Source organism: Prosopis cineraria, unplaced genomic scaffold (assembly GCF_029017545.1).
Source record: "Prosopis cineraria cultivar Desert tree isolate PC_DT_omini unplaced genomic scaffold, ASM2901754v1 PC1, whole genome shotgun sequence".
Lineage (NCBI taxonomy): Eukaryota > Viridiplantae > Streptophyta > Magnoliopsida > Fabales > Fabaceae > Prosopis > Prosopis cineraria.
Genome location: NW_026555332.1, coordinates 54,900,543 through 55,029,038, shown reverse-complemented (window position 1 = coordinate 55,029,038; position 128,496 = coordinate 54,900,543). Strand labels below are relative to the sequence as shown.

General features: G+C 33.3%; 10 protein-coding genes, 2 long non-coding RNA genes and 3 other non-coding genes across 19 annotated transcripts; 4 read left to right on the top strand and 11 right to left on the bottom strand.

Moving 5' to 3' along the window:
- The first annotated feature begins 13,288 nt into the window (after nt 1–13,288).
- LOC129303786 (serine/threonine-protein kinase BLUS1) lies at nt 13,289–23,425 on the top strand. The gene is given in 22 exon segments (XM_054943307.1): nt 13,289–13,767; nt 14,324–14,748; nt 15,422–15,676; nt 16,195–16,319; nt 16,430–16,474; nt 16,561–16,642; nt 16,754–16,822; nt 16,918–17,088; nt 17,180–17,245; nt 17,813–17,881; nt 17,985–18,000; nt 18,003–18,127; nt 18,275–18,348; nt 18,926–19,129; nt 19,593–19,687; nt 19,839–19,915; nt 20,791–20,919; nt 21,003–21,045; nt 21,132–21,178; nt 21,845–21,906; nt 22,213–22,264; nt 23,117–23,425. Coding segments are annotated over 21 exon segments (2,019 nt in total). The 5' UTR covers nt 13,289–13,767; nt 14,324–14,580; the 3' UTR covers nt 23,162–23,425.
- A 328-nt stretch (nt 23,426–23,753) lies between these two features.
- On the bottom strand, nt 23,754–27,031 carry LOC129303795 (uncharacterized). The gene is made up of 7 exons (XM_054943319.1): nt 26,777–27,031; nt 25,905–25,952; nt 25,787–25,833; nt 24,746–24,812; nt 24,624–24,667; nt 24,220–24,277; nt 23,754–24,146 (listed from the first exon to the last, which is right to left on the bottom strand). The coding sequence occupies exons 1-7, from the start codon at nt 26,843–26,845 to the stop codon at nt 24,096–24,098; spliced, it is 384 nt and encodes a 127-aa protein (XP_054799294.1). The 5' UTR covers nt 26,846–27,031; the 3' UTR covers nt 23,754–24,095.
- A 13,972-nt stretch (nt 27,032–41,003) lies between these two features.
- On the top strand, nt 41,004–44,510 carry LOC129313510 (cinnamoyl-CoA reductase-like SNL6). Its single transcript, XM_054956699.1, has 5 exons — nt 41,004–41,411; nt 42,930–43,096; nt 43,540–43,734; nt 43,819–43,972; nt 44,064–44,510. Exons 1-5 carry the CDS (start codon nt 41,156–41,158, stop codon nt 44,357–44,359), a joined length of 1,068 nt encoding a protein of 355 aa, XP_054812674.1. The 5' UTR covers nt 41,004–41,155; the 3' UTR covers nt 44,360–44,510.
- LOC129313517 (uncharacterized) lies at nt 44,363–46,937 on the bottom strand. The gene is made up of 2 exons (XR_008593989.1): nt 45,003–46,937; nt 44,363–44,761 (listed from the first exon to the last, which is right to left on the bottom strand). It is a non-coding gene; the product is annotated as an uncharacterized LOC129313517 (long non-coding RNA).
- On the bottom strand, nt 45,803–45,885 carry LOC129296656 (small nucleolar RNA SNORD24). Its single transcript, XR_008589857.1, has one exon. It is a non-coding gene; the product is annotated as a small nucleolar RNA SNORD24 (small nucleolar RNA).
- LOC129296962 (small nucleolar RNA R12) lies at nt 46,002–46,082 on the bottom strand. The gene has a single exon (XR_008590066.1). It is a non-coding gene; the product is annotated as a small nucleolar RNA R12 (small nucleolar RNA).
- On the bottom strand, nt 46,595–46,696 carry LOC129297025 (small nucleolar RNA snoR1). The gene has a single exon (XR_008590092.1). It is a non-coding gene; the product is annotated as a small nucleolar RNA snoR1 (small nucleolar RNA).
- Nucleotides 46,938–52,411: 5,474 nt separating the features above from the next.
- On the top strand, nt 52,412–57,988 carry LOC129312166 (uncharacterized). 3 transcript variants are annotated; one of them, XM_054954795.1, is made up of 2 exons: nt 52,412–52,883; nt 57,359–57,988. In XM_054954795.1, exon 2 carries the CDS (start codon nt 57,396–57,398, stop codon nt 57,858–57,860), a length of 465 nt encoding a protein of 154 aa, XP_054810770.1. In that variant the 5' UTR covers nt 52,412–52,883; nt 57,359–57,395; the 3' UTR covers nt 57,861–57,988. The 3 variants fall into 3 exon arrangements, with proteins under 3 accessions (XP_054810770.1, XP_054810762.1, XP_054810777.1); XM_054954787.1 differs by lacking the exon at nt 52,412–52,883 and adding an exon at nt 56,359–57,109; XM_054954802.1 differs by lacking the exon at nt 52,412–52,883 and adding an exon at nt 56,360–57,087.
- A 2,030-nt stretch (nt 57,989–60,018) lies between these two features.
- On the top strand, nt 60,019–62,790 carry LOC129320319 (universal stress protein A-like protein). The gene is made up of 4 exons (XM_054965717.1): nt 60,019–60,314; nt 61,931–62,052; nt 62,173–62,291; nt 62,420–62,790. Exons 1-4 carry the CDS (start codon nt 60,134–60,136, stop codon nt 62,526–62,528), a joined length of 531 nt encoding a protein of 176 aa, XP_054821692.1. The 5' UTR covers nt 60,019–60,133; the 3' UTR covers nt 62,529–62,790.
- Nucleotides 62,791–64,832: 2,042 nt separating this feature from the next.
- Nucleotides 64,833–68,947, bottom strand: LOC129319478 (PWWP domain-containing protein 3-like). 2 transcript variants are annotated; one of them, XM_054964573.1, is made up of 3 exons: nt 68,670–68,947; nt 65,553–68,451; nt 64,833–65,129 (listed from the first exon to the last, which is right to left on the bottom strand). In XM_054964573.1, exons 2-3 carry the CDS (start codon nt 68,419–68,421, stop codon nt 65,098–65,100), a joined length of 2,901 nt encoding a protein of 966 aa, XP_054820548.1. In that variant the 5' UTR covers nt 68,422–68,451; nt 68,670–68,947; the 3' UTR covers nt 64,833–65,097. The 2 variants fall into 2 exon arrangements, with proteins under 2 accessions (XP_054820548.1, XP_054820541.1); XM_054964566.1 differs by lacking the exon at nt 64,833–65,129 and having other exon boundaries at nt 65,151–68,451; nt 68,670–68,944.
- Nucleotides 68,948–74,608: 5,661 nt separating this feature from the next.
- Nucleotides 74,609–75,416, bottom strand: LOC129321788 (50S ribosomal protein L12, chloroplastic). Its single transcript, XM_054967681.1, has one exon. It carries the CDS (start codon nt 75,323–75,325, stop codon nt 74,759–74,761), a length of 567 nt encoding a protein of 188 aa, XP_054823656.1. The 5' UTR covers nt 75,326–75,416; the 3' UTR covers nt 74,609–74,758.
- A 754-nt stretch (nt 75,417–76,170) lies between these two features.
- Nucleotides 76,171–81,373, bottom strand: LOC129302660 (monodehydroascorbate reductase 4, peroxisomal-like). Its single transcript, XM_054941569.1, is given in 12 exon segments — nt 76,171–76,414; nt 76,417–76,758; nt 76,761–77,085; nt 77,489–77,607; nt 77,801–78,020; nt 78,368–78,441; nt 78,444–78,485; nt 79,564–79,644; nt 80,503–80,518; nt 80,520–80,555; nt 81,000–81,163; nt 81,316–81,373. Coding segments are annotated over 12 exon segments (1,536 nt in total). The 3' UTR covers nt 76,171–76,355.
- A 4,610-nt stretch (nt 81,374–85,983) lies between these two features.
- On the bottom strand, nt 85,984–86,987 carry LOC129309131 (uncharacterized). Its single transcript, XR_008592843.1, has 3 exons — nt 86,864–86,987; nt 86,576–86,734; nt 85,984–86,475 (listed from the first exon to the last, which is right to left on the bottom strand). It is a non-coding gene; the product is annotated as an uncharacterized LOC129309131 (long non-coding RNA).
- An 8,633-nt stretch (nt 86,988–95,620) lies between these two features.
- Nucleotides 95,621–99,298, bottom strand: LOC129311212 (MYB-like transcription factor EOBII). Of its 2 annotated transcripts, XM_054953351.1 has the most exons (4): nt 99,076–99,298; nt 98,804–98,933; nt 95,980–96,302; nt 95,621–95,723 (listed from the first exon to the last, which is right to left on the bottom strand). In XM_054953351.1, exons 1-4 carry the CDS (start codon nt 99,212–99,214, stop codon nt 95,701–95,703), a joined length of 615 nt encoding a protein of 204 aa, XP_054809326.1. In that variant the 5' UTR covers nt 99,215–99,298; the 3' UTR covers nt 95,621–95,700. The 2 variants fall into 2 exon arrangements, with proteins under 2 accessions (XP_054809326.1, XP_054809317.1); XM_054953342.1 differs by having other exon boundaries at nt 95,621–96,302.
- A 20,153-nt stretch (nt 99,299–119,451) lies between these two features.
- On the bottom strand, nt 119,452–122,419 carry LOC129284389 (ADP-ribosylation factor). The gene is made up of 4 exons (XM_054919856.1): nt 122,245–122,419; nt 121,921–121,991; nt 120,994–121,113; nt 119,452–119,572 (listed from the first exon to the last, which is right to left on the bottom strand). Exons 1-4 carry the CDS (start codon nt 122,390–122,392, stop codon nt 119,462–119,464), a joined length of 450 nt encoding a protein of 149 aa, XP_054775831.1. The 5' UTR covers nt 122,393–122,419; the 3' UTR covers nt 119,452–119,461.
- Between the last annotated feature and the right edge of the window lie 6,077 nt (nt 122,420–128,496).

The following is a 128,496-nucleotide window of genomic DNA, read 5'->3' as shown; positions in this document are numbered from 1 at the left end:
TATCAATTCAAAATTTATGAGAATGGATTGTCAATCTTAATTTTTTATTATCGATATACAAATAAATTATTTAAAAAATAAGTAAATACAATTATAATTATTTGTGATGTTAGTTAAGAACTTACAAAAGTCGGTTATTAATAAAAAAAATCAATTTTTTTGTGCTATCAATATGTAGATAAATCATTTAAAAATTTACTAAACATTTTTAAAATTATTTATAATGTCAATTAAAAATTTATGAAAATTAATTATAAATTATAAGTTAATTCTTTGTAATTCTTTGTTTTTGCTTAAGAAATCAACATGGATAATTAAGAATTTTTGTAGCATTAGTTAAAATTGTACCAAAATTTATTGTGAATTTCAAACTAATTAATATAAAATATAATTTATTATAATTAAAAATCATGAGATTTTAATAGTTTAATATTTATATCTATAATTGTCATTCATAAGAGTAAACTCCTTATTGTCTTTTCTCCCTACACAAAGCGGGAATGAGTGGAATGTGGAAAGTAGCAGTAGTTTCTAAGAGTTGATGGATTGTGGGGTCTTTGTGGGAAAATAATAATAATTATTATTATTAATTTTTTTGTGAGGTAAAATTATGACGAAACACGGAGCCTTAATTATTCGAGGCTATGCGAAAATTTAAAAAGGAAAATGAGAATGGTGAGGTAATTAGAGGAGGACAGGTGGAAAGTGTGAAATAAATGATCTGGGCCTGAAGGCGGAGGTCCCAATCGATAGCCGTGGTAGTTGCGCCGATGAGAGGCTCTGATGGCCTGATATACACTGGTTACTCTCTCCACTTAATGCAAGTCACTTTTGAATGTTCCCTGAAAACAATGTTATATAATTAAATTATTAATATCGGGTAAAGGATGCTTAAAAAAAATTAATTTGCCCTGATTAAATGTAACAGACTTGAAAACAATTTCTCGCTTATGCTCCGTTCGTTCGTTTAAAAATATAAAATATTTTTAATTAAATTTTATTTTAAAAAAGTAATTATTTATTTTTTTAATTAATTTTATCTTTTTTTATTTATTCTTATTAAACACCCTACAATAAATATAAAGTCATTATTAATAGAGGTATTTTTGAAAAAAAGTTAATGATTACACCTCAAAAGATTAAAAATACCTTATATTTTTTAACATCCAACTCCTCAAAAAACATCTTATATTTTTAAATGGAGGGAGTACATAACTTTTATTCTACTCATAAAAAATTATGAAATGATAGTGCTTAAAAATAATTAATGATACATTCTAGACAAAACAACTTACAAAATGGAATAATATTTTTTTCTAAACGTAATTTTATACTCCTTTCAATTAAAAAATCTCAATCAATTTCACCATTTGATTAAGAGCATTTTTAGAACTCAAGTATTTAAAAAATAGCTCATAACACTAAATAGAAGAAATGTATGAAGTGGGGAAGTATATTCGGATGTGGTCAGGGATTAGATGCGGTACCTGAAATGGGTTAATGAAAGCAAGGTACAAAAGAGCATAGAGGGTGGGGGGAGGGGAGATTCGCGAGCAATCAATGCCGGGAATGAAGCAGACTGAGAATATTCCCAGAGATAAGGGCGAGCTCCTAAAATAAATAAATGAAATTAACAATTAGTAATTGCCGTCATTTTATTCACTGGCGATTATGAAAGGTTTCCTCTGAAACCCAGCAAGCCAAGGGGACCCTGTCGAAAAACAATCAAAGGAACAACAAAGGAGAAGCAAGTAGTACATTTGTTTTTATAACAAGTACATTGTTTAAAAAAAAAAAATGGACACGTTATATGAAAATGAATGCAGCAAGTTCGTGCTCTAACTGTAAACCCCCACCCCCTCCCCCCAAAAAAACAAAAAAAAAAAAAAAACCAAAGGGAGATTTCAACAGCAGCAAATGATACCAGACGGACACGCCCCCCGGGGGGGAGGGGATGCTCCTTCAGACAAGATTAAAATTTTTACTTGTAAAAAATATTAAATTATATTATTTTAGCTCCTTCATTTCATGTTTATCAGGTGATTTTTTTTTTCCTTTTCTTTTCTTTGGGACTAGCATATACTGATAAAACATCAGGCAAGCTGAGGAATAAGTGGAAGAAATAATGGTGATGGAGGCCTGGATGGGAATGGAAGGATAACAGTGTTCTGTTTTTTGGCCAAGGAGATAATAATGAGTAATGACCCGAGGAGGCAATTCCCTCTTAATGCGTGTTTAGTCTTTAGTGGCTCGGTAAGAATTAGTTATGATCCACAGCGGGAAATTTGGATACATTTGTAAAAAAACAATTGTTTGATAAATTAAAAATTGTCTAAATATACTCTTTTCAATTTTTTTGATAAATCATTCATGTCAACATCACTAATACCAATGTAATAAAGAAATGAAATAGAAGTAAGTATATAAAATTTTAGATATACATTTATATAAAAAATTTTCTAAAATTTTAAAAATGATGTCATGTTAATTTCTTTTATAAGAAGTAATTTTAAAAATAATTTTTAAATATTACTTAAAAAGCTACATTATAATTTATAAATAGAGTTAGATATGGATATTTTAAAATGTGCCTCGTAAATAGGAGAGGAGGAATCCAAAAGCTATCCAAAAAAGAGCTAATTCCAAGCAGATGACGAGCGGATTCTCTTGATCATTAAAAAAAAAAAAAAAAGAACACCCAGGCAGATAAACTTTTGAAGGTGAAGATAGAGCTTTCCAGAAGGGCTTCTGTCACTCCATAGACGCAGTCCTGATGGTGGAACGAATCGCAGTTAATTAGTTGGATGAAGTGTGAAAGCCATCCAAGAGACCCAGAAGGAGAAAATTTCTTCTAGAAGCCATACGGTGCTTAACCCCCAGACCGGAGGCCTTCCAGAAGCACACATGTGGCATGACATAACCCCACCCACGCTGATGCGTCATACATAAATCACTTTAATAATTAACTTCCTTTAATCATGAAAATCACACTGTAGAAACTCTAATAAATCATGCTATTAATAAATCAAAGAAATACATTTGTTTTTAATTTTTTTGGATTTCATGATATAGTTTTTAGAAATTACTAGTAAATTTTAAATATTCAAAGAGAAGCTGAGAATAAGTCGGTGAGAAGATTTATTAATAAGTCATAAACCCTTCTTTCACCAGGGTGAAAGGATTATAATTTGCACACCTAATGGCTGACGTAATCCTTTAAAACAGTACCCTCCCATACATGGTTTGTATTTTATAAATAATAACTTCCTTTTCCCAGGTTACGAAACGGCAGTGAATCACGTCACTAGAACCATCATCGTGCTTGAGGTAGATGACGGATACACTAGAAGAAACCTGGCCTTATGCTGGGTATATTGACCTGGCTTGAAAAGAGTAGTGGGAAAAAACCTGCAATGATAATGCAGACGGAATTAAATTGGCGTTCGAGGTGTTTCCCTGGGAGGCATTTGAAATTCGGAGAGGCCGAGGAGCGCGTTGAATGATGCTGATGTATCTAAAGTGGAGTTGCCCAATTAATCACTCATGCCCCAATTTCCACTAGCGGTATCATGTCTCATGACTGCTTCCACATGGAATATTCTCCCGTCCAGCACACCACAAAAGGCGTGTCCTTACTGAATATTTCAGAATTTGTCAGAGAAACAATGTGATCGAGCGCCGAAATTGCTTAAGGCGGTCTATAACTTCAAGGGTGCAACTGCAGCGGCGACCTTCAACCACATTCCGAGGGTCTTCAACAAACGAGAGTGCACTTGAAGTTGTGGAGTTCTTTTCGTTGGGATTTTTTTTTTTTGGGGTATTATATAAACACACGTATCGATCAAATATAAAAATTGTTGTATTTATGAACCAAACGCCCTCTTCAAGGCTTAAAGCCCGCTTTCATTTTTCTTCTTCTTCAGCTTCTCATTTATTTCGCCATTCAACTTGTTTGAAAATTACTCCCAAAAATGCCAAACAAGAGCACATGTACATATCAAGTGTACAATAACCGCAAGGAGGCAACTACCAGACTTGAATGACTTCATGCTTTGCCATTAAAAGCATGTGCATCACATTATCCATCAACGTAACACTTGAGACCTTTCCCATTGATTTATTCAATTGGTACCTTTTTAAAGTTGAATTAAATTATAATTAAATTAAAATTCCCCGAACTCAAACCCCCCAACACACACACAACACAACACCTTTTTTTTTTTAATTAAGAAAGTCAGATCCATGCACCAAGGCATCTGAACATCCCAACTATATTTTCAAGAACGTTCCTCCGCTAATTTAATATTAAACATTGCTCACTTGCCTTTCATTATAATCATCTCTTTTATTTTTTTCCCACGGACGACGACTCTTCATATATACGTAGCAGTAGTTAGGATTCAGGACAGCGACTTTGAGTCGAGGCGTTATATCAAATATTAATTATCATTCAATTGTCGCCCAGGCAGAGTCATGATCCATTAAACAATTAATGTAGAAGAAATATTTAACAAAAAAGCCAGAAGTTCAAGATCTTCGCGTATCAATTAAAATTCGTGAACAGCATTTTCAATGCGAACAACTACATATAATAATCTTTTCCTTCTTGTTCTGATTAGACTTTAATCGAATGTATACAATATTAGAAGGTACACGTATATTTTCATTAATTCACTGCACGACTTTCTTCTAGAGCACTAACAGAATAGCAAGCAAGAATTGAGCCTAGGGACGAACCCAAAAATCATCATATGACATAGATATGTGAAGAACTTGAGGCCACGCTTCGGGCATAGATTAAAGTCACCAAAATTAAATTGATCACAATTTCAGAGGACTTCATGTCGAACACGGCCTTGCCTTGTCTCTGCATGTTACTCAAAGAACAGTGAAAGTGACTTTCCAAATGCACTGGCTCTGAATAAGTCTCCTTCTTTCTTTTTCCCTCTTGATTAAGGCAATTGAAATTCATTCGAGGAATAAGATGGCAGCAGAGAAGGAAAAACAATCTTCCTATAAGATACGAAATCTCTCTATTATATTATGCGCGCATTTATCTCAACATCAACATATACATTAAGCGAATAGAGCAATATTCAAAATCAAATGTTTTAATAATGAAACCGTGGGATTTTTTTTTTTAGTGACTGGTCATTTTAATTTATTAGATATGAATCCACGATATACATGACCTGTTGAACTTTAGTTATCCAGTTAATTCACTTTGATAACATTTGCTAGTATAAATTGCCTGCCTCATAAAAATCTCGGAATATTCTTTTTTTTAATTAAAAAAATCGGTATCGTGATCTCATCACAGGTATATAGTAAATACATATACTAGTAGAAGGACGCGGAAGAAGAATGAATATAAAATAATACAAAGTTAATCTACCGGAAATAAAAAATATATATATATAAAGCTAGTGGATTTTTTTTAAAAAAATGAAAGGGTTCATGATTTTTCTTTATGTGAAATGTATAAGATAAAAAATAATATGATAAAATTGTTAACAATGGGTACTTGGTAATGCAGTTGGAAAGTGTCTATTATTTGCTCTCCATCCTCCAAGTAGATTAATTCCCGCTATTATTCGATTTTACTCCTTAGCTTGTGCCAAAAAAATAATTCTATAAAAAAAAATTTTACATGAAAAAATAATTTTAAATTTAAATGGAATAAAAAGAAGAAAAAAGGTGAGAATGATAGAATAGAAATATGCAGGAGCTAAAGCTAATCTAATTGACTTTGTTTATGATTTACTATAAAATATAGGAACATAGAATTGACCTGATGTTGATCTCGTTTTGTACGAAAGACACGAAAGAACAAGACTGTCCTGAGGTGATCGCAGGCTGCTTCCACAGGAGACGAGAAGTGAAGTCTTCTAGTGAAGGTGGGAGTGGGACCGAGACATATTTTACTCAGATTTATTCAGCCGCCCCTCTAACCACGTTTGTGATGCTGGCTTATCCTTTAATTTGATACAGTGGGTAAGCTTGTTATCACCTTAATTACGTTTTAGCCGCCTCACGGCTCACCCTTCATGGTACTTTTTAGTTTTCTCCTTTCACTAGTTCGCTTCCATTTCTTGCAAATGTCATTTACTTATAAAACTACTATACTGAAGGTAATTTAATTTACGTTGATTTTAAAATAAGTTAGACTCTTTATAATTTATGAATAATATGGCTTCTTGTAAACATTTTGTTAAAAATATAACATGATTAGACTCAAGATTGACGAACCGTGCCTGTTGGCTGTTGCCTTATGGAGAAGCCAAAGGAAATATTATTATTGTTGGAAGCACTTTTAACAATTTTTATTTTAAATTTTTTACATCTGTTATTATAGAAAAGTTTAAAAAAAAGTGAAAAATCAAAATTTCACGTTAGTTATTAAATCGGCAAGGAAAATATTTTTCACGTCAATTATTCCTCATCAATTATATAAATAATTGATGTAAAAAGTTTTTAAAAAACAAACAATTTTTTTTAAAAATTAAAATTTTAACAACAATTATAAAAAAATGTTGTAAAAAGTATAAAAAGTCATTTTTCACAACAATTTTTTTTTACAAAAGTTGTTAAAAGTTTATTTTAAAAAAATTGTTTTTTTATACATATAGAACTTAAAACCCTGTATGTATAGATTATATAACGAATATAAGCAGCCAATCAACAGAATCACAATAATTACATAACAGGTTATAATTATGCTAAATATATATTTATAAAATGAATTAGTATAATATTTTTTTCAAATAACTAATATGTTAATCCATATCTATTTGTTCAGATATTGGAAAAAATATAAAAATATATAATTAATACAAGATCAATAATAATGTTAACTAAATCAATCCAACACCCTAAATACTCAAACATAAAAATATTTAGTTAAATCAACTATTATGAAGTATAGATTTAAGAATTAAAATAAATATTTAAAAGCACAAATTCATCTATTAAAAAACCCAAACCAATCACAATACTAATAAGTAATAAAAATTAAGAAAAATAAATAAAAATAAAAAGTTATAGTAGAAGCGCTAGCAAAATCTCTCTAATGGAAGACGAGGGACACCCATACTTGTTAGTTGAAAAAACAAAGAAGAAACTACCCTATGCACTAATAGCCACTAATGTGCCATTTACGGTAGCTCACACATCATCCATGACCAAAAGAACAGAAAATAAATGGAAAAGTACTTTGAATAGAAGGAAAATATAAAGATGAAGGAGAAAAGTTTACTCTTCCAATTCTGTTAAAAATGAAGGAGAAATAAAATATGCGTACTTATAAAACCCAAATGATGATGATGACAGCAAAGGACGGCAAGGCAGCAATGAGACGGTGACCAATGAGACTTTAGGTGGCAGAGGGAGGAGAAAAATGAAAACTTTGAGAAAAGATTTTTCATGTTGGTTATAAAAAAAAATCAACATGAAAGACTTTTTTTTTTTTTTTGCAGAACCGACATAAAAACTCTTTTAGAAAATCACGAAATTGCCATAGCCTTTTTTTTTTTTTTACTTTGGTTTTTTATAAAACTGATGTAAATTGACAGTGTTAAAAATTATTTTTTGTAGTAGTGTACATATCATAATAATGATTTGGATCACCTCAAAAGCAAGTGGGTTTACGACCTATTAAATTATAGCCTTCAACAGATATCAAGAAATATGAGAGAGCGTAGAAGACGATACATGTGGACTATGGTTATACATTCACTTATATTTATGATTGATTAATTATTTTAACTATCTCAAATCCTCTTGATCTGGTCAATTGAAAGATAAGAAAAATGACTGGTGGCTAAAAGATCATAGATTGAACTCTTGCCCATTTAGCTTAATTGTATGGTTCACATATCATAATTCGCACAAGATCACAAAATGATCAATCTATCATGAGCTTAATAATTAATTAATATAAATCTACAGTATATTAAAAATATTCCAACATATTACATTATATAAAAAATATATCAATGATTTTATGTTTAAAACATAACACCTACAAGAAAGAAAGGCATGTAAGTATTTCAACGAGAGCGCAAAGCTTTTTCTTTCTTTGTTTTTTTTTTTTTGAGCCAAGAGCGTAAAGCTTTTTCAATTGCAAAACTTGTTATGTTGAGATTTTGAGTCCGTTTAGATATCTTGGGCTGTACTTGTAACGAGTCCATCGAATTTTTCTACAGGTGTTGGTTTTAGTTGGACTGTACATAGTTCGTGTTAGTCCTTTTGTTTCTCGCTCAGCCTATGTGCGGCTGTTGCCCACGCTTTGTTTCGTTCAGCCCAAGTGGCTCGATTAATGAAATTGCATCTATTGCTACCCAGAAAAAAAGGTGCATTTATTCGGTAAATTTTCAGGTTCCAACATCTTATAAATTTATTATATTGGTAATTTGATTTGGATATATTTACAAATTATTTTTTAAACTTTGAAGTTCAGTAGTACAATAAACTCTATACTTATTTATTATCTAAATTATTCCTTTGGCTCTTGAAAATGGTGCAATTTGGCTTTTGATATTATCAAAAGTAAACTTTAATCATTAGTTGATTAGGCAATGATAAAAACTAATTTTAAAAAATTACAAAAATAGACCACACAAAATTTTTGGTCCTTTTTATGCAATTCTGGGATCATTGTGTGTAATTTTTGGATTCTTTGTTGTAATTTTTTAGGTTATTTTTTAATTAACTAACAATCAAAGTTAACATTTGTTAATGGTAGGAGTTAAATTGCATCATTTTTAAAATTTAAGAGAATAATTTATATAATAAATGAGTTCATAATCTATAATATTGCTGAACCTAAAGTTTGAAAATAATTTACTTGTTTGCCCATTTGATTTTGATGGTTCATCACTTCATTGTACATGTCAGGTCATACGATAAACTTTATATGCAACTACTATCAAAATCCCTGGAACAATATTTGCCTTGGGAAAAAAAATGATCCCAATGAAATATAGATGCAGCGTTCTACAAGTAATCATAATAATCATGATGATGATTAATGGTCAAACAATGTACTCAATAATTGAAAATAAAAAAAAAATAAGTAATAAAGTTATTTAAGAAGACATTCTTATTGCACAAAAAAAAAAAAAACACAGTAGAATCATAATATTAAATGGTACGAGAGAAAGAGAGATGATGAGGGTGAAGGAGATAGGCAGGAAGTAAGGTCATGCGCTATATTTGAATGTTCAATCAACCCAACTCTACTCAAAGCATCGGGGCACATGGAATCAGGTTTAAGCAGGGGTCAAACCTTGCCTTATCCAAACATGTATAAGTTATTTTTTGTGAATAATATTTATCTCATGACATTATTTATTATTGAAAGTTATTATAAATTATATTATTTTTATGATCTTTTAGACATTTTTTATTATTATAAATTTTTAAATCTCTTTCAAAAGTTAACATTTATTTTTAACTTATTATTATGTAAAATTAATTGCTAGTTGTTATTCATTTGAACTTTTAAAAAATTATTTTTAATTCTAATATTAGTTTTATGAAGAATATAATTTAAGTAACAACAATAATAATAATAATTCTTTTAATGAAAGTAAAAATATTTTTAGATCAATTAGGCTAGCATGATGTTCCATTGCACATCAGGCTAGGCACCAAGCAAGAGTGATATCTGGTCTGACCCTACCCATATATAACCCTAGCAGAAGATGAGGGAGGTGGCTGAATAATAAAAATAACAAATGAATTTTTTTATTAGAATAGGAGGTTAAGAATAATTTTGTAAATAAAATAATTATATTGTACCACTTCATTATTGACCATTCAATTTGGGGGATAAAAAATATTGAATTATGAATGACAGGAGAGGGCTTTAAAGACCCTTCATTGTCACTTCATCGTTCTTTAAAAAAAACTCATAAATAAAGGCTCAAGCTTTTTAACCATCCAGCTCTATTTTATTTTTTCTAAAAAAATCTCTCAAATACAGTATTAGTCCACAAGGCACTTGTTATAGGCCGAACGGGAAAACCAAAGTTGGTCCGATAGATCTCTAGCAAAGTTGGCAATCTAAGCTTCAAGGCTTAACTCAGGTTCAAAGAGGTCAAGAACATGCAATGATTGTATTAAAGCGAGTAGTTTGAGCCAAATTTGTGCAAACTCATCTAAAAAAATTTAAAGTTGAGCTCAAAAACATAATTTTTTTTGATATCTCATTATTGTATAATGTTTCATATGTATGTTGCAACCCAATCTTGTTTTTTTTTAAAAAAATTTCTAATCTCTTATAGCTTATCCCCTCTTTTTTTAATCCAAAAATGTAAATAATAAGAAATTCATTCTTGACATACCCGAATAAAAAAATAACATTTTTAAAAACATATAAAATATAATAAATAATTATTAATTTTTTAAATTTTATGTTATTTTATACTAAAATGCCACATATTTAAATGTATTTCTATATTTATCTTTTAAAAAATAAAAAATATTATATTTTTAATAAATAAAATATCTAGAAAATTTTAAAATATATTTTAATGTTAATTTTTATATTGTAAGACCCACTTATTTTTTTGAAAAAGGTTTGAGTCTTATACATTATTCGAGATTTGAGAATAAAAAATATATTTTCTATTTTTTATAAAATAAAATAATTAATTTTAAAGTAAAAAATTTTAACAAATAAATTTAAAAATAAAATTGGGGCATATATAAATTTTTGTCTCTGCTACTAGATAAACATAATTAAAAAAATAATTTTTTTAATATTATTTAGTCATCATCCACATCAAATTTGATTAAAAATTAATAATGAACTGTAATAAATACATAGTAGGTAAGGGTTAAAGAATATAAAAAGTTAAAGAAAAACAATTATAGAAAGAAAACAACATTTTGCCAATAATTAAATGATTTTTTTTACATAATATAGTGATGACTATTTTCTCATATTCTTAAAAATGAAAAGTCTAGTTTACCTAAAAGTTATTAAAAAATTTGAACTACTTAAGGCAATGATTTTAAGTTAAAGATCTAACAGTGATTGAATGGAGGTTAATTTGGTCACAACTAAAATAATATAATTTAATTAAAATATATAAAATATTTATATATAATCATGAGAAGAGCTATATTTAAACAAGTACAACATTAATTTATAAATAAAAAAAATATTCATGAATAGATTACATATAATATAATAAAACAACAATAGAATTATTTAAATATAAAGTTGATAAGTTATTATTTTTTTCTTTATTCTTGTAAAGTCAAAATAATACTTTATAGTTTAACAGGGTTATTTAAAAATTAAAATTAATTTAAAAAATAGAGAAAAATATTTGGGCAGGCTCGTAGAAGCCTGAAACCCGAATGTTAGGGCCGATGTTGGTTATAGAGTTTTTATATAAGGTAAAATGCTTTAAACTTGATTTGAATTGAGTTCGGCTTGTTTAAATTATCAATTTTAGATAATACAATTATATTAAAATAAAATAACATGGAACGTGAAACATAAAATAAAAACAAGGTGGGTCCCCTGAATTTGCCCCCACCTAGAATACTAGATACGTGACATCGTTTACTGTTTTGTTTGAGGCATTGATGAATGTTCGTTTCATGAGGAGAAGGCTTGGAAGGTGAGAAGAGGACCAGAGATAATTAAGCTGGAAAAAAAGAAGAAGAAGAAAAAGGGAGAAGAAAGTGTTAGAAACAGGCAGTAATTGGATGGCCAGCAGAGCAGATACAGTATATCATTGTGCAAGCCATTGAACAAAGAACATGGCAACGTCCAATCCATTTGGGACGAGGAGGCAATTTGAAGCCAGAGTTTATTATTATTATTATCATTATTATTTATTTAAATGATTGGCATCGGGACGAGCAACTTGTATTCATTAAATCGATTCATCGTCGTCTTGTGTGCATGGCATTTGCTTCACTCACAAAACGAGGGCTAGCGGAAGGCGTTTATGGCATTTGAATCAAATATTCACCTGTAAGAAAACAATTGAGGAAATTTGGAAATAATCGCGAGGCTTATTTTTACATGGAAACTTGTATTTGACATTTTTTGACGAGGAGGACGAGAATAAACTAGGAAGGCGGAGCGGCAAATTTGTTCTAGGTGGTTTTGTCCCCAAAATCAATGATGCCATTCCTCTCCCTGCACCCTCCTTGCCTTCTAGCTTGGTTCAATATACTTCGTTCCTTTTCTTTTTTTTACCTTCTAAATTTTTAAATGTGTTCTTGCCCAGAAAAGCTCAACATATTGCATATATATACTTTTTATCAGTAGTTCAACATATATTTTATCACTCCGTTCTGTTCTTTCATTTGTATTGATTTAAAATTATTCCAATCAATCTCTGCATCCTCATTGCTCCCTTTTACTTAATTTTTATAAAACTTGTTCCATCCGTTTGAAATTATAAGACACTTTTAAAAAAGTTTTTTTTATCAAAATATAAGATATTTTAAATAAATTAAAATTTTATTAAATATGTTAGTTTTAATATTATTTTTCCTCTCTATATAATTAATTCTCGTCATTTTTCTTTTCAATATATTAAATAATAAGTATTTTTAAAAGTTTATATTTTTATTTTAAAAAGATAAAGTTGTTACTTATATTTAATAAAGTTTATTAATATATAAAATTTTATTTAAAAATATTTTATAATGTTTGATGAAGGGAATATTATATAAAGTAATTTTCTTCCCCTCAGGCCTCAACTTCGTTGGAATTCGTTTGACGGGTTAACCAATGGCCTTCAATCTAAGCTCATAAGTCTTAACCTCCCAATTTTCCATCCATTATTGCGCGCGCATTTTTTAAATCCAACATGAACGGAATCGAGGAAAGATTTCCTTCACAAACCCTTTAATTCGACATTGATAATATGCAAAGGGGTAAATTATCCATTTTATGGACGCAGTATAAAAGTAAACTACGCAAGTTTTTCATTTAGAAGTCCGGAAACCAGTTGTTAGCTAAACCTTTTTTTCTTTGGTAAAAAGTTGCCAAAATCCTTAAATGGAGGTTTGGTTCAGGCCATAAAAAGTGGAAAAAAAAAAAAGTCTTCAGACTGAGGAGGAAAAAAGATTATAAAAAACGATTGAGGACATCGAAACGGCACAGAAGTGAGCGTTTTGAAGATGACTCGGCGTGTTCCTCAAACAGCGGAGCGAAGGAAAAGGGGAGAAATCGGGGATTAACCCGCGAGACTTCCCCGCTTCGATATATTCACCTACTCGCGAAGAAATCTCTTGGCGGGACCCACCTCCCCATCTGCATCACACTTTGCTTCCTCTCTCTCGCCCTCCCCTCCCTCTCCGTTATAATTTTCCTTCCCCAATAATTTGTCCGTTCCCAACGACGATAGCTCTTTCTCACGCTGAAAAGGAATTCTCCTTTATATCCCCCCCTCGATTTTAGTTCTCCTTTTTTCTGCAAAATCCTTTATTCAGAGGAAAGTGAAAACTGCTGCTGATTCGATCTCAGTGCCTAAAACTCTGGACTATTCGGTGCAGAAAGACGATCACAGAGAGGGAGGGAGTTAAAAGCATCTGAAGCTCTACAGCCGTCATCTTCGGGTCGTCGTGGCGGTCGTGGTCTTCTTTAGTCTTCCTAGTTCAAGTGAAGTGAGTAGTTTACGAGAATTTGGAATATTTGAACCCCAGCTGAATCGGTATCATTTTTTCGGGGGGATTTTTCCCTAACCGATTCAGATTCAGTTCTGGTTCAAGCGAAGGGTGGCGAAACCCTAGGTCAGTATTCTTTAGCATCAATCTGTAGTTTCAATTTTACCGTTTTCACTTTCAACCTTGAAGTGGTGGTGTTGCCCAATTCGGTTTAAGAAGGCTGGATGGGGAAGAGACATGTTCTCTGGCTGTTTTTCTCTGACGGATGAATTCCCACTCCATTGATTCTCTGGGTCTACTGATGGAATTGATATCCCGCTTTATCGATACATTTCGTTAGAAATTCTAAATTTCAATGTAGAAAACTTGGTTGATTGTTGCAGCATTTCCATACTAATCATCAATGTATTCCGTGTGATCATCTTTCCTAATTCCTTACTCTAATATTTTTAGCATGTATCGTCAAATAATCACATTTCTTGACAAGTGGGTCTGTCGTTCTTGTGTCTGTGGAAATGCTGGTGATTGATTTGATGTCCTCTGCACCTGCCTGTTCAATGGCCATGCTGATTTGATGCGTTGGTTTGCTGTGCCTGCTCAATTTCCTACCATCAAGTTGTCTTATTAGTAGATGCAGATATGCACGATTGAGTTAACTTATATTAATCAGTATTTCATGCAGGTAAATGAGGTTTCGTTAATATTGGAGTTTATAGGAAATTCTGTCTGGGAAAAAATACAAAAGAAAAAAAAAAAAAAAAATCTTCATCAAGTTGTTTGATGCACTTTCTTGCTTGTTATAAAGAACGAAGAAATGCTGCGTAACTTGGAGATACAACACATTGATTCGATGCTTACCTCTTCAGTATGCAAGCTATGCATGTTAAGTGGAACATCTAAAAGTAGAGAGAGTTTGGATGTTATGGTATAAGAAGAAAAATGGAGCATGTATCAGAAAAAAGATTTCCTCTCAATGCAAAAGATTATAAGTTATATGAAGAAGTTGGTGAAGGTGTTAGTGCCACTGTGTATAGGGCACTCTGTGTGCCACTCAACAAAACAGTTGCTATCAAAGTTCTTGATCTCGAAAAGTGCAACAATGATCTGGTAGGCAGGCTAATCTCTCATGCGACATACTTTTTTTTTTCCCTTAGTTTCCTCTCTGTGGTTATTTTTTTCTGTTTTTATTTTTTTTTAAATAAATGAGTACTTCTGATTATTTCTGATCTCTTAACGTCGAAACTGTTCACTTGTTATTTGTAATGAAGTTGTCTTTGATTACTTGTTCCTGCAGTGATCTGGTAGAGCTTCTTTATCCGAGGGCTCCTTTCAGTTTCACCAGTTTTTTTGATTATTTTCAAAATTTTATGATTTTTTTTAAATATTGATCCATGCAACAGGATCACTATATTATTTTTACATTTTGTTTTTGCTATCTATTCACTTATATTGTGTTGCTACATGCTAGGATATTAGGATTTGATGGCTTGTTAAAATGTTAAATGATGACTCTATCAATGTGCTTATTGATCCAAGTTACGCATTTGCGCCTGTGTGCTTTGCTTGTGCATGCACTTAGTTGATTCGTTTAGAGGGTTCCATGACATGACTTCTTCTCATTGCTTTAATGAAAAATATAAAAGGATGACTTCAACCATTAGTTGCTTTTTTTTATGCTGAATTGCATGTGTTTGCAGTTATGTGCATGCATATGCTTAGACTCCTCTGCCCTGACACTGGTGATGTTCTTTGCAATGCAATATTCTTGTGAATTATGCAGGATGGCATCAGGAGAGAGGTACAAACGATGAGCTTGATTGATCATCCGAATGTTTTACGGGCATATTGTTCATTCACTGCTGGGCACAACCTTTGGGTTGTGATGCCATACATGGCTGGGGGATCCTGCCTTCATATAATGAAATCTGACTATTCTGAGGGATTTGAAGAGCCTGTTATTGCTACTTTATTGCGGGAGGTTCTCAAAGCTCTTGCCTATCTTCATGCTCATGGCCACATACATAGAGATGTAAAGGTAGTACTCTGCATCCTGCCTGCTATTTCTCCTCCACCTCCTCCTCCTTTTCTTTTCCAAAGATATACAGCCACTGGACATTAAAAATGGAGTATCATAAAGAGCTGAGCTTCTCAATCAAACAGCACTTTTATTACCTTAGTTTTTTTTTTCTTTTAAATTTGCGGGATTATTTTATTTTCTTATTAATTATCAGGACTGGTTATAAACCTCGGCAAATACATGGGTTGACAACAATTGTAGCTTTAGACAATATATTCAACTTAAGAGTTTGCTTTATGGTACTGTAGCATCGTAGATAATTAATGAGTGATGTGTGATCAATTATGAAGGAGCACTAGGTACTCGCTTTTCTGCTTTAGTGAATTTAGTTTATGCTGAGGAAGTTGATTTGCTGAACCAAGGCTGCAAAATTTTGTACCTTTTTATGAGCAAAAATATATCTTATATCTTTCCTGCAAAATTTTGGATTTCGGGTTTTTTCTTTTTCCCTCTCACAAACTTTTAAGAATATGCAGGCTGGGAATATTTTGATTGATGTTGACGGTATGGTCAAATTAGCTGACTTTGGGGTGTCAGCTTGTATGTTTGATGCTGGAGATAGGCAACGATCAAGAAACACTTTTGTTGGAACTCCTTGCTGGTACTACTTCTCTTTGGGCCACCTAAATTATTGTATATCGTATGTGACCTGGCAGCTATGAACTATGATCATATTTCTATTGAAGATTTTAACTCGTGTATTTTTCACAGGATGGCTCCTGAAGTTATGCAACAATTACATGGATATGACTTCAAGTGAGTGTCTTTCATCCTCCCTGTTTATTTATCGCCGGCATCTTCATCTTTTTTATTTTTTTAGAAAATATTTTCTTTGTGAACAGGGCAGACATTTGGTCATTTGGTATAACAGCACTTGAACTCGCTCATGGTCATGCCCCATTTTCCAAGTATCCACCAATGAAAGTAATATACTCATCTTCTGAATTTATTTGCATATGTGAACTGCTAGAACTTATAAGCTATTGCCTGAGTGATCTTAGATTTGATCTCTTGCCCCTTTTTTTGGTGATGCAGGTTTTGCTTATGACGTTACAGAATGCTCCTCCAGGCCTTGATTATGAAAGAGACAAGAGATTTTCTAAGGTTTGCAATTTTCCTGTGAAACTCTTTACTTCGTAGCTTCTTTTACTTGCAAAGTACTTCTTTTACATTTTGAGTTGCTCTTCCTTTATATGCAGTCGTTCAAAGAGATGGTCGGAACCTGCTTAGTGAAGGACCCAAAGAAACGGCCAACTTCAGAAAAACTTTTAAAACACCCTTTCTTCAAACATGCACGCTCCACGGAATATCTAACTCGAACTATTCTAGATGGTCTTGCTCCTCTAGGAGAACGTTTTAGGAAGTTGAAGGTTTCCTGTTTATTTCCAAGTCCTCCTCCTGTTCTGTTTAAGGAGTGCGTTCCTTTTACCATAATTCCTCTGACCTACTTGTCTTTTCCAGGCAAAAGAGGCTGATTTATTGGTGCAGAATAAGGCTCTTTATGAGGATAAAGAACAACTATCACAGGTAAGTTTGTTGAAATTATTTGTAGCATATGGATTCTTTGTAGTTTTAGATTTGAGATTGTCATTTTTTGAGCTCACCCTTGTCTTTTTAAAAGTGAATGCATTATGCTTTTACAGATTGTGTCTTTTTTTGTTGAGAAACAGACATGCACATCCAGCACACCCTGGGCTTTTTTCCCCCTTGCAATTAAGCTGTTTGTTCGTCCATAATGGACGGGGTTATGCTTGTGCCTCTCTTTTAGTGTTCTACTCGTGGTTTCTTTGAGAAGTATCCTTGTCATATATGCAGAGGGATGGGGCAGCTTAGAAGAGATGAATAATCGTTTAGCAGAATTCATATAAAATGGTTGTTTGATAAGTAATTGATGAGACCAAAAACTGTCAGGGTAGGTTGTTTAGACCTAGTTGCCTTCTCTTGTAGGAGTTTCCTCCCTGAAGTGAGTTTTTATAAATATTTTGTGCAGAATAGCTACTTGTTGAATGCATATCTTGTGTGTCAAATGAGAGTAGTAAACTTCCAACTTAAGGATTTTAAAAACCCATTACCTTGTCATTCAAACTTCTGCAGAAGGAATATATTCGAGGAATCAGTGCATGGAATTTTAACCTTGAGGATTTAAAAAGCCAAGCTGCTCTTGTAAGTTTCAACTTCCTAATGTCTGTTTTTATTTTTTAAAACCGGGAGGAAAATTTAGGTGTTATAATTAATCGTAATATAACCAGCCATGCACTGCCTACAGATTCAAGATGATGACTGCTGAATGCAGAAGAGCCAGATATGGATAAGAAGCAAAAAAACAAATCTGATGATAATGGGGTTCCTGCAGAAGGGTCATTGGCAGTAACAGCTAACGATTCAGATGCTAAACCCACATTGGATAAGGTGACATTATTGTCCTAAAACAGTATTATTTTATTTATCATTTTGAGACCTTTATCTTTGAACTGTAAAGTCTTAATCTTATCTTCAAAGTATACTATTTGCGTGGGTTCATTCATAAATCGGAATTTGCTTTACATCTTATTTCAGGATGGGTTCAGTGATTTTCAGGATTTGGAGAGTTCACTCGCTTCATTTCCAATTAAACCTCTTAAAGCGCTCAAGTATGGCTATTTTCCTTTTCCTTTTATTATGCGTGTGTGCAGTAAGGTGGAAGCTTTGGGTTCAATCTGACACATTCAAGTATTATTGAGCTTAATGTATAGTGCGCAATGCAATTTGCCAACCTGTAGTTTAGCCAATTTGACTTTTAATACACAACGATTCAAATCCTTAACTTTTAACACACTTTTATTTGAGAACATTGAAATATAAAACCTTTAATCTCAAACCATGCGAATGGAAAAAAAAAAAAGCTGTTTCTGAGAAAGAAAACTCCCGTGTTTGTGTTATACCTTTTGATCTGGTTATTGTGAATCATGGCTTGCAATGTCCTTTTAATTGCCTATTTGTTTTTTTTATTTTCTTCTAACAAGAGCCATGGGTTAATGATATATGATGCATGTTAATATGATAGATTTCTTAGTAGAAATGCACATAAAATCATTAAAAGTAAAATTTTGAATCTGAGTACAATCATTATTTCTCATTCCTTAAGCTAGAATGAACATCATGTGTTGAACCTTATGAGTTTAGCAAGGCAGTTTTATTCAGAATTTTTTATGTGTGACAATCATGCAGAGGCTGTTTTGACATTTTTGAGGATGATGCAAATAACACTAGTCTGAGAGATTTGGACCAGGATTATGGAAGAAACGAGAATGGAAGTTCTGGGCTTAGCTTAGTGCCACAAAATGCTTTAACTGAGCATAAAAAGCATTTGAGTGGTTCTTTGGTGCCTGATAATTTTCTCTCCCCTAAAAAGGTTGTTACTGATGGGGACAGGTAGGTTTTACGGCTTTGTATATTCTCTTTTACGGTAGTATTTTGCCTTCCATTGTCTGGACGCATTTATTAAAACCTGTGCGGCCTGTAGAGATATTTGCCTGGCAATCTTTTCCCCCCTTTCTCTTTTTTGGTTTTAAAAGGCTTCAGAGGCTAAAATAATGTCTCGTACTTGTATCCATTGATGAATAGAGAACTATGGAAAGAAATAAACTGTGACACCTCATGATTCACTTATTTTTTGGACTGATAATTGTCTTTTATAAAACAAAAATAATTGTTTCTTTGCTCTACTAACCTCCTATTGTGGACATTTAGTCTTTCTATTGAAATTTTAACATGTTTTGATCGGTGAGAATTGAGATAATTTTATCACCTCATAGTTGTGCTTGCCACTTTACTGCTGTTGCATATTCGTGCAATATTGTTGTGCTAATTTGTCATGATTTCTGCATCTTAAAAGGGATTATTTGCAAGCAAAATATAATTCTGATCGGAATCATAGTGGACCCTTGTTATATCGTCAGAAGAGAGACACCAACAACCACCTTGCATCCCGTATGTCTTATCTCCTTTGTGATTGTGGCTATAATCGTAGTTTTTTTTCATAATTTTTTTTCTTGCCCCTTGCTAGAATTGTACTTGTCAATTCAGAAAATAAACACATCATACCTGGCACATGAAGTTTTTTTTCTTTGTCTTTATGCAGTTGATGATGCATCGGAAGGAGCAGTTATCCAGCGCAAGGGTCGGTTTCAGGTTACCTCGGCGGATCTCAGTCCAAAGGTATGTACTGCTTGGTCAATTATCCCTAATTCCCTACTTTCTATAGCATGAAGCAATTAACACTAAATCATATATGCAGACCACTGAGCCTATGTGTAAAATTTTGATGAAATGTATTGAACAATGATGAATTGAGGTACTTGTGCTCATAGGGTATACAGACATCTGCAATGTTCTATTCAATATTCTCAAATCCGAATGCATTCATGTTCATGCCATGCATGGGTTGTGGTTCCTATAGTCACTAAACCAATCTGCAATTAATATTGGAAAAATTTATTTACATGAAAGCTTTTCTAAGCTTTACTATTTTTATAAAGCAATGCCATTGGCTGGAGCATCAAGATGATTATCACCAATCTTCTAAGAAATTTGAGCAAATCAAATACTCAGAACCACATATACCTTACGATGACTTTATACAATATTAGAGCAGGTTGGATTGATTTAACTTAGTTTGCTCCCCTAAGCCATACAACTTGGGCCCTATCTTGGTAACCTTTGAAAGTACATCTAAATTACATTTGAAATGTATTTTTGCCAAACGTAAACTGAAATCCCTCAAATGTAAACAAATAGTTGGATCCTCAAATATATTTTTGCCAGACATAAATTGAAATCCAAATGGGCACTTAGTCTGCTATTAGACATAATGAGTATGAACTTGGTGGTGAATGTTTTAGGGAAGGGCTTTGTAGCAATTGCTGTTTTTTGTAACTCATCCAGGGTCCTTCCCTTCAAACTGCACTTTTGGCTCAGTGTCTCATTTAGGTCTTTTATGACGCTTGACTTCATTAATACTAAGGATGGAACTTAGGTGATTTATGTTTTAGGCAATGGCTTTATAACCATTGCCATTTCTTCAACTCATACAGGGTCCTTCAAACTGCACTTTTGGCGGCCTGGTTTCTGGAGGTTCTATTGGCCCCCCAAATCAGAACTCTACAGTTGCTTCTATTCTTCCTTCATTGCAGTTCATTTTGCAACAGAACAGCATGCAAAGGGTATTTTTCTGCTGGATGTCTTCATTTTTCTGGATGACATAGCTAGGCTAAGTCTTATTATATTTCCCATAATTTTTTGACAGGAAGAAATTATTAAATTAATAAAGTATGTGGAGCAATCTTGTGGTAATGTCTTTCATCTTTTAACCTTTGTATTTTACTGTGGATGTTCTGGTTTTTCGATTTATTGTTGTTGTTTTCACTTGCTACAGGCAAGTATACTGAATCAACAGAGGCAGGGATAGTTGATCTTTCGCAGGTAAATAACTACCCTTTGGAACTTAAAAAAACTCCTTTTATATGTTGTCTTAGACACTAAATCTGTGCCTAATTGTACTGTGACTTGAGCAATAATAGTTGAATGTTGTAGATATTTTAGAGCATTAATTGGATGGCTTATTGTTATTTTTGCTCTATCATGTGATGTCAAGCATTTGAAGACATCCTGTGCTTGTTGAAAATAAAGGTCTTGTCCCCATTATTTGCTCGGGCACTCAAGCATTCTAATAAGAACATAATCTCAATTAGTTGGGAAAGTGAAGGATGTCATCAAATGCTTCAGTTACATAATTTCAATTCTAATGAGAACATTATCTATGTCTAGCATTTGATGACATCCTTTACTTGCTGAAAGTAAAGTTTTTGTCCGTTTATTCACCTGAGCACCCAACCATTCTAATGAGAACATAATCAATGCACTGGAGATACTTTGATTGGAGTTCCAGGTCAGACATTTGCATCCATTGATGATTATTCTGTCGTTGAACTCATTGTGGTGGACTTGGCCTCTTAAAAGGAATATATAAGGATATGACTGAAATATTTTAGTATTTTGGTCGGGTAGGGAGAGGGGGGTAGGTGGGGAAGGCGTGGAGAGAGTTTTAGGACACATTCTGATTTCAGTTGTTTGCATGCTGAACCTCAGGTACCACCTTCAACAAATAGGGAGAGAGAACTGCATGCTCAGGTGATTCAATTACAACAGAGGTATATTGACGTAATCTAAGGTGGAATTTGGTTGGTGTATATCCTAATTTCTCAATTACGTAGAAACCTATGTATAGAAGACACGTATATGCATTACTTTGAGATTTATATATCTCTATGATGGTCAGTGTAAAAAAAAACATGGCACTTTGAATTTGCCATATATCTCATACTCAGGTGTCTTAATGCCTGCAAGTACTTTTACGATTAAGATTCTCACTTATCAAGTGCTCTCTCAAAGAATTTTCTAATTCTCAATCATTTTATCTAAATGCCGCGTAATCTAATTTTTTACTCTCATCTCAGCATTGGGAGTCTTGTTGAGGAAGTGCAAAGACAAAAAATGAAAAATGCCCAGGTAAGTAAGTCGATTTTAGTTTTCTCATGCTTTATTCTCGCCTCTCTGTATGGATGCTCTTCCTCTTATCATGCCAATCTTAATTATACAAGTGCAGACATGAACTATCTATTCTCTCTGGTTCTCCCCCTCTTTCTCTAAATTGAGCAGGTTCTTTTAGAATTCATTGTAACTTTGCCTATTTCTATTTGAGACAGCCTTGAGATTCAGCAATGCATCACTAAATGAGCATGTCTCTTTCTGACTTTTTAATTATATTATAATCATCTCCTAGTTTTATAGTTTGTTGTTGTTGAATACCAAGATTTTGCTTGGTGAGGTCGCAGGGAAGAGGATATATTTCTTCTTTCATAAGTTTTATAATATAATCTTGCTGAGGAGTAAAAAGCATTGCATAGGCCTTCTCGTGAATATTGCAGAGGTTTTGTTGCAAGGCATTCTCCATGCAAACTTTATTTTTTTTCAAAAAAAAAGCACCGAAATAAATTAAAGAAATAAAAAGCTAGTTGCAGTTTCATCCAAGAGTTCTATTTTTTTTTCGACTTCCCCAAAAAAATAAAATTTGTTAACAAAGAGCATTTTTGGGCTCCTGTAGGGTTGGAGGGGAATCCAAACTGGCACTCATTTGAGTCCATAATTTGAGAAAAAATTTCTCATGACAGCTAAAACTGCCAAGCGTTTGTGAGAGAGAGAGAGAGAGAGAGAGAGATGATTGTGGGATGGCAATTCTTCTGGATCTTTTTTAGAGTTAACCTTCTGTATGGTTTGCACTAACATACAAATATTTCTTGCTCCTTTTGGCAGTTTGGGAATATGGTTGGGCATCTTTTTAACCTTCTGTTATATTTGCAGTTAGAGAAGCAGTTGAACTCGATGTCCAACAGAGTGGAAGAGTGAAGAGAAAGTTGATGAGCCTTATTTATAGGTTTGACAGATCATCACCGACGACCCTTTGTCACTTACAACGTAGCTAGACGGTCTGTAACTTTCTCCAAGGATGGATGGGGATGGGGAGCACTTCTGTGTTGTATTTTAGTGTACCATGTATAAACTTTGTGTTAATGCAGACACCAATTTTGTTATTTTCAGATAATATTTCGAGTCACTTGTGTAAAATGTAATTTATTGACCAGATAATGTAATTAAAACACGCTTCTCTCCCTCGCTTCTTGTTTCAAAGTATTTTTAAAATACTGCTGTCAATCCTCGCCCAAATTTTCTCTGCAAGCAATAAAATGCATGCATGCATGTCACCCTCACTGATTAAAGGTGGGGATGCTAGAATCACTTTCACATGAAGCCTTCTGGTAAACGGAGCTAAGCTAGGGCCTATCCGTCAGTGAGTTGTTGGTACTGTCATTTTCTATCTACAATCGAACGGTGCATGTATATGCACATGCGCGCGCACGGCATTCTGACCTTAATGATAATTGCCTTGACTTTTTCCAGCTTGCACGGTAATCTTATTGGATCCTTCCAGTCCGGATACTTTTGCAATGTATATGAACATCAAGAATTGAATGTCATTTTCTAGAACGACAATTTCGAGTGTTCTCTATGTCAACTCCAAGCGAGATTAGCAAAATTTACAAAACAAGACAAAATGTTGTAATGTCGTAACATTGGTGTTAAAAAAAGGCGTTTTAATAGAAAGTGATTCCTGAATCCTGACCTGAAAAATGGCCAGGCAACTAGTGAATTAATAAACGACTTTCGTATACTTATATCGAAAAAGTCTGGAAGATGTACTAAATTATCAAATGACAGGCGGCCTGGGCTGAAAGGAAGCTCGAGACCAGACCGTGAAATTTGACAGTCGAGCAGCAACTTGTTACCAGAGGCGATTGTCAATCACAGCAGAAACAATGGCCTTCAGCGTCTCCTGCATAAAATTGAAAAATAAGTATAGCTGATATTTTTGTCCAAAAAATAACGCATAGAGCAGTGGAAAGTACCGTAGAATGGTCTCTAAGACCAAGAGAGAGCACTAACGGCTTAGCGGAGCCAGAGGAGCTGCAAAGACAAGAATTTCATTGCAAATACTGTTATTCATAACAAGAAAACTCATACAAAGGCTCAAGTGTAAACGTTGTTTTGCTTGTTAGCATCAATCAGTCAACGCAGAGAGATGTCAAATACCACGACTGTAAAGACTAAAGAGAAAAGACGCAGGAATTCAATCTAATAAAATGAAACTAGTTTGTCTTAAAACTGGGGTTGGCATCGTATCAAGAAAAGGGCATAGATTCTTTAAATGTATTCACGTGAGTTACAATTTTGATGTTGAGCACCCAAAAGTCTGGATGATGTGTATTATTAACTTGTAAAATAGTTTCTCTTATCAAAGAAGTATACCAACCTCATGTGTTCGATTAGCTGACGCGCACATGCCTCTAACATTGGCTGCATCATAGCAATCAGAGAAGATCAAGCACAACCTTCATATAAAGAAGAGAAAAAAAATTTCATAGGTTGGCTTACCTCATCCCGTTTGCCAAAAATAACAGACACGTTGAATGTTGGATTAATTGACATCCCTTCTTCCTTTCTGGTAGAGGAAAAAAATGAGTGAACATTCATTTCATCCAGAAGAATACATTCTGGAAGGTAGAAGCCTACGATGGCTCTAGGAATCCGAAATGGGAAAGGGGGAAAATGGATTACTAAAGCACTAATTTCCCCCTCCTAAAAGTACCACGGCATCAAACATTCTTCACATTTTTCAAGATGCATAAAACTTCAATTCTACTATAAGCCTATAATACAATAAAAACTTGCTTTTATGCCAAGATTTTGCTTCAAAGACCACGGACTTTACAGGTCCTCAAAACCACTATACTTGCACGCATTTCGTGTTTCTAGAAGCTATCTTATCACCCAAAACCAGATGCATGGTCCTGGTGTGCAATTCATTTTCCCAGTCTTTTCCATTTGGCAGAATCCAAGTATGTGTGGGTGGAGTTGTAAAATTCGATAACTATATACCGTCCATAAAGTTGATTGTTTAATTTCAGGATAAAGATTTACTTTGACAGTTTTTGGGACTAGCATCTCATCTGCCTCTAACAAATACGGAAAGATACTGGCATATTAGTTTTAAAGAGAAAACATATGATGCAATGCATAAAATTCCAAGTGGTATGCCCTATAGCAAGTAACAAAGGGAAGTAGCCACTACCAAGACTATAAAAAAGGAATAAATCAGGAAACAATAATAAAACGAATTATTCTACAAGCACATATATAAAGGAAGGTTGGAGGGTGGGTTTCAAACTCAGTATACTGTTTCTAAGGAAGAGTTGTGGTTAGTGGTTGCCATGCACTAGCACAGTATCCTCAAAGACGTGCAGACTTCTTAGCTATTGTTGGAAGGGGCAAATTATATGGTAGATTTGGCAATGTTCAATCACTTACAAATTAACTAAGAATTAGTCGATTTTCAAGGAAATGTTTTTTGGGGCGATTGAAAAGCATGTCCAAGAAATAATTAAGGCAATGATATTGCACAAAACTCTAACTAACCTAGCATGCAGTATTGTCCCCATGGTTCCTATTTGAGTAGCAACAACCTGATACATAATCAAAAGTTAGAATTATACTCATAGAAACATGCAAAGTGCCTGTTCCCATCAGCACTCACCAGAAAACGATCTTCATGACTTGAAATTATTATCTCTGTTTTGTTTCCCTGGCAAGCAAACACAATTTTAATATTAGTGCATAACTATAAATTATATAAATAGCAAATGAAAGATATTAAGTCATCAGTGAAAGGTAGCCCTGGAATCCTAAGTTCAATTACAGTTTTGCATCCACAAGCAAACAAATGGGATTAATACTTTTTAGAATGAAGCCCTCTTATACTGTAATATGAATATGAACCTCTGGTGTCTAGATATATTCTCGGATGACCAGACAGATCAATCATGATCTCGAATTTTAAGTTCCATTACACACTAATGAAAATTCAAATGCACCACATACATTATCCTTTGAGGATTGGGATTAAAAAATAAAAAAAGATGGTCAAGCAAAAAGAAATGGTAATATCTCGCTTTAAATCATTCCCTACGAAACATAAGATACCATGGGACTCAACTAGATTACCAAGGCAGTTTTGGAGGATTGGTTCCTCTAGATTGCAAGGTTCACTAAAGAAAACAAAATGCACATGGACCGTAAAACATGAAAAACTCAATTGCTTTCTCAACCATTATTTTATTAGATAAAGATTGATAGGCCGTTCAGGGGGACTAGTAATAACACATATGCAAATTCAAGTACTGCTTATGGAGCTAGCTGCAGTCATGGGACAAGATAAAAATTCCGGTAGTGGAATTGACAAAAACACAAACAGCTTGAGGGCAAGAAGGATCCTTCAGTAAAGCCAAGCACAAAGACGTCTTCATTGCCTACTAATCCAAAATTCTGTACATTCTTTTTCTGCTACAAACATGGGAAGCATCCCATGATTTGCCAAAGGTGAAAGGATTGAAGAAGAAAAAAGGGTACCTTGATTGGGAGGGAGAAATTCTTGTGGGGAACAGGAAAAGGCGGGAGGAAAGTGGTGCCAGAACTCATCGTCGGAGACGGAGAGTCAATAACGGAAAGCAAAATTCGAACGTTGAGGAGTCACAGTTGGCACCAAAGTGATGGCTTTTAAATCGAAGTGCGGAGCTTTATACCGCATGCAAGACGCAGCCTCAGCTCCTCATTTTGCGCAGAGAAACGCCCCCAGCCAAGTACTAAACTACTGATACAGTGACACTTTATATTAGGGGCTGCCCCGAAAGTCCAGATTCATTAGCCCTTTTTTTTTTTTTTTTTAAGTTGAAGTTATCATCATTAATCTGTATATCCTCACAAGTTACAAATAAAATCCCCTATTTTACACAATAAAAAATGAAATTTTAGCTAGCTAAACCATTCAAATCTTAACCTAATAGTTTTAAAAAATTAAATAAAAAAAAGGATATGAAAGACAGAGAAAGAATCCTCTCCTCACGCTTACATGGACCAGAGCAGGCAGCATATCATAGAAGCTGAGCGGTCAGCAGGGTTGAATCTAGTGGGCTGCCCTTTTAAGTCCTTCTTTGGAAGACCAGGCTGAAAAAAATTACGAATTTTTGTATAAAAGAACTTCATGCCTTGCTTCAATAAGCCCAACAAATATGAACTTTATCAACTTCTTAAGCCCTTATATTTTTTTATAATTTTATTTATATAATTTATTTAAAGTTTTGAATCAATATATTAGAATAATACAAATTTTTAAATATTTATTCTAAGAGTCAAAGATGAAATTGGTGAACTTATTGAAATAGCACCACCTCTTTAAATAAACCTCCCTTTGAAGTTTGAAGGGTTTAATATTTTTTTTTTGAATGAAAATTGATGAAAATAAAGACCAAAACAATTTACATTTTACATGTTAGAAAATTTAAACTTGTATGATTTATGTAATATTTTAGGATATATATAATTGTAATTATGCTTTGAATGTTATTATCATTTTTAGATATTCAATTACGATTAATTATAATTTATAAATGTATTAGTATAAATAGAAATTTTAATTTAAAAATATTTTTAAAAAAAAGTTGCATTCACTTTCAAGCTAAGCCCTAGGTCCTATTAATAAGAGCTGGGCATAAAAGAAAGTACTAATTTTAAAGTAAAAGAGCATGTCAACTTTAACCCTTAAAGATTTAGTTTATGAAAATCATGACAGCCCTTATTGACAATTTTAGATGCTGATGAGTGATGACTGTGGTCTATGGGCAAGGTGCCTGCCACCAAAGGTGCGATATATCAAAATTAGTAATAAGTTTAAATAAAACATAAGCATATCTAAACATGTATTAATTTCAAGTTTAATTGTTAATCAATTTTACAAGAAGGTCCACACAGTGATCCCACGCGATAATCCCAGGTCTAAAAATTTGGTTAGAAACTAAAAATTATTACAAATGTTACTTATCAAACAACAATATCAATTTTTATTTTATCGATAGAGTTAGATTTAATGGAATGAATTAGTTCTTCACAATATAATAAGTTAAGGTTATAATCTTTATTGGAAGATGTGTCTAAATTCACCGCCTGATTGTACCTTGAATATGATTACCTCCAACAAAAGGATGCACGTGACCTGCGAACAACGAAAAGAATGTCAATATTCACCCCAACATACAAAAATAAATGCAGGACAGATTATGCTATTTACAAGTTATGAATAGCAGGGTTCATTTATCAGACTATATACACGTAAGATGCATCCTACAGTTGGCCAAGAAAAAAAGTTGCATCCTATAGACATTTGATTTTTATTTTTAAAAGGCGTGATTTGATAAAAATTATATCAAATCAACACAAATCAGCAATAAATAGAATAGAAGATTAAAATAAACTGTGTTATGTAAAAGTAATTGAAAAATGTCTCCCTTCTCATCGTGTAGTCACAAAAAGCATATCCAATTACATATAAAAGCAAGAACTAATATTACAGTCAAGAGCTTATATATTAACAACATGGTTGACAATAATTTTAGTTTAGTTCATACGTTAACAATTTCAGTCTACGCTTTCCGTTATTTTGCTGAATGTCAGCAAGCAAGTCCCCCAATGACTTTAGAACAATTACCCTATTTTGTGATTCTCTTTTGTCATTTGCTTATTCGGGTTAGACTGATTACACACTCTCTAATTTATTTCTTAAGATCACTATATACAGTTTACCGAACATTAAAAAACAAACTGCTTCTAAGAGAACAAATTGCTTCCATCACCGTTACACAAATAATGGTTGAAATGTTACATCATTTTACGGTAGAACCCAAAGTAAATGTACACGTTGTCTTAAATAAAGCAGAGAATATTCAGTGAGACTGTGAGTGTTGAGTAACAAAAGACGAAAACAAACATTAAATCAAATGGTTCATAAGACATTGCTGGTAATTAAAAAAATTACAATTCACAAACGAGATTAATTCTAATTTTTCAAATAAAAAAAATCTAACGTTCGTAATAAGTTGTTTTGGTACGTCTGTTTTTGTTTTTTGGGGAGGGGGGAGGGTGGACGGAGAATCTATATGTTGTGGGTCATGGGTGCTAAGGCATCTCAACATATTTAGAAAAGAAGACGACAATAGAGATTCAAAATATAAAATTTTTGATAATTAATTCTTAGATATTTTTTTAAATATATGATAAGCATTGATTTAAACAACTATAAACAATAATTCAATTTGCCCTTAGAGTTATTGTTTGGGCTAAAATCTAAACAACACCCATTCAAAATAACACAATGGCTAGAACAGGAATTGAATCTAGTGAGTGAAGCGTCAGGCTCATAGGGAGATCTAACAATGACTGGTCCACATCATAGTAAACTGAGCTAACCAAATCGACACAAGTTCTAAAATCCCTTGAGATTCAAAATTACTAGCTAGACTATTGCTGTATAAGAAATCATGATCCCCATGAGCCCTAAATCCCATAGAGATTGTGATCATCACCTACAAATATTTCAAGAACATGAGTTGTCAATTATAAACAGCTAACAACGGTTTGTGTGCACTATAAATATGAGAAACAATAGCAACAAAAGCAGGTATCACAAACTCATGTAAAAACATCTACAAACTCATGCAAGCTCCGTGCTTTGTCAATCATTAGCCTTGATTTACTTTTTAATTTATCTTATCAATTTAATTTATCCATTATAATTCATGCATGTGCGTATCAATTCAATCAAACTTGTTTCACTTTATCTCAACTTACATCTCAATTTTATCTAAGATATAACATTTTTGACACACCTAGTATTTTAATTTGCTTGATTGATTTGTTTTTTGAATGCAAACAATTATATTTAGAATTCAAACATTTTATTCATAACTAAAACTCTTAAATTTATATTTCTGAATTAAAATTTATAATTTAATCTTTTAAAAAATTATCAGAAATTAAATTATCATAAATCTTTTTATTTTAAAACTTTAATATTATTTTTTATTTACAAGGCTTGCTTCGTGGGCGAGGAATGGTAGGTTTGTCTCGCGATCACCTGCCAAGGCAACGGGGCTGTTCAGCACGTGTCAGCCAGGCTAGGAGCCTTATATATATATATATATATATATATATATATATATTGCGGGTCAAACAGGAGCCTTTTATATTCGACACGCATGTAGATTCATATCTTTGCTCTGTAGTGCGTGTAATATTGTTTTTTGATATCAATAAAATGGCCTCATTTTGTTAAAAAAAAAATTCTTTGCTTTGTAGAAACCAAATGTATATAGTCCATCAGTCTCAAACTATATGATATTTTTAAAATAATTAAAAACTTTAAAATATAAAACATCTTAATAAAAATAGGATTTTTATTAATGATGTATTTTTTATATATTATATCTCTTTAATATTCTTTCATAAATAAAATATTTAATAAAGAGTATTTTTAAAAGTTTATATTTATATTTTAAAAAATTAATTTATAAAATATGTTTAATAAATTTTATTGGTACACATGCTTTTATGTAGACGTGTATAATTTGCGACCAAATGAATATTGATTATAAGCATGCAGACAAATATCAATATGACAAAAATAAATGCAACTGAACAGTACAGTTATATATATAAATGGGGGAGGAAACTAGACAGAACTATAAATAACAAATGATGTCTCTATCCCGTAGTAAAGCCAGGATGAGAGGGCCAAGCCTAGCTAAGAGATTTTAATTTTTCCCCCTTAGTATATAATATTCTCTTTATAATAAATAAAATTCATTAAATGTACTGCACAATGTTATTTTTTTAAAAGCTGAAGTATAATTTTTTTAAAAATATTCTTAATTTAATACAATATTGTTTATAAAACATAAAATGGAGAGAGAAAATATAATAAGGAGAAAAATATTATTAAAATAAACATAATTATTAAATTTTATTTTTGTCGATGTATTTTATATTTTGAGATATTAAATCATCTCTAAAAGTATCTTTAAATGTGAGATGAATAAAATAATGTTATATATAAAGCTAATAACTCGAGATGGTATAACTTGAAAAACTGTTTAACACTTGAGTTTATTAGAACTGAGTTCAATTTGAAACATAACTATTAAAATATGTTTAAAACATTTAAAAAAGCTCATATAATTGAACTTGACTGTAACAAATTTAGCTTTTTTATTTACTGTGGATCTGCTCAAATAATAGAATTGCTATAGTTTTTATTTTTATTTTTAAACCAATTTTGTTTTCACTTTAAAATTGGTTAATGTTGTCATTACAGGAAAAAAAAAGATATTTCTGTTGAAACTTAAAAATATAGAAAATTCAATTTTTTTAGGTGTTTGAACTATTTTTAATCAACCACCAAAAGTGTATCAAGGTAGTGAATAATGGAAGGAAGTCCTCTGTTGATCCTATCATGATGTAACCCATTTTGGTTTTTGAATACACTCTTTTAGTAAAATAACAACAACAACAACAACAAAATCAATAACAAAAATCAATTGGAGAATTTAAATTTAAAAAATCAAAGGCTTAAAAATTATATTATCCCTAATTGGAAATGTAAATATGAGATTGGAACAGGAGGAGGATATCATGACATGTAGTTTTTCTGGTAATTACAATGAAGGGGTAAATGCGTAATTTAATCACAGTGCTCTTCATTTTCAATTCTCAGCCGTCATGTAGTTGTACCAAACACATGATAGTATGTTTATTTGTCGATGTCTACTTAAACATAATTTAAGAGTGTATTGAAAAGAAATTTTCTCTCATGAGAGAGATTTTCACGAGAGCGCTTCGCTTTCCCAGCCTCGCAGTAAAACCGAGAGAGGGAGAGAGAGAGAGGGGGGGGGGCTTCAATGAATTCTTGAATAAGCTTTTATTGTTAATTGGGTCATATAGCAGAGATACGTACGATTTTAATTAAAATTAAGCGTGACCAACGCGGGGTCATGGGTGGTTTTGCCACGAAATCACTTCATTGATAATCTCTCCACAGAATGAAAAGGACCTGTTTCCTGGAACATGTAACGGCTTCTTCCTTGGTCACGCCTCCCTCTCGCTTCCACCATCCTCAGTTTTATTTATTTATTTCTAATTCTAATATGGAACTTGACTTTCTTGTCATCTCTTTATTTTCAACTTTTTTTTCATGAAAATAGGTGTCAATGCCCACAAAATTAAGAAAGCACGGTAAGCATATTTCGACAGCATAAGTAATTTTAAATCACTTTGCCACGTATTAAAAAAATATAAACTAAAAGTTGTTTGTAAGTTGTAACTTTAAATTTGAAAGAGGGGGGAAAAAAAAGACCCGTTCCTAGTTTCCGACATTACTATCACTTCACAATTAATTACTCTTGACAAACCCCAAAAAGATGTTTTTTTTTTAACCTACAAAAACCAAAAAGAATACTTGGCGTGAAAGAAAATGGAAGTCGCGCCGGTCATCATGACCTTTAGCTTCAAAGGAGAATGACAATTGAGTCTCGCACGATCAATTAATTTCAATTAAATTCTAATTAATTTTATTGTATCAATAAAAATTTTTAGTCCTGCAATAATAATAAGCTTAATAATTTTAAATATTTATAAGTTGGACTCACAATTTTACAATTTCATAATAATGCATTTATAATTTATTTTAAAATTTTAACAAGAAATATAAAAAAAATATCTTTAATGTTTGAAAATATACACAATCTTAAAGAAATAAGGTCTTTTATAAGTTGGTGGTATACTTAATATTTTTAAACATCAAGTCCTATAAAGAGATTGGGGCCATGGAAAAGTAAGGTGCATGGAAGGAATGTGGCTGACTGGCTGTTGAGGGTCAACAGTCCAACTAACAATCACGTGCTGCACTACCCCCGCCCTCGCTCTGGTTGTTGTCCACGTGACCATCTTACCCTTCACATCTCAACTTTGGTTTATTATCGCCCCAACACCCCCCCTTCTCTTTCTACTCTTTATTTTATTTCAATTTATACGCTCCACCTGTAACTCATTACTCTAGCCGGTATTTAGAATGTAGTTTTTGATTTAAAATAAACGTGGCGGATCAAAAGAATGGAAAATAATTAGAAGAATGGGTGGGTAAATGAATACAATTTATACACACATATAAAACCATAACTAAGTGTGCATGGAATGTGGAAGGAAGAAAGGGGGGAGAAGAATTGGTAGGCATAAAGGAACATGCACGTCACGTTTCTTTAGATTCTAGGTCTTCACGTGATAATAATAAGTTATAACATAGCAAGTCTTTTTATTCCAAAAAGAAAAAGGAAAGAAAAAGCAAAAGTCCACGATCGTTGAAACCAGCTGGCCCTTCTCCCTTTCGGCCTCGATCTCCAATTCATACTCACCCTGCCCCGTCCCCATCTTCATTCTTTATTTATCCTCTCCTTATTATTTTGTATCCGTTTAATATATTACTGCAGATATGGTCTATCTAGACGTCTTCGTGTCTGTGGACATAATTGCATCGAATATATACGCTTTTTGTCCTAATTTGGCCAGCAATAATATATGATAGACTATAGGATCTGTTGTTTTCTTTATAAATGGATTGGGATCATGTGGCTTTCAAAAACAAAAAGAAAAGAGAAAAAAAGAAAAAGATTGTGGGCATGAAACGTGTCATATTGGGTAATTGCTGTAATTAATATTGTATAAACGACCACGAATTTGATTTAAATATGCCGTTTTGTCATTTTTTTCAACATTTATCTCATGCTTGGCCTTAAAACCAGCAGGTGAATTGAACACGTACATGTGCGCTCATGAAGCCCCAGGTGGCGCCAAAGGTTTGGTCATTCTCTTTCTCTGATGCTGATTTTGAGTATGATTTCGTTACGGATTTTTAAGGGTTCTCATGCAATACATTAAGCTTGGCGTGTGTGACTGGATCGTTTCAGGATTCCCCCCCCCCCATCGCTTATATTTTCCTGTGATTTACACGAAATAACTTTTCTAATTATTTTGAAACAATATAATGTACTAGGAAAGTCAAGCTCTTACCTACGCAAATATGTATGACCATGAATCTTCATCGATATAGCTACAGGCAATCCCGCCCGATTTACAGGTTTAAGGAGAAATTTGCTTCCCCACGCCCCCTTCTTTTGTTCATTAACAGGTGTTATGTAGATGTATATGTATCTTTCTGACAAGTTATGGTCTGCTTTTAGTAGGCCACAACACATTATAATTGCTCTGTTTTTTTTTTAGTAAATTTTATTGATCTTAAATTGAATAAAATATGATTACAATAACTGAATAGAAATAGTATGCAGCGGGCCTTTGTGCTTCTCGCTTGTGCCTTGGAAGATCTTTTCTAGAATAAGTGCATGTGCATTAAAATATGAAATTTAGAGGCCTTAATATAATATATGATGGAGTAATTAAAGAAAAATAAATAAATAAAGTCACATAGATGTGAAACTCAATAAAATAATAAATACCATCCTGGTGTCTTTTTGATTTTTCTTTTAAATTCAAATAAAGCATAATTTAAATAGTCTTGATTATTCTTAGAAAAAAAAGGAAAATGATTAATAAATCATAATATTAAACCATGTTGTGAGTCCTAAAAGAGCATAACTGATTAAGTTGTTTATTGTCACTAAACATGCCTTTCTTTCCCATTGCTCCATCATTGTCTTGTGTATTATCCAATTTTAACATGGTCACCAACTCACCATGCCTTTGGAAGGCAAATTAAAGCAAAGTCACAATCAGCCAGTTCCATGAAATAGAGTTAATAGGCATATTGTGTTAATATTCCGAGTAATAATTAAACAAAGTGTTTCCGTGGATTGTTGTGAATTTAAAATACAATAATAATTAATCCTTGAATCTACTCAGTTTATTTTCAACTACTCAAATACGACACAAATGATAAAATAGGAGATGAGATTTACATGCAATGAGACTGGTTACCGAATGCACGACTAATAATTGTATAAAGCGTAGAATTTTTTGTGAAACTAATTTAAAATCAACCAATGAACCTCATAAAATATAAGGCAAAAAGTGAGATTAAACACTTGTTAATTGTGTTAACATATTTTCACACAATACAAAATAAAACATAAATACAGCTTATGCTCATTTGAATAACTTATAATCTACTGAATTTTATAGGAAATATTATAATACATAGCTTCTCCTCTTGCTAAAACAGAGACCTAATTTTACTTCCATGAAAGTTTGGACTCACGCCAAGGCTTACAAATTTTTAAGTCGAAAACTCTGGCCACATAGCTTTGCAAGAGATTCTGTGGTTAGAAAAGGCCTTGAAAAAAAAAAAAAGTTGCACGTCTTTCCCCTCTAAAAGTCCCCAGCAAAATTTATTACTCACTGGGTAAATGTATAATAAATTATTTTTAATGACATCTTTTTAAATTTTACAATTTATTATTTTTGTTCACTATAAAATATAAACATGTTATTTATTTATTTATGAACTTATTATTAATGAAAAAGTTTTGGAAACTACGTAAATAAAAAATTCATCAACTTGAATGCGACATAGTCTCTTTTTTAAAAAATATAAGATATTTTTAATTTTTTAATGTGTAATTATTATTTTATTTTAAAAATGTTTCCATTGAATAATTACTTTATATTTATTTTAGGATAAAATATCCTATTAAATAGTGACAAATATAAAAAGATATGATTAATTTAAAGACAAGTGACTACGTTATTGAAGAGTGATATTTAGTTAAAAGTACTTTACATCTTTTAATAGAGGGAGTAAAATATGTTAATTTTTTATTATGATATCATAAATAAAAAATACATTATAAAATATAATATAAAAATTTTACTAAATTTTAATAGTCACGATTAGGCATGCTTTAATTTTTTTTAAACAAAGTGAAAAAGATGAAAAATATAAAAAAATGTAAAAATAAAAATTTGCATTTTGTAAAGAAAAAGGCCGTCAATAAAAATTATTATCTATTCGATAGATGTGTGAGAAATTATTTTAATAACGTTTTTTTATTATTATTATTTTACTAACGAGAGCTCTATCTAATAAAAGGGGCTAAACTAAGGGTTAAATATTTGTTAGCAGGGGTGTTGCTTAACCTTATTTCAAACAAAACAATTTTTTTTATAAAATAAAGAGAGCGTGGCTGTTGAAGGTTCTAGAAACATTTATAAAATAAAAAATAATTTATTTATTTTTTAACTATGTTAAAATTTAAAAAATAAATTATAAATTCATCATAAAGAAATTATAAAATTGAAAGTTAAATTTATAAATTCATGAAATTTAATACTTATAAACTAATTTAAATTAAATAATTTATTTAAAACTTATCTGTATGTATTTGAATAGCTCATTAATCAATTTTTTCTCTTTAAAAAATTATTCAAACGGTAATTTTTCTAAAAATTCGATTTTTTTGCAAAGCTGTAAGGGGCAGTTTTTGTGTTCAGATTACAAAGACATATGAGAAAAATTACAAAGCAATAGTCAAGAAAAAATTATAAAAAAGGTATAAATTTTAATAAAAATAAAACCAAACTCTTTTTTCTTTTCTTTTTTAAAGTAAAAATTAAACTTTTAATCCTAAAAAAAGTTATTAGCATAAGTTTCTACTAACTATCACCCTCCATTTAACACTTGCTATAAAACTAATTTAAATAAAATATTAATTGATAAAAAAATTAATTTAATTTAATTTAAAATTGAGGATCATTGTAAAGATTATTACAAAGGTTTGCATAGAGAGAGAGAGAGAGAGAGATTTTGTGTCATTTGTTATATTATTATATTTTTTATGTTGCTAAAATTGTTAAACAGTACTTAACATTTTCGTTAGATATAGTTTATATTCACGATGTTATCAGAGATCAACCTATATATTATTATTTTCATTAACTATTGTAAAATTAACGTTTGATATTTAAGAATAAAATCTTTCTCTTTTATTAAATTTATTTGAATTAATATATATTGAGTGATTTATTTGTGTAAATTAAAATTGTTAATATTAATATAATTTAAATTTTTATAATTAATCAAATAAATAATTTATATAATATATATTAGTTTTTAAATATTAGATACAAATTTATCAATAATTTAATTTTAAAAGATAATATTTTTTATAATAATTTGCACAACTAAAATTAATTCTAAATAAATTATTTAAATATCTTTAATTCTGTTAAAATTAATTTTAAAAAAAATATCTAAATAAATTTTATTATAATATAATTAATTATTATTAAAATTTATCATTTAATTAATTATTTTTATAATCAAATGAACACTTTGACGTTCTGACTAAATTAAAATTGTATAATTTAATTTTACCTTTCTGAAAAATTTAATTGTAAGTTTAATATTCTTTCCTGAAAATATCATATTAATTACAAAAATATATATAAAAAAATTAATGTCTATTTTTTTCATTATATATCTCAACTAGTTTTTAAATTAAATGATTTAAATAAATTTTAATTTATTTAACTGACTTTTAAAAAAAATATCTAAATATAAATTACATTAAAATCACAAACATTTTTTTCAACTTCAGTTGATTTTAGCCTTAATTTTAAAATTTTTAATCTAAACACACATTATATGTTGTGGGTGAACGTTTTTTTTTTTTCCCTGATTTGTGTGTGTCATTATTGAGGAGGGGCATGCTGATGTTCCCTATATCTGGGTGAACGTGTTTTTCCCCTCGCGAATGAGCCTGTAACTTAGCATTAATACCAACACAAATGACGCGGATATCAATCATGTTAGAGGTCAACTCCTGCTCTTATTTCTGACAAGAATTTTTTATTTTCATTAGGTGGATCGATTCTTTTTACATTATACCTATTATAAAATGTTTGGGAATTAAGCAAGTCTCCCTGTTTTAAATTAAACGACTATCCTATTCAACAACACCTGATATCTTAAATTTAATTATGGTATATTTTACTTTTCAATATTTAAAAATAGTACACTGCATGTCATATTGTCAAAAAAAATAATTTTAATTATTAGTTAATCAAAAAATTATAAAAAAGAATCTTAAAAATTATAAGAATTGGGCCATCAAATTACACATAAATATCCTTTAAAAAATTAATATAAATAAGTCCTTTAAGTTATATATATATATATATATATTTCTTATCTGTGTGAAAAAAGTAAAGTATGATTTTGACCAACTATATTTTAGAATTTAATTAATATTGATTTTTTATAGGATACTTATTTACAATTTTATGAATCTTTTTTATATTTTTAAATTTATTTTTGTCATTTTTTGGTTAATTACTGATTAAACTTAGTTTTTTTAAAGGCAAGGAGCCAGTGCACTATTTTAAATATTGAAGAGTAAAGTTATATTGTATGTAAGTTTATAATAGCTGGTATTTCTGAATAAATAATTAAGATATAAAAATATTCTAAAACCCCTTTTTGGCACAGTAATGATTTTAGCTATTTATAAAGTCACTTCCTATAAATTTTATTTTTTATATTGATAGAGATATTAATTACTGATGGTGAAAGTTTATTTTTCTAACCAACGGAAATCCGTGCTTAAAATGCAGAGGAGCCGCAAGATAAAAAGTTAAAGGCAAAAAACTGGAAAATGAATCAGGGCATACAGAAAAAACACAGGTGAGATCAAAGAAACAAAGAAAGAGAAAAGGACAAAAACTCTCGAGCCATGTCCCAAATTTTGTGAATTTTCGAAATCCAGATTTACCTAAATTTTTGTCGATAAAAAAAAAAAAAACACCTACATGGATATTAAGAGAGGTGGGTCAATTGAGGTATGGAGACTTTACAATATTGTGTTTAGTTATATTGTGATTTGCATTACAGGGGTCTATAAAAGGGGCCTCCTACTTGATGCAAGAACTATTAAGGTTAAATAAGACTTGTTTGTAATTTCTACAAATTATATATTGTATATTAGCATTGATATTGACAGTTATTGATAAAGTACTTCCTCTTATTCAAAAAATAAGCATTTTCTCTTAATAACTTTGATTCAAATATAAATAGGTTTGCATGTGTAATTTTTTTATTTTAACCTTTATATTTATTATTTAGTTCATTGCATAAATTTATCTATCACTTATTATAAAGTATATTAGTAATTGAAACTACAGGTAAAAAGAAAAAAATAATACTCTCTCTATTTAAAAATGTAAAGAATTTCTAACCGAATCTCATTCTTAATAAAATAGTTACTTACTTTTAATCTAACTTTATTTGTTATATTTATCTTTATTAAACACCCTATAATAAATACAAAGTCACTATCAATAGGGGCATTGTTGAAAAAAAGACAATAATTATACTTCAAAAGATTAAAAATAATTTATATTTTTGAACATCTAACCCTTTAAAAAGTGCTTTATATTTTTGAATGGAGGGAATGTGTGTGTGTGTATATATATCTTTTCTAAAGATAATGACTTCATCAGTAATATTTAAAAATAAAAATTTGCATATTGAGAAGAGAAATTTATATAGGTATCAAGTAACATTAACTTGCCTGAACACACATACCCATACCCACACACCAGTAACTTTTTTTAACCAACCGATTAGAGAGTAAAAGAACAAATTATTCTCGAACTTTAAATTTAATATCACTATAAATTTTAAATTTATTTATTTTATAAATTATTTTTTCACTTTTTAAAAACAATATAATTTATCTATTACTATTATAAATTCTGAACTCATTTATTATGTAAATTATTTTATCATTTTTTAAAAATAATATAATTTAACCTTTACTATTAATAAAGTTAACTTTAACTATTAATTAATCAGAAAATGAGTTCAAAAATTACAGAAACAACTAAATTTTTTATTTTTTGTGTAATTTCTGAGTTATTGTTATAACTTTTTTAATCTTTTATTATAATTTTTGTGTAGCTGGGTCGTACACTTGCCTCAGAATTATTCATTATAGTAGTTTATGTCACAACTGAATTTTAACAAATAAAAATCAGTACTGATGCTTATAAGATTCCAACAGAATAAGTAAACTTGGTATAGTAAATGTTTCCATTATCTTGTATTTTTATAATTTTTTTTAAAATGATAATAAAATTTTTTGAAATATATAAATGACAATTTAATTTTTTAAAATGTCAAAATTTTCAAAAGTCCCTATAAACTTTTTTGTCATTAATAAATTTATCTAAATTATCAAATTATCTTTGTTGGAAATAAATTGTTAATTTTTTTATTACCGTTGCATTATTGTAAATACAAAAAGAAAAGTTGTAAATATTTAAATGAAACTTATGAATTATTTATTTCAAAATCAAATTATTATTTATTATATTTAAAAAATTATTATTATTTATTATTATTATTATTATTTGAATTAGAGGAAAAAAGTATTAACAGCCTGAGATTTGCAAGCTGGATTGAACCATCTTCCACTTACATGCCACAGAGCTTGAAGGCCATGGGGCCTTTTTTAACTAGTCAAAGTAATAGTAATTTCCTTGCTTCACTTCGGGTTCCCTTCCCAATACCTTATCTAAGGGGCATTATTTGCAGAGTTTGCATATATGATAATATAATGTATACACAATGTGTGGGTACGCATCGTTTTATGGTTCCACTTCCACAGTCAGGCGAGTACTTTGACCATCAAACGCTGACTGGGCACATTGGGGCGAGTCCATCTATATAACACTCAGCAATCCTCAGAAACTGTGCCTGCCGTATTATATATACCCATCTGCCTCTCATCTTCTTCCTCTTGCTCTGAACCTAAACTCGATTCTTCCCCAACCTCATATCCAATTCCCTCCCCAAGATTCTGATCTCGTCCTTGATCATTGATCAGCCGTCGCTCGCAAATGGGTCTGTTACCGACGGTGGAGAGCTGGGAGGCCGAGGTGGAGGAGTTCCGCCGCACCGTGGTGGCGTGCGCCGCCTTACACCGGAGGAAGGACGACGAGGGATTACCCAAAAGCGCTCTTCCTCTGGAAGCTGACGGCGGGGATGAAGGAACCATGGTTTGTGTCACAAGCGGCGTTTCCTATTTGGGTATGGCTCTAGCCAACCAGCTCCTGCTTCAGGGATACTCTGTTCGCATCACTGTGCATAACTCAGGTAATTTATTCACTCATCTTTTTCTTCAATTGAATTCCCTCCTGACATTAATCAGATTTCCGGTCATAAATTTCTTAATGTCGAAATCACTCTCTTTCTCTGGAGGTTTTTCTTCTTCTGGGGTTCGTTTTAAACTCATCATGTTCAAGTGTAACTGAGACTGACTGGTATCTTGATGGTACTGAACAAAAGGAATTGGAATCTGAAATAAATTTTACCGGGAGTTTGTCCGTGAAAAGAATAGGCAACGAAATGTACAAACATGTAAGTTGGGCTGTTAGGTTAGGTGTTTGTTGATGTCAAATATGGTTGAAACCGGAGATCTTGAAATCACGGAGCCAAATGAATGTGACTTGGTCGGGGCAGGTATGGGAATTGGGAAAAGAAAAAGGAACCCAAAAATGTCAACACTTAATTCCTCATCAAACTTGATGGCGGCACATTTTTCAGCATGTCAAGTTTTATAATCTTTCTCGGTTGGTTCATCCGGCCGTCCTAGTTTCTGAAGAAAATTAGGAAATTGAAAATTAGAAGGTACAAGTTGCCTTAAAATTATTTGTGAACTGGATTAAGAAAACACGCAGAGGAGGTGTCAGCAGCGTGGATGCTAATGTTTGAGTGCCGAAACATGTGGGGTTTATTACCGGTTTTTGTAGAAAGTTCTGAATAATGCATACGGGGTTGGGTAGCTGCAGCAAACTCGGAGATTGGAAGAATCTGCACGGCAACACTTGAAAATTATGCGTTCTAGGCTGCCACAGGATCCGAGCCTTTTTTTTTTTTTTTTTTGTGGGTTTCGCTCATTAGTTTTGTTCTTCTCGTTTCATCTTCCAGGGAAAAGTGTTTCCTAACACCGTGGTTAGGTTAGAGGTCATCCGATAATCATCATACTACCTGTACATATTTTTTTAATTACAAGTAAAAATATAAATTTCAGGAAAAATTAATTACATTTTTATAAATTGTGCCTCATAGACAGATAGCATCGTTAGATTAGAGGGAAAAAGTAAACATTAATTATAAAAGTATTCTAGTCCAAACATTTATGTAATTATCATGGTCAATTGATTTTCTTAAATCGGATGAGGTGTTGAAATTCTTTGATATTTAAAAAGAAAGAAACGACTTAAATATCAAAGAAAAATAGGAGGAAGTCAGCATCGCGGTTGATGGCTATTTTATCATTTATGAAATATATAAATGGATCAAGTTTGAATTGAATGCTTCAAAGATTGGGGTGTACAAATTTGAAAGAGGAGGAAGTGGCTACGTCTCCGAAACAAAGTGGCTGTACTTGTCATTGTGCGTAGTTATTGTTGTGATCAGTGAAGTGCGTGGCCCTTATTAAATTAAGGCGTCCGATAAGACTTGTCGACTACCTCCTATATAAAAAGATAAAAAATAAAGAAGCGGCGGAGATAAAGACAGGAAAGAATAATGGAAGTGAAAGGGAAAAAGTATGAAATTTATTGTTTCCTTTTTGTTTGTTTGTTTGGTAAATGAAATGAATGGGTGCAGATGACATGGAGAAATTGAGGGAGATGGAGAGGACGAGAGGAGACAACTTGCAAGTGGTGATGGCCAACCTCACCGATGTGCAGAGCCTTCGCACTGCTTTTGACGGCTGTCGTGGCGTTTTTCACACCTCCGCATTTACCGATCCTGCCGGCCTCTCTGGCTACACTGTAATTCTCTCTCTCCCTCTTCCTCACTATGACTAGTTCAATATTCTTTTTTTTTATTTTACCACCAATCATTCTCTTGTTTCCCATGTTTTCTCGTTAATTATCCATGCTTTTACCTTGTGACATACTTATGTTATAATTTATAAATATGATTTACGGTAGTCATTGATTTTAGTAAGGGGTAAATTTTGTAAAGCCAAATATCTTTTACGTGTTACGAAAATCAAATACCATTTGTGTTAATTGGATTAGTTTTATCCTAGAGAGAGTGACACGCAAAGCTTGGCTATTTCTTGGGCGAGGTGGCAAAACCATCTTCACCCATAATGCCTACCAAACCACATGCCACTAGAGTAAACGTCATGCTCCGTCCCTTCAATGCTTGATGGCATGTCCATGGTTCAATATAATATGCTGATCAGTTGCATGCGTGAGATGTGCAGAAATCCATGGCAGAGATCGAAGTTAGAGCGACTCAGAATGTGATGGAAGCATGCGCTACAACACCTTCCGTGAAGAAATGCGTCTTCACATCGTCGCTATCCGCGTGTTTATGGCAAGACAATGCCCGACCTGACGTCCCCTCTGTCATTAACCACGCCTCCTGGAGCTCTGAATCCCTCTGCATTGACAGCAAGGTAATACAACGACAACATCCTCCGTTGCCGTTGCATTTTTGTTGTAGCTAAGCTAATGCTTCTTGGTGTCTGCAAATGTGGCAGCTGTGGTATGCATTGGGGAAGACCAGGGCGGAGAAGAGGGCTTGGAAAATAGCTGCAGAACAGGGTTTGCAGCTCGCTACCATCTGCCCCGCACTCATCACGGGCCCTGAATTTTGCCGCAGAAATCCAACCGCAACAATTGCTTATCTCAAAGGTACCTCCACTGACCACACCCTCTGTTGTTCGTGCACTTCTCTTGATTACATTAATAGAAGCTGATTCTTCACAATTCCCCAATGCTGCAGGAGCCCAAGAAATGTATTCCCATGGATTGCTGGCTACTGTGGACGTGGTCAAAGTAGCGGAAGCTCATGTGTGCGTTTACAAGGCAATGGACGGGACCGCGTCCGGCAGATACGTTTGCTTTGACAGAGTGATTGATAGCCCACGTGAGGCAGAGAAGCTAGCCAAGCAGACTGGCATGCCAGTCGACAAGATATGCGGCAATCAAACGCCCGCTCACCCCTACAGGATTGCCCTCTCAAATCAGAAACTCTGCAGGCTCATGTCTAGGCCACTCACGTGCTACAGCCAGTATTAGATGATAATGATACTCTGTCACCCCTGTTTTATTTGTTCGTCACGCCTCTGTAGAAAACGGGGGGAGTCCTGGATGAGCCTTGCTGCTCGTGTTCCTCGGGTGTAATATTTAATTTATTTATAATTCATGGTAGTCATTCAATTTTGCTTTATGATCTCACCTTTTCTTTTGGCCTATTTGATCCCCTTAGGTGAGACATAACTGATTCAACAACATGAGCAACACCTAGGGATGTTTCTTAGAAGGAATCAATTCACATCGCTATAATTCTGCATCAGAGAATCAATTCACTTTACGTCAATTTAAAGATTCGGCATGAAATCTATTCAAGCAGGTTCAATCACAATGGCACTTGAGACTTTTTTCCCAAATGAGAATGAACACGCCATCTTTTTTTTCGACCTGCAAAAACGCGCCATATCAGCTAACATCGCGCGCTGTTTACGGCCATTCAATCAAGAAATTGTGGGGTCAAAATTAAACCTCAGATACAACTTATTTTGACGACTTAACTTCTTGCCTCCATTATTATTATGGCGTCTTGCTAATTTGAAACGCATCATTCCAACTCTAGTTGATGCGTTAGATGTATTGAAATGAACATTAAGAGTGAATATGTCCATTGATTTTTCTCAATTCTCACCTCTCTTTATAACCAGCTTCAAGCATACTTCCCTACTAAACTGCCTTAAAAACAGGGAAGCCACCGATGACCAAACATGCTGCTGCAACTTGACTACACTCGGCGCCAGTGGAGGCCCAGGATCCAGGTCGCCTAGGTGAATTCAGGAGTTTTCATAAAAAATACTCTATCCATCCTCACAAATTATAAAATACTTTTAAAAAAATTAAACATTTCAAAATATAAAACACTTTAATAAAAATAAAATTTCATTAATAATAATTTTTAATATTACTTTTTTCATATATTCTACTCCTTTAATATTATTTCATCACTAGAGTATTAAACAAAGAACATTTTTAAAAGTTTATATTTCTATTTTAAAAAAATAAAGTTATAAAGTATATTCAATGAACTTTATTAATATGTAAAAATTCATTTAAAAATATATTATAATTTAAAACAGAAAGAATATTAAACAATAACACAGCATTATGGAGTTATGATTCCTGCAAATCAATCTGAACACCTAATTTGGGCTAAGCAATCCGCCAACCTACCATATTGCATTGAGGGGGTAAAATCTAAACTCCAGAGATCAATGTTCATTTAAGATATAATTTTGTAAAAACTGTATTCCATGACAATTATACATAGACAACCAATAAAGAATCATTTTCTTTAAACTCGTCAGTTCGGAAGAGGTCAACAACTCAGAACTGATAATATACATCTCCATTGCCCATGAAGCCTGCAAATCTAAGCACGCATGTTTAAAAACGTCTGTACTAAATCAAAACAGGATATAAAAGCATAGACGAGGCCTCAGAGATCTTGGTGGAAAAGAATCATCAGATGGTTGCGGCCCATCAAGAGTAGCAAATATTTTCTAACATCATCGGCCGAACAAGTCACTAATCCAAAAGGCGCATAAAATACCAGAGAGATATTGAAACAAAGAAAACAAGGCGAATGAATAAGCATATGATGTTTGACCCCAAAAAAAAAATATGCATATGATGCTGTCAGAAGTAGCTGGTTGCGATATCATGTATTAACAATATCAATGGGAATCCGTCTGATTTTTTTCATCATTCAACACCATATGATACCGTGTCCATGAGGAATATAAAAACGTGAAAGAAAAAATTCAAAGTATTGGAAAATGCGTGAACAAAGACAACATATAAAATTGTTTGTGCCCAAACATAGAAAAGCCCTAAACCTAGTTGAAACATCATGTGCCAAGAAAATCAACGACAATCCATCACACTTTTTTCTGAGTCTTGAACACGTCATCAACCAATGCGATAACTTATATTCAAATTAAGGGACTGTGTATGACAACTTATTCAACAATTGAACAGAAAAGATTGTGTCTACCTTGTCACCGAAAAACCCTATTGAGAAGAAAAAAGGTTCTCGGAGCTTAAGGCAGCCAACATATATATAATCATATACATGCGCAAAATAAATTCAATATAGCCTAACGATAGATTCCTCGGTCCCAAAGCATGGCCAAAGAATTGCAATATTAGGCGAAGTCCTGTTATTTGAGAAAGGAATTAGATAAAAACAGAGAAACACGATGGCGGAAGGACGGATATAAATAAGGCTCAGAGAGTTGCTATCGGTGCTCAAAGAAGAGTCTTTTATTCTGAAAAAGACTCAACTCATACAAGAGGTGTCAGAATTAAGCAATGTTCATCTTCGCCCGCTTCAGAATAAGTCACAAAACAATACAGAACCAATTTAGATCGAGGGGAATCGAAGGGGTATACCAGCGATTTGAGGCAAGGGGAGGAATTTGGAGAGAGAACGAGAAATAAATCAAAGAATCAAACCTTTAAATAGGCTAACCGTGCTAGGGTTTGAGAAGCGATCGCGATCGCCCTATAGAGGCGGGTGCTCGGGGATGAATTTGTATTAGGGTTTTGAGGGCGCCGTGAGGCAACCTATAACATTTACCGATGGGCTTTTTCGTGCGTGGTTACTGGGCCTGGTCCGTGTACCTCCCTAGTTGGTGACGGTGAACACTAGAAATGGCAATGATTCTACCAAAAACCAAAAAACTGACCACAATTCCACCTTCTAGGTCATACTTGATTATTTTAGCCCAAATGCGACGAAAATCAACGAGGGGGGGAATTAAATTCCAAAATGTCAAACTGCACCAGGGCCCTTAAGTTAAGTGTTTGATTCAAAGAAAAAGAAGGGAGAGGGGGGAAGGGGAGGTTAGGTGAGGGAAGGAGAGGAGATATGATTTAAAAATTTTTATTTAGTTGAAAAGGAGGGGAGGTATTTTAATAATTTTTATTTGATTTTGGAGGGAAGGGAAGGTGATTATTAATTGTCAAATATACCTTTACTTATATATATGCTATTTAAGTACACTTTTTAGTTTTTAAATTTTTATAAAATACGTTCCTAGAGCCATGGTGAAGATCGTGGCCCAAATATAGCATTTTTTTCAAATAAATAAATTTTAAAAGAACACTTGATTACATTAACATAATTTAAAAAAAAAACATTATAGTCTAGGACATTGTAATTATGGAACATGCTAAGGCAAAATTTGATAACATATAAAGTATATAGTTAATTTTATAAAATATAAAAAATATCAAAATTACATACTAACAAAAGTCATTACAATATTCTCCTATAAGTAATTCCATAAGATATAAAAAATATTCAAGATATCAAAATCACATGTTAAGCATAACAATGTTCTTTATAGTGCCATATAATAATAGAAAAGGTGCTTGAAATGAAATAAAGGGACATTCAAATGTCTTTAATGATCTCTAATAACAATTCCTTGCGTGCATTAATGGAGCATTCTACAAATGTTTTTAGTTGGTCAACATCACCCATGAGAACTCTATAAATTTTAGTAATATTGATTGATAAAAAGCCACAATCCTTAACCATATTCCAAATTTCTTCTCTAGACAATTGTGGGAGCTTTTTAAAGTTTTTTTTCACTACTTGATTTCCTTCTCTAATAGCTTCCACAACATCTATCATGACCCCTTTAATATTAGCTAAGTTAGAGTCTTTATCGTTTTTGGAACCCATCCTTTGCTTCTTTTTACTAGAACTACTAGTAGCTCCAAATGAGTTATTTTGATCAACATTATTATCAAGAGCTTCGACATAATCTGTTACCACCTCTTTTTTGGTAGCAATATTTTTCATGTTACCTATTGTTTCATTTAAGTTGTCTTCATTGATTTGGTGGCAATGTTTTCACATATCATTAGTAGTTTAAGATCCTTCCCTCATTGCTTTATCATTTCCACACAAAATGATCGTCTTTTCATAGTTGGAAAAAAGAGTATGTCTCCAACTAAAATGATAAGTTTCAAACAAAATTCACTATTAAGTAGGAGAAAATGAGGTAGATTTACATAAATTTGAGTTTTTTTTTTAAATATCTTCACATAAAACATTAGATGAACTAACCTCAATAAGTGCACCCAAACTTGATATTCTGCACCCCATAAATGTGTTGATGGGCACTTAATCTGCCTTTAAAAATCTCATAAATTTTAGATAAATTTCTCTTTAAAGTTTTCCATCGATTCTTTATCCTCTCTTTATCAAAAGGAATGTTAAATTTAGCAATTAACTCTTTCACAATGAAATCATATGCAGCAGTGGTGAATGTTCCATTTACTTTATTGCTAATATCATGTTGATATAAAAAAGTATCAACAAATGCATCATCCATCACTCGTGTCCAATTCAAGTATTGCTTATTGTTATTTTCTTTTGGAGGCATGCTAGAAGGTTCATAAATAGTTAAATGTGAGCATACATTACATGATAAATAATTAGAAAACATTAAATAAAATATCATGGTTCAAACTAATTATAATGCATTAAATAATAATATATTCAAATAACAATACATGAAACAATTGAAATGGTTATTGAAGTAAAAGCATTAAAGTTCAACCCAAATGATTGTTATTAATTTGATAATCTATCCACATTTTATTTGTTATAGTATCTTTAATAAGCTCTTCCAGAATGGCCTCTTTATTGGTGCTACGTTGATCACGATTATTTGAGTTAGGCTCAAATTGAGTTACAAGTTTAGCACTTACTTGTCTTATGATATTTTCATTGGGGTCTACGTCCATCGAGTAGTTATGAAGAATGCACCATACCCTAATGATAGTTGTATGAGCTTTCACCCCATAATTAGGCTTTCCTAAATTGGCTAAAATTTTAAATTTTTTTTTCAAAACACCAAGAGCTATTTTAATTGCATTACGTAATGAAGCATGGCACAAATTGAACAACTCCTTATAATTTTGAGGTGGATTTATTTTTGAACATTCTTTCAAACGATAATAAACTCCTCTATAAGGTATAATGAATTCACTTGTTAGCATAAAATCAACATCTACAAGGTAGTATTTACCTTCAGGTATTTTGAGCTTGTTTTCTCGTGTCAATACATCTTTCACAATCCTAGAGTCAGATGTGGTGCCTTCCTATCCAATGAGCACATATGTGAATTTAAAAAAAAATGTGCATGTTGCTGAAACATATTGTGTCAAGAATTCTTTCCTACTACGATATCGAGGTGCATCTTTAACTAATACTTTCACACATACATGTATTCCATTTGTGGCACCAACACAATCATTAAAAAAAGGGGTAAAACTTGTCACATTTACAAATTCCAAGAGGGACTGCTAAATCATCAGGTTGTATGATAAAAATGTCTCCATGTATTGAGAATTATAAAAGTCAGATCTAGCAGTTTATTGGAGTTTGAATTACAAATGAATTCATACCTCAAATTTCATAACTACATAGATTTACACCCTAAATTAAATCCCAATCAATAGAGTATAGGATACATAATTTGCTTTTCAAATTCAAATTTGTTTTTAAATGCTTGCATTGCAACAATTACATCACAATAATTATTGCAAATTCTCCATGACTCTATTATTAATATTTAGGGAAAAATTATAAAAGGCATTTTGGATAAAAATACAAGGTTTAAAGGCTATTTTTGCTTGAAGAGTCACTAGGCATCTTGAATTTAATTAAAAGTCAATTATATCTCTTAACATTAAGAATTTAATATTTCATCACCTTAATGTTAAAAAATTATTTGTGGGCCCATGATTTGTTGAATAGGCCTTTTTTAATTTTTTATAATGAAATATTGTGAAAAATGGGTCCCACATTTTTTCTCCTATTTTTACAATTCTAAATCATTTTATCATCCACACTTTCTCTCCTCACCAATTCCTCCTTCTCCCCTCTCTTGACTCATCCAACTATCTCTCCCCTGCTCTTTGTTTTTTTACTATCCCTCTCCCTCCCCCCTCTATCCTCTCGCCTGTCCAACGATATTAATGTTAGAAGAGATTGACAAGGAAATTAATGATGATGTTGGGAATAATAGGACGTGGATTATGTGCAGTGCCAATGGTTAAATAGATGGAAAGTGGGCTCATTATATCTATTATTTTTATCTAATAGTTGGGAAGAAAGGTGTAACTAGAAAGCTTTGTTATCTGCAAAATACTCAAACCTTTTCTATAATGAAAAATTATTTCATAATGTATATTTTAAATATTCTTAAAAGTTCGTTCCCATTCTACCTTTTTAAAATTTTTCATAATTTTTTAAGATTTAAATAATAAAGTAAGTTTTTTGTTGTTAAAAAATTCATTAGGTAGTATAGGTACGATCCTTACAAAATATTTTTTTATTTTTTTTATAATTTTTTAATGTTTAAATTGAGAAGTAAGGTTTTTATGTTAGGAAAATAGTCAATATTATTAATAAAATTTAAAAGTAAATATATACGAGACATTAAGGAAGAGGTGCGTGTAGAGGAATGATTTTCAATTTCATTAGGTAGAATAGGAACTTCTGAACATTTAAAATATAATAAATTTAATTTTTTAATAACTTTTTAGAATTAAAATTGTGAAGTAATTTTTTATTATAGAAAAAGTTTTAAGTGTTTTGCAAATAACAAAGCTTTCCATGTACCTCTTTCTTCCCAACCATTAGACGAAATGAATGGATATGATAAGTCCACTTCCCATCTACTTTACCATTGGCACGATGCATGATCCACATCCGAGAATAATATTTTATGTGTAATTAATATATGATCCACGTGTCAGCTTGGAAAAAGAGAGAGAGAGAGAGCGGGGAGGATAGAGATGAGAGATAAGTATAAATTGAACACCCTCACAACCAACAATATTAACTTTGTCAAGATCCAAATAAAATTGCGTAAATGTTAGACGCAAAATCTATCACCTTGGACTTCAAACTTTTATAAATTTTATGAACCATTATGGAGAAATGACATCGTCCCCTCAAGTATTTGTTAAAATTTACAAATAAAAGAACACTATTTTTAATCCTCATATTTTGTTTGGATTTTAATATAAATTTTTTTACTTTCTTTTATCTATAATATTGGTCACTATATTTTTAAAAGAACGTTAATGTGATGTAGACAGTGTTAATAATAATGACATATCAAATAATATCATTAATTTTGTATTTATATGTTAAAGTGATGCTAATATAAAATTATTTAATAAGCAAAAATAAAAAAAGCTTATATTAGATGAAATAAAAAGGTTTACTTGAACTTTTTAAATTATCAGTAAAAAATACAAATTTCATGTAACTTTTTTTTTTTAAAAATTGCTTATTAAAAATTCCTGTTAATATTAGTTTGTATGTGAGCACAAAATTAACGATATTAATTAACATATTAATATTATTAATACTATTTATATCACGTTAACATCTTTTTAAAAATATAAGAATTAATATTATAAATAAAAAAATATAGAGACTTAAACAAAGAATATATATCAAAATCGAGCAAAATGCACTAGTTAAAAATACTGTTTTTCCTTTCCAAATCCACTTGTTTTAACGAAAACGTGTAATTAATATATGAATCTGAGTCAAGGGTTGCTGGTCGCCCTTCTGTGTCATGCGCTACAAAACGGCCAACCAAGAAGGCAAGAACCAACCTTTTTTTCCCTGCCGAAAGTCTGATTAAATTAAACCTGTGACGTTAATCATGAAAAAGCCTTGGAACTTCCACTTTCCAATTACCCGAATCTCTCTACTGAACAAAACAAATCACACCCCTTATCCTAATCTGATTCTAATCTTCGTCCTCTTGTCCGATCCATGAACCGAAATCCTGAACCCACTCCATATGATCTGTCAACTAATAAGAGCAAAGCGCATGCGTATAAATTATGGCATAAATCAGTTCAATCGGCATAACAAACCAAAAGATCGAAGCTCTCCATGTAAGAGAGGCGATTAACACAGTACAGTACAGTGATAATTTTAGACCTGCAACTTGATTCCTGGCCTCTGGTAGTGGCGGTACCCTGTGAAAAGAAATGAAAGCACAGGGGTGGCTGCACGTGCACACTGCCTCTCACGTGCCTGGTTGCTCAGGTTGCAAGAAAAGAAATCAAACATGTTCAGAGGGAGTGGAAAAAGAGCCATGGAGAATAGCAACATTTCCCCATGTTCCCTCTCATCGGGACTCGTCAACGGACACATCTTCGCGTTCTCTGAGCTTTGATTAAATATCAAAAAAAGGGGGCCGGCTATTAATTTACCATTAACACACCTTTATGGATTACCATAAAATAGTTTACAAGAAGCGGAAAGAGAGAGAGAGAGAGATTCTTCCCGGGGGGAAGGGAATACTAAATAATCTCGGGGTTATTTCAGATGGGTGTTCTTCATCAGATCGAGTTTGTGCTTGCACTTGCAGTCCCACAAATACTAAGCGATTACTCTCAGAACCAACACTGCGGTCTTGCTCTGAATTCCTCCATCTACACACCCTCTTCTTCTTTCTCCGAGGTAATTCTCTTAAACTCTTCTGGGTTCTCATACTCAAGTTTTTTAGTCAATGATGCATGTCCTGCATTTCATTCGTGTCAGGCTCTGAGCTTCAATGAAGCACAAATTTATTAGGTCCTTGGTTCGCACTATTTGGAATCTGTTTCTTCCAAATCCCGCATTAAGATTTGGATCTACGCCCCTACAATTTCCTGCATTCTCTGCAGAAAAATGCCGATGCAGAGATCCATGACTTTAAACCTTAAGAAATAAGCCCATAGTTATCTCAGCATTTGGATTTGATAGTTCGGTAAATTAATAGGATGTGAAGCAGGTTTAACTCGCAATAATACACGCTTCGTGCATGCTAGTTCAAAGCAAACAAGGCACAAAGACAATTAGCGGAAATGATGGATCTAGATAGTGCTAAATTTAGGGAAGGTACAAGACATGTTTTGGCACCTCAAAACACTTTTACATGCTTGTTCTTGACGAGTGATCGGGCAAATAATGTGGCTTACCTTGAATAGGACAGGGATTATGCCATGTGTGAGAGAGCACAGTAAGAAACCATGTCCTTTAAGGCAGGCCACGAGGGTAGGTGTTAGTGGTTGATGCAGATCCCACTGCATGCAAATAGTGCCATAGGATGCGAGGATAGTGCCACCATAATGCCAATGCCATTATTCTCAGACTCAATTATGTGCTTTTGGGGAAACACGGCCAGCTCTTTCTTCTTACATGCATGCCTTGGGTACTAAAGGTGGGGAAAAGTCAGTGTAGCAACTCTGCCATCTATGGCTGAGAATTAAATGTGCCTTTGGAAATATTGTGAGATGGGAAATTTAACCCCAGTTAGGCAGTACTAGTGCCAAATTATTTAGGAACTTTGGCAGATGAGTAGATCCATATTCTCCTCCTTTTCTTGTCTTCTTTTGCCTTTTTACTGGTGCATTTCCTGGAGAATGAGCTCGTTGGTTTATATATATTTTTAAAACTTAATTCAACGAAGATTGTCGAATTAATAATGTTCAACTTATATCCGATTCAATTTTGTCCCGAGCACATCAGGAAGGGTCTCGTCCCGACTCGAAAATAATTGAAATAGGATTTTATAAAACGGGACAAGATAAAAAAGAGTTTGGGATGAGACATGAAATTGCTTTCGAGATATCTTGTCTCGTCCCTAATATTATATATATATATATTATCTTTTTATTTAAAAATTAAATAAATTAAATGAATTAATTATATTAATATAATTTATATTTATATTAATTATATCAATTATAGTTTCAATACATGTAATTTTTATTTAAAATTAATAGTTTTTTATATTAATAATTTTAATGACATAGAGTAAGCAGTATAGGATAATATCTTTCTTCATAATATATTAATTATATTAATAAAATTTATTCTTATGCATATCTATTTAATAACTTTTATTTTTATCGTATTTCTTACTTTGTTTTTAAAAGAGTAATTAGTTTAGCATATCTTAACTAAAGAAGAAGAATAATGATTTGATGTTGTGCCTGACTTGTATGTTATTGTTGCTTTTATAACTTAAAGATCACTTATAATTGTTATCATAATATATTATGCATTTGTAGTTGTGATTGATGTAATTCAATAATTGACTTTAAATTTTTGTAATTTATGTACTCATGTTTTGATTTTGAACTTAATAAATTATTTAATTTAAAATTTTAATGAATGTTATTATTCAGATCTATTAATTAATAATATTTTTAAAAATTTAATAACTAATAGAGCACACTGTCATTATATAATTCATGTAGCCAATTTTATTTAGTTTGATAAAAATTGTTGTTGTTAATTATCTAGAACTTGCTCTCACATCATCTAATCTATCGGCGTCTCAATTTTATTTTTATTTCTTCGACAACTTTTGAAACAGTACACCATATGGGACAAAAAAATCAGTCTCTATATTTTTCAGGATGAGACATATGACATGAGTGTTTTGGTCTTATCTCGTAGACATCCCTATTTTGAGCTATGGTTCTCTTGATTTCTTTTCCCCTTCAAATGAATGCCATGTTAGTATGCTGAGATGCCTTGTGGAGTGGTGATTGAGTTACTTGATTCTTTTATTTTTTTATTCATAGGAGGGTACCGGTGCTAATTGGCTTTGGTCAAAGCAGATCTTGTAGGATTAATGATTTTAATCTAGAATACGTGAAGTTCACACAACCACATGTTGGTCTGAGGTAGATGCTTTGGTGACAGTTATTTACTAGTTTTTTAATCATGTTGGACCAGCTACCACTGTTGATTTCCTCTATGTTTCTCGCATATAAAATAATCCCACGTGAGTCCAGTGTCGTTTTGCCAATTACAGGCTCTGTCATGTTTAGAAAAACCACCCTTAAAATTATGAACTTACAATTTTTCTAATCGTGCAAGCAGACTCTCTCTCAACCCTTCAGATTCCCATATTAAAAAAGTCTTTGCCTTTAGTTTTTGGGGAATTCGATCATGTCACAAATAGTGGAAGTTATCCATAACAAAGTTTGAAGTAGCAACAGTAGCCATGAGAGGATGAACTCGAAAGGAATGCTAAATAACAAGAGCCCGGCCAGTACAGGGACAGAGCACTACACTGGGTACAAGATGTCAAGTGACCATTCTGTTTTGCCAAATCACAGCTTGAAATGAAACTCGATCATTTTCACAAAAGCTTTGGCTCTATTCTCTCTGTGTCTCGTCGTCCTCACTTGCCATTTCCAAGCTCTTTTCATTTTGAGGCGATAACACGTTACCTCTCTGGGTCACTCATACCTGATTCTTCACTACATCTTCGTTCTTACCATCATACCCCTCTCCCTTCTTTCGCATCGCCCTTGTACTCGCAGGGCATTGATGTCTTGTCCCTTCAGTTAATTACATTTCCTTGTTTCTATGCACAATGAGTTTTAGGTCAACTTCCACAGTCATGGGTTTACCCACTAAGCACGTGAACGGTGTGAAATATAAGCAGCTGTAAAGTCATATTCACGGTATCAGTATTGATATCATGATTTCAAAAACGTTACGTGTTTATTCATGATTACTTAAAAACTATCATTATTTTTTATAATTGATAGTTCTGTTTGGGACAGTTAATTTTTGCAAAATAGGCAATATAATAAAGAAAAATACTTAGATAGATCGGTTGTATTATGTCGTTTATGGTCTATCCAATAAAAATATGACATTTAGATGATATTAAATATAAATTGATTATGATATTAATGATAATAAAGAGCAAAAAGGCAAAAAATTAAATGTGTATTCTGTTACAAAAACAAACTCAGTTTATAAAATATCACACGATATTTTATTTAAATTACTTAGAGTATTTTAATTGGACAGATCATAAATAACTTAATACATTTAATCTATCTAAGTATTTTTCTATAATAAGAGCTTGGGTTACCATAACGTTATAATTTATAATTAATATTTTTTTAAGTATCTTTGGTCTAACTTTATGGTTGAAACATTAAATATTATACACTTAGAATTATTATCACCTACCGTATTTTTTTTAAAGCAGTAATACATGTCAAGGGTACGGTGTCTAATCTTAAGTGTGTCGTGCTCGACGGACGATGAGCAGTGTAAGAGTTCATGTTTGGTTAGGATAAGCCTATATTTCACCTTAATCCTAAAGAAAATCAATTTCCATTGTCTTAAAAAGATAATCCTTCAAAATTGAGGATCAATGATAATAGAATGAACAAAGGATGTATATAATCAAAATACAAAGTTATTATAATTATTGCATTTTAATTATAGCAACGACATCAATAAACCTCATCTTATTATATAAATTGCATGGCACTAATTATAAGTGTGCCAAAAATTATAATGTAAAATATTTAATCTCAACATCAAATTTATTAATTTTTTCAAATATTAATTAAAACAACTAATGATTTTTACATCTGAATTTGCTTTAGCATTTAAAACATTTACTCCCTCACCTCGTAATTCCAAAGGATTTGGTAAAGAATTCTAAGTCTATAGCACCTAGGAACAGAAATGGTCAAAGAGCTGGTCAAGTCAAGGCAGATACAATGCTGTTTTGTTTTGTTTTTTTTTAGCCGAAGAGACAATGCTGTTAACTGTGAAGTATCAATCCACTCAACGTCAATGGGTAAATCAGTAAGAAGAGCACTAACCCGTCGCTGATCTTTTCGTGCTGTCCATTGAGGTGGGGAGTATAGCGCGTGAATGTAACTCTCTCTATCAAGAACATGATTCCGTTTTTTTTTTATTTCTTTGTTTTTTTTTTGTTGGGGCCTTCTCGAATCAATGTACTGCACTAACTGCAGTGCTGTTAATGGTTTTACCGAGATTAAAATGCATGGAAAATCAAATTCTTCTTGTCTGCAATACGTATAAATGGGACTATGGGAGGGTCTGTACCAGAGTATGAGTCGTGAGTTGAAGTAGCTAATTTCTTCGTTTTCATTTTGCGGCAGGTCTCTGGATTCAAACGAAACTGTTCCCGGAAATCACATGGAAGATAAGCGTCCTCGATTATCGTGTAAAGAACCGTCACGGGAGCCCTCTCCGGCCAGGCGGATCAAGGGCAGGTTCGCCGTCGACGACAGCGGAGATCTGATAGAGTGCTCCAGCAAGTATTGCCGGACATGCACCGCCGGGATGATAGCCGACTGCGTGGCACTCTGCTGCTGCCCCTGCGCGGTGCTCCACTGCTTCGCTCTGGCCTTCGTGAAAGCTCCGTGGATGGCGGGAAGGAGGTGCCTGGGTCTCGGGAAGAAGAAGAAGAAGAAAACGAAGAGGATAGAAGACGACGTCGTGTTGGAGAGGAACCCCAGGGAAGCGAATACGAGGAGGGGCTGGGTAGAAGAGGGCGCGCTAGAAGTCGTTTCTAGTGAAATGGCCTTTGATGCCGAGGAGGTCTGGAAAGAAATGTACGAGATAGGGCATTTTGGTTTCTTTCACAGGAATTCCAATTGAACCCACCATGTTTCAGCTGTTAACCCAGAACCATTGAAAATAAAAATGCAAATTGAAAAATAAAAGGAGTAGCATTTATAATTTATCGCCGGCGGTGAAGGTAATTCCTCGTTCGCCGAGCAAAACAAGATCGTCTCTTCAATCTCTGTCTCCCCACTAATCTTGACGATCATTTGGAGATCTCTGTCTTCATTCCTCGGACCTCCCTGACCTGCGCAGATGTTTCACGCCGGATTACGATCCTATTCAAATGTCAACAAATGTAATTTGCTCTGTGGTAAATGTAGGTTTTGAATTCATTGGAGTGGAATTAGAATTAGTTATTAAACAAGACTGGACATGATAAGCACATGCATTATTGGGGAAGGTACGTGCATGATAAGACGGAAAGGAAAAGGGTCAGCACTCAGCAGCAGTAGCAGCGTGAAAACGAAGAAGAAAAGACATGGCCACGAGAGTTGTACCGTATTTGGAAGAGGCTATGGTTGTAGAGGGTAGGGCAGTGGCGAGAAAGCAAAATCAGATGACCCACGTGTGAGTGTGGAGTCAAGGAGGCGTCATGTCAAACTGATGCAACATGCCGCGCCCTCGCCCAATAACCCATCTTAGTTGGCCCTCCGTGGTTTCCAATTTCCATTACTCCCTCCCTCATGGCCTGCCCAAAAAGCCCTTACATGGGTTGGGCTCTCAACAGATTTCAGCCCACTGTTGAGTGATTGATGATAACAAGTTTTTAGTGCCAGTGTAATTACCGTTTGAAAGATCCTTGATGATGGAGTTGAGATTTGAATCTCAACCAGTTAAGGTCAAAACAAAAATCTCTATCAGTCAAGGGATGCGTTTTGAGGTCATAATAACGTTGTATACACGAGTATTTGTAATCGTACTAGTTTCTGAATGTTTTAAATTTTATGGAAAGTTCGTTATTGGTACTAAATTTTTTTTTAAAAAAAGTAATAGTAATGATAACACGCAACTAGTTGCTCAGGAATGCTCCCACGTGGCAACTGTAGATGCAGGTAAAATAATCTTCTTTTAAAAAATGAAGTGACTTAATTTTAGTAATAAAAGTTCAATAGGCGGGAAGTCCGAAAATAAAAAATAAAAAAGACACTATTAATTGAGATTGACTAAATTTATAAATTAATGTGATTTGTTCTGTAAATAATTATCCTCTAAGTTTGCGATGAATCATCTTTCAAAATTTGGTTCTGACAAGCGAGAAAGTGTGCAACATATTGTAGGTTGTTTGGGTCTCCTAAACATATTATCACGATTCGATCCTTGAGTCATGTGCATTAAAAAAAATTTGTTAGGAGAGCTTAGCCTTTTAAATAGGATCTTAGTACTTCAAGGGATTAATCTTCCGTACTCGCCCTAGCAGTAAAAATTAAAAAAAAAAAACCCTAAGAGATTAATTTTTAGCACTCGCTTTAGCCAAAGAAATTCAAAAGAGAAAAAAAGTACCGACGATTTACTTTATTATATACTTTTTAAAATTAAATTTAATTAAATAAAGTCTTCAATCAAGTATTTGGCCTTTATAATAGCACTCTCCGTTACTTTTTTAATTTACTTATTATATTTATTACATATTTCAAAAATAATTTCATGAATCCAGTTCGAAAAAGGAGAAAAAATGAAAAACACAGGACGCGCATTTTCATGACTTTGTACCGTACGCAATGGCATTGGTGCACAACCAAAAATTGCCGCTAAACTTTTTTTGTCGCTTTATCTTTTCCGCTATTTTGCTTATTGTTGTCTTACGCCCAAAAGTTAGAATGGCAATTTTGGTATTTCATTGAGGCCAGAGATGCAAGGATCCCAACGGCAATCCATTTCACAAGCACAATGATAACGGAACTGGCTTCCCTCGGTTTTCTTTTCTCTTCATTTTTCTTCACTTTTCATCTTACTCATTAAATTTATTTTTAAATGATTAAAATTTGAATTTTTTAATTATAATTTTATAAAATATCAAATTTTAACTATTTAAAAATAAATTTAATGATTGAAATGAAAAGTAAAAAAAAAATAAAGAAAAAAAAAATAAAGAGAAGTCGGGTCTAACGATAACGACGACACATTGTTCCCGACGTTTCTATCCCAAAAAAAAAAAAAAACTGATAAGTAATATCGGACCCCGGATACGAAATGTACCGGAAAGTAGAAGAAAAATCGCGGGTCAAATCAGGTGGGAGTGGGAGCCGGGAGGGAAGGGAACATCCTGCAACAAAATCGGAAGCTCGTGAACTCAGTGCGCTAAAGCCATGGCGGAAAGTGAGCCGACCCGGATCTTGATCGGAGTAAACGAGTCGACTATCAAGGGGTACCCAAACCCTTCCATTAGCAGCAGAGGAGCTTTCGAGTGGACTATCAACAAGATCATTCGCTCAAACACCGCTGGTTTCAAACTTCTCTTCCTCCACGTTCAAGTTCCTGATGAAGACGGTGTGCTTTCTCGCTTTCCTATTCTGCTTGCATGCTTTTGCACGCCCATGAAATTTTTCGAGGCCTGGTGCGTTTTGATTAGTTTTGTTTCTGCTTTTATACTGCTGGAAACTCATTTGCTTGAAATACACCTGTATGCGTGGACTGGCATAGTCATCATGCTCCGTCGAATTTGAACTTGTGATATTCGTTTGGTTTCTGAGAAAATAGAGGAAAGAGGAGGGGGAGGGGAGCGGGTGGAAGTGACGGAAGTTTATCCCCATGATTTCTTTGGGTGCGCCCGGGATGGTGAAGGTAATGAATCTGTTTAAGCGCGACTGCGCGAGTGCTACTGCACTTTTTTAGGCGGACTGAAAGTGACTTGGACCAACAGAGAGTAAAACCTAGATTCGAATTGTTTTATTCTCCATCAGGAAGGATCAGATTTTTATAGTTATGGCTATTTTACATTTTTTTATTTGGGTGAAACTTGTGAATTTCTCATGTTGCTATTGGAGAACGTAAAAGCATAAAATGTGAAGTCTAGATAATTTTTCTCCTTGGAAAAGTTTGTTAGTAAAAGACTTTTTAGCAGGGAAATTGTTTATGAGAAGAGAGTCTATTTATGTAGATAAAGACTGCTGGCTGCATAAGTAGTTTACTATGGAGACATAACTATTCTTGAAAGAAACCATTAACAAATTTTCATTCATATTTTTGGACTACCCAATTCTTAGCAACTTTTTGGCTTTATGGTTGGTTTCAGCATCTCACTGTTTCCTATGGTGAATAAGGAAGGATTTGATTCTGTCACAGCTGCAGAATGCAGCCTTTTCCCCCTGATAGTATGACATCTGAATGGTTATTTTAATGTGTTTGTACTTGATGATTGATCTGTTTATTCTTCAACTAGAATGTAGTCCACATATTAATGAGAATAGGCTTGGTTGACATGCTGCTGTTAGGCACCCAACAGCTGCCAAAAGAAAGTCTCAGTCTGACACTAGAAGGGCCGACTCTGTTCATATCTTGGATTTGTACTCTTATTCTCAGTTATTTTTACACATACATGATCCAACTCAGTTTTCCTATAGCCTATCGACCTCTCTTGCAGGTGAACTGACTGCAATATGAGCAGACTTCATTTGCTGGTTGTTTAAAGTAAATTTTGACGTTATTCTATTTTCTTCATAGAACAATTGTTTTGAATCATTTTAAATTGTCGTAAACATCTTTTCCTCTTAGCGTAAAACCTCTTCTCATGCAATGCTTGTGATTATGCTATATAAGACAAATCTATCTCCTATTAATACTTGCTGAGAAACACTTTGGTTAATCCTCAAAACTTTGACAAAATAGAAGAATGTTAGGATATGACAGTGTTTGGATCTTTGTAATTACTGAGTGATTGATCATGCCTTGCAATTTAGAAATGAGTATGACAATCTAAAGGTTGTGTATGTTGAGTTATCGTGATTTGAAGTCAATTTTGTTACTTTATATTTTTTGTTCTTGATGATTTATTTGTATTTGCATCCATGCCATACATTCTGCAACTAACTAGTATGCGTTTATATTCGGTGAAGCTGCTAAGGACCTACAATCTGAGGGTGGTATGTTATCTTTACTTTTGCTAGGTTTTGATGACATGGATAGTATATATGCGTCACCTGATGATTTTAAAAACATGAAGCACAGAGATAGGCTTAGAGGACTTCATCTGCTGGAATACTTTGTCGGTAGATGTCATCAAATTGGGGTAATGCTAATTCAATGAGCTCAATTCTCTTCATGTGAAATTGGTCTGCATATAAGTTTTCTCCTGCCTATATGCGCGCGCGCGCGTAGCATGCCCACTTTGAATTATTTCTACTTGTAGGTGGCCTGTGGGGCATGGATCAGACGTGGAGATCCGAAAGAAGTAATCTGTCATGAGGTGACAAGAGTGCGGCCAGATTTTCTGGTTGTGGGCAGCCGAGGTCTTGGCCCGTTCCAGAGGTATGCACTGAATTCATTATTAGATGGAGCTAGAATTGCCCAGGTTTTAAGGCCGAGATAAATGAAATGTATTCTATTTTCCTGAGATATTTTACTGATTAATGAATTCTTGGGAATGTGCTCTGCAGGGTATTTGTAGGTACTGTGAGTGAATTTTGTGTGAAGCATGCTGAATGCCCAGTCATTACTATTAAACGCAGCGCCGACGAAACCCCTCAGGACCCAGTTGATGACTGATGTCTCTTCAGGTGCTTCAAGTCCTTGCTTCTGCTTCCGCACTTTTATTCTGTTGTTAGATATCTGACATTGGAGATCATCAATGTTGATTGACCTCAAAGAAAATGAATGCCATTAAGATTTGTCTACGAAGGTGTTCAATATAGGATGATGAGCAGGATCCGAGCTTTCTTCCTTGCTCATCCTATTACCTCGATACGTGTATTTCCATTTGTGTGTACAGATATATTTGATCATATTTCAGTTGCATATCTGTTTTGTAGTTCTGATTTCTTGAGACCCGAAAATTGGTGTCGGTTTCAGTGGGAATATGCTTGCTAGCTAGAGTGACTGGAAAACATATTGAAAAGTTTAGATTTCCTGGAAAAGTAGTAAGATGCACCGCTCATAATCAAATTTTATTCACATTGAGAGGACAAAAAATGTGATCCAAGAGGTCACCGGAATGATATGGAAGGGGGCTAGAAGGGATCCCTTCTGATGCTTACTTTGCAGTTGGCATTGAGGACTGCCATTGATTAAGGATGAAAATTTTATATAATATATAATAAGCCTTATTTAATAAATTTATTTTAAAAAACATAAGATGATAAGATTTGATTTGATTTTTGAAAATTATGTTATTTAATTTTATTTCTGGAAATTGTATTCTAGTTACCAAATAAGATGGATGGTCGTTTTTTTCCCCTATAAGAGCCTAGAAAGTCTGGATAGAACTTGTTGCGAGTAGTTTTTTTTTTTTTTTCCCTTGAAATGTTTTTACCTTACATCTAACTGAAGAAATTTTTTCCTACTGAAAAATGTAAAAATTTTCAATTTTCATAATGTAAAAATATCCTTATTCATAATCATTATCTATTGTTGACCTTTGACTTTGCTTCTCATTTTTATCTATGGGAAATTACATATAAATCTTAAATAAAAAATTTATTTACAAATAAATTTTATTGAACCACTTGGTTTAATAAATAAAAAAAAAAGGCTGTGAATTCTATTTTCAAATAATTTAGGGCAATATTAGGTGTGTGGTGTCGATGTGTTCGCATGAATGTCCTCCATATGGGAAAGGGATAGTTATAATAATTTAAAAAATAATACAGTATGTTGGGAGTTGATTGTAATTTACTGCAGATGTGAAAAGACCAAATATCTGAGCTTTGACCTTGTTTAATTATAAAATTTTACTTGTAAATTACAATATTTTAGTTATAAATTTGTGATAACCAGCTATAAATTGAAGAGGAGAGTATTTTGTGTGCTCATCAACTTGTTCTCGTAAATTTACAACTGAAACATCATAATGTATAACTAAAATTTCATAATTTGCAATTAAAAAAATTAAAGTTAGAATAATGTGGTCTTTTTACACTCATAATAAATTAAAATCACATCCCAAGGGATTTGATTGCATCTTGCAAATTTACAGGACTTGTTCATAAATAAGGTACATGTTTTCGACTATGTATAATTTTTTCCTTGCTAATCTTCCACATACCAAGTACAGTAATATTACCCAGAAAATATTGTAGTGTGTTTCTAACGAGGATTTTAATCAAATCTATTCATCTCACATTTTAGTTACTTCAATTCTCATGATAGCTTTGTATTTTTACTATTCATATTTTCATTATTTTAATATTTTTTAATTTCTCATTCTCGTTATTTATTAATTAAAAAATACAAGTAAACTCATTATTTTCGAGTCTCATTTGATTATTAAAATAAAATAAATTAAAAAAATAAAATAATTAAAATGTAAAGGGAGATAAATGAATCATATTTATAAAAAATATTAATTTATAAAATTATAAATCATAATTTATAAAATTATTATTAGAAGGTGTAATGATGATCATTTGTACTAGTTTACCTTTTATCATAAAAGAGAAAAAAAAATTAATTTATTTTAAATTTTTTAATTCATTTTATTTCATTCTGAATTTTTCTAACAATCAAATATATCAATTCACTTTTTTTCATTTAACATTTTTTAAGCTATCAAAACAAAAAACTTTAAATATAAATTAAAATTTAAAATTTAAATTCAAATCCATTAATATTTACTCTGTTATCTGCTTTATAAATTATAATAATACTTCCCGTCGCAAGGACACCAGCCCCAGTAAAATAAACAAGCCATCGTTCACGAATAGAGGCACCTCATGATAAGGAATAAAAACTAATGATTTTACGCATTTATGGTTTATATTAATAAATTCTAATATATCCATGGTATTATTGTAACATGTATCATTAATATAAAAAACTATTATGTTCAAACAACTTTTTAGCAGTGAGAAATAACTAATGAGTAACGATCAGTCAGCACATAAGAACTCACTTGTTCTATTTCTGAAATCAAAATATCAAAAAGAATAAATGAAGCAACAACCAAATCCACGTAGTTAGGATACAAAATGAAGAGGGATCGCCATCTATATGACTAATGACCATGGCCAGAAACAAAATGGGGAATAATTCTTGTCTCTTTCCTAGTGGGAAAAGGCATGGTATCCAAGCATTGATTTTTCTCTATTTTCCCTACCCCATCATATGATGAGTTCCTCTCTCAGCAAATACAAGCACTTGATCCAAGATTACCTATTAAAATGAACATCATAATGAAAAAAAGATGCAAAAAAACACTATAATAAAACTTGAGTTTTAATCCTTACAGGCTGTTTTTAGGCAACTGTGATAAAAGACACAAAAAAATAAAATGCTGTTGATCTCTATACAGATTATGCATGCAACAAATAAAATAGCTAGACCAGAATCCGATGACCCATCTAAGCCAAATAATTTTAGTCTACAGCTATTACGCATACAAATTGATCCTCAGATAACACAGACCACTAAAAGCAAATGACATATTATTACTAAACCTACCCTGATCAGCTACACTATCAATACAAGTCTCTCGAGTCTTCATCTAAGACGAAGAAGATTCAGCCATTCTTTTCACACACTCCAAGAGCCCTTTAATGTCGCTCCCTATTTTTTTCTTTATATCTGATGACATACCTTCCGGTCCTTCCAGCGCTGTGCTCATAGCCTCAAGCTTCTGCTTTATGAAGTTCAGGTTGGATACCTCAATAATGGTTGACAGTGAAGCAGATGGCTTGACCGGTGTCCTGTCCTTTTTCGCAGGAGAAGCTTTGGTTTCTGATTTTTCATGATGTTCCCCTGACTTGGAACCAACTGGGCGTGTCCCAAGTTCAAATTTCACGTTGCAAGATCCGAAGGGGCTCACATTTTTTGAACGATTAAAGGCCGCTTTGGCATCAGAAGTTTTCAGGAAGCATACTCTGGCGGTGTAACTAGAATAGAATATATCTGTTTCTGCTTCATTCAGAGCTCCAAACTCACTATACAACTTTATAAGCTCAGATTTTGAAGGAAGAGAAGATCCAGGTCCAAACGATATCATAATTGCAGCAGCTGAAACATTTTCGTCACCCCCGTTCTTGCCTGTCTTCTTATTTTCAGTAACCGGCTTTTCTTTCAGCGTATCAGAAACAGTATCCAATTTCTTCCTTCTCTTCCTCTTCTCAGAGTCATGATTAGGCGACACTCGATCAGTTTGGTTTTGGGGTTTCGTTAACGTCCCAGGTTCAGATTCTGAATTCTTTCTCTTCCTGCCAGGTTGACGTTTGTTGCACAATGTAAAGAAGGATCCCTGGCGATACATCGAGCTTCTGAAAACAGAAACAAAGCCCACAATCTTATTAAGAAAATTAACATCCTTAGGAACTTGTGGATTTAAGGCGGCAGAGCGGACTTCAGATAGGACTTCTCCACAAGAAGCCTGGATTTTCTTCAGATCAATAGTCTCACTCTTCCCTTCTGATGTTTGGGAATTTAATTTATCTGATAGAGCATGCTCTATGGCAGGATCCTTGGGGATATTCTCCTGAATCGCAGCAGGTTTAGGTATAGCCTCTTGAATTGCCTGACCATTGTTCTTCAAAGGAGCAGGGGTCCCTAGGAGATCACCAGCAGCTCTGGTCATCTCCTCTGATATTAGGGCTTTGCTGGAATCCTTAGCCGATGTTGTTTCTTTGTCACCCTTCCTCTGGCCTCTGCTTGGAGTTGTGAAAGGAGGTGACAAGTACTTGCTTTTCTTCCTTTCTCTTGACAAAAAACCCTTCTCAGTTTGTTCTTTTTCCTCGTCGTTCAAGTTCTCTTCTCTTATTACAGGGGCTACATCTGATTCCATTTTACTCTGAGCACTATCATTACCCATATTCTCTTTCTTCTTTTTCAAGAGTGATAACGTGCTCTCATTGGTAGTTTGATTTCCCCCACTGCCACCAATTTCACCACTTGGTACATTTCGATCATTACATGGAGGTGACACTTGCATCTTCTGCACTTGTGTAGTTGTCATTGTATCCTCATGGTTTTTCCTCTTCTTTCTACCAGATAACCCTGTTATTTTGCCACTGTTCACTACTTCATTTTCTATCCCCTCGTTAACTTTGGTATGAAGATCATTGTCCTCTCTTATTATTTCAGCAATGCTTTTCTGTTTCCTCCTATGATGCAATCTACTCCCAGAAGTCCCTGAAGATTGATTTACTTCACCACGTTTTGGACTCACTGGCAAGGAATATTCCTCATCAGAAGGTCCATGGACTGTTGCAATTAATGTCTCTTTGCTATTGCCTTTATCTACAGTTTCATCAATTCTATTGTCTTCGAGTCCAAGAACTGGCTGGGGTACATGATAATTAGGCAATTTATAACCTCCTCTAGACAGATAAAAGGCAGAGAGTCGAGCCTTTAGTATTTCCAGCTCAAGAACACTGCTGATAGCAACAACCTCTGCAATCTTTTTCACTTGAGATAGTAACTCAACAGAGTCAAAGAGAACAGTCGAGAGTTTCTCTATACCATCCTCAGGTACAAGAACTCCATCCTTTATTCCAGAGTTCTTCGCCAAAAGCAAAGCAACTTCAGCCTTACTTTTCCTAGAAACAGATGAATTAGTCATCTTCAAATCTAAAAGCCTACCAATCTCCATCACAGCATCTTGTACAGCATTGACAAAAGCTTTGGAATTACTCTGTTTCACCATATCTTCAAAGTTCTCCTCAAAGGGCTTTAATTGAGATGGATGACACCAAGCAAAGGTCCCATCTCCAAAGTAGGCCACAAGGAGTCTATTCTTTTGTCTCAGCTTCAAAGCATAATCTGATGCATCAGAAGGATCATAAATCCGGCCAGGCCACCAAGGATGACTCTTAATTTTTCCCCAGACAAAATCACCAACAGAAAGTCCGTACTCTTCATCGCTCGCATCTACTTCTTCTGATTCCTTGTTCTCGCTTGTCTCCACAATTGGAACTTCAATTGTCACAACTTTTTCATTATTTTCTTTACTTTCTCTTTTCTTCTTCCTATATGATCTCTTTTCAACCCCAGCCCCTAACAAACCCTCCCCACTTGAAGAATCAGTAGCTCGTGTTCTTCTCTCAGTAGAAGCATAATTAGTGTTTAGCTTGTCGGCACTGTAACTCCCACCACCATGAGAAAAATTAACATTTCTGCCACTTTCCCGCATTTTCAACAGCGAAGAGACCCCATTCATCTCGGAATCACCCAAACCTTGACAATCGTTTGCGTTGGAAATATCTATCTCTCGGCCTCTCTGAATCGGAATTTTGGCTGCAACGGCCCTGCTCTTGATCACTCCTTCCTCATCATCCCCCAATCCTCCATGTCCATTACCTGAGAATCTAGCCCCAATTTCTCGACTCCCTCCTTTCGAACCGCCAAGAGCTTCTTTAAGGATCTTGCTCTCAGTCTCTGAGCGTCGAGGCTTGTCGCTTGCAGGCGCAAGGGACGAACCCTCCATCGAGGTTTTAGATCGAGTCTCAACTGTGCCCATGAAGGAAAACACTTCCCCAGGAAAATCAACCTATTGCGAAGAAAAGGAGGGAGGGCACGTAAGAAGCAACATATTCTAGGGTTTGGGTTTAACGGTGTGAGCTAACGAATTGGAATTTAAAAAACATTACTCGCTAATGGAAGATCAAAGAAGATCAACTAAAAAGATAAACTAATAGCAACAATTTAATTAAACAAAATGAAAAAAAGCGAGAGCAACAGAAAGAAAGAGAAGGGGAGGGGGGGTACCTGAAGAACAAAAGCTAGGGTTCCGAAGTTAATGCGTTGAAGCGACTCTTGAAAATATACAAACTCAAGAACTGATCAGAGGAAGAGAGAAACAAAAAGAGAGCAGGAGATGGAAGAAGGCGAATCCAACACTGGGCATATAAATACGAAGCATTCATTCATTCATTAAAATAAGTAAATAACCCGAAAGGATAGAATCAGTGTGTGTGTGTCGAAGCCTGAAGGAGCGAGAGAGGCGCATATTCTCGAGCGTGAGAAAAATCTCAAGGGGAGCGTGAGCTGCCATGCCCAGAAGGCCTTCATTTATCACAGGGCTCAGCTGAGTCAGGCGGTGGACATTCTGAGTCTAAGCCCTTCATTCGTGATCCGACGGTCCCTAATGCCTCGGGACTTTTGTTGTGATAGAAGCTTCGTAGTTTTGGACACTCAGCACTTATTCTCGCGAGTACACTTATACCCTATCTACTCGCTCTATTTTTATGCCGCGTATTTTGTCCTCTGATATCTCTCTTGTCCGCTTTCTTTGTCATTCATTATTCACGAATTACATTTTTTAAAGCTTTTCATAACAATTTTTCTTTTCTCCTTTTTCCCCCATAAACATGATTCAAGCTGAATTCACCTAAAATTATCATCAATCACGACATAAAGCACAATGTAATAATATTTTATTATTATTCTATAAACTTCCAGCATCGAGATTCGCTTCTTTCTTTCTAATTTGCAGCCCAGATTGCCTGAGTGGTGACGAATGGCGATTCCTCCGACGAGCAGCCGTAGCTTTTCAAAAACTTAGTAAATAAAAATGTAACATTTGTGAGTGTAGGGTATTGAGAGGAAAATCTATTATTTATGTGGACTGTATTTGTGTAAATAACTCTCGTATCATTATTTTATTTGTTTTTTCATTAAATTTATATTATATTAAAAAAGGATTTATATGCAGATGACGTAAAGTATAAAAGTTAACTACAAATAACATGTAGTTTTGAGGAATAACATTAAAAAAAAAAAGATTTAATGGGATATTAGGTAATATGTATCGTGCTCGGTTTCTCTTCAAGCGAGCACCATATATATCATGCTATGTTTGCAAAATAACTGAATAATTTGACGGTAGTGAGTTATCCATACGAAATTAAATGTTTGAGAGGACTCGTTGTCAAATATCAAAGGATTTTCATATGAGTCAAACTTCATTGGTCAGGGCCCCCCCCCCAAAAAAAATGGAACTTCATTGGAGCTTTTTTTTTCTTTTTAATATAATTCAGCCTTTATAATTGAATCTTCCTAAAAACAATTTTATGCGATTAATTCAAAGAAACTATGAGTGAGAGGTCAGATTTTTAAAAAAAGAAATAAGGTAAACTTATACTGAAAAAGCTTATGAAAATCAATATCTCTTGGTGAGAATACAACTTCATAGTGCAAACCAGCAAAAAGAAGTTAAAAATAAGCACCCGTCAAGTAACAACGCAACCAAAATTGGCAGCTAGATAGAGAAGAAGGAAAAAAAATGCAAGCATCACAAGAATATAATATCCTAAAGAGAGTGCACACTGAACTCATTCAATGTGCAATTTCATAACGATGGCATTACTCGCAGTCGTAGAAGGGCCTTTTCAACAAGGCAAATATATATTTTAATTGGAAGACATTTTAAATTACAAAATAACGAGAAAAATCTTGACAGCTACCAAGGAGTAAGAGGATAAGGACGAATTGATCAAGAAAACCATTTTCAGATATTATTGAAAATTGAATCTCGATCAGCCTTCACAATCTTTTCACAAGAGAGACATGGTCATTGGAGTGAAGCTCCTTCTTCCAAATAGTTGGACAAGGCATGACGAGGCTGAGCCAATGGAGCAAGAATGTAGTGTTTCTCAAATCAGACAAGCCAGGTCGTGTGGTCCACTCCTCTCATTGATAATAGCCTTTCGTAGTTGCACGAGGCATGATCAGGCTAATAAGTTGTCTTGTAATGATGCCAACGTCACATGACCCATGGATTACAGGAAAAGGAACCACAGAGTTCACAGGCATTACCAACAAGATGCTCATGCCCTTTGATATTGGAAATTTTAATTGTAGTTTGTACTTTTCCAAATGGATTTTGTCAATTCAGTTTAGCTTGGTCTCAGTATGTATTGAGATATCATCACCTGGAGCTGTCCAGAGGACGTTGAGATAAGCTACTAGAATTGTCGAACTTGGGAGTTTGGATTCACTGAAAATGGACGGACAGCTTGCTTCATAGGGTTCAAAGAAGTAGGAGGTTGTAGCATCATCAATATAAGAGACCTGGCATATCGATTGCGTGGGTAACTGGGTAAGGTTGTCGGGGGTTGGTATTTTCCCTCGAAATCTATGTACATGGAAGTTGAACATTTCACTATAAAAATTAGTTGACCGAGAAACATGGGAGTTTTTGCAAATCTACATCTTAAAAGGATCAATTATTTACTGAATGGTTATGTTGGTGATACAAAGATGTCTCGTCTCAATTGCAAAGCAAATGTACCTAAAAATCAGAACATGTATAAGTTGCTCATTTCAAATGGAATTTATAAAGTGCTATGTGTAATATCTCAGTTTTTATTTAAGAATCTAATTGTAAAAATTATGGGTTTATTGAGGATCTAAATTAGAAGAATTATTATTTTGAGGCTTAATTGAGGAATTTAATTACGTTTAAGGATAATTGAGTCTAATCCAATGTTTAGACACTTAACTAGGAATTAAATTGAGCCTAAAGATGTATGAAGGTTAATTAGGGTCCATATGAGGTATTAGGCCGGACCTAGCCCAACATTAGGGACCAAGTTGAAGTGTTGCATTTTGCGCTATCCAATGTAGCTCATAATGAGGTGGATGACGTAAAACCACCATTCATTAGTCTATTTTGAAACAAGCGCAAAGAATGGTAATTTTGAAGTATTGTTGGGCAATTTTTAATGGCTCTGCTAGGGTTTTGAAGTTCTCCACCCTAAAGCATGGTTTTGTGTCTTAAATTTTTAAGGTAAACTTGTTTAATCTTACCTCTACTTATTGATGTCCTCTTTTTGACGATTTAATCAATGACTAATGTTAGAGTTTCATTTTTTAATATGCCCAGCTTATGGGTCTGACTTTTAAGAATGTTTTGAGGTTAGACAAGTATTATTTAGATAGTTTTAATGTTATTTATAACATATGATTATTATATCCAAAATCCTAGGCTTGGTAGTGGAACACTAATGATGATTTTTTGACTATGGGAGTTAAATTCATGAATGAGAGGGGTAATGATGATTAATGAGACTAAAATTGATGATTAAATTGTATGAGAAGAGTTTAGGTTAAAGAGATTAATTAACCTAACCCTATATTAGTGTATAAGCACTATGATTGGTCATAATTATTGTTGTATTAATGATAATTAGTATTATATAGTGTGTAGATTATATTGTTGAGATCATTAAAGATGATCACTTTCTTGTTCAAGGAACCTTGCTAACAACCAACAAAGGTAACTGTTTCTATTATGTTATGGTGTGTGTTTTGTAGTTAATCATGTATTTTTGTTATGCAATAATTGTGTTTTGGAAATTCATATATCAAAAATGAACATTAAGTGTTTGAGATAATGTGTTATCAGATGGGAATTTAATCTTGTATATAAATGTGTTTGGTTTGAAAATGCATATTTTGTAAGCACATTCAATATGTATGTAATTATTGTGTAAGGAAAATGTTACTAAGTTGAAATTGTCATAATCTGTCTATGTTGTAGGCCACAACTCGCGCCCCTTTTCACCACAATACATGCCCTTCATGAGTATTTCCTCCTTTGTGTCGTCCACCGCTAAGGGAATAGTGTTAGCCATGGCAAATGACTTCAAGATTTTAGTATTGTTCCTATTTTGATATTTAATTTTAGAAAAGTCATTTTTTACACTTTATCTTTTTAAACTTGTTTTTGGACAGATTAGCCTCATGAGAATCATGTTTCACTAATAAAAGAGTTTTGTAACATCTTTTTTGACTTTATTACTTGCTTTAATGAGATCTTGTTAGGTACATTATATTTAAATTATTTACTTTCTAAGTTATCATAAGAGGTCAATTTTATTTTATGTAATATTTTCTATCATGATAAATTTTTTTTTTACCATGATAGTTCAATTTGAAACATATTTTGATTGTAAGAAGAAAATTTTTTTACGATGATAAGAATTTATAAATGATTTTGACTTATAATTATCATGGTAATCTTTTTTTTTTTTACCATGGTAAAGGTTTTAACAATATCTAAAGTTTTTTTTTTACCATAATAAACTTTTATTTGTCATGATAATATTTTGAAAATAAGTTTTATTTTTTATTATCATAGTAAACATTTTTCTATCATAATAAGTGTTTAATGAATACAATTGTTTGTGGAATTATATAATTGGCAAAAAATTGATATGAATTTTTAGAGGATTACACTATAGAATTTGACAGAAATATGATTTGGTTTCACTATAGAATAAAACCATTTTTTAGATTAAAAAGCTGATGGATTGATCCAAACTTAGCCTGGTCCATATACATGTGTTTGCATTCATCACCTAATGTTTTTCTTCTATCATTCCAAAATTATGGCTGGCGAGGTCCGATGTTTACGAATTTCAGACATATATTCATGCCATAGCTATGATTATAATTTTCACACACACACACATATTCTTCCCCGTATTATTTATATATCATTTTCATCCACCTATCGAAATCAAAGGGGAACAGTTACTTCATTAATTATGTATTCAAATTAAAAAATAATTAAATTTTGTTCATATTAGAGAGAGGGAGGGGGGGGGGGAGAGAGCATGACAGACAAATAGCAATTCAGAAACACCAAATCACACTTAAAATTGAAGAATTGAGTGCCAAAAATATTAAAGATAGACACTGGAAATTTGAAATATGAGAATTGAAAAAAAATCGTTAAATGTCATCTTTCTTCTTTCTTCCTCGCCAACCTCTTGTAACCAAGGTGGAGGATGATTATAAAAGCACCTATGGTCAGTGTAACCTGTGCAAATTTAGCTAAACTATCAGTGCGCCTAGTCTGATCTCAAAACATGACATTAAACTTAACACAGGAGCAAGGCCATTAGGGAAATGTCAAGGAAGGTGCTGCATTCTCAGCATCCAGTTCACTCCATCGAACGATAATCACCAGGGGAAAAAATGCCAGAATTTCCAAAGAGACACGAGGCTAATAACAGGCAGGTAAACCAATGTTCAAACAAAGACGAAGGGAATAATTAACACCATTGAGACATTACTATTTTCTAGCCTAATAACAATAAGCAAAACATTGGTGGTTTATGATGTAGCTTAACTTATAGAAACCACACATCAAGCAGTTTAAAATAAGATTCTTGAAATGCATGAAATAGTTAGCTAAAACTTTTTTGACTGGGTTTACAAATGAATTTGAAGTAAAACCATCGACAGCTCCGAGAAACTCATCAGCACCAAACATCTTCATGCTTCACTGAATTCAAGAGAGACTTAAGATCATTTATTCTCAGTTACAGTCACCAGCAAGATGAAGATTTCTTGTCAGAGAACAGGGCTTCTCCACAAATGGAGCCGTTGTATTTGCTGCGGACAAGTCCTTTGTGAAACCACGATTCAATTCTCATAACGCAATCATCAATTATCTTTACTGAGAGATCAAATCTTGCACAAACAGATAAATTTCTTGAAATACAACATTCGTTTGCTCTCTATCTGTATAGTCGATTTACAATAGCTCGATTTCCAGAAATCAGTCAAACAAATTTAGCAACAACTGCAGATGGAGACAGAAAAAATCAATGTTCAAATTACTCACCCAACTTTGATTAAAACCGTGACAGAATAAATGTAAAAACAAGTGCAAGCCCAATGAGATTAGAATGCGATTCATAAATGGAACCCCTCGATTGCAACTGACTTGAAATTCAGGCATAAACAATCACATTACACTGTACTCAACTAAGAAATAGCTATAAAATTACATTAAAAAAAATAAAGCTCAAATTCAACGAACCATCCTGCATAGACTATAAAATTTAAGCGATGGAAACCTTTGCTCCAGCCTCTTCAAGCTGTTTTTTGGCATCCTCAGCCTCATCCTTGGAAACACCTTCCTTGAACTTCTTCGGCAAGCCTTCAATCAGGTCCTTAGCTTCCTTCAGAGCCAAGCTCGTCAAGGCTCTTACGGCCTTGATAACAGCAATCCTCGCGTTACTGGGGACGTCATCGATGATGACGTCAAACTCAGTCTTCTCCTCGGCTGCTGCAGGGGCCGCGTCGGCCGGGGCACCGGGGGCGGCAGCCACGGCGGCGGGGGCAAAGGCGGCAGCGGAGACGCCAAGTTTGTCTTGGAGGTAATCGACAAGGATTTTAGCCTCTTCGAGGGTGAGGTTGGAGATATCGGCGCCGAGCTTCTCGATCTTCTCGGGGGCAGCGACGGCGGCGGGGGGGCGGATATGGGTGGCGCGCTGGATAAGATTGGGATGGGGAGAGAAGGGGAACCGGAGGGAGGGTCTGAAGAAGGTGGAAGAGTGGGAAGGATAAGAGGAAGGAGTAGAACAAGAAGGGGAACGAAGAGTGAGAGTGGATAGAGTCGCGGCCATTGTGAATTTGCTCGCTGCTTCTTACTCTCCTGCTTCTCCTCCGGGTGAGGGATAAGAGGGGAATTCGAACGAGATAGAAATAGAGGATAAGGAAGGAGATGAAAGCAAAATGGGTGTGGGTGCTTGTAGCTACGTCTCTATCCGTAGTGACACAAGTGCCCTTGCAAATTGCTCGTAATTACTCAACCAGGCACCGGCCTCAGTGTTTGCTCATCCGCACTAAACTAACCGTAAGACTGTTTTCCACATCTAAGCTAGGAGGACGCTAAATCCTCGTCGGGAGTATTTTTCTAGATTTATCTTTTGTAGTTTGTATTAATTAATATAGACATGAAAAATATAATCTAACTAAATATTTTTTCTTACTCTTAGTAATAAAATTAAGACAGAAATGAAAATATAAGAAATAGTTATTTTTATTTATAAAGTGGAATATAGTTAAAAGTATTTTATAATTTAAATATGGAACGCATTAATTTTATTATTTAAACCACCCAAAAAACCGCATTACACTGGACAACAGAGCTCAGTGCCAACACTGTTGTTCTTTTTTGGGTTTCATTCCAAGGGTTGAATTGAATCCCCAAGACAGGGTCACACCACAAGACCTTACCCAATGCAACTTCCTTAAGAAGACTCATAAGAGGGAGATATGAATAAGTATTAATGTTATTTTCGACAATGATGTGTATTATATATTATCATCAGTCCACTAAAAAGTTAACTACGCTCTTAATGATAATGCAATAATGATTACCATTGCACACGTAACCAAACAAGCCTGCCTCTTGTGTGGCAATGTGGGAGTGACTATTTCGCGAAGAGGGGCGGGCATCGGGCATTAATAATATATAATATATGCATATATAAATATTTTCCTTTTGGTACCAGGACCATGTGAGAAAAATAATATGGCTGAAGAATTGCAGTCGATTAAGTTGATCAGATACAATGAAGTAACCCTATATGTGTACATATATATATTCTAAGTCTACGAATATTACAAACTTAGCCTCTTGCGTCAGGAATCTCACCATCTTCGACGCCTCCTTCCGTAAAAATATGCAAACGCAGCTATTGATGCGCAAAAATAACTCCAGCCGCAGCATGCCAAGCGTACAGTGGTTTTTCCAGAAGCAGGCCAGAAGGCGCATCAACGTCAACGGGCAAAGAAGATACAGGTGGTTTCTGACTAACTGCCACCGCAAACTCCAAACCCTGCCTCTCCAACTCTGACAAGTCTTCAATTTCAGGCTTTAGCTTGGTGGCTTTGGCTATGGCTTCATACTCTTCTTTGGTTCCACCTTCAAGGAATGACCCGACAAGATGACCCTTGCTCACCCAGTACGCTCCAAATGTACTGCCTGACATATCTCCATAATAGACTACATCTCCAACATTATCCCCATAAAATTGCCAAGACAACGAGAAACTCTCGAGTAGAAAAAAGGCAGGTAATCGAATTCCACTGTCTTCTCTGGTTCCATAATGGCAGCAACCACGTGTCTTGCAGACTTTCGTGCTGAATCCACGTGCTCAAGTCTACGAGTTTCCCCAAATAGCTTGACAGGAAAAGTTGCAACATCTCCTATTGCATAGATGGAACTGTTGCTTGACTGCAATCTTCCATTTACCTTGATTCCGCCCTTTTCCAAAGTAAGTTGGCCTTCAAACAGACCTGTATTTGGGCGTATTCCAATTCCCACCACAACCATGTCTGTGGATAGCTTGCTTCCATCTCTTAGATTAACAGCTGTAACCTTTATAAAAAAATCAACCAGGTAATTGTTAAGGGTGGTCATTTTAGTTAAAGAATTTGAACAATTAAGGGCAGGCTCATTCTGTTTTGTTAACATCTCTGATGTACCCTCCTGCAACAAAAGCTTTTCGTGCTTCGAGTGTGAATAAAAACAAGAGCAAACCACCCTTGTGCAGAAATTTAGTTTTCAGACAGTGCAGGATGACAGAGATTGAACTCCAGACTATGGTGAGAGGTAACCAATACTAATGCGCCATCTTTTACCCTTTTTCTTAAGAAAACCTATTACCTCGCTCTAAGTCCAATGAACCAAGGGGATTTTACCTCCAACTAAAAAAGACGCTAGTTTCTCCTGGTTCAGAGGTTAAATAATCATTCTGAAAATGAAGAAAATTTTCAAGTACCTTCCCATTTGAGTCAAAATCAAACGATGACAACACAGTTCCCTTAATGAAGTTTACTCCTTTTGATTTGTAATAATCTTCATAGTAGTTTGCAATCTTTGGAGTGAACAAACGAGCCACTGTAGAATCAACAACACATCTAAGTCATGCATATCTTGTAATCTTCAAATTACAGGGCAACAAAGTTTTTAGCAGCAGCTGGTTTAAACTTGTGATACATGGACATAAACAGGATTATATTTTATTTATTTTTTTGGCCCGAACATAAACAGGAATTGACAAACAGGACATTGTTGAGATGTCATTGCTTACTGCAATGTGCTTCAGGGAAGACCATGGTCACGTTTATTTTATTGATCACTAGAGACGCAGCGCACTCCATGCCTATGTACCCACCGCCGATGACAACAGCGCTTCCCCCAGTGCAGGATTGCATGACATTAACCAACCTATTAGCATCAGCCAAGTCCCGTAAATAGCAAACATTTTCAGCATCTAATCCACTCACTCCAAATTCTTCAAGCTTTAAAGCCTGCACTTGATATTGCAAACAAACTTAATATTGTTCAACAAAGAAAGAACAGAATCTACTGTGGCACCTCTGTTATTTATTCTCAATTAATCCAACATTAATATTAATTCCGGGCATTTAAATGGATAAGCTATTTCTTATGTCAGCTAGAATAAAAGATGTTCCCAAATCCTTCTATTTTGCATGTCTTCTTGGGGGTAGTGATGATGATGACCTCTGTGTGTGAGTGTAGCAAATCGCCAAAACCTATTCCCTATTTCTCTTTCGAAAACAATCACATGCAAGCACTAGGTTAACATGATGAACTGATAAAAAGAATAAGCCCACTAAGAGAATAGTTTCAATACCCGAGCACCTGTAGCAATGATGAGAATCTTGTAACTTATGGTCTCTCCAGCTACTGTTAATAATGTCTTGCGTTCAAATCAGCAGACTTGACTCGTGTTCCAAGAACTAATTCAATACCTGGCAAGGAAATAGAAGCGGTAAGAAGAAGTAGATATTAAGGGAGGAACCTCCTTAATTTACAAAATAAGTGTTCTTTTGGGGGAAAAACATGAAACCATCTGATCAGTAATAAAAGTAACTGAAGAAAAGAGTCAGAAATTTAAAAAAGAAAAACACGATATAGTGGTATTGTTAGTCAGGCCTATTCTATGAATATCAACAGCAAAATATGAAAGTCATCAGCTATTGCATTTAATTCGGGGCCTTTTTCTTGTTTTCTTTTTTCTTTGACTGGTCATATTCATCTAATTATTGCAGATAAAAGGTGAATTCTCTTATGCAATCTCTTATCACGATTTGAATGGACAAGATGCAATCTCCTCGAATAAACTACGCCCCCAATCCCATCATCAATCGACTAATAATTGATATGGCCTATTGAGCTATAGCTTCTGAAGCATGCTGCATTATAAGAGGTGAAAATCAATATATCAATATATATATATATAATCTACAACACCATATTATTCATAGGACATGAACAATGTGGCTCACTTTTTGAACCCATGCACTGCATGAAAAAATGTCTTGCTAGTCGCTAAGTTTGGTGCCATGAACATAATAGTACGTAACAGAAAATTGCTGCTGTACCCAACCGCCCACTGAATGCAAACATATATAATCGAACAAGCTAATATATTCAAAGAGTAAGAAAATCAGTAAATGCCTTTATGCGTTGGTTGCCACCATCAGTAGCTGTTAAATATACTTGTATTAACCCAATTATTGTCCCACACCTTCAAAAATTTAAAATAAAAGCACTTGTCATAAAAGTGAAATTGGTGGTCAACTTCTCATGTATAAAAATTTAATCGTAATCCACTATTCATACATGTATCAACTGTCAAATCAAGTTTTTACTCTATGAAATGCCAATTGTCAGCACCAAATAAACTCACTTACAAAGACAGGTTCAGAACATATTCAGAACACAGTCACTCAAAACTCAAAAGGGATCAAAGGTAAATAGGAAGCAACTTTGCTAAATTACTTTGTAAAAGATAAGAAATTAATGAGAAAATAATTAGTTCATTACCATGTTCCTTATACCATTTTGGAGTCAGCCTTTCTCCATTTGCACCAACACAAGTATGAAAGGCAGGAAGCCGCGCAGGGGCTGAACATTTAAACTTCATCTCAGAAACTTTTAAACACATAAGCTATAGTGTAATGGAAAAAGACAATGCAATGAAAGAAAACAAGTACAGCTATCTATCATCCTCAAAGCATCGAGAAAAGCATGAAAATAATTTGCCTAGATGGAAGCACCACCCTAAGTTCCCACCTCAATTCTTCAATTTTACAGGGTAACATCTTAGATTCACAAATACAATTCAAATTTTGAATAATTATATTATTGAAAAGAAAAAAGCAACAGGATGCCAAAATGAGGTGCGCATGAATTCTACCCGTAAATCTACCTCAAAGTATTAATATACCAAACACAATAGTTTACTTCCCTGGATTCATTAGCAGATCTATTTAAAAACTATTTGATGTTTACACAAGGCGTCAAAACTAAAATGTACAATTACAGTTCCCCAAAAAGAAAGAGCACTCAACAATGAAATATCCTGAACAACGACATGTATCAGATGAGTTAGAGAACAGTCGCAGTATGAAAAACTTCATAGATCATTAGAGAAATTTCAGAAAATAGGTAGTTATTAAATTTTGCAAACCTAACCGTTTAAAGTTCATATGATGCTCAAAGAGACTATATTGAAAGAACGCACTAATTGATTTATGAAGGGGCAAACAGACCATGTTGCAAAGAAGTGGCTCATACAAAGAAAGTAGTATAAACACTTATAAGTAAGTTTTGTCCATGTTATATCCATGTTAGCATATGGAATAAGCATCTGGAATAAGCATATGTCTTCCTTTGCTCACACGAAGCATAAAATGCATTTAAAGGAATCTCACAAATCAAAGTTCGCTGCTCATAGGTTGTCATGGGATAGTTTATATATACCTTCTGGAAGTAAAAAATCCTTTGCTTAATGCGGGTCTTTCGTAAGGAGCAACCTGAAACACATTTCTGACTATGAAGAAGAGATTCACTTATTTCTAGAGAAAAAATGAACTGGATGTCGTCATCCAGTTATTCTGGTTTTAAAGCAAATTCTAATAAGCGCAACAATCAAGAACCAAGGCCAATACACACACACACACACAGATATGCAGTAATTCAGCTCCAGGGTAAAAACTAAAAATAATGCTACATTACAGTCGTGTTGTGTATTTGAACAAAATCATCAACGGGTCAACCAAAGCCGCGAACTAGAAGATGGTATTGCCACGTACATCTCCGCCATAAAATTCGAAAAAAATTTTAAACAAAGCTTTAATCGGGGTGCTTGAGCATGAGGAATTTGAGGAAAATATCAAGGAGACGGACAAGTGCCAGAAAACACACGACAGCAACGAAGAAGAGAGAGAAACCAGCGAAGTTAAACAAAATCATCTTACCGGTTCTTCAGAAATTATGCAGAGCTCACCCTGAGCAACTCCTCTTTTAACGAACTCGAGAGCAGCGTAGCCAGCAGCGACTCCTCCTCCGAGAATCACATAAACAAAGGCTTCCCATCTTCTGAAGTTATCTCTCTTTCGCTCTTTTCCCTCCCTCCCTGAACCTGGATTTCAAAGGCAAAGAATTTTTTGGGAGCGCTTTTATTCAAAGACACTCCCACAAAACTTGAAATCAACAATTTTTAATCCATTTTATGTGAATGAGAGGCCGATGACGACGTCGACAAGGAGATGATGAAGCACTATTTTTTAAAACGTAGGGCCACCAAAGATTCAGGACACGCCGGTGGATATGCAGGATCAGAACCGTCCATCCTAAGTCAAGTGGTGATGTGGTCGTTGCCGAGAGTGTGGGTCACGTTAAGGCGTTACATGTGGGTCCCGCAGCAACTAAACGAAACAAGCCAGAAACGTGCAAGTGGCGCTCAGGATGCGATCGAACGGGCGGGATAGGCTGTTGTTGAGAACTGTGTGAGCGATGATGAGATGAGATTGATTGAAGATCAACTTGAAGAGGAAGATTCGTGGATGAGGCTTCCGTATCGGCCACAAATTAAGGGACTATATTATTATTATTATTGTTACTTTCTAACAAGGGACTGTATTATTATCCATGTGTTTATTATGGCTCATCTTCTCTCTGCCTCCTTCAAACACTATTTTGAAAATATTTACAAAAATTAATGATAATTGCCATTAAATTAAAACAAATTATTTTAATTAATATTTTTCTTATATAATTATATTCTAAAAATTAGTATTTTTTCCTTTTAAAAAGTAAGTATTGCTTATTATATATTATATTGTATTATAGTCATAAACCAAAAATCTGATCAAGATTGTTTTAAGAACTATAGTATTGTTCATTAATTTGTGGCACTGTGAGGAACTAACTCTTTTTTATTTTAAACCCCCTCTGATTAGTTGTTTATAGATAGCAAGAAAGCTATAATAGGTTTTAGGGTTAAGATGTAATTTTATTTTTAACTATTTTTTAAAGAATAATGTTGTTTCTAAATTATTTATTGTGGCAATGTTGTGGCTAAACTAATTAAATCAAAGTAATATTGCTCTTGTCGTTTAAACATCCGTTATTGTAGTTAGTGAATGAAACTTATTTTTTATGAATTAAAATATAATTTTGCCCTTAAATTATTCTCGAAAAAGCAATATTGCCCTCACAATTTAAAAATCATAAAATTAAATAAAAATAAATAAAATTATAATGATATTAAATGTATATATATAAAATATAAAATTATAATACTATTGAATAAAAACAATATTAAATCTATATAAAAAAATATAAGGAAAAAACTTATAGTATGTTAATAAAATGTTATAAATTAATAATATTATAAATTATAATTTTATAACTTCTCAAGTATATGTAAATGTTGATTGAATTAGATATGAGAAGACTAAAAGTATTTGCATTTGTACCTAGAGTTATCAATCGGAACCATCGTTGATGACTTCAATTTGGACCAAAAAAACCTTTTTCATGATTGAGCTGGCTTAGATAATAAGAGTTAAGCTATTATTAAGCCAGACGTCAAAATTGAATTAGAAACTAAAGCATTTTCATAAAACTTGGACAATTTAAAACATAATATTAAAAAAAAGCTTAAAAATTTTAAAAAATAGAGAAATTTAAAAAATTAGATCCTACTAAAAGCCAACTTAGAACAATTTGTTATAAAATATGATTGATACCATTTTTTTATAAAGACGTCGATAGTTTTAGGTGTAAATGTAAATATTTTGAGTCTTCTCATATCTAATTTAATTAAGATCTACTTATATTTGACAAGTTATAAAATTATAATTTATATTTTTATATTTATTTTTATATATAAATTTAGTATTATTTATTTTTAATATTATCTAATTTTATTTTTATTTAATTTTATGATTTTAAAGGAAAATTACATTCAAATCTCACAGAAGAAAGTTTATTACCGAGAGATCCTATAATTTACAAAACCACTCCCCAAGTCTCAAATACTATGTACTGACAATTTAACTAAATATTTTAACAACCAGGTAATGACTATTAATAACTCGTTATTGTAAGTTGTCATTTTTTTTTGTAAGTTGTAAATGACCATGGCTTGATTATAGTACCCTTAGTCAAATTGTCAATGGACAAAATTTTAGACTTGAGAGTATTTTGTAAAATTCATGAGACCTCTCAATAATAAACTTTCTCTTGTAGGACTTTAATGTAATTTTTCATTTTAAAATTATGAGTACAACATTACTTATCTAAAAATGGTTCCGATTAACTCTTGATTGTGCCCTATGGATCCTCAAAAGTTGGATACTTACACTCATCAAGTTTACCCTTCTCTTTACGTTTTAAATATAAAAACCTTCAAATCTTTTAAAAATGCAAGAACCAACAATCAGATTATCTATAGTTGTATAGATTGAAACTTGGCAAAAAATGTTTATCTCCAATAAAATGATAAGCATAAAACCATTAAAATATAAAATTTTAAACACCGTCTTGCTCATGACTCCTCAAACTTCGATTACACCATTGTGCTATTTCTCAAGACTTTCCCTGCTCTCATAACTAGACAAGTAAGAGGCTTATTTATAGGAACACTAGACGCTCCTCTTCTTTCCCAATTCCACTAATGTGCGACTTTAAAAAACTATTGTAATAAGAAGATCAATCAAGTCAGAAATTTTATATTCAGTGCACGTCTATCATAGCTTTTTTAGCGCCAGGAAAATGTAAGGAATGATGTAGGAATTTTAAGTTTACCTGAAGACTATTTGCTCTGGTACGGCGTGACACAGAGCTTCTCGTGCCAAGCTAGGTTGCAAAATGTAAGCACGAACAAGCGCAATTCAAGTTTGATATTAAACTAGTTCAAATAGAGACCCCTGAAACTCAGATAGAAGCATGAGCATAATTGATATGTCCAGCCAAAAAATGAAAGTCATAAGCAGCATCCTGGATAAGCATGCTTGTCAAATGGGTCCTTATTAAATTCAAGTATAAAATCATTTATCATAAGGAAAAAAATGGCTTAAATTTCTATAAAAATGCTACCTGTTTACCCTTCTTAAGAACCAAACAAGTAAAGTAAATTTCCAATTTTGAAGGCATAACATCCCTCCCATCTTAAAAAGTTTGTGACTCTGAATTTTTCCAAACAGAAGTTTGAAACTGTCACACAATACCAGTGCGCACCAATAGTTTACAAATGAACCGCAACTCAAACGCTTTTCTTCCTCTTCTCATGCTCTGCACTTTACTGTTCCTGACGTTATACAAGCGACCATAAAAAGGAGCAGTGAAACCAGCTATTAATTATTCTTAACAAACAAGTAATACAACAGTGGTAACTAATGGTTTCTTATTATTCATGTGCAGACGTAGCAGACATAGAAACAACTGCTGCAGGACAACAGTCACATTACATCCAGCTTCATAGTGAACGTCACTGGGGAAAAAAACCCTTTATAAAATGAAAAGCATGCCTGGAATGTCAGTGAATTACGTGAAGCACTACCCTCTCAATATTTGTTTGACAAAATAATCATGTTTCCCCATACTCTTGTAGTCCTGCTCCAACTTGTTTTTCTATCCCATCCATATATCGGAGTAATATGAACATTTGAAAGCAAATAACAACGTAAAACCACAGTAATACTCCAGTACTAGGAGTACCAGCATGGATTGGCTTCTTCGTAGCCATGTAAATCCTCACAATAAAGGCCCATTTTCTACCCATGATTGAACTAATTTGCCCCATCACCAAAAATAGACCACAATTGGTGACATCCTCCTCCTAGAAAAATTAAAGCCAGTTTGTGGAAATCAAGGTTAAATCATAATAAAATTTATTCTTTTTCAAGGTTAAAAAAAAGCTGCATTGAGAAATCCACCGCCACCCAACATTGAAAGATGAAAAGTATAAACTATCGGCCTGATCACTAAATCCCATGTTGGATTTTAGGCCGCCCGTCATGGGATGATCCAATATGAAAAGTCCAGAAATAAATAATTTAAGAATTAATGTCCTATTTTCATATTATTTATTATTTTAGAAAATAACCAACAAGTAATAGAACACTCGGACATACAGGGAAAAAGAGAGAGGAGACGCTACACAGTGAGAATTCCTTCAATCACTTTCAGGATTTTGGCGCTTATCTGTTGCGGACAGTGGCGGAGCCACATGCAACACCCCCCCCCCCCAAATAAGTTGGGAAAACGTGTGTGGAGAGTATGAGTTTTATATTTTACAATTATATATAGAGTTTTAAACCATTTCTATCTCATTTTTAAATCTAGATCTATTTATTTTTTAACTCAAAAATTTTATAAATATTAACTCACAATTTTACTGTGCTCTTAAATACTAATATTATTTATTAATTCCTTAAAAATATAAAAGAAATTTAATTTGAATAAATTAAAGTTGCGTCATCTTTATTCTAAATACTATTTAGAGATTAGTAAAAGAAAAGGCAATAATGATTGAAGATTAAGGGCCTGTTTGGAAATCTGTTCTGGGAACAATTTTCTGTTCTCCAGAACAAAAGAAAAAAAATTCGTTTGATAATGTGTTTTCAAAAAAGTGTTTTAGAGAACAAAAAAACAAAATATTGTTTTGAAGAACAGAAAAATGAAAACAACTTTTAAATATTTTGTAATTATTGTTTTGGAGAACAAAAGAGAATGAGAAAAACACTTATTTTTATTATTTTTTTATTCTCAGACCATGTTTTATAGAATACCAGTTCTCAGAATAATAAAATAAAAAACAGTTTCAAACAGCCCTAAGATTCAAATGTAAACTTTATAAATTTGCAATGAAAAAGGGGAGAGGAAGAGAAGGAAAGAGAGAATAGTAGTTTTAAAAGAGACAGAAAGGTTTTCCTTACATCGAGGATTGTAGTTTCACCATTATTCCCGACCTAGGATCCTGACTCCGCCTTTAGTTGTGAGCATGGCTGGAGTTCATCTGTAATCTCAGTTTTCGGACAGGAACCATGCTGGGAGATTTATTCAGACGAAAGAATTGATCCGTGGATAACAAGCCAACAAAAATGTACACATTCATAATCCAGTTCTCTTCATTTCAAACCCACATCCACGAGGTGAGTATGAAAATCCAGGACTACAGGCAACAGAGCCGGCAAAGGTTCAACAAAATACGGAGGAGTCCATAATCCAGTCTGCAGCTAGCTCAACAAGTGTCGAGCATAGCATTTTTAGTAACAGAAAAAAAAATATATAAAGAATGGCAGCCCACGCTCCACGCTGTAAGAGGCAAGGTACAAAATATCAGAACTCAAAAGTGAAAATCCAGTTACAGGATCACAAAATATTGAAATTCGGGCACTTCACGAAATTGTATCCTCATTGAAAAGAAGAGCGCAGGCGTTCTTGCTGCAAGCAAAACACACGAGAATTGACCAGACATTAAGACTCGAAGCAATAATAAAAGAAACACAAAAATAACCAGCAAATGGAAAAGATACAACCGAACCTGGCAATAAGACTCGAAGCAAATCAAATGAATCTCGCCCAAAAAAAAAAAAAAAGAGGAACAATCAGAGATCACACCAAATTGATTGGGCAGCTATAGATTTTTCCAGGAATCAGACCACTCTCCATGATATAGCGCAAGTTCAGGAGCTGAAAGGTTCTATTCGAGAAAACAACAAAAAAGAAGAAGAATACGAATAAACAAAGGACTCTGGAGTCTGGACTGAAAACTGAAAACAACGGAAAGAAAAATGGCAAACAGAACCGATTCAGGCGAGAGAAATTATACATTTTGCATATGGGACCTTATATATGTCGTTGGATTGCTTCCCTTCTTCTTCAATCTCCAACCTTGCAGGCTGTAACCCTCTCTCCCATTCATGCTCATGCAAACGCGGCAAAACTGCGAAAGCTGCTTTCGGAAACTCGAGCGATCGTAAAGTGCGCCTTTTAAATTTGTCTGTACAATACGTGTCAAACTTCGAGTTGAACACGGTGTCTGTAATTAATTACTAATTAATAGTGATACCTTATTATTGATCATTTCTGGTGTAGAACGAATCCGAGATCTTTAAAAAAATATATAATATAATTTTATTGTTTTGGTCTCAGCCTTGGAGTATGTTGATTTTTGCCGATTTTGGCCTTATTCAAAATCTAAAAATTGAAGGCGGGCTTTTTACCTTATTTTTTGGGCCAAATTTCTAGCGGATTAATGCTGTCCCGGTAAATAAAAAAAAAAAGAATAAACCCCCTCTACATCCAGAACTACTTTGGAATACTACATAGACCAAGGAAAATCGGGAGGCCACGCGGCCCAGATATATAGTTTTAGATTAAATTTTCCTGACACAAAAATAATGTTATGGAACCCGAAAAAAAAAATTGTCAATCGATATAAAATGTAAAATCTGATACACCTAGATTTTGATTATTTTCTATAGAATCTAATACACCTGTAATTTTTTCTTAAGTAAGATAACTGCTGACTTGTTTATTCAGTATTTTTTTTACCATTAATTAATGGCAACTGTTGGATATTAACAACGAAGAAGAAAGCATTTCTTTTTTTTTTCCTTTTTTCTTTTTAATTCATGACAACCCAGAGAGCAAGAAATTACGTTCCAAAATTAAGGTGTCAATGGCAGTTTAAGTGTCATGTCTTAAAATCCCTCATAAGCTACATTATGCTCAGGTGGTGATGAGTCACGGTTCCTGCACACTCCATTTCTTTTTATAGCACAACCTTAAAAAAAAAAAAAAAAAAAAATTGCACTTTTAGCCTATTAATTCTGATAATATGCTATACTAATGTCATGAAAATTGAACCGATCATTAAACCTGTTAAGATATCGGTCATGGTTAATGGTTGAACTGTGTTTAAACTGAGGTCCAACCGATTATAAATAAATTAATATATTTTAAATATTATATATTTAAGTAGAAATAAATAATCATATATAATAAGAAAAATGAATATGTAAACTTCAAACAAGATAATTTATAATTTATGTCATCATTTTCATCCAAAAAATATATAATTATTTCATAATTTATAATTTATAACTTGAAAATATATACATAAATAGATATTCATATATATTTTTTGCAATTTTCACTTCATCGTGGTTATTGAGTATAAATATGTATAAATCATATTTTAGAAATATGAATTAAAAAAATGTAACATGGTCGGTTTAACTGGTTTTTCGCCAGTTTTGATTGGTTCGCAGCTGGTTCTGAGTGACTTGTAGGAAAAGCAATTTTTAAATGTAACGGATTGGACCTATGATTGGTTTCCAATTCAATCATTTAGACTAGCTAGTCTTGTTTGATTATGATAACAGTGCACTATAATACAGGCCTAAGGGCTCTTGTTATAATTTTTTTAAGAGTGAAAGTACAATATTGTCTCGTGTGATTTAAAAATTTATATCCTCATCCACGAAACCCAATACAATGCTCATGAATTTTTAACATAATATTCATGCATGTCTAGTTGATCTGTAAGTTAATTAAAATTAAATATACAACTCGCACAGAGCATATACAACGCAATGTTTATGGGTATACAATATGATGTTCATACATTTTTCACACGATATTCATGATTTTTTTAACACAATGTCTATGTGGTTTAGTTAATTGATAGGGTTGATAAAATATATAAGTTATGCAGATTGTAAATTATAGTCCATGGATGCACCATGATGTTCAGGTATTTTTATGGAAGTTTATGCATGTTGAGTTGATCAATATGTTTAACAAAATGTATAAGTTACGTAAATAATGTACAATACAATACTCATGAATACACCATATGATATTCATGAATTTTCAGCACAATATCTATGCATGTCTAGATGATTTATAGGTTAATTAAAATATATAAGTCATGCAGAGCATGTAAGATACAATGTCTATAGATGCACAACAATATTCATACATTCTCAACACAATGTTCATGCATGTTTAGTTAATCAGTAGGTTTTGATAACATGTATGAGTTATGTAGATAATGTACAATACAATTTCATAGATGCATAACATAATGTTTATACATTCTCAATTGAATATCAATGCATGTTAAGTTAATCACGCTCCACTACTTTTAGTTCATTTTTTTTATTCTGATTAAGGGCAAAATTATAGTTTCGTTGTAAAAAAATATGCAACAATAACCCTTGAGCTTGCAATGCGTTATCAAATTTATTAAACTCAAAATGTAATTTTTTTATTTTTTTAGGGCCTGTACTACGATTCTCCCTTCTTCCTTTATGATAGTTATCATCATCTTTTATATTCATTTTTTTATATCAATTAAATTGAATTTAAAGTTTCTCTGCCTGAAATTATCTTTATCAATATACCCATGTATAAAATCAATGTCATTAATGCATCAAGTATATACATAGCAAAATCTAACATTTTCTTGCAACTTATTTTCATTCGATAATATAAAATGCATTCATTTATATAAAACAATACAACTTGTTTTTTTTTTAATTTATTTTAACATGGCTCTTCTTCATTTGGGGGACTCACTCAGGCACAAACTAGGACTGAGTCCATGATCTCATTAGATAAAGGATAAGACAATGTCGCTAAGATAATTTATCGTTGACAAAAAATACACCTTATTCATGGTTCACTGAGATTCAGTATACTACTAAACAGTATCACTGATGATATGATAATGTTATTTTATTGTTATTCATTCTCTTTCTCTTTTACTATTCGAATTTTGAATTTTATATTTTTATTCTAATTCGGGTGTAAAAAAGCATTGTCGACCTGATGGTTTAAGTAATCTCACTATCTATTTTCAAATTACCAGCATATATCTTGAATGTTTAATTTTTTTTTAGCAAATGGAATTATTTTTAAATAAATGTAATAATTTATGATTACAGAATTGAATATATTTAAGTTTATAGGTTTGAACCTTTTGAGTTGCCGCCGCGCCATTGGTACGGATATGGTAGCAGGGAATTGAAAATTCAATGCATCTGTGGTGTGTACATATGTTAGTAAGAGGCTTATTTATAGGAACACTGCTTGTGTGTTGACTTTTTGAGTTTTGACTTTTGAGTACATTTATCCCACGAAAATATAGCACTTAGAAAATTGGTGGATTTACATTCTCCCCGTAGGCCCTGGTGCGTTGAATTAAATTAGTCACTGAGCTGGATGCATAAATCCAAGGTCTGCTGCTGTTGAATTCACCAAAAAATGCTTCTGAGAAATAGTTTTAAGGTTTGAATGCCCTTTTCCATACATGGCTCTTCTTCATTAGGGGGGACTCACTCACGCACAAACTGGGACTGAGTCCATAATCTCATTCAAATAAGGGATAAGACAATGTCGCTAAGATAATTTATCGGTGACATAAAAATACACCTTATTCATGGTTCACTGAGATTCACATATACTAAACAGTATCACTGATATGTGTACTGTTATTTTATTGTTATTTCATTCTCTTTCTCTTTTACTGTTCGAATTTTGAATTTTTATATTTTTATTCTAATTCGTGTGTAAAAAACATCGTCGACCTGATGGTTTAAGTAATCTCACTCTCTATTTTCAAATTACACACATATATCTTGAATGTTTAATTTTTTTTTAGAAAATGAAATTATTTTTAAATAAATGTAATAATTTATGATTACAGAACTGAACATATTTAAGTTTATAGGTTTTGAACCTTTTGAGTTGCCCCGCCCCATTGGTATGGATATGGTAGCAGGGAATTGAAAATTCAATGCATTTGTTGGTGTGTGCATATGTTAGTAAGAGGCTTATTATAAGAACACTGCTTGTGTGTTGACTTTTTGAGTTTTGAGTACATTTATGATTTATCCCACGAAATATAGCACTTAGAAAATGTGGTGGATCTTACATTCTCCCCGTAGGCCCTGGTGCGTTGAATTAAATTAGTCACTGAGCTGGATGCATAATCCAAGGTCTGCTGCTGTTGAATTCACCAAAAAATGCTTCTGAGAAATAGTTTTAAGGTTTGAATGCCCTTTTCCATTCAACTCTGTCCAAGGTCTGCTGCTTGTGTTGTGCAGCAGAGGAAGAGCTGTGCCTGTGGAGAAGCCTGTGGAAATTTAACACACACAATAATGATGAGCCCTGGCCTGGAATCTACCCTATCAGAACTGTCTATCAAATAAACTAATGCCCCCTCTCCGCCATAAAATATGATAGTTTTTACAAGTTATGCTAGGTCCGAATATAAAACATTTAACAAGCTTTATATATTTTTCCAATCATACTGCTACTTTAATATATTTAATTTAAGTAATTAATAAAAGTGTTTTGAATAGATCAATAATTATATTTATTTCCCTCAGAGATACAATTGAAAATATGTGATTTTTTTTAAAGAAAAAAAATCAAGACTTCAACCAATTATTTTAGAAACATATATTAGTCATAATCTGCAAAGATAATTGATATAAACCATTTTGGAAGTGTGTTTTCTTGAATTTGAGTACTAAAAAAAAACTACTCACTTCATCCCAAACTATATAAGACATTTTAAAAAATTATTTTAAGGTATAAGACAATTGAGAAAAGCATAGTTTCATTATTATCTTTTTTTAATATTACTCTTCAAATGAAGAGAAAATTAAAGTAATATTATAACGTAATGATTAAGTATATAATGATTTCTTAAAAGATTATAATTTTCTTATAAAAAAGTAAGTTTATAAAATGTTATTATTATATATCAATACATATAACCTTGTCTCGAATTATTTTAGAATTTGAGATGGTAGGAATACTATTTAGGTTCTCAATATCTCAAAAGCTTACACCTTCCCAGGTAAATATAAGACACAGCTAAGAAATTTTATTTGTCATGAATAACATAGGACCCTTGTCTTCTTTGTCTCCTCATTTTAATAGTTTCCCCGAATTACTCCAATCGATCACAGAGTTTTCCCGCGATCTCTTTCTATCTCTCGAGTTTAATACTTTCGTTAATTTATCAATATTTCTTGGAACTATCTTAGCCAATTTGCTTAGGTTTCATGAATTGTTTAATATTTCTTACATGCATCAAGAGCTAGAGAGAAATTATATCTCCTTAAATAAAACCAAAAACTGACCTTCGATATTGTGTGTTGAACATCGCATTTAATTTGTTAAGAGTGTGTAACCAAGTTTTGGATCTGGCGAGCGGCCAAGTCCATTTCTTCACAGAGTATTTCACACAGTACAATAACAATTATTTAATTCAATTAAACTATGAAGCTTTTATCATATACTCTCTTCGTTTCAAATTATAAGACACTTTTAAACAAAATCTCACATATTAATAATCTCATTAAAAATACTTAACAACTTTATTTTTTCAAAACAAATATACAATCTTTTCAAAAAACCCTGATTAATATATTGAAAAGAAATAAATAAAAATTAATTATAGAAAGAGAAGGGTAATATTGTAATCGATGTATTTAATGAAACATTAATCTATTTAAAGTGTCTTGTATTTTGAAATGAATTTTTTTTAAAATGTCCTATAATTTAAAATGGAGAGAGTAGTACTCAAAAAAATATCAAAAATTCTAAACTTTTGGAGTGAAAAACATATATGATGAGTGTTTTTAATTTTTTAAAAATAGTTTTAACCATTTTCAAATATTTGATAAAATTTAAATAATTATAATTAAAATATTTATTGAGTAAATGTACTTAATGACTTACTAGATTCAAGTTCGCATGAAGCCATCTACATGCTTCAACCAATGGCACGATTTTATGAACTTACAAGGTAAAATCAAGAAATGCGTGACTCCCTCCGATCCAAATTAGAAGTCTTTTTCCACAGGCCTTTCCTAAACATACAAGCCCCATTTCATAATATCCAGGTCATTAAATTTTATTTTACTGATACCCTTAGTCACTTGCTTGTAGTTAAATGTGAGAGGGTTGATTCATCCTATATATTTTAAAATTCACTGAGAAGGTCTAATTTTTTTTTTTTGTATTCAATGTACGCACCTTAACAATATATTTTTCTTATTAAAATTGAATAAAAATTTTAAAAAATTGTGATAAAACCTCATAGCATGATTTAAAATATAATTATTTTTTTCTTTAAACAAGAAAAGGAGAATACTTGAAAGGGAAGGAGCGATTTAGGGGGTAGTTTTGTATACGTGGTTTTTTTTGTTTTTTGGGTAATTGTAAAAGTGTTATCAACGGTGAATTGGCCATGCCAACTTCCCAAGTGCCAAGGGACACGATGATTTCCCAGCCCCGATAAAAAGCCCAACTAGCCATAAATCCCACTACTCCAAGTGCTCATTACCTGTGGCTTCCAAAAAAAAAGAAGGAGAAGTTCGCACCCCATCGGCATCACTGGTGCCTTCTGTCCACTAAACTTTTGTTTTTCCCCCTCTAATGATTAAAAAAACGAAGAATCTGATATCCAATTTTTATAATGAATTTAAATTGGAGTTGGATTAAGTAAATTTATGTGAGGTTTTTCTTTTTCCTTAAATATTTTTATAAAAAATAATACAATAAGAAAAATATTAGAAATTGAGAATTTCACCAAAATTTATCGATATCAATTCTAGAAAATTTGAATATTTTTATAATGTACTCGATTATTTTGATCGAGGATTTTTTTATTTGAAAAAAGGAACAGAGAAGACGAAACTTATCAAACGAGTCATGAAGGCAACACACTGATTATTTGTTTTGCTTTCAACAAATTCAAACACTTATTATAATCAGTTGTATAGCATGTAGTAAGTGGCTAACTTTTTAACAAACGAATCATTTTTCTTTCACGCATTTGTTTTTACTTGTTTGTTTTATTGTTCCTTTTGGAAATCACACTTATGAATAGATATAAAGCTGTCTCCCATTAGTCTATAGATTAATTAAAATCCTCAGGGAAGGTTGTAATGAGTAATAATCAGCACTTACGTACTTATATAAGAAATTAACGAAAACTAATTAAGTATAGTAGACACAAAAAAATCTGAGAAGAACTAGAGAAGCAATAAACTTGATTTAATTTGAGGGAGGGGTAAAGATATAATCCCTCTATATGTATATAAAAAAAAATTATATCAATAGTTTTAAGAAAGTCAATTAACAATAACAATTACACATGAAAATAAAAAAAATTAGATAACAATGTTTATATTAATCAATATAATATGTGTTAGTTATTTTTGTTAATATAATTTATGATGGATGATTTAAAAAATATATAATAAATTAATATTAAAATGGGTGATTTTTCTTATTATAATTACAGAAAGAGTAGTAAATAAGAAGGGCCCCACAGGAAGCATTATATATATATATATATATATATTCAAAATGCACACGTTTTTTCCATTTAGTGGCCGACCTCCCACGTGGTTTATCCTTATCCGTCACATGGTTTTTGCGCCGGGGATGGGAATTCGATTCTGTGTCACACAAAACATGTGACAAAATAGAACGAGCGGCTGAGAAACGTTGGAAGATCCTTGAGCCGTACGACGCGGGATGAGAAACAGCGAAAGGCCACAAAAGCAAAGTGTCCTAGTTTCCTATATTAAGCCATAACAGAACCCCAAGACAAGCCTCTCCCGTCACACTCTTCCTTCTTTGTCTGTATAAGTTCTTCAGTCTAAAGTTGAAGTTCGGTACACCCTTCAATGCTCCCTCTTCTCTTTTATAATAATTATACGTCGTCACCTTCACCTAACTCATCCCCCACACTAAATGACAACAAACCACCCCTGCTTAATTTCTCACTCTTATCATCCCATCAACAAAATCACTAATTAATATAAACTTACATGTAATAACACTCTGTGACTGATGTGTATATATATAGCCTTTCAACTTCCTGCTGGTTAACGTACAGCAGAGAAAATATATTAGCTTGTTACACATGGTCATGAGGGACACGTGATCATGAGGGCTTCTTCCTAGCCTACAGATCGAGTCCGGCCAGCTTCAGGACATGTATGAGTTTTGAGGTATGATGGATATGTATGTATATATGCATGGCTGATAATGCGTGGCCGGGCTACGTGTCAATTTTCTTGTGGTTTTGGTTAGGCAGTGTATGGGCAAACTTCTTTGTTTTGGGGATGTAAATGCAAGTTGATCATGCACGCCCATGCATTGCTGGGTTGTCATTCCATTTATATGAAAAGAGAGGACTAGTAATTCAAACGTATCTCCCACGTTTTTATTTCTTTTTTGTACACTCTCATTATTCATTCTCCAAGTATTTCCAGCCTCAGAAAACGTCAGGCACGATTCATAAAGTATCTCCCCACGAGCGTTTTCTAGCCACACAGTTTTCTTCCTTCGGTTGGCCTCGTAGTCTAAACCCCACTTTCTGCTCACGTAGTTGCTTTAGATAAATCTTTGTTTATGTATAATACCTAGCTAGGTGAGATCACAATGGTTAATTTGGTTGAGTGGTCGTGGACATCAATTCGCAGTACAGGTTGAAGTAAATCATGAACTAATTAAGCTGTGCTACGTACATATAAGGCAGAGATAATCATTGAGATAATGAAAAGATTTGCTATATTAAGACCACACCTGCCACGGAGAATATACAAACCAGTTCACGGTTAATGGCTCTCAAACTCGCATCATCTGATTTGCTACATATAAAAAAGACAATATGCAGATAATAAGTTCCTATTATACAGCCCATACCGATACGGTTCTTAATATATATGTATATATATATGGTAGGTTAAACACCAAACGTCCGACTGCATATACATATAAAAGCCTAATAAAACATGCTGAGAAAGAGATACCTTTTTAATATATATTACTTATTATGTATATATAATAATTAATTTAATTAATCCCCATTAAGTATTTGCATATTAGACCAGAGATCCTCCATACTCCAATAGTTAGTCTCGTGACTGGTGCAAATGGAGGACTGATCGAGTACGGTGGAAAATGGATGCGTTGGAAAGGGCTGATCAGTGAGAGTCACTTGATTAAAGGAGGACGGAGAGTACGTGTCCATTGGCTGAGAATCAGCCATGGTGTTGGACACGTGGCTGCTGCTGGCCTGCTGATGATCTGCTGTCTCAGAACTTACTTGAGAATGTTGTTGCGAGCAGTTCTCTGCCTGCTTAATGTGCTTCTGAATCCTAGTCCTCCAATAGTTCTTGATCTCATTATCAGTTCTTCCTGGTAGATGTTTTGCGATCTTTGACCACCTGCATTATTCATATCATCATTATTTTAACGAGCCATTTGTTATATTAAAGGAAAGTGACAGATAACTGAACACATATTTAATTCTTTCTTAGGGATAATATCAGCAGAATATTCTAGATTGCAGCTCTCACATGTACCTTTGGCTGAAAATGAACCGAGAAAAAACACATGGTGGGAAGTTAAGTTGCATGAGTGTATAGATTTCGAATATTACAGCAAAGATTTAATTTATCAGCATGCACATATGGTTAACAAGAGACAATTAAAGCAAAACGTGAATGGATTGAGAACCTTTTAATCATGTGCCGCAAAAAATCAGTGTGCGTGTAGCTAAAAAATATTTAAGTTTCTCGGAAAGGAAGATATGAGAAGGCGAAATAAATGGATATATAGGTGAAAAACAGCAACATTAATAAGTAGTCTGGTCGAGAGCATGTTCCCTGGCTGAGATTAAAAGAGTGTCCAGAGTCATATATATAAAAAGACAAGTTGAGCTGTGAGATGCTTGAAGGCCCCTTGGGTACATGGAAATATGATGCCTTTGCCTTTGCCTTTGCAGCCGGGGCTCTCCGATTGATCACCGAAGCTATCAGATTTCTCAACACAGAAAAGTATGCTCCAATCCAAACACTACTTTTCTTCCCACTCTGATCCCATTTTTTCTCTTTTCATTATTCTGCACACCACTATATGCTTTGTTGTTTCAGTCACCTCAAAAAATCCTTTTTTTTTTTTTTCAAATTCATTAGATAGGTTAGAGGAAAAGTTTGAGTTCTTGAAAAGAGATTTTCTAACCCTACAGCATCAGATAAAATTACTCTATATATAAAATTCTTGTACGTACTATCCAATGCAAATGCAGTAGGTTTTCTTGAATCTTCGCTCATTCGTTTTAGAGTCTTTGGCTTTAGAGATATCAGAAGTGTGTGGACAGGATATATAGAGTACTTTATATCTGCTATAGGCATAAGTACTCTACCCTTAAGTGGAGGCTCCCTATTTATAAGGAGACTAAGGCTCTTGTCAACAAGGGCCAGAATGGTTTGTGTCAATTTAATTATTCCTTTAATTTTCTTTTTCATCTGAATGAGAAAGTATTGTCATGTGACCCACTTCTGTGAGTTCAGCCTAAAATGGAAATTTCTCTTGTCGAGTCTATTTTGATTCTTATTCACAAACTCCTATATGGAGTGTCCCGGTTCGTCAAAATATCCATGTATCAGATGGTAAAACAGCTTTTCCTACCAGTTTTTAATAACCAATAACAAAATACTAGTACTTAGCATAGAGTTTTAACTGAAAGATCTAAGTAACTTCCTTTTTCTATATCTGTGCGTAGTCTATATCCTTTCAGTATCTTCCTCCCTCTTCTGCTATATATGCAGTCTATCTTCCTTCTGTAAACATTCTACTTTATATTTTACCATATTGATGATTCTTCATTAAGTTAGATGAAGCCATGAAAACATTGATTTTAGGGTCCCTTATCTAGTTATCTTTCATTTACCTGAACCCCCCCCCCTCTCTAACCATCTCTATCTCTTTCTATATCTATATATACAGTACAACCCAATATAGAAATATATAGATTTTCAAAAATAGAATTGTACAGCTGCTGATAGCAGCCGATCTTTTTCTTATCCCATGCTGTTTCAACTTCTGACCATACAGATGAAAAAGAAAAGGAAAAAAAAAGAAAAAAACTTGGCTTGCATTTGAAACGAGTATCATATTCATGGGATGTTAAAAAGAGCTCGCCGAAAATTCAAAAATAGAAGAGAAGGAAACATATCTAACATTAATAACGAGGCCCTTAACTCATTCACTTAGCTTCCCTTGAGACGCCTCTTTCACTTGAAGGTCCACAGCATAGTATATATGCTCTACCCTCATCGTATCATAACTTGGAGAGCAGGAGCGGGAGAGGGAGAGGAGAGTGAATACTGAATGCAAAAGGAAAGTAATAACAGGAAGCTTTTAAAGGAAAAGCCTCCTGCTCTTTTTTTCTCCTAAGAAAAATTAATAAAATTAAAAACCCTACTGATCTTGCATATACACACACACGTATATGTGTGGATGAAATCAATCACGAGGGATCATCATGTATAGCTTCAAAGACTCAGAATCAAAATTGGCACAGTGAATGTGTTTGTGGCCAATATCATAAGTTCTACAAAACCAGAAACCCCATCCGCAAACCCCCCATGTGTTGGTCAATATTTTCTTGGCCAGAATTAAACTCTCTCTCACACTTCCCTTTTGAACAGCCTTGTTCAAAACCAAATACTACCTAAATTGCAAGAGAGAGAGATCAGTGACCAACTTCTTTCATCCTTCAGGGTTCAAAACACAAGGCTAAACCCCTTTTATTTAATTTTCTTCTGTTCCAACAACAATATCACTAGTTTCTGCATCAAGTTAGTATGCACTAAAAATATTTCCACAACACCCAGCAAAGATATATCTAAATATAAAAACAGATTTATGGTGAATTCATCACCTGTTTCCCCACTTTGCATGAAGCTCCATGATCAAAAGCTGTTCCTCTGGTGTAATATTCCCTCTTCTAACATCAGGACGAAGATAGTTTAGCCACCGGAGCCGACAACTCTTCCCAGTACGTTTAAGACCTGCGGAAAGAACATGAAGATATAATCATTAGGGTTTTAATAGGAGAAAATTTAAAGGAGAGCACAAAAAAAATATGTTAAAAAAAGAAAAGAAAAGAAAAGAGAGAGATACTATATAAGTGGTGCATGCGTGTGTGCATACCAGCAGCCTTGGCTAAGGAGTTCCAGACTCCTTCACCATGATTTGCAATATAGTTGATCAAGATCAAGTCTTCTTCCATGGTCCAAGGCCCTTTTCTCACTTCTGGGTCCTGAGATGAATTGCACGGTTTCTTGTCCATTATCTGGTGCGTGTTTGTGCGTGTAAGAGAGAGAGAGAGGGAGGGAGAGGGGGAGAGAGAGAGAGAGAGGAGGAAGAAAGGTGAAGAGAGACCAATGAGACCATAATTGGGGGGTAGGGAGGGTTTAAATAGAGGGAGAATTAATATATGATATAATTTATTAGTTGTCATAAGAATTTTGAATTAGTGGCACACATTATTTCTTAAATACCTAACTATGTGTATAATCATAATCATATTGCATTCATGCATGAGTACATAGATACACACACACATGTGTGTAGTAATGTGTCTCTACGTTTTCGCTCGAGTTATGTAGGGCACATGCACTATATGTCTGCAGATATACACTTTTGTCGAAAGGAGAAATGAGATCAAAATACTTCAAAAATATCTCCAGCTTCAGAGTTCGATTACAGCTAAAATGGGGAAAAGTTAAACCAAGGGTAAAATATATGTATATATATATCCATATTCCTTGGATATTTTTGCCCCATATATAAAAATGAAAAATGTGAGGACAAAAATATAAAAAATCATGTTACGAAAATGAAAAGGAAATTTAATTTGTACATCTCTAGAATATTGAAGATTGGGCTAACGTTATAAACTTCCTGTCATGCGTGTCAATATTTTAAATATACTCTATCAAACAACGATATTTCAAATTATTTTACATATTAGTATCGTATTGATATCAACACTCACCTATACTTTTTTGATATGTATTTATAAAGTATTAGAATAATATTTTTTAATTTTTGATGCATATTTATTGATACTTGAAAACCAAATTTTTTTAAAACAATTAAAGTTAAAGCATACATTTAGTCTTTAACTTTACATAATATTTTTTTTTAGTCTTTTAATTTATAAAATATCTTTCTAGTCCTTTAACTTTAATATTGTTTTTTTTATTCCAACAAATATTATATTGAACTTTTAAATATTGATAAAATATTTTTAAATATTGATATATTAAATTTTATTTTTTAAAATAACAATGATTGATATAAAAAAATAATTATTTAAAATTAAATATGTTGGATTAAAGAAATAAAGAAATACTTTACAAAATTAAAGGATAAAATTAAAATTTTATATAAAGTTAAAAATTAACATTATACTTTAGCCAAAAATCAAATTTATTAAAACTTGCAAAATTAAAATTTTATTATTAATATCATTTTTGATTTGCTTTTAAAGTTAAAGATTAGATTTTCCTTAAATAAAAAAGTAAATACTACATTTTTCTTAATTATAAAAATGTAGAAATGTAATCTTATGATGGTTAAGGAGGAGGAGATATTAATGTTATACCTATTAGTAGAGACTAAGTGATAGGTAATTAGGTATAGATAAAATAAAAATATAATTAATGATTATATTTTACTTGGTATTATTATAAATGATTATATATTTATGCTAATTTAAATATTTTCTAAATTAAAATTATATTTTTTAAATATATATACATGTATCGGAAATGTATCATATCTTATATTTTTTTTTAAATTAAAGTTACATATCATATCAATGTCTGTGTAATATATACTATACCCCTGCACAAGAGAGTGTAAACTTGAATGGGATATTTTCTCATCGTGTCTGTTTGGATATTCGGAATAATTAATTTTAAAATCCAAATTATAATTTAATAAGAATATATTTGGAGGTAATAATAACACGGGAATGTGAATTGTATACGGGGTTCATATCCTTTTACGAAATACCTTATAAATTCATTTTATGAGTATTGACGTCATACTAAAATAATCCTTATAATTTAAGAAGTAATAGTTCTAGAGCTTGGCAATATCTCAATAACGTATACTTTCCAGACACATATTAGAGCATGATTAATGCACTAATATTAAACATAAAAATATTAGTACTTTTGATTTAAGAGGCTCAACTCATTGTTAATTATTTGAACTTTTTTATTCTGTCAATCCTTGAAAAAACTATTCTTCATTCAAGATGGTTCATTTTTATTCAAACTTTTGATTGATCAGGAATTAATTACACTTGCCCCTGAATTTTCAAATCAATGGCATTATATTTAAGAAAAAAAATTTCTCCAAAAAGGGCACCGTTGTAATTGCCCCAACATTGTTTTTAGAGATAATAAGCATGTTCGTATCACAAGTTTTATATTAGAGAGCCTTACAAGTGGTGGGGTTTATAAGTTTAAGAGATTTTTTTTTCTAATAAGCTAACTTTTGAAATGAATTTTTCTTTTAAACTTGTACTCGTTATATTGATACTTTTATTAAGAGGTCAATATCACAAAAAGAGCTATCTACATTGGATTTTGACTTGTAAAAAAAGCTAATTCAAGTGTTGTGAAGTGAAGCCATCGGGAACATTATCTCTTGATGAGGTGGTATTATCATAAGTTTTATATTATAGAGCCTCACAAGTGATGCATAGTTTGTAAATTAAAGTGGCTTGTACTCCTTATAGTTTGATAAGACGTTTAACTCAACATAAACCGAAGTACATGTGAGAGACAGCGTCGGGGCAAAAGTACGTCTAGAAGCTAGTCAACTTCAAGTTGATAACTAATTAACAATCAGGTCATCAACTCACATTTATTAACTTGAAAAATGCGGGGAGGTGATTATGATTATAGCCAGATATTTGAAAAATTATTCTTGAATGCTTCATTATTAAAGAGTTAAATTGAAAATTAATATATATAATTTTAACAATTAACAATTTATTTTACTTGCTGTGCTATAAATGAGTTTTGTAATCAGCGTCTTTACGCACACGTATATCAAAGATGACACCTTTAACAGTGTTTTGGAAGTGCAATGGAAAAAAAAAAAAAAGACAGTTACCGATTTTTTAAAAAAAGAAAAGAAAACAAACAAACAAACGCTACCATAAAGCAAGCAAAGGCATGGCTTTAAGTTGCAAATCTAAGGTAAGGCAAAGTGCGTGCGTAGTCAAATATTGTTGAAGGTTTAGAACTTGGTCTCGACAACGCTTACAACTTGAACATTATAACATACAAGGTAATTAAATTACAACAGTCATGTTAATTATGCTTTGATATTTTCACGAAAAGATATGAGTTACACTTTATACTTTTATATTAATAAGTTTACATCTTGCGTTTGTTACGAATAAAGTTGGTTTGAAAATTTAAGGTTGGAAGCAAAAATTATTGACTTTTTTCGATAGAGAGGTCTTAGTTAAGGCTCCAGCTAATGTCATGCTCATCTATTTGATGGCTTGTTTTGCTTTCCTATTAAAACTTGTACAGAGTTGGATAGATTAATTTTTAATTTTTGGTGGGTTTTTGGAAAATTCATTGATGTAAATGGGACTTAACTGATTCTAAAAGTGGCAGCAGCATGGGTTTTACAGATTTTCTTGCTATCAACAAGGCTCTTCTGGCTAAAACAGCATGGAGATTGATTAATAATCCCAATGATTTATGGTGCTAGATTTTGAAGGGGTTGTATTCCCTAAGTGCAATCTGTTTGAGTCTAAGAAAGGTAGAAGACCTTCATGGTGTTGGAGAAGTATTCTTGAAGGTTGTGATTTGTTGAAAAATAACCATGTGTGAAAAATTTCTATCGGTGATTCTGTAAGTGTATGGAAGGATGCATGGGTTTTGAAATCACAGGGTATGCATTTGAAAAGGGAAGGTATTACAAATGAAATGAAGAAATTTTTGCCTTAATTTCTAATGGTTGTTGGGATCTTAGCGCTCTATCAGCAACTCGATATCAAATGAGGAGAGGAGGAAGATGCTGAAGATTAGAATATACAAATTCTGTGGTTGGTAGGGATAAATTGATTTTGTCCTCATTATAGGGATGGTTTACTGTAAGTTTGGCTATTATTTTATTGGGACTAAGGTCGAGGTTCGAGATAATTATTCTTACTGAATTGTTCTTACTTTTCTTCTAGGTGATTATGGAAGAGTGTGTGGACTCTTGAGGTTCCTCTTAAAATCAAACATTTCATTTGGAGAGTCCTTATTAGGCCTTTTGCCTTTTGACTGAAAAAAAATATTCTAATTTTGCCTTTTGCCTTGTTTGTTTGTTTGGTATTGAATCTACTGAACATCTCTTGTTTGCTTGTCCTTGAGTCAGAGCTTGTTGGTTTGATCGCGGCTTGGGATTTAAATTTCTAAATTTTATATCTTCAATGCTGTTAAGTGATTTATTGAATTTTTTTTTTGTACAAACCAGTTGTTAGATGCTTCAGACAAGGGTTTAATTGCCACTATATGTTGGGAAGTCTGGAAGAGTAGGTGTGATTGGGTGTTAATGGTAATAAAATGAATACTGTAAAGGTGGTTTTGAATGTGAAGAGGATTGTTGGTGAATGCAAGTTCTTGAAGAAGTCGACTAAATCTTCTTGTTTGAAGGCTAATCTAGATGAATTCCCAAACATGCAAGTCTTAAAGGTTTCCTTTGAAGGTGAGGTTAAAATTAATGTGGATAGGTATTATTCTTAGGTTACTAAACGGGCTAGTGTTGGTTTCGTGTGCAGGGATTTTCGAGGCATGTTTTTTGGATGGTTATGGAAAAGAAATGGTTTGTTGTATCGCCTTTTTTATGTCAAAGTGCTTAGCGGTGTTAGAGAGTTTGAAAATTGGTGGGATATGTTTCAAGGAGAGAAGGCTGTTATTTAGATGGATTTTGAAGTGCTCTTTCATATTCTTATGTATGGGTAAGCTAACTGATGTTTATGATTGGCGTTGTTCTGATTTGTGGCAAGATATTTTGGCTATTTGAGAATCATGCAAGGTGTGTTATTTTCATTGGTGGCTCGCCAAGGTAATGAAAATGCTAAATTGTTTAGTAATCATAGGTTATAAGAAAATGTGTTTTCTTGTATGACTTTCCAAAGTTAAATCTTTTTTATCTAGTCTTGTACTTGTTGATTTAAGGCCACTAGAGATTCTATTTCTATTAATTACTTTGATATTTTGATTGTTGAAACAGAGAAGGCATTGGTTAATTTGTTTTATCTTTACCTTGTTATGTTTGTTGTTTGTGTTTTTGTTTGGGTGAGTTTTGCGTGTTACTTTGTATGAGTGTTTTTTGTCTTTGACTATTGGCATGATTCTCTTTTTTAATGATTAATAAAATTGACTCTTTTTTAATAAAAAAAATATTAAATAAATTTATATTTAAAATAAAATGTTAACAGCATAATTTGAGCAATATAATAATTAGTGAGAATGACAAACAAGGACTTCTAAAAAATAACAATAACTTTTTATAAATGAATTTCGACATTTACAACTTCAATTTTCATATTTACAATCTCAAGGTTTTTACTTTATATTGATGTTCTTTCAAGGTTCTCGATTATTATCTTCTCCAAAAAATGGTTTGAATTGTTAAATGATTAAATAACAAAAATACTTCAAAACATTTTTTTTCAAAGACACTTGTCATTCTAATTTTTTTTTAGAACATTTTTACCCTATTATTAAATATAAAGAACGTTGATCATTAATTAAAGTTAATCAGGATATTTTATAATTTTGCCCCTATTCATTTTTATATTTTTTGGTTTTCATTTTCATTCGTTAGAAGAATGAAAGTTAAAGAATTTACTGAAAAACAAAATTGGAGACTACACACAAAAAAATAAGAAAAAAAATATAAAATTGTCATTGATCAAACTTTAGTTAATGATTAATATTTATAATTTTTAATGGTAGAAAAAAAATGCTCTATATGTGAAACTTTTGGAGTAAAAATGCTCCAAATTGTTAGACTAAAAACAAGATGAATTATAAATTTTTAATACTACATAAATACTACCACAGCAAAAGTTTAAAAGCACGCTTCAATAAGTGACGCTTTTATTAAAAAAATCGCTAATATGTCCCACGACTTTTTAATCATGTTGTGATTCTAGAATATTTTTTTTTATTAAAAGGTAATTCCGTAATTTAATTCTCATTCAGTTTGCGAGGATTCGCTTGCACTTTAGCGTCACTTATGCTTCGATGCCGAACCTGTCCCGATATTTTCGTTTCTTGTTCACGAAGAAACTTTTATTTAAAAAGGAATCTATATAATATCATCAATATATATAATAAAAATTATAATAAATTATATTACGACCCTTTTTTAGGAGAATTATTTTTAACGAGTCTAAACGAATTTAAATAAATCAACTCTTGTTAATCAAAATATATAAAATAAAATTATAACAAATAATAATATTGATAAAATATAAATGATATATGCATACGCCTTACCTTTTCACCTGTGTACATACAATATTTTTAACTGCCTATATATACATATATATTAAAATAAGAAATTTTTGCATATATAACTCATGTTATATAACTAAATTTAATCAAACAACTCAGTATTTATTACATTTTGTATTATATTTATTATATCATTAACTCTAACAAGTTGCTATTTATTATTTAATTATAAACAACGAAACTTATTTATCATACTCTTTGCAATGCACTAAAAAATATGCAATGAACATATATTTATATCAAATTATCTTTTTGAAAACATAAATTATATAATTAATTTTTCGTAAAAAAATTGACATGCTGCTAAATTCACTATCGTTTTCTAACATGCTATTATTTATTGCATGTGACTAGAATCACCAAGGAGATAGCAAATCACAATGACAGCATCTTGCATATAAAAATAAAAAAATGAAAAATCATCCATTTTTTTCATAAAATAAAAAAAACCTTATATTGGGATCCAGAAATGATATATTTTATAGAAAAAATTAATATTTTAATCCTTAAAGTTTTGACTTAATTATAATTTAATCCCTCAACTTTGACTTATTATAATTCAGTTTTCATAATTTTAATTTATTTTTAACTCAATTCTTAAATTTTGACTCATTATAATTCAATCTCTATGATTTAATAATTTTAAATATTGGTCTCTATATTTTTTAAAAAAATTATAAATATGAAAATTATAAAACTTTTAAAGATTAAAATTCTAAAATAATTTTAATATAAGGATTGATATTTTAAATGTTTAATACTATAAAATTGAGCTGCATCAAGTTAAGGCTCAAAGACTAAATTATAATCGAGTCAAAATAATAAAAATTGAGTCATGATGAGTCAAAGTTCAATGAATGGATTAAAACAAAATTAAAACTATAAAAATTAAATAATTAATTTTTTTATTTTATAGTTAAGGTTCAATAATTGAGTTAAAATTATAAAGACTGAGTCACGGTGAGGCATAGTACAATGACTAGATTATAACAAAATTAAAACTATAAAAGTTAAATGATTAATTGTTTTCTATTTTATAACACAGAAAGTCGATCAAAAGAAAATTTTGCCATCCAATTTCGGTTCATAACACTTATTTTGAACTTCGGTTTATCATTTGTTCAAAATTTGAGATAAAAAAGGAAAGCAAATAATGATATCATCAGTGAAAGTGAAATGGAGAAAAAAAAAAAAACCTCACGTTCGAGTAATTTGAAATGGGAAAAATCATGTTAGAGATCAGCTTTTTTGCACTCCTTCAATTTTATATATCAGAAAAATGATAACATTTTTTTAATTAAGTAAATGATAGTTTGATCTCTCAAAATTTTACAATATCAATAAAGTCTCTAAAACTTCTTTATCAATAATTTTTTTAGAAACAAGATCATTTTATCCTTATTAATAAATTGTGATTTATTGTTCAATTCTTGTGATTATTCTTTAAAGAAAATTTATAATTTTTTAAACAAAAGTTGTAAATAGAGTATGTTATTTTGAGAACTTGTTCTTCAATAATAGAAATTACACTTGATAAATTATAATTTTTTGTTCAACTCTTATAATTCACAGAATAAAAATTATTATTCCTTAAATAGAAGTTATGATTAGGACTTGTTTTTAATAACAAAAATTATATTTGACAAGTTGTGATTTTTTGTTTAACTCTTACAATTTATAAAATAAAAATTGTGAATGAATTTTGTTATTTTTAATAACAATAAAATGATCTTTTTTTAAAAAAAGTTATCAACAAAAAGGTCTCTAAAGACTTCATTGATATTATGATATTTTGAGAGGTTAAATTATTATTTATATAATTTGAAGGAATTTTATTATCAGTTTCCCTTATATATATATATATATATATATTTACATTTTAACTATTTCATGATAATTAAAAAAACTTCGTTGCTCCTTCTCATCCTAAATACAAGACTTGGTTTAAGAAATTAGTTTGATAATCTTCTTTGTCTCCCTCATTTGTCTTTTTTTTTTACATTGTCCTCGTTAATTTTACTGTTCTTTTCACTTTCTTTATTGCCCACATTTAATGCCCCAATCCAAACAGGGGTATTTTTAGGAAAAATGGCTCATATTTTTTTACATAACAATGACGAATAATCAATGTAATTAATTCTTTAATCTCTTTGAAATAATATAATTAGTTAGTCTTGTTGGGAAACAGGTAGACTTGTTGGTCTTTATGTGTTCAACCCATGTAAACTTGGGTCCAAAAATTATGTTACTACAAATTTTTTAATTATTTTTTAAAGTCCACTCCTTATTAACAGAGCTTGTGGATGTGTTTTAAAAGCCGTTTTTTTTAAATAAAATTCAAGTTTCATATTAATATTACATTATATATTCAAGCTCTGCAGGATAAAATAAGATAAAATATAAAGTCACTAATATTTCATGGAAGAGGGCTTAGGCGGCAACGTATCTCAAGAGACAAGGCTACAAATATTTCAAAAAAATAATAATAAAATTCTTTTAAATTATATAAATGATAATTTAATTTTTTAAAATGTCATAATTTTATTAAAGTTTCTAAAAACTTTTATGTTATTAATGATTTTTTTGTAAATAATCAAACTGCCTTTGTTGAAAATAAAATAATCACAAATTTATTTAAATAATCACAACTTTCTTTCTCATATTGATAACAATGTAACAATAAATCACAAGTTTACATGCCAAATTTCTAACATTATTATAAGTGTTGGAAATAATAAATAATGATAATAAATTTTATTTGAATAATTACAACTTTCTTTCTTATATTTGTAATAATGCAACAATAAATCATAAGTTCACATATCAAATTCCTAACATTGCTATAAATGTTAGAAATAATAAATAATGATTGTAAATTTTGTTTGAATTATTATAACTTTACTCTTTATATTTATAATAATATAAGAGCAAATTACAACTTCATGTGTCAAATTTCTGACATTGTTAGAAGGATAATTTGATCATTTTTGTAAATTTATCATTGATAGAAAAGTCCTAAGAATTTTAGTGCGATTATGACATTTTAAGATACTAAATTATTATTTATATAATTAAGAGAAATTTTATTATTATTTTTTCATATTTTAATGCTTTTTTTCAAAAAAATCTCATTATTCTTTTGAACTAAAATATATCATCCAGTGCTGAACACAATGCGCGCCACAGATATTTCAAAACTGATTTTCTCTTCCGCTAGTAAGCTGACTTCAGGATTCAAATACATTCATGTTAAAGAAAAAAATGAAGGTGAGGGAGGGAAAACAATGGACTTGTTTGGCAACATATACTGAAACATTTTTTTATTTAAAAAAAATAAAAAAAATGTCTTTGACAACATATGCACAGAAAGTGTTTTGAAGAATAAAAAAATTAAATATTATTTTAAAGAAAAAAATATAAACATTTTTTAAATGAAATCATTGTTTTGAAGAAAAAGAAAAAACACAAAAAACACTTGTTTTTATTTTTATTTTCAAAATATATTTTATAAGACACCAATTCTTAAAACAATAAAACAACAATAGCTTGAAACAAGTCCAAAAACTCTATCTTTTCTATCTTTAATGAATTAAGGACTTGTTTGATATGATGAAAATGATAAGAGTAATGAATATGGATATGAAGATGAAATTTTGTTTGATATGATATTGAAATATTTTCCAATTCTGGTGGAATTGAGTTCTATAGTAATATCTCAGCTTGCTAATTTCATGATCTATTTTTTAATTTTACCCACCCCTGCCTTGTTTGACTTCTTCCTCTCTGGTCTCCCTTTCGATTGGCTTACCAGATTCTAGCCGATGAAATTCTCAGTAGGAGAACCTCTTCTTCATCGACGGTGATGGCAATAGTGATCTCCTCCATTCATCACCGCCAACGCTACCTCTTCTCCAGTCTCCTTAGATCTCACAACCTCCTTCCTTAGCAAAGAAAAAATGGATTGTTCATCTTCACCTTCAACCGCGATTTCTCTCCTCCCCTCCATCGGTCACGTCCTCCACTGTCAAAATCATGATGAAGGTCATGGCAAAGGTGTAGTGAGTTGGAGATGCGATGGCTGATCTAAATGAAGTTGAAAAAAAAAAAAAAAAGCCCTCGACAATGGATAGGGAGGCATAGAAATGGAAAGGAGGCTAGGGGGATCAAAGGAGGAGGTGCGGAGTGAAAAATCAATAGTGTAAAAGCTTGATTTATGCAGAAACAAAATGATTGGAATAAACGAATTGTCACCTTATGCTTGATTTCTGCTTCGATCTGGATCGTGATTTTTGCATATGGCATCTGATTTTAGCTTTGATCTGGGTTACAGGTAGTCTCCTTCGATCTCGGCTGGAATTATTTTTTGGATGAGGGCACTTTAGTCTTTTCATGTTTTTAATATTAATATTTAATAAAATTAATTTTTCAATGATCATAATAAACGTATTTTTAAATTTTATATCCATCCCAATTTCCATATCCATCTCATCAGTCTCTATCTTCATTTTCATTTTCATCAAAATTATCTATGCTGTACTAAACAAGGCCCTTAAAAAATATAAAATTTGAGTAGAACTATGATGTAACAGAGCTACCTTTTTATATGCATCTAAAATGGTAAATTTAATCTTCATTAATCCTTCTTTACGACTTGAGGCCTCCCTTTGCTTGAAGGATTTCTTTTGTCTTTTACATCTGCCAGCTTCCATGCACATTTCTAGGGAGTCTCGTTGTCTTAGCGCATCGTTTTCATAATTTTGTAGGGCTTAAATAGACAATCTAAATTGTCTGAGATCATTTGATTCAATAGCGCGAGTTTCATTTTGAAGCAAGATGTTGTGGCTCTTGAACGGGTTTGGGAATTATGTTAGATAGGTGTGTATGTGTTGGTTAATTATTAGGGGTATTATGTGTTGTGTGAGTCATTGTTGCACGTGTATCTCCATTTTTATAGGAATGGTTAGCTAGAGTAAAAAATAGTTGGTTCGAACTTGAGTTCTTTTTTAGACATATATGGACCAACTCAAAATATCCTGTTATATTATAATTTCAATTTTTTTGGATAAAATATAACTTCCAATTTTCAAATTAAAAAAAAAAGAGGTTTAAATGGATAGCCCATTAGGCCTAATTAACCCCGCATTCATATTTTGATCTATATTAATTTATATTTTTAGATATTCACACTTATATCCTAATGAATGGATAGTATAAATTCCTGAATGCTTATAATTATCCAAAAAGAAATGAAAACAAAACTTGGAAAGATTAATTGATTAAAAATTATTGTATATTATACTTTAAAATGACTCTCGCAACTAAATAAATAGACACGCCCAAGTGCTCGCAAGAGATTGAAAGAATATTAAATATGTACATTTCTTTGTCATTTATTAGACAAATCAAGAAAAAATTACATGTAGATTGCATGCAAGAAACTTAATTTATTTATAAATAAATAAATTTTTAAAGTGGGACCTATACATAATTTTGCTGTAAATCAACTGCTACCTTAAGATCATACAGCACATTGATCCATTGCTTTCCTAAGGTGGTCAATGATGATATGTCATAAATTTTATCTCTCTCACACACACACATATATTTTGATATTCCTGGGAAGTGGAAACACTGGTCTTGTGAGATATCTCAGTCGAATTCATGAACTTATGTGGAGGCGGAGAATATAATAATATTGTTAATTAAGAAAGAAGGAAAACAAATAAACAACAAATTAATTAAATATGATAATATGAAGGGTGAGAGAGAGAATGAGAGAGTGTGTCTAGGTGGGTACGTGGCTGAAAAGAAGCCAAAAAGTGAAAGAAGGGGCCTAAAGTGAGGATGGAGAGGGGATCGATAAAATGATTTAGACCACCAAAAACTCAAACAACTAAACCAATGCATTAGAGGGACACGTTCCTAACCTCCAACAACACCATTTTCCTCTTCTTCTTATCCCCATCCTATTAGATATTTTATTATATATTATAATTATGAGATATCATCAAGGCTCATAAAATATCTTGAGTATGGCCTGAATCAGCTAATTACATCTAAATTTAGGAATTTGCTCCGTTTAAATTAAATAATAAAATAGTCCTGATAGTGGATTATAAATAAAGGCCTGTATATTAAGTTAGTATGTGGTAAATAATTCTGTGACTAGTGACAACTCTTTCTCAGTTGTCATTACTGTCTCCATTCTGGTCAGAAGAATGACAAGAAGAATTCCACTTTAAATCATCTAGGAATTGTGGTGAGAAAAAAACCTTAATTCTTCCACTATACTTTATATGTAAAAAATCTATATAACATAAATTAATAGAGTTTCTCTAACACAACATCCTTAAATATCCAAAGTCAAAACCTATGCCCATTCACACGCCACTTGAACAATCCACTTCCACTCTTGCGTCCTTATCCCTTGGACGTCCTTCCATTATAATCACCCATCTCTAGGGCGCGTGGTCTCCCCTCTCCATATCATTTCTTGCATCTCGCAATAAAATTAAAAAATTCAAATGACGATGAAGGATAAAAACTAGTTAGCAACAGCAAGAACGAACAAGAGAGAGGCATTTCCTACCTCACAAGATTGTTATCAGTAACTATGTATATCAGTATGCATGTATGTATCAATGTATGTATGTATGATAAGTCTTACTTTTGATTGTAAATGTTTCGTGTTTCAAACTCCAGACAATACATGAGAAAGGTTGCTAATTAAGATAATATAAATGCAAAATGTTATTGCAAAAAATAATTCACGTCCAATCTCATATTTTTAGTTGATATTACCTGCAACTAAATATAGTTTCTCATGCATATTATCTGAAAATTTGAGAACCGATTCATTCATTTCACTTATATATATTAGTGGTAAGTCCAAGAGGCTAAGGGCGTGCTTGGTTTTGTGGTCTTGGTGGTTTTCATGTAAAACTAAAGACAAGCTGAACTGACATATAATTCTATAACTAGATGAGAGAGAGAGAGATCATAACATAGCATGTTTAATCCTTAATTACATGGAAGACTGTGGTGATGAGAAAGAGAGATCGCGTGAGGTGGTGAATATAGGGTGCCAAAGATGGAAGGTTGAGTTGGAAATGCTAGCATTTGCTTTCCCCAAAAGAGGAAAATCCAACAGAGAGTCAGTGGGATTAAGGGGTTTAAAGCCAAAGGTCCATGATAACTTGAGATTAGTGGCTACAAAATTAGGACGAGGTCGGGTTTGTGCTTAAAATCTTCGCACCCTCCCATGTGAAGCACAAGATATACATCAAAGAAAGATAGATATCCATTCACACAACAGACACTTTCATCTTAGTTTTGTTTAATTATTATTATTATTATTTGTCGACTCCTAAATCCCATTCTATATCATGTACGTCTTACAAGGGCGTGACCATAATAAGCTTTAGGTACACTTTTTTATTATCTGTATAAATTGTTGTTTACACAAATATTAACAAGTTTGAAACAAGATTGGTACTTGACATGAAGATATTAAGTTTTAAGACGTCCGCCAGAATTCTGTCTGTCACGACATGTCAATGCTTATCCACTATTCTTGTTACGGGTCTCGTTTGGCATAAAAATCTCAAATGTCTAGAACAATCTAATCTATCCTATTAAAGACTAATAAATACAGTATTATCTAAAAATTACATATTTAGTACTACTACTAATTACAAGGAACTCCAGTGCGCCGTTGCTTATCCGCTCCCATTGTTATGGGCCTCGCGACTAGTTAGGCATAAAAATCTCTCTTTTTTGCCAGCTTGGCATAAAAATCTCAATCGTCTAGAATGATATAATTTAATCTAATTACATTAAAAAAATTAAGAAGAAATACATCAATAATTAAAGGAAAAAAATTGCCATGCACAGGGAGGAAGAAAGCCAGTTTTAAAAGGCATCATTTCAACGAATAAAAAATAAATAGTAAAATAATAAAAAATATTTTTATTTTATGACAATATATTACTAAATTGATTCAAGCTGCAGGCAATTAATATAATAATAATAATCATCATCATCATCTAATAGAGTTCAAAATGATTTAAATATGTCGAGTCATTTTAGTTTGGTAGGTTTTACAATTTTTCCATAACTTTCGAGTTGAATATCATCACAAATTTTTCTTTTCAAACTCTGCATATAGCAAATGGCTTTGTAGTCTAGTGGCATGTCATTTTCCTATAGGTGGGTGATTAGAAATTCAACCCTGCCTGTAATTTTAGACCGGTAGTGCTTACTCCTCTAATTCAAAATTCAAACTCTACAAACTGATAAATGATCTCACAATTAAGGGGGATAGAAATATTTAGGCCTAAAAAAAGGAGGATGGAAATAGAATTGTCTCAACACTCGTAAGTTCAAGCTCATCAAATGATAATCCTTTTCATGGACATGTCACGTTTCTATTCCAAAAATTTGGCGCACCAAGTAGGAGAGCCAAGTCATTCGGGAATGCCAACACACCACGTAAAGACCGCAAGTGAGTCCAAAGTCCCATGCACGTACTATTATGATAATTCATAATCATGATGCTCCAAACATCTTTAGTTTAAAGATTTCTCATTTCCTGTTATTTCAGAATTAAAATACTCAGGCCACTTGACTGAGACTAATTCCGATAACAAGGATGTGGTAAAACATGGGTAAACTTAAAGAGACTGAGACTCTATTAATCTAACCGGAGAAATTTAAAATGCTTATTGAGATAAAGCCAGCAGAGTTGTAATTGAGAAGATTAAAAGCATGGGCGATCGCGGAAAGGCTGACCATAAGACCTGGGAGGTGAGAGAAGTCAAAAGCAGCAGGGACTAGGTCTACGGCCCTCTTTAGATTCAGTCCCTGCTTTCAACCGGAGCCAAGCAATGCAAGGCAATTGATTAGGTCTCATTAGCTTGATGTAGCTTATCCTCTGCTTTCATAGCTTCATTGAAGCTCCAGTTTTGAAGACAGCGTGCAAAGGATTAGTTTAAAACCTTCCATTGTATCTAAGTGAGGAAAAGAGAATAACAATCTATACACCTTTAAATCTCATTTGATTATTAAAAAAAATAAATTTAATTCAATTAAAAAATAAATAAAAATAAGACGATCAAAAAAATAATAAACTGCATTCATTTATAGAGACAATTTAATTTATAAATTAAAAATCATGATCTATAAAATTTTTAAAGAATGTAATAATTACCAAACTATAACATATATTAATAAATTTTATCAAATTTATCATGAAAAGAAGGTGATTTAATTTATTTTTATATTATATTTTTAATTTATTTTATTCTAATAACTAAACGAGACTTTACATTTTCACCCACAAATATGAATGGAAACTCAAATCCTAAATCATTTTACAATTTTTGTAAACGTGTCCTAAAAAGGGGGGTAATATTTGACATGACATGATAATAAAATCATGAATTTTAGTTGCTAAATGATACATAATTGTACTCGTTCTTCGCTAAAAACAAGATCATAAATATTTGACTGTAAATGGAAATGAAATTTCCACAAAGATATACTTGGAAGTTGTAACAGAATGATTAGTAAATAGCAATACTTCAACATCTAACTCCACAGAAATATTCCGACTGTCGAGCAGACAAAATATGACCACAGATAAGCCCTCTGCCAGAGAAGACAGCAACAGAGGTTTCCAATTACAGCTTAAAAGCATAAGCTAATATAAGGAATCATACAGAAACCCGACTAACATTGAAGAGGATGTAAATTTAACAAACATCTGACTATTACAACATTCACTAGAAAAGGAAGCATCCTCTTCGAGAACCACCAAATTTGCATGGAATGATGAGACGGCAGCCAAAATTTTGCAACAGCTTCATGCCTAGAAAGAACAGGCAGATTAGTCACCCCATGAATATATAAGACATTGTACACAAGGATTTTTGTTGGGTGTTAAATTATTAAAATATAGCAGTACAGATGCAATAAGCTCCACAAACATAACATTTTGCCTTAAAATATGCATTCACCCCTACAAAGGCATTATTGATTATGCTAGATACTTGTTATATAGGGGTAGTAATCTTTCCTTACAGTTTGTATTTAGAGAAGTTAATCTTGTGCTCATTTATTGGCTAGCCATGGCTCAGCTTCATCAAGTGCCTTTCGATCTTAAGATCAACCCCCACCTTACTGCAGAAAGGTAGTGGATGGTGATAAGAGGTGAGTCTTATTAGAGACCTAATTTGTATCATCGTTTAATTAATGGTATCTTTTCTTTATTATTTTAAAAAAAAAAACTCAGTGACGAGCCTACAATGTCGTTCCAAAACGAACTCAGAAAGATAGCAGAGGTTCCTTTCAGAAACTGCATAAGAAAAGCAGAAAGGAAAGCAAATATTCCTGTCTCATTCAGAGTCTAGAACGTCCCGCAAAATCACCCAGTTTTCTGCCAATCCCCAACCTCTCACAGTCCACCATTCTTTAACCGTTTACCCCAACTTCCTCTGGAAGATCCTATCCACACCAATACGCATCCCTGACTCCACTAGGTTCTTAGCTCCCAGCCATGCCCCAGCTGTCCATTCTGCAATTATTATTACTGGGGGTCTATCATTTAAATTAGACCACTCATATTCACACATTTTACGGAGAAGTAATATAGACGAATGTGATTGTAGGTAGGGTCCATATATCATCATTACACTCATCATCTCTTGTTTCTATCTCACTCTCACTCTGAATGTATTATATGCATTCACTTCCATAAATACAAGGAATCCGAATGCACATTCCCCCTACTTAAAGTTTCATCTTACCCTCAATGTGAGAAGTGGAAATTGTCAGGTGTTTTGTTTTCATTCAGAATTTGCTCTCTATTCCATCTACTTCGTCATCGTCCTCTGCCAGCACTTAAAAAAAATAAATAACAGCGAGTTTTGACACATATGGTTGGCTCCAAAATTCTCGTAATAACAGAAGCACAGCTCAAGTTCTCACCTTTGAATTTACTTTGCCTGCCAGTACTCAGCAGAGGTAGCTCTTTTCTAAAGAAGATAAGGTAAATGATGATGCAATTTATTTCAAAACCCCTTATGCTGATCACTGAACTTAAATTGGCTAGGCTAAAAATCTGTTTTAGGGAAGAAAAGATAGACATAGGAGAAGCTCTAAAATGGCATGTTAATTTTATTGTCACCGCCCAAATTTGGCTTCAGGGTCCATATGAATTCACTGGCCCCATCCAAGACCCAATTCTTTCCTTCAATCTAATGGACCAGGTAGGTGCGCTTCTTTAACAGTGGTGGGCTTACGCACCCAGACCTTGGCATTGATATCTTCTCAACGATCACTTAGAATTGCTCCAATGAGCCTCTCAGAACCAGGCTTCATTCAAGGGAGCTGAGAAAAGTTCAAACTTTTCTATGTTTCTGGTGACAATAATGACATGTGCTTCTAGCTTAGAAGCCATGGGAGCTCATTCCCCATTTCCTTGAGATGGTTTAAACCTCTCCAACAGCTCCCCCTTAAATTCCTTTCCCATATGTATCGCATTCTGAGCCTCCAGTAAAAGGAAGGCAATTTGGGCGCAGGTATTTTGATGCCTAATGAAATCCAATCAAAATAGGTATACAATATCTGAACAATAATGGATACTGGGTGGGGTTCAAATAATGAAAGTAGATATCCAATATTTGTCCAATAGTAATGCACAGCTAGGATACTTGCATTATAACATACTCCCTCTAGTACTATTTATAGAACAGAGAAAGAAGATTTTTTTTGGGTCCTATTAACAAATCACATTAGTAAATTTTCATCACATCTTTCTCTTTTAACCCTCCATTGAATGTTAGAGCAAGAAAGTATGTTGTTAAAATATGTATATTTAATAAATACAAAGTTGAGAATTTGTCAAATTTTTAGGCAGAGTTAATCAATTTTAAGATTTTCTTTAGATCTGGTGAAAGAGAAAGTGACTCATAAATAGAATTAAAGGAGTAATAAATATATAGTATCAACATACTTCACACCCCATGAGAATATATTTTTCTATTAGAACTCATCTCATCCTCAATGTCTCAGTTTGAATACAATAGACGCCATCAACATGTTGCACACCAACGCCAAGCTCCCTTGGTTTCATGCTGGAAATAAAGTTTCTCACATGTACTCCTGCTTCATCAATTTTCTCTCATCGTTTCTTCCCCCCCTTATTCTGTGGCTATTTGATTTTAACCCTTCAATTCTCCTTGTTGTAGAAAGTTCATGCTATTTATTTCGGTTGTTATATCACTTTTAAACCTAATTATGGGTCAATCCCAGCTAGTTTATTCTCTTGCTCCCATTTCTTTGTCAATTGGTTTGTAGATATTGAATCCTGCAATCCTGCTATTTTGAAATATTTGGGGTGTTTAAGATCAAGATATGACAATTTTTTCTAGATTTGGTTTGGCTTAAAATATTAAATTTTTACTTCATATATGGATAATTGAACAAACATCGGAATTAGGATACCTGCTTAATTTAATTATTCCTACTCCAGCTATTAATACCCACTCATGATGGCTCCCTTCCAATCGTACCTCAATGGCACCAATCCTCCCCTCCATGTTATTCATGCAACCACATCCTCCTCCATCTAAACAACCTCCTTCAAATTTCCAAGCCTAGCATCTACTTTAACACTAACCATGCCCAATCTTTCTCTAGCACCAACTGCATGGAACTTAGTTTCAGTTCAAAAATTGCAGTAAAAAACCAATATTTTTAATACCAAATGGTCATTAGCCCATAAAGGCATCGGTTCAAGGTTCAACAGTCCAACTGTGATTCAACTAGTTATAATTAAATTAATATATCTTAAATTTTATATTAAATAATACAGATAAAAAATAAAAGAAAATTTTAAATTAATCAGATCCAATGGAATTCTAAGAAAAATAATTATTGAGAAAATATAAGATAGAAAAGGTTTAAAATATATTTTTCTTAAAAAAAAACGTACCTACTGCTTGTCTCAATATTTATTTGAATGACAGTACCAAACAACAAGAAAAGGATCTTTCATGATTTAATGAAAAATATAAAAATAATAAAGCTTATAAAATGTCCTTTCAATAACACGCGTGTTCCTGGAGAAAGTACAGATTTTTCAGCCAATAAAAGTTGGCCACAATAATATAAATTCTTAAGAGGAAAAGGGGAAAATGTGTAGCTTTTATTATTCTCCTCTTCTCATTGACTTTTCTATTTTTCTTTTTTCCCCCTGTCTTTTGTGTTAATTGCTATTTCTCTTGTCTTCTTTTCTATTGATCTACTTCTTTCATGTCTTCTTCTTACATTGTTCTCTTTCATTGTTCGTTTTCATTTTTGCCCACAATCTGATGTAAGAGACCTAGCTGTCTAGAAACTGCCATAAAGCTCCCCGATTTTCTACCTTTCCTCTCACGTTCCCCCTTGAACATCCCAATCGTAACCAACTTCACCCAGAAACTTGTACCCACACCAAAAAGCCAAATACCTGCACCTAACCCCCAAGATTATTCTCCAAAAGGTTTCTATTGCCCATCTTGATTTGAAATTTTTCCTAAATTTGGGCACCCGTCATATGCCTAGTGGCTCGTGCCTTGTCATGGCAAAAGCCAGGGTGGTTACAATTTACAGCTTGTCTCTAACACCATACCACAATCATTTAAACTCTGAATTGTGCTACAACCTTGATACTTACCTTGTTAGCAATGTTGTTGGAAAGCCAGTCCAGACCCTCATAGAGCCCCTCTCCAGAAGTTGCACAAGTACTCTGGATGTACCTGAAACAGATTAAAACATTGCATAAAATAACATCATGTATCATTCTTTGGGAAGCTCCCTCTCTAGATGTTGCACAACTAGAATAACAAAAGTAACAAACTTCTGAGAACTGCACTCGCAACCCATCCAAGAGACAGCATATTTAATAGGTTACTTCAAAAGTTAATATTATCTAACCAGTGGCGTTAGCTGAGGGAATGAAGTCCAAGCTTGTCAGTTATTTCTGCAGCATTCATTGCATTGGGGAGATCTTGTTTGTTGGCAAAAACAAGCAAAACGGCATCTCTCAGTTCATCCTGAAATAACATTTAGATTCACAGACCAATATTATGTCTTTTGCATCCCACAAACTAATATTCACAAAAACTCATCTGCTAAACAATTTAAAACTTAAAAAACACTTTAGTAACCAAAGTACAAAGGATGAGTAAAAAACAAGAGATAACAAGCAATCAAGCACAAAGCTAATTAAAACTAACATCAAATAACAAATCTTGGTCAATATATTGGTGCTCCAACTAACACAACCAATCAAAGCCATGCCAACTACCTCCATTGTACGTAAGAAGAGTTTTACCAAGGTCAAGGTCATGAAAGGGCGCAAAACTCAGCATATCACCTAATGATGCTATAACCTTTCAATCCTTTCCCTTCTTACCTTCCATCCCCTCCTACTTTTTTTTTTGGCATTCTGGCACATGTGCAAGTTTTGTAATTTCAAAATATGTGGTTATTGAACAAGAAAATCCTCCTCACGCCCAATTTCTTGATGTACCAGCTTCTGAGGAAAATCTACCGTCACTGGACACAAGATGACAATAAACTCTAGAGATGAACACGCAACAGAGTGAATTATTATGATACATCATTGTAATATCATAGAATTTGATGAGATTGTTAATAAATAAGCAAGGTGGTTAGGTAATTGTGACCAGTTAGTAAATAATTAGTCGGAGGGAAAGGTTAGTTAATGGTTGTTAAGTAGCGGTTACAGGGAATGGGTAGGAATAGGAGATTATAAATAAGACTACTGACTATGTTAATCAGATTATGTTTTTCCTCGAATGAGAATACCCAGGTGCTATTCAGAATCTCTCTAACTTCTCTGTTCGTCTCTCTTCACTCCTTCAAATTCTCTCTCTATCAATTTGCTTCTTCCTCTTTCTCTTCTCTCTCCTATCTCTCTTTCTATCTTGTCACAATTGCAGAAATAAATCATATTCTTAATAGAAATTTCACTTAACTACTCTAATCCTGTACTCATGTACCCCCTAATTAATAAAAAGTCACAATTAACCCTTCCCAACCCCCATTTATTAGTCACAAAGACTTCATTTTCTCTTTCTCCAACATGTTCCCATCATTTTTGCTATATCTCTCTCTGAAATTGCATAACCGTATCAAGCACACTAGTCCTTTTAAATTACATTCATGATTTTATCAATCCAGACTGAGACTGGGCAACACCCGATCATTTGTATTGTCTGAATAACTCAAGCTCCAAACAGTATTCAAATTCACAATACTAAGTCAATAATTAACTAGAATATAGGTCTAAGCAAATGAAAGTACTGAAAATAACCTAAGAAAACACAGGAATGCACACAAAGACCACCTTCCTCTTAAGAAGCTAGAGCCTCTAACAATGCAAACAATTCATGCTAAACCCTCACTCCCCAATATATGTTCAACCAATAGCATGTATATAATTACGTACCTCATTCAACATCCGGTGTAACTCATCCCTTGCCTCAACTACTCGATCTCTATCATTGCTATCAACCATAAAAATAAGACCCTGAGTGTTCTGGAAGTAGTGCCTCCACAATGGACGAATCTAAATGCATAGAATAATATAATTTAACACGGGTTGCTAAGTCAACATGCTTTACTCATAATTAAAGAAAACCACTAGCAGAATAGACACCTATTCAACAAAAATACAAGCCAAAGAAGAGTCAAAATTCATGATGAGTAGATTATATAAACTGGCATGGCTCTGTGTCTGTTACTCATTTTGTGAGCAAAAAACTATTTATTTCTTTAAAATATTTGTTTATTCACTCAAAAATAGCAAAACGCTGACCATACACATTAGAGACATCTCCAGATCCTCATTCCCAGCACATCAAAATTTGTTTTCACCTCATTCAAACCAAGGTAAGAAACAGAAATGTCACCTCCGATGTGACACAAAATAGATAAGCTCAGTAGGGATCCTGTGAGCTTTAACAAAGTCTGAAACATGGAAGTGTCATGAGCACAAGTTCAAAGAGAAATCTCATCCAAAACACTAGCTTATTAGGAAGAGAGCCCTTCACACTTGTAAAACTCACTTAACTTGTGAAGTTACGTGATGTGGAATTCATTACAATGTCAACATATCAAGAGCTGACATCCGCAATGGCTCCACTCTACGACACTTCACTAAGCTTTTAGTCAATCAAAAACCTCCGTCAGTAGCCTTTCTGTGACACCAGACTCTTAACGAAAGTACCAATGTCATAAGCAAAAGTCTAAAGAAAAAACCCATCCTAAGAGACTAGTTTAGAGAGCCCTTCACACTTATAAAGTTTACACAACTTGTGACACTCCCTGACTACAGGAAGATACACTTTAAAATAAAAAAAAAATACAGCTGTACCTTGTCCTGACCACCAACATCCCATACAGTGAAGCTGATGTTCTTGTACTCCACGGTCTCAATATTAAATCCTGAAGGATAAACATACGGCCCTCTTTTCAGATTAGTACAGTGAGAGGCGATCTAAAGCAAGAGCAATTAGAATTAGAAAAGTCATAATTCCCAAGTCTTTTGGAAAAATCTAATCCATAAACAGCAATGGACCATAAAATATCAGGTTATTTTAAACGGAGCCTGCCTTTTCAATTATTCATAAGGCTTCAGCAATGTTGTGCCTGACCATTCAGAAAGAAAGAAAGATTACTCATGAGTATTAGGGCTCACCAATGGTAGGGATGGTGGTGACGATCTCGCCAAGCTTGAGCTTATATAATATTGTAGTCTTACCAGCAGCATCAAGACCCACCATCAGAATCCGCATTTCCTTCTTGGCAAAAAGCCTACTGAAGAGCTTGGTGAACGTCAACCCCATTTTAACTTCCGAAGTAGCTAGCTAGAGATCACTCGACGCTGATCGTGGAGTGGAAAAATAGAGAGGAAAAATCTCATTAGCCCATCAAAATTTCACTGCTCTACCGTAATATAAATATTGATCAGATCGCATACAGCCGAATTTTTTCAAGGGGAAAAAATCGGCGATGTTTTATTTTTCAGGAGTTACAATCGGATTTACGCAAGTACAGAAAGGTATACTAGTAATAATCATCATCATAAGAAGCATGGAAAACAATATCAAAGCCAACAAACAAGCAGGTCGTCAATTTTAAAACAGGTCCAACAACAAAAGTAAATGAAGAATATGAATATCATTAATTTCGAGGACGATATCAATTTCTAAAGAAATCTTGATTTTGATTACATTTAATTGATTCGAAGGGTTAACCCACGGAGAGCGGTGCAGATCTAAAACATAAACGCGCAGGAAAGGTGATCAAAGAGTAAAAAAACGATAAATTTTGAAAGATCGTGAGAAAGGACGATTGGTTACCTCTCAAAGTTTACGAAGTAGGATCGGAGGAGCGTCGAGGGCGAACCGCGATTCTTTGAAAAGCAATAGTTCATTTAGTTGATCCACTTATAATCACCCAAAAACACCGCTGCATACGTGCCACGATTGACGATTTAAGGTGCCTTTTGTTACGGCCTTAGAACTCCTCTTTTCTTGAATTGTGATGGTCTTCACTTGATCAACCTCTTAATTATGATTAAATCAGCCAAATTCATAAAGTAAGTAAAGGGACTTAGAGAGTTAAATACACAAATAAAGAGTATAAAGTTTGAATGAATGAATTTGAGAGCTTTATTACTTGCTTGAGTAGTTATAAATGAGGGGTGAGGGAGTATTTATAGACCTCCCTCTTTCTCTAAAAAATTCCCACTTCCTCAATGAACGGTTGGGATTGATTCGATCTAACGGTATACATTTTATTTCTAGATATTTTTATAAAAATATCTACAAGGAATATCTTGATATTTACAAGGAGAATTCTAAAATGTACAAGAGTAGGATATTCCTAGAATGATTTAGATACTTCAAGTGCTTTCTACACTATTTTAGAGATATTTAAGTCTTTCGAGGTTATAACGGCATATCCTAGAAGACTCTAGTGCCTTCTTGATTGTCCTGGATCGTTTTGAAAGCTTCTAGAATATTTTAACCTCGTGAAAATTCTAACTTTGTCACATTCTCCCTCACCTATTCGAGTGACGTCCTCGTCACAGCATCATCTCTATAGGAACAAAGTAGTTCTTCAAATTGCCAAAGGTCTCTCTAAGATTCCATGTCGCTTCACTCTTTGGCAATCCCTTCTACTTGATCAAGTATTGTGTATTTGGTGGCACACCTCTTTTTCGCACAACTCGATGACTAAGTATTTCTTCAACTCCTCGATTATATGCCTTGGTGATGGTCGGTGGGGCACGTGATGATGTTCCTCGCGTTGGGTCATCCTAGTCTTCATGATAAGGTTTCAACATGCTAATATAGAAGACAGTATGAATCTTTAAATTAGTAGGGAGATCCAATTTATATGAGACTTTCCCTACCTTCTTGATTACCTTATAAGGACCTTCATATTTGCGAATGAGGCCCTTGTGTACTGATCTGAAGGCTTTGAATTGTTGTGGGAGAAGTTTCACTATTACTATATCCTCAACTTGAAATTCTATTGCACGCCTTCGTTTGTCTACAAACTTCTTCATCTTTTTAGCAGCTTTTTCAAGAGATGATCTTGTTTCATCTGCTCGTTCCTACCAGGACTTAGCCATGTTAAAAGCTCCAGGGCTCTTACCTTTATAGGAGGTTGCGAGGGCATGTAGGGTGATTGGTTGTTGCCCTATCACAATCTCAAATGGGCTCTTTCCTATTGCCTCACTCCTTTGTAGGTTGTAGGAGAATTGAGCCACATCAAGTAACTTAACCTAACCCTTTTGATTGGCACTAACAAAGTTCCGCAAGTAGCACTTAAATAAAGTGTTCACCCTCTCAGTTTGCCCATCTGTTTGAGGATGAAAGCTAATTGAGAAGTGTAGCTCTGTCCCCAATAGTTTGAATAGTTCTGTCCACAGCTTTCTTGTGAACCATGGATCTCTATCACTAATGGTAGTTCTAAGAAGGCCCCAATACTTTACCACATTTTTGAAAAACATTCGAGCTTCTTCCTCAACTGTGCAGTCCGTTGGGATAGCTATGAAAGTTGCATATTTAGAGAATCGATCTACTACCACCATGATGGATTCGAATCCTTCTGGCTTAGGTAATGTTGAGATGAAGTCCAAGGAAATACTTTCCCATGGTTGGCTCGGTGTAGGTAAGGGTTCGAGCAGTCATCTGAGCAATTGGTTGTCTACCTTGTCTTGTTGGCATACAAGATAAGTCTTCACATAAAGTTCCACATCCTCCCTCATGTATGGCCAATAATAGGTTGCTTCTAGCAAAGCCAAAGTTTGCCTTTGACCTGGGTGACCTGCCCATTTAGAGTGGTGATACTCTTTGATTAGCTCCTTCCTTAGGTTTGCCTATTTAGGGACATACATGCGCCTTCCTAGAGTGTAAAGGATGTCATCATCCACTTAGAATCTCTTAGTCTTCCCTTCATTTGCTAGTTCCATTAGTTGCAAGGCTATGGGATCCTAAGCCATCCCTTCCTTAATCTTCTCGATAAGTCCCCACTAACTTGGGTCAAGGTTGTCAGTTCTGCCTTTCTACTTAGAGTATCGGCAACGACATTAGCTGCTCCTGGCTTATACTCCAACACATAGTCAAACTCAGCCAAGAAGTCTTACCATCTTGCTTGCTTTGGCGTCAACTTCTTTTGAGTCTGGAAGTAACTAGTGGCCACGTTGTTGTCTTGATGATAAACTTTGCCTCCAGCAAGTAATGCCTTCAAGTACACAAGCAATGGACTACAATCGTCATCTCCTTTTCCTGGACCGTGCACTGTCTCTTAGTATCATTTAGCTTGTGACTTTCAAAGGCAATGGGATGCCTCTCTTGCATCAGGACACCTCCTATAGCAAAGTCAAAGGCATCAGTATATACCTCAAAGGGTTTGGAGAAGTCAGGAAGTGTCAACACTGGTTCTTTTATTACAACTGCCTTCAAGTCCTCAAAGGCTTGTTGGCACTCCTCCATCCAAGCCCAACATTTGTTCTTCTTCAACAACTCTGTAAGAGGGGCAGCTCTTGTCGAGTAGCCTTTGATAAATCGCCGATAATAGTTTACTAATCCCAGGAAGGATCGCAACTCAGCCACACATGTTGGAGGCTCCCATTCCTTTATAGCTTGTACCTTTTTCTTATCTATCTTGAGGCAACCATGTGAGATGACATGTCCCAAGAAGGAGACTTCCTCTATAGCAAAGGAGCACTTTTCCTTCTTCACATAAAGCTCATTTTCACGAAGGGTCTTGAACACAATCTGGAGGTGTTCAGCATGTTCCTCCAGCGTGTTGCTATAGATGACGATGTCGTCTAAGTACGCCACCATGAACCGATCGAGATAAGGATGAAAGATCTTATTCATCAAAGTGCAGAATGTGGCTAGTGTATTGGTTAGTCCAAAAGGCATGACTAATCACTCAAAAGACCCATATCATGCACAGGTGGTCTTGGGTTCATCTCCTTCAGTAATTCAAACTTGATGATACCCAGACCTTAGATCCAATTTAGAAAAGTACTTTGCCTTTCCCAGGCAATCAAACAAGTTAGCTATCAAAGGAATAGGATATTTCTTTTTAATAGTTACCTCGTTGAGAGCCCGGTAGTCAATGCATGGGCGCAAGGACCCATCCTGCTTCTTTTGGAATAAGACCGGTGCTCCAAAAGGTACCTTAGATGGTCAAATGAAGCTTGCATTGATCAACTCCTTTAACTGCTTCCTCAATTTCTTCAACTCGGGTGGTGCCATATAATATGGTACCATGGCTGGTGGCCGGGTTCCTGTTCCAACTCGATCTCATGATCTACCTCTCTACATAGTGGAAGCTTTTTGGGCAACTCAGCAGGCATAATGTCTTGGTTCTCTACTAAGACACGGGCAATTATGGGAGGGACTTCTTCCTTAACCTTGTCCCCAGGGTCAATCTCCTTCAATGTTGCCAAGTACGTAGCCTTTCCCTTCTTTAACCCCTTTTTGACTTGCAAGGCTGAGAGTTGGTATCCACCACTCACCCTTCTTATAGGCACAAAGTAAGGGTTTTCATTCTCTAGTATGCAAAGTAAATTATAATAAGGTATGGGGTAAGCGTTTACCTTCCTGAAGAACTTAAGTCCTAGCACGACCTTGAAGTCATCCATAGAAGCTATGGAGAAGTCTATCTTACCACTCCAGCTCCCCAAACATAGCTCAACTCCTTGTGCTATGCCACATAGTTGCTTAGGAGGTGAGTTAACTACCTTCAGACTTCTTCCCTCCTTCACCACCTTGAGACCTATTCTCTTGGCCTCTTCTGGAGTGATAAAATTATAGGTAGCTCCAGTGTCACACATGATGGTGACAAATGATCTATTCAACTTCCCATCTACATACATTAAACCCTCACCTTTAGAATTCTTTAGTAGGGGTTTGGCCTTTAAAGCATTGAGGAGTCGTAGAGACCCCATCTCTGCATTAGGTTCCTTTATTTAGCTTTCTCCATTATGGCTACCAACGTACCTAACTTTGGACATTCTCTCATTCGATGAGGGCCTTTGCACACAAAGCATCCCGTTTGGTCCTTGAAGGTCTTCTTCTGTCCTTTAGGTTGTTTCTTTTGCGAGGTCCTGCCATCACCCCCTTTGGATGTCCCTTTGTCTTTATCTCCCTCACCCTTTTCAGGATTAGGTTTGGAAGACTTGGGTTTAAGGACTCACATTTTTTCTTATGATACTCTGTGAGACTTTCAGCTACTATGATTGCCTCATTAATGGTCTTCACATCACGCCGCTGTAGATCATGCTTGGCCCAATTCTGGAGACCATCGATGAAATAGAAGAGAGCTTCTTCACTGCTTAGATTGGGAATCTGAAGTGTTAAAGAAGTGAAGTCTCATACATAGTCAGAGATAGTGGTCTTATGTTTGAGATCCCTCAATTTCTTTCGTGCTTCGTGGACCACATTCTCTGGATATAATTGCCTCTTCAATTCTTTTTTAAAATCCTCCCAAGTATTGATCTTGCAAAGCCCTTTGTCCATGTCTGCATTCTTCCTTCGCCACCATAGCATGGCATTATCTGCAAGGAAGTAAGCAGCGGTGCGCACCTTGGTTTAATCATCAATCATCCCCAAGGTGTTAGCATAATGTTCCATTTGCCACAAGAAGTTCTCAACTTCCTTGGCATCTCGTACCCCTTGAATTCCTTAGGCTTAGGAAGGTCTAACTTGACTTTCCTTATTCCACTATTTCCATCCAATAGTGGGTTTCTTCCTTTTTCTTCTAAGGAAGTCTTGAGAGTGTTAAGCTGTTGTTGCATCGTGGTGATGGCATCCATCACCTTTGCCTCCAAGGATTTCACGGCATCCTCCCGTTGATCCTTAGAGTTTTGTAAGGTATCCATACTACTCTTTAACTCATCAAATTCTTTAAGAGTGTGGTCCTCCAACATGCCCATATCACCCTCAACCTTCTCTACTCTACCCATCATTTCTTCTATAGCTTTCTCTAAGGCATCAATTTTTATGGAGAGTATAGTAAGGTCTTCTGAACGTAACTTACTAGTGCCTCGTGCCTTCCTACCACCTTGGTGCGGAAGTTAGGATTCCCATCCCTTCTCCTCGTCGTGAGCAAGAGTCTCCTCAGTTACACTCGACATCCTTGCCTATGAGTATCTATCGAAACCACGGCTTTCTCAAACCTTGGCTCTGATACCATGTTGTCACGGCCTTGGAACTTTCCTTTCCTTGAACCGTGACGGCCTTAGCTTGATCAACCTCTTGATCGTGACTAAATTAGCCAAATCCATAAAGTAGGCAAAGGGACTTAGAGAGTTAGATGCACAAGTAGAGAGTAGAGAGTTTGAGTGAATGAACTCGAGAGTTTTATTACTTGCTTGAGTGGTTATAAATGAGGAGTGAGGGGGTATTTATAAGCCTCCCCC

What these genes read in the sequence shown, in the direction of transcription:
- LOC129284389 (XM_054919856.1), bottom strand. Translation starts at nt 122,392, where the DNA reads ATGGGGTTGACGTTCACCAAGCTCTTCAGTAGGCTTTTTGCCAAGAAG. An exon ending in ATGTTGGTGGTCAGGACAAG is followed by an intron (nt 121,114 to 121,920) that starts GTACAGCTGTAT and finishes CTATGCATTTAG; the next exon opens with ATTCGTCCATTGTGGAGGCA. An exon ending in TACACCGGATGTTGAATGAG is followed by an intron (nt 119,573 to 120,993) that starts GTACGTAATTAT and finishes ATGTTATTTCAG; the next exon opens with GATGAACTGAGAGATGCCGT.
- LOC129303795 (XM_054943319.1), bottom strand. Translation starts at nt 26,845, where the DNA reads ATGAGTTCTGGCACCACTTTCCTCCCGCCTTTTCCTGTTCCCCACAAG. An exon ending in GGGACAATACTGCATGCTAG is followed by an intron (nt 24,813 to 25,786) that starts GTTAGTTAGAGT and finishes TTCCTCTACCAG; the next exon opens with AAAGGAAGAAGGGATGTCAA. An exon ending in TTTTTGGCAAACGGGATGAG is followed by an intron (nt 24,668 to 24,745) that starts GTAAGCCAACCT and finishes GCTATGATGCAG; the next exon opens with CCAATGTTAGAGGCATGTGC.
- LOC129311212 (XM_054953342.1), bottom strand. Translation starts at nt 99,214, where the DNA reads ATGGACAAGAAACCGTGCAATTCATCTCAGGACCCAGAAGTGAGAAAA. An exon ending in CTCCTTAGCCAAGGCTGCTG is followed by an intron (nt 98,934 to 99,075) that starts GTATGCACACAC and finishes TTCTTTCCGCAG; the next exon opens with GTCTTAAACGTACTGGGAAG. An exon ending in CATGCAAAGTGGGGAAACAG is followed by an intron (nt 96,303 to 98,803) that starts GTGATGAATTCA and finishes TGAATAATGCAG; the next exon opens with GTGGTCAAAGATCGCAAAAC.
- LOC129319478 (XM_054964566.1), bottom strand. Translation starts at nt 68,421, where the DNA reads ATGGGCACAGTTGAGACTCGATCTAAAACCTCGATGGAGGGTTCGTCC.
- LOC129313510 (XM_054956699.1), top strand. Translation starts at nt 41,156, where the DNA reads ATGGGTCTGTTACCGACGGTGGAGAGCTGGGAGGCCGAGGTGGAGGAG. An exon ending in CATCACTGTGCATAACTCAG is followed by an intron (nt 41,412 to 42,929) that starts GTAATTTATTCA and finishes GAATGGGTGCAG; the next exon opens with ATGACATGGAGAAATTGAGG. An exon ending in CCGGCCTCTCTGGCTACACT is followed by an intron (nt 43,097 to 43,539) that starts GTAATTCTCTCT and finishes TGAGATGTGCAG; the next exon opens with AAATCCATGGCAGAGATCGA.
- LOC129320319 (XM_054965717.1), top strand. Translation starts at nt 60,134, where the DNA reads ATGGCGGAAAGTGAGCCGACCCGGATCTTGATCGGAGTAAACGAGTCG. An exon ending in GTAGATGTCATCAAATTGGG is followed by an intron (nt 62,053 to 62,172) that starts GTAATGCTAATT and finishes TTCTACTTGTAG; the next exon opens with GTGGCCTGTGGGGCATGGAT. An exon ending in GGTCTTGGCCCGTTCCAGAG is followed by an intron (nt 62,292 to 62,419) that starts GTATGCACTGAA and finishes TGTGCTCTGCAG; the next exon opens with GGTATTTGTAGGTACTGTGA.
- LOC129321788 (XM_054967681.1), bottom strand. Translation starts at nt 75,325, where the DNA reads ATGGCCGCGACTCTATCCACTCTCACTCTTCGTTCCCCTTCTTGTTCT.